Below are 144,179 nucleotides of genomic sequence, written 5' to 3'. Positions count from 1 at the left end.
GAGAGGGTTAACTGGAAAAAGGGAAAGAGGATAGATTCTAATCTCCAAGACTGTTCTCCTTGTGTTCCTGCACAGTCCTGGTGGGGAAGGTGAATGGTGCAAGTTAAATGAGCCTGGAGAATTCTCTGTGATAATTTTCTGTCCACCAAAGGCACTGATAACAAGAAAACTCCTCTCCCTGCTGGGAATCTCCTGATCAGCTTAAGCAGCAGTTTAACAACATGGGAACATTTAGAGATGGGCCTTCCTAGACTGAATGACTTCCAAAGTTCTTTCTGAGGTTTAGGATTTTATGGAGCTGAGAAATGACTAACACAAGTATTAAGAGATAGATAATGGAGAAAACTGTATTATAGTTTGTGTAGCCCCAAATGTAGCTCCCTTAGGGCTCTATGCCTCAACTCACACTCTCACTCCTAAGTTTGACTCTTCAAAGGATAGCTTCTACCCTTGGGTTCTCAGATAATCTGGGTTGTCATTCCTATAACTAAAATTCACAAGTCCCCACTGGTGAGCTTACCAAATCAGCCAGTAGACACAATTATCTCAAAGCAAAAATATTTACTAAGATAGCATATTAAGAACAGTAGCCACAATGCATATCTCCCCTCCATAAACCTGGGGATACTTTCCCCCCAAATACCCACAGCATCACTGGGAAGTGTGGGTCCATATTTAGAATACATTTGCATTTAGGAATATATAGAGAAAACAAACATGGCCAAGGTTCCTAAGCTCAAGAGATGCACCAGTCTCAGCCTTTTCAGTAGCAGGGATTACAGTTGTGTGTCACCATAGTCAGACAAGGACAGAAATTTAAAAAAACAGAACAAAACCTTCCCTAGATTGTTGTGGCCACTTTTTCCAGTACTAGTTGCACCTTCACTCAATCCTCTAGGTTCACTGGTCACGATAGAGAGTTGGAATGCTCCTTGCTCCTCATTGCTGCTTCCAGGTTCTCCCCCACCTCCATCACTCAGTAATTTCTCTTCCTTAGGGGTTCATACTATTCACATCTACCACCCAATCAAAATCCTGGTAGCTGTTGTCTACAGATCCTGAGTTCACTCCTCTTCCTCTTCCTCAATGAATTCAGTATGTGGCTCACAGTTTTTTCTCCTCCCCAAATCCTGCTCTCATACTAAGGGACTTCAACATACATATTGATTCTCCTTCAAATACCTTAACTGCTCAGTTCCTCAACTTACTTTCTCTGAGCTACTCTTCCACCTCACCTCAGTCACACACAAAGAGGACCATACTCTTGATCATCACCCACAAATGCATTACCTCTACATTCAAAAAAATCCCCTTATCTGATCATAATCTATAAGCTTTGCACCCCTTCCTTTGCATTCCCTTACAAAACCCTACTCTTTTTCTGCAGCATAACCTCCAACCCCTTGACCCCTCAATTCTTTCCCAAGCCACCTCTCCTGCACTAGCCATCCTCTTCTCTTCTTTTGATGTTGACCCTTTGGTAAACCAATTCAATTCTACACTGTCCTCCTCTCTTGAATCCCTAGCACCCTCATCATATTGCCAATTACGGAGAACCAAGCTTCAGCCTTAGATCACTCCTACCATTTGCCACCTTCAATCCTACACACATGCTGCTGAACAAGTGTGGAGAAAATTGTGCAACTGTTCTGCCTGGGAACCCTACAAATTTATGTTATACAGCTTCAACTGGACTCTCACTGCTGATAGGCAATTGTACTAGACTTCCTTTAGCAACTCACTATTCCACTCTCCACAGCAGCTCTTCTAAAACTTTTCATCCCTCCTCAAGCCTTCCATTGTTCTCCCTGCCCCCACTTTCTCAGCTGAGAATTTTGCCTCACATTAAAAAAAAAAAGAGGCCATTCACTGTGAAATTCTTGTTCTCTCTTCTTCCTCACTTCCTATCACTCAGGTGCCTTTTGCTACTATCTCCTCCTTGACCTCTGTCTCACATGATGAAGTGGTCTTATACTTTACCAAAGCTAACCCCTCTACTTGTTCAAGCAATCTCACTCCATCTTCTCTCCTTCAGCAGATTTCCCCCTCTGTTACCCCAACTCTTTCACTTATTTTCAATCTCTCCCTCTCTACTGGCTCATTCCCTACTGCCTACAAAACACATCCATGTCCCCATCCTCAAAAAACCTTCACTTTGAGCAGAGCCAAGATAGAGAAAAGGCAGCAACTTGCCTGAGCTCTCCCCCAAATCCCTCTGAATACCTTTAAATACCATAAAACAATTCCCGGAGCAGCAAAACCCATAAAAGGATGGGGTGAAATAATTTTCCAGCCAAAGACAACTTAGAAGGTCAGCAGGAAAGGTATGTTGCACTTGGGTGAGAATGAAGACAGGTCAACACAGGCTGTGCCAGCACAGACCCAGATTCAGTAAAGGTCTCAACAAACCAGAAGCAGGCATTGGAAGCCACCGAATTAGCAGCAGCAGCTGCTGCTTCTTGAGCTCTCAGCCCACAGATGATAAGGGGGTTGAACAACCCGTCAGAAGGAGATTACAAGGGTCTCTTTACTGGCACTGAGGCAGAACTCTGTCGCTTTGCCCACACTTGGATCTGGGCAGCAGTCCTGGTTGGCAGTTCCAAGGCGAGAAGGAGCATCAACATAGCAAAGCTTGTGGCCACAGCGGAGCAGGGGCTTTTGTCACAGTTCCAGGGCAGAAAAGAGTGCCTATGGTCACTCATAGATCAGAGCACAGGCAAGAAAAGTAGAAAACAAACCTCTCTTAGATCATACCATCTTGGAGGAATTGAAAACTTAGAGGTCCCTAGAAGTATCTCTGAAAATAGCTACACAAAACCCCTGAAGCTTGGGACAGTGTATCCTCCACCCTGGAAACAGAGCCCTACTTTAACAAAGAGTTAAAAATCAGGTAATATGCTGGGAAAATGAGCAAACAACAGGAAAAATTCTGACAACAGGAAAAATTCTGACCACAGAAAGTTACTATGGCGACAAGGAAGATCAAAACACACACTCAAAAGAAGATAACAAAGTTAAAGCTCCTACATCCAAAGCCTCCAAGAAAAATAGGAATTGGTCTCAGGGCATGCAAGAGCTCAAAAAGGATTTTTAAAATCAAGTAGAAGAGTTAGAGGAAAAATTGGGAAGAGAAATGAGAATGATGCAAGAAAATCATGAGAAATGAATCAACAGCTTAGTAAAGGAAACACAAAAATATATATACTGAAGAAAATAACACCTTAAAAACACAGACTAGGCCAAATGATAAAAGAGGTACAAGAAGCCAATGAGGAGAAGAATGTCTTAAAAAAGAGAAATGGTCAAATGGAAAAAGAGGCACAAAAATTCACTGAAGAAAAAAAAACCTCCTTAAAAAGCAGAATTGGCCAAATGGAAAAAAAGGTACAAAAGCTCACTGAAGAAAATAATTTCTTAAAAATTAGAATTGAGCAAATGGAAGCTAATGACTTTATGAGAAATCAAAAAACAACAAACCAAAACCAAAAGAATGAAAAAATAGAAGAGAGTGTGAAATATCTCGCTGGAAAAACAACTGACCTAGACATAATCCAGGAGAGATTTTATTGGACTACCTGAAAGCCATGATCAAAAATAGAGCATAGACATCATCTTTCAAGAAACTATCAAGGAAAACAGCCCTGATATTCTAGAACCAGAAAGTAAAATAGAAATAGAAAGAATCCACTCATCACCTCCTGAGAGAGATCCCCCAATGAAAATTCCCAGGAATATTACAGACAAACTTCAGAGCTCTTGGGTCAAGGAGAAAATATTGAAAGCAGCCAGAAACAATTCAAGTATTGTGAAGCCACAATCAGGATAACACAAGACTTAGCAGCTTCTACATTAAAGAATCAGAGGGTTTTGAATATGATATTCCAGAGGGCAAAGGAGCTAGGATTACAACCAAGAATCACCTACTCAGCAAAACTGAGTAGAGTCCTTCAGGGGGAAAAATGGAAATTTAATGAAATAGAGGATTTTCAAGCATTCTTGATGAAAAGACCAGAGCTGAATAGAAAATATGACCTTCAAATACAAAGCTCAAGAGAAGCATATAAAGGTAAATAAGAAAGGGAAGTTATAAGGGACTTAATAAGGTTAAACTGTTCACATTCCACCATGGGAAGATGATACTTGTAACTTATAAGAACTTTCTCATTATTAGGGCAGTTAAAAGGAGTATATATAGACAGAGGCCATGAGTGTGAGTTGAATATGAAGGGATGATATCTTAAAAAATAAAATTAAGGGATAAGAGAGGAATGTACTGGGAGAAAGGGAAAGGAAAAGGTAAAATGGGGTAAATTATCTCACATAAAAGAGGCAATTAAAAGCTTTTATAGTAGAGGGAAGAGGTGGGAAGTGAGAAGGAATGAGTGAACCTTACTCTCATCAGAATTGGCTCAAAGAGGGAATAACATACACACTCAATTGGGTATAGAAATCTATCTCACCTACAGGAAAGTAGAAGGGGAAGGGGATAAGAGAATGGGGTTTGATAGAAAGGAGGGCAAATTAGGGGAAGGGATAGTCAGAAGCAAAACACTTTTAAGGAGGGACAGGGTGAAAGGAGAAAGAGATAACAGAATAAAACAGGTGGGGGGAATAGGATGGAGGGAAATACAGTTAGCAAAAGTAACTGTGAAATAAATTTTGAAGTAAGTTTCTCTGATGAAGTTCTCATTTTTCAAACATATAGAGAACTGAGTCAAATTTATAAAAATAAGAGCCATTCCCCAATTGATAAATGGTCAAAAGTGATCAACATTTTTCAGATGAATTAATCAAAGCTATCTATAGCTATGTGAAAAAAAAATGCTCTAACCCAATATTGATTGGAGAAATGCAAATTAAAACAATTCTGAGGTATTACCTCATACCTATTAGATTGGCTAATAGGACAGCAAAGGAAAATGACAAATGTTGGAGAGGATGTGGGAAAAATGAGACATTAGTGCACTATTGGTGGAGTTGTGAACTGATCCAACCATTTTGTAGAGCAATTTGGAACTATGCCCAAAGAGCTATAAAACCACGCATACCCTTTGACCTAGCAATACCATTACTAGGTCTGTATCCCAAAAGAGATGAAAAACAGAAAGGAAAAGGACATATATGTACAAAAATATTTATAGCAGCTCTTTTCTGGGGGCAAAGAATTGGACATTGAGGGGATGCCCATCAATTGGGGAATGGCTGAGCAAATTGTGGTATGTGATTATGATGGAATACTATTGTGCTATAAGAAATGATGAGCAGGTGGACTTCAGAAAAACATGGAAAGACTTATATGAACTGATGCTGAGTGAAGCGAGCAGAACCAGAAGAACATCGTACATAGTAACAGCCACATTGTACGATGACTAACTGTCATAGACTTGGCTCTTCTCAGCAATATAAGGATCTAAGACAACTTCAAAAGATTCATGATAGAAAATGCTATCCACATCCAGAGAAAGAGTCTGAATGCAGATAAAAGCATACTATTTGATCTCTTTTTTTCTTTTGTTGTTTTGTTTTGTTTCTTCTTTCTTGTGGTTCCTCCCATTGGTTCTAATACTTCTTTATGACATCACTAATATGAAAATTTAAAAAAAAGGAATTATGAGCAGGATGCTCTCAGGAAAAACCTGGAAAGACTTACATGGACTGCTGCAAAATGAAATGTACTGTGTACAAAGTAACAGCAATATTGTAAGATACTCAGATGTGAATGATTTTGCTATTCTCAGAAATCCAAGACAACTCTGAAGGACTTATGATTAAAAATGCTATCTGTCCCCAGAGAAAAAACTGATGGTGTCTAAATACAGATTAAATAATTTTTTTTATTTTCTTCATTTTTATGGAAGTTTTTTTTTGTCTAGATCTTCTTTCACAACATGATTAATATGGAAATGTTTTGTATGACTACACATGTGTAACCTATATCAAATTGCTTGCCTTCTCAATGGGGGAGGGGGGAGAGAGAGAGAGGAAGGGAGAGAATTAGGAATTCAAAGTTTTAAAAACAAATGTTAGAAATGATTTTACATGCAACTGGGGGAAAATAAAATGCTAAATAAATTTTTAAAAATACAAGACAAAAACCAAAATCTCCTCACTGGCCCCCGGGAGTCAGGGGGACCTGAGTTCAAATCCTTAGACACATAACACTTACTAGCTGTGTGACTCTGGGCAAGTCACTTAACCTCCCAATGGTCTCACCAAAAAAAAAAAAAGAAAGAAAAAAACCTATCACTTTAATCTTCCTATGCCCACCATCTTCCTTTATTTCTTCTGCCCTCTGTGGCTAACCTCCTTTAAAAGGCCATCTACAATAGGTGCCTCTACTTTCTCTTTCATTCTCTTAATTCTGGCTTCTGACCTCATCATTCTACTGCTCTCTCCAAAGTTACCAATGATCTCTTAGTTGCCAAATCCAATGGTCTTTTCTCAAGCTTCATTTTTTTTTAATCTCTCTGCAGCTTTTGACAACGTTGGTCATTCTCTCCTCCTTGATATTCTCTTCTCTCTAGGTTTTCTGGACCCCACCCTCTGCTGGATCTCCTCCTACCCATCTGACTGTTCTTTCTCTGTCTCCTTCACTGGATTCTCCTCCAGATCACACCCTCCCACAGGAGGTATCTCTCAGGGTTCTATCCTGGGCCCTCTTCTCTTCTCCCTTAATACTACTTCACTTGGTGATCTTATCAGCTCCGTGGATTTAATTACCATCTCTATGTTGACGATTCTCAAATCTACCTTTCCTGCCCCAGACTCTCTGCTGACCTCCAATCTCATATCTTCAATTGCCTTTCAGACATCTAGAACTGGATGCCCTGTAGATAGCTAAAACCCAGTATGTCCAGAACCAAACTCATAATCTTTTATCCTAAACCATTCCCTTCTCCTACCTTCCGTATTATGGTAGAGAGCAACATCATCCATCCTCCCAGTCCTTCAGGCTTGCAACCAAGAGTCATCCTTGACTTCTCACTACCCCCCACCCCCCCACACCCAGTATTTTGTCAAGGCCTGTCAATTTCACCTTTGCACCTCTCTTGTATATGCCCCTTTCTCTCTTCTGACACTGCCACCACCCTAGTGCAGGTCCTCAGTACCTCATGTCTGGACTATTGCAATAGCCTGCTGGTGGGTCTGCCTGTCTCAAGTCTCTCCCCTTCCAATCCATCCTCCATTCACCCACTAAGGTGATTTTCCTAAAGCACAATTCAGATCACTCCTGGCCCCTATTCAATGAACTCCAGCGGCTCCCTATCACCTCCAGGTGACACAAAATACAAAATACTCTGCTTAGCGTTCAAAGCCCTTCACAACACAGTCTGCTCCCACCTTTCCAGTCTTCTTATACCTTACTAACATACACATACTCTTCAATCCAGTAACACTGGACCCCCGGATGATCCATAAAAAAAAAAAACATATTTCATCTCTTGACTCCACAAATTCTCTTTGGCTGTCCCCCATGGTTTTTCTTTCACTCTTTCTACTGACCTCCATGGCTTCTTTTAAGTCCTAACTAAAATCCCATCTTCTACAGAAGGCCTTTCCCAGCCAACCCCTCTTTACTTCTAGTGTCTTCCCTTTGTTAATTATTTATTTATCCTGTATATAGCTTGCTTTGTATACATTTGTTTGCATGTTGTCTCCTCCATTAGATTGTAAGTTCCTTGAGGGCAAGGACTATCTTTTGCCTCTTTTTGTATCCCTGGTGTTAAGGGCTGTGCCTGGAATAAAGCAAGTGCTTAATACATGCTTATTGATTGATCGATCTACTGGTACTATGGCTCAATGCTTCTCAAGAATGATTAGATAAAACAGGAAGCTACTGATAGGGTGAGCTACTTACTCTCTTTCCCAGTGCTTGTCCTCAACTCTTACTGTTGCAACCTCTTTAAGGTGCAGTTAGGTGGAAAAGTGGATAGAGCATTGGCTCTGAAGTCAGGAGGACTGGCAGTCTGTGTGACCCTGGGTAGGTCACTTAACCTTGATTGCCCCCCCCCAAAAAGAAGTGGCCTTATATAAGTGTCTCAGGAATTATCTCCTCTCTGTGAGGTATTGTCTGTTCTTCTACTCCTCTGCCACTTGCCCATGCAAAAATTCCTAGTTAAGACATAATATTAGCAGCAGTAGTAATAATTATATAATTGCATTGGGTTCGTCTCATTTCCATCTCCTGGTTCCTTCACTTCTCACCTAAAATCCTTCCTCCTACAATCCTTTTTAATGTTAGTATCTTCCCTCTGAGATCATCTCCAATTTATCAGTACATATTTTGTGCATACATAATTGTTTGTATGTCATCTTCCTCCATTAGACTGTGAGATCCTGAAAGCAGCGACTGCTTTTTGCCCTTTTTTGTATGAACAATACTTAGCACAATGCCTGGCACATCGGAGGTGGTTAATAAATGTTTGTTTATTGTTTATTTAAGTGACTTGTCCAAGGTCACACAAAGACATAGGGATAGAGTCAGGTTCTCTGCAAAAATCCTTCTAGTATTTTCACAGCAGATCTTTGGAGAAGGATTGATGTTACAGTTTTCATCACCTCTTTTCAGTCCTTTTCCCAGCTGATGGCAGCTAGCTATGGATCAGCCATAAGAGCAGTCAATTGGAGGGGGGGGGCGTGATTTTGAAACTAGCAACTCTCCAGGAGGTAGTAGAAGGCCAGGCTTCAGGAATCATTTACATTACTCAGCAGTGAAGAAGGCAACTTGCTTTCCAACTCAGTTCCCATCATGGCACTCTGGATATGAAATATATCCTTAAAACGCTTGTCATATTTTATCTGATGTTTAAAATTGATTTTCTTTTTGGATGACACAGAGGATGAACCTGCTGCTTGATGATATCTTTATCAGCAGCAGGCTGTGTGGCAAGACACATAATCTCTCCATACTTCTCTGAGTACAGCCCCAGAAATCGGAGTGAAGTAGAGCTCAAAGGAAAGACAAGATCTTAATTTGTAGGGGAAAATCTGGAGCTAAAGTGAACCACAGATTGTCAAAATGATCAGGGAATCCTTCTCCCCATCAGCCCATGCTTCCCTCCTTACTTTCAATCCCTTAACCCCTCAGCTTTCTAGGCCATCATTCCTGAACTAACCTCTTATTCCTCTTTTCCCAATCTTGACCTCTTGGTGAGCCTGTTCAACTCTACATTCTCCTCTTCTCTGGAGTCCCTAGTCCCTTTATCATATCACCTAATCTGCCCTGTCAAGCCTTAACTTTGGATCATTCCCATCATTCAACATCTTCAATCCTACACACTTGCTGCTGAACAAAGGTGGAGAAAATCACACAACCATTCTGACTGGGTCCACTACAAATTTATGTTATCCAACCTCAACTGGGCCCTCATTGCCACTAGGCAACCCTGCTAGATCTTTCCTATCAACTCACAATCCAAGTCTTCAGAGTTGCTCTTCCAAACCTTTTCATCCCTCCTCAAGCCTCCCATGGTTCCTCTTTCTCCAACACTCTCAGCTGAGAACCTTACCTCCAATTTTACTGAAAAAAATTGAGGTCATTTACCAAGAACTCCTTCTTCTCTCTTCCTCACCTACTGTCACTCAGATGCCTTCTGCCACTATCTCCTCCTTCACCCCTGTCTCGAATGATGTGGCGGCCTTACTCCTTACCAAGGCTCAAGTTATCCCATCCCATCCTGCCTCTTCCCGAAGATTGCCCCCTCTATCATCCCTACTCTTTCACTTATTTTCAATCACTCCCTCTCTACTAGTTCATTCCCTACTGCCTATAAAACATGCCCATGTCTCCTCCATCCTCAAAAACCCCTCGCTTGATCCTTCCATGCCCACCAATGGTTTTCTTTTATCTCTTCTGCCTTTGGGGCTTAAAAAGGCCTTCTACAATAGATACCTCCACTTTCTTTCTTCTCACTCTAAACTCCATATAATCTGGCTTCTGACCTCATCATTCCACCAAAACTTAGTAAGTTTTGGTTACTAAGTAACTCCAAAGTTACTAATGATCTCTTAGTTGCCAAATCCAATGGCCTTGTCTCAATCCTCATTCTCCCTGACCTCTTTTGATGCTGTTAATTGCCCTCTTCTTCTTTATACTCTCTTCTCTCTAGCTTTTCTGGACCCCACCCTCTGCTGGATCTCCTCCTACCCATCTGACTGCTCCTTCTCTGTCTCCTTTGCTGGATCCTCCTCTAGATCTCACCCTCCCACAGCAGGTATCTCTCAGAGTCCTGTCCAGACTCTCTTCTCTTCTCCCTTTATACTACTTCCCTTGGTGATCTCATCAGCTCTCATGGATTTAATTACCATCTCTATGCTGATGATTCTCAGATCTACCTTTCCTGCCTCAACTTCTCTGCTGACTTCTAATATCACATCTCTAAATGCCTTTCAGACATCTAGAACTGGATGCCCAGTAGACATCTAAAACTCAATATTTCCAAAATGGAATTCTATCTCATCACTACTTTCTGTCCCTCGGATTGGAAGGTGGATCCGTGAACTCCAAAACCTCCATTTAAGGAGGGAGCTCAGCTCAGAAATCCAACCATCTCACCCCCAAGCTCAATATACTCTAGTGGTTCCCTACTGCCTCCAGGATCAAATACCAAATCCTCTGCCATTCAAAACCCTTCATAACCTAGCCCCCCCTCCTACATTCCTTAAACCTTACTCCCTGACACGTGCTCTAGAATCAAGTGGCACTGGCTTTCTTGCTGTTCCACAGAAAAAAAACCACTCCCATCTCTGAGTTCCTAGTACTTTCTCAGGCTGTCCTCTAGGCCTGGAATGTTCTCCTTCCTCATCTCCTACTGGTTTCCTTCTTCCTTTAAGTTCCAACTAAAATTTCATCTTCTACAGGAAGCTTTTGCCAACTAACTCCTCTTCATTCTAGTGCCTTCCCTCTTTTAATTATTTCCTATTTATCTTGTAGATAGCTTGTTTGTATATATCTGTTTGCTTGTTGCCTCCTCCATTAGATTGTAAGCTCCTTGAGAAAAATGACTATCTTTTGCCTCTTGTACTATCCCCAGCTTGTACAATGCCTGGCATACTGTAGGCACTTAATAAAGGATTATCGACTAACTCCTAAGTTTCTGGCCTTAGAACAGCTACAATTCAATTCAATCCAATTCAGTTTCTAGGGCAGCTATGTGGTGTAGTGGATAGAGCGCCAAGCCTAGAATCAGGAAGACCTAAGTTTAAATCTGGCCTCAGACACTTAACAGCTGTGTGACCCTGGGCAAGTCACTTAATCCTATGTGGCTCAGTTTCCTTATCTGTAAAATGGGCTGGAGGGAGAATTGGCAAATCACTCCAGTATCCTTGCCAAGAAAACCCCAAATTGATCATGAAGAGTTGGACGTGCCTGAAATGGCTGAACAACAACAAATTCGGTTTCTAAGGCATCATGGCATAGTGATAGAAAGCTGACCTCAGAACCAAGAAGACTTGGAGTCAGGTCCCATTTCAGATAACTACTGCTTACATAAGCAGTAGATCTTGTGCAAGTCAATTACCCTCTCAATACTTTAGGGAACTCTCTAAAACTATATATTGCAGGGGTGGGGGGCAAACTGCATTCGTAGAGCCAATTTCTTCATATGGGAGCTCTCTGTACCCATGAAACCATGGGTTCTGACCCCATCCCTACCTCAGTTCCTCTCCTTCCATATAACAATCCAGTCAATAATACTGGAGTGATAGGTGTGGGTACTGTATAGAGATGTCATGTTAAGTCTCCTTGGATTTGACTGACTGGGACACCATGTCTGATAGTGGAAGGGGACTCCCACTCAACACTAGAGACAACATGTTCTTTCCACTATTGAATTACCAGTGACTGATCTAGAAGATGTACCTCCAAAGTGAAAATGTAAGGGATTGGTCTCCCTAGTGGGATGAGGCTAATCAGCCCTTTCCCTTCACCCATTTCCTCTCTCTCTTCAGATTTCCTAAAGGGACTTTCTCTGGGCAGTTATGTGAAACCCAAAGATGTCAGCTTTATTCCTCCCAGAAAGCAATGAGTAATAACTCTGGCTCACTACTGCCCTGAGATATCTGGGCTGGCAGTGATTCAGTGAGGAGCTATTCAGATCCACCTGGGTCTCATTCTCATATTATCTCCTGGATTCCAGGGTAGGGTTATTTTTCTTTTTCCTTCTAAAACCATTATAAATTTTTATGGATCTTTTGTTTTTTCATTACCTTCATTACACAGAGACAATCCTTGTAACAAAGGATGTGCTGGTAAATGTTTAACAATTGGCTCTCTGGGGGGAAACATTCCACAGTACATACTTTTCAGTTTAGTCTGCTTTATTAACATTTTCTACATTACTTTAAGTCTAGACTTAATCAGCAAAAACAATGACAATCAAATTCTGATTTGTAGCTTTCTGATTTCTGAGGCATAAATATTCACACTGAAAATTTAACAGTGGGAGGGGGCAGCTAGGTGGCACAGTGGATAGAGTACCAGCCCTGGAGTCAGGAGGACCTGAGTTCAAATCTGGCCTCAGACACTTACTAGCTGTATGACCCTGGGCAAGTCACTTAACTCTGATTGCCTATAAAAAAAAAAAGAAAAAAGAAAGAAAATTTAACAGTGAGGAGCTTGTTAGAACTGGCTCTAGCACACCCCTGCTTGTAACAAAGAATAAACAACAAAGAGAAATAAAATAAAAGTAGTTCAACAAAACCAACCAACGCAACTGAGTCTGAAAGTATGTGCTGTGTTCCACAACTGTACCGTTCCACCTCTGCAAAGAAAGGAAAGAGGCATCTTTTCTCATAAACTTGATCATTACACTTCCACAATATTCCATTTCATTTTTTTCCTTCTCTCCATTTATAATGTTGAAGTCATTGTGCATAGCTTTCCTGGTTCTACTTATTTTTCTCTGCATCAGTTCTCTGCTTCTCAGAATTTTTCAAATTCATAATAACTTTTGGTATAATAATATTCCATTACATTCATATGTCACAGTTTGTTTAACCATTTCCCAATCAATGAGTATTTACTTTGTCTCCAATTCTTTGTTACCATAAAAAGCACTGCTATTAATGTTATGGCGTATGTGAGACTTTCCTTCCTTTGATCTCCTTGGAGTATATCCCTAGCAAGTGGTATTTCTGGGTCAAAAATATTTTTAAAATCTGGACATTTTAGTCACTTTCAGTATCCAAATTGTTTACCAGAGACATTGGACCAATTTATAGCTTCTCCAACAGTGCATAAGTGTGCCTATCTTTCCATGTGTTCTCTTTTGTTATCTTTGCCAATTTGCTGAAATTGGGGTGAAACACTAAAACCTTTCATTTGTATTTCTAGTACGATTAGTGATCTGGAACAATCTCTTATGCACTTATTAATAGTTTTCAATTTTTTTGAGAACTGTTTTGTTTTCATACTTTCCTCTCTCTTCTCTTTCCCTCTCTACTTTCCTTTCTTCTCCTTCCTTCCTTCCTCCTTTTTTCCTTTCCTTCCTTCCTTTCGTTTCCTTCCTTCCTTTCTCCCCTCAATGGTGACTTTTAAGGCCCAGCTCAATTGTTATCTTCTCCATTAAACCTTGCCCAATTTTTCTAACTGGAATGCATTGCTCCCTCTTCTGCCACAGAGTTTAGGCACTCAATAAATGCTTGTTGAATTAAATTGAATCATAATACCTCCCTCATGGCACATTCCAATGATTTTAGTTATTTGGGTGCATCTTATCTCCCTTATGGAACCGTAAGTTCTGGAAGGCAACAACATCAATCCATTTTGTATCAGGCTCAGAAGCAAGCACAGAGATGTGAACACAATAGGCACTCAATAAATGTGTGCTGAAGTGAATGGAGTTTGTAATATACTAGATCTGTATAGTTCTATGATTTCTGTCCAGCAGCCAAGGTGCAAAAGAAAATGAACACTTTTTAAGTGGTAAATGAATAGATTTCATTTGGGAGTTTCTTTCATTAGCCCTCTTCCTATGAATTTTCAGCCCTTTCCAAGAAAGGGAAAGGAACTGATTCATCCTCCCCATACTCCACATCCACTCAGGAACATAACAAGAGCTAAGGAAAGGAATACCAACTTAGAAGCCATCCTGATTTGGGGTGAAGTTCTTCTTACTTGATATCATCAGTCAATCAAAAAGAATTTATTAAGCACCTACTATTTGCTCAGCTGGGAAGCACTGTGCCTAGCACAATGCTTGGATATACATGCTAATGGGGACTGCAATAAATAAACAGTGTTTATCCAGGGACATGTGCATACTCTCACTCTCATATCTATTCTTAATGATTACTTCACCTAAAATGACATACTCACAAGAATTGAACGGCTCTCTTTCGAAAGGCTGGGATCGGGGCTGGGTGTGGCAGAAGTCTGCAGTTTAGGCAAGAAACTTTGCCATCCACCTCAGGTTTAACACTGAACAGTCAGGTTTTTTTTTCCTACCTCACAGTCTTTCTCTTCTCTCCAGCTCCTGCCCTCATACTGGAGGACTTCTACATACATATCTACATTCCCTCAAACACCCTCACCAACCAGTTCCTTAACTTACTCATTTCCCATGATCTCTTCCTCCACCCCACCTGAGCCACACACAGTCATACCCATGGTCATGAAATTCCCTTATCTGATCAAAACTGGTGTCATTCCATCTTTCCCTCTGCCTTGCAACTCCAAACTCTTATTATCCTTATTCCAGCCTCTAGCCCCTCGATCTGTCAGTTCCTTCCCAAGCTGTTGCCCCTTCATGGGCCACATTTTCCTGTCTCCCCATCTTGACCCAAGGGTGAACCAGTTCTACTCTACACTGTCCTCTTCTCTCAAGTCTCTTGCCCCCTTATACTATCTTTGATCTTGCCTTGTCAAGCCTCAGAGTTAGATTCACTGCTGTCTTTGTTCCTTCTCACATGCTGCCTGAAAAAAGATAGAGAAAATCACAACACCATGTTGACTGGGACCACTGGAAATTTGTCATATAACCTCAACTGGGCAAAGCAATCCTTCCCTACTTCTCCAATCCACTCCCTATCCCACTCAACATAGCAGCTTTTCCCAACCTTCTCATAATTCCTCAAACTTTCCATTGCTCCCCCCTCTCTCCACCCTCTCAATTGAGAACTTTGTCTCAGATTTTACTCAAAAATTGAGGCTTTTCACTGACAGCTTTCCTCTCCTCATGATCTCACATCACTCAGATGCCTTCCCCCACAATCTCTTCCTCCACCTCTGTTGCATATGAAGAGGTGGTCATTTTTTTTTACCAAGGCAAACCCCTCGACATGCACAAGTGATTCCATTCCATCCCATCTTCTCCAGCAGATTATTCTATTATCTTCATTAGCTCACTAATCTTTAGTTTCTCTCTTTCTGCTGGCTGTTTCTCTACCGCCCACAAACATGCCCATTTTCCCTCCATCCTCAAAAGAATTTTCACTGGGAGCAGAACCAGGAGAACGTTGTACACACTAACAGCCACGTTGTGTGATGACTAATATTGATAGACTTAACCATTCTCAGCAATACAAGGATCTAAGACATCTCCAAAGGCCTCATGATGGAAAATGCTATCCACATGCAAAGAAAGAACTATGGAGTTTGAATGCAGATTGAAGCATACTATTTGCTATTTTTTTCCCTTCTGTTGTGTTTTGTTTCCTCTTTCTGGTGGTTCCTCCTACTGGTTCTAATTCTTACTTACAACATCACTAATGTGAAAATATGCTTAATAGGAATGTATATGTAGAGCCTATATCAGATTGTGCGTTGTCTTGGTGAGGGAGGTGGGGAGGGAGGGGGAGAAAAATTTAAAACTCAAAAGCTTATGGAAGTGATTGCTGATAAATCAAAATAATTTAAAAAATTTTTTCACTGGATCTTTCCATCCTTGCTGGCTATCATCCCAAATCTCTCCTCCCTTTTTTGGCTGTCTACAATTGATTCCTCCACTTTCCTCTCTCTCACTCTCTGCTTAATTCTCTTCAGTGTGGCGCTAACCTCAACTTACTTAACTGACACTATCTCCAAAGTTATCAATGGTCTCTTCCTTGACAAATCTAATGGCCTTTTCACAATCCTCATCACCTTTGCCATTGCTGATCAGCCTCTTCTTGATACTCTTCCCTCTGTGGCACTACTCTATCCTCAGCCTCCTTTGCAGGATCTTCATCCATGTTATTCCCACTAATGGTGGTTATTCCTCAGGGTTCTGTCCTGGGTCCTCCGCCCTTCTCCCTTTATGCTATTGCCTTTGATCTTGTCCAGACTCAATGGATTCAATTATCATCCCCTTGCAGATGATTCTCAGATCTATTTGTCCAGCCCTAACCTCTCTCCTAAGCTCTAGTCTCTCATCTCCAAGTCTATTGGACATCTTGAACTGGATGTCCTATAGACATTTTAAATTCAACATGTCTTAAGCTAAACTCATCTTTTTCCCCAAACCCTTTCCTCTTTCAAACTTCCCTATTACTTTTGAGGGCACCACCATCCTCCTAGTCACCCAGGTTTCCAACCTAGGTGCCATCCTTAACTCCTCAATGTCTTTCACCTACCCCCTACCCATATCCACTCTGTTGCCAAATTCCACATTGCCAGCATCTCCAATATATGCCCCTTCTCTCTCCTGTCTGTCACCACTCTGGTGAAAACTCTTTTCACTTTATACCTGGACTACTACATGGCTTGCTAGTTAATCTTCCTGCCCAATCTCTCCCCTCTCCAGCCCATCCTTGACTCAGCTGATCTCCTGAAAGTGCAAGTCTGACCATGTCACTCCCTGATATTTAATAAAAAGTAGTGGTTCCCTTTCACCTCCAGGATGACATACAGAATCTTTTGTTTGGCATTCAAAGCACTTCACAACCTGACCCTCTCCTACCTTTCCAATCTTCCTAAGTCTTACTCACTTCCATGCCCCTTTATAATCCAGTGACACTAGCCTCCTTTCTGTTCCTCACACAAGACACTCCATCTCCAGGCTCAGTACATTTTCAGTGACTGTCCCCCCATATTCGGAATTTTCTCCCTCCTCATCACTGCCTGGCTTCCTTAGCTTCCTTCAGGTTCCAGCTAAAATCTCACCTTCTAGAAGAAGACTTTCCTGATCTCCTTTAATGCTAGTGCCTTCCCTGTTGATTATCTCCAATTTATCCTGCATATATCTTATTTATACATAGGGCTTTGTCTTTGTTTTTGTTTTTTGCATATTGTCTCCACTGGACTATGAGCTCCTTGAAAGCAGGGACTATTTTTTGTTTCACTTGCTGTGTCCAGTGTTTAGCACTGTGCCTGGCATGTGGTAGGCACTTTGGTACTTTTTGATTGACCTTTATGTTGACTAGGCACAAATAATTCTCTCCTAGAAGGGTCATTGATTTGTTTATTTTTCTTAATAACTGTTTTTTAAAAAAACATTCACGTGTCCTTCTCAATATTAAATAAAATGGCATTTTAATTGTAGGAGAACATCTCACCTTAACCATTGTAAAGATCATAAAAGGAAACAGGCAGGAAGGGGAAGAGAGGATATTATTTTTTAAAAATTCTCTCCAAACAAGCCTTCCCAAGGTTCCCAACAACTGGAAACTGGCTCTTCTAATCCACAAAAGAATAGATTTGTGCAACAAATATGAGATTGGGGGAAAGGTAGTAAGATCCAGACAGAACTTATGACAGGTTTTCAGAAGCAGATGCACCACAAAACTGCTAAAAGGCTCAGCCCCAGGCAGTTTCCAGCAAAGACAATACATCTGAGTCTAGTTTGGCTGAGGACAGCAGCTCCAGTGCTCCTAGTCTGTAAGAATCCTAAGGATCAGGATGTGAATGGAATGGGAGAAAAGGGTTTACCATACCTCCACCACACCAACCCCATTCTTGATCAGCATTCCTTTTCAATGTCACCCACAAACAACTCTCTGGATGGGGGAGGGAGGTATTTGGAAATTAAGGTGATGGAAAAACAAAAGATAGTCGTATAAATGTATATGTATGTGTGTATATGTCTATACACACACATACACACACACACATACACACATATACATTTCACACCCTTAACTAAAGGCAATAGGTCGGTGATCTCCCAAATCATTTGGGGGGGTGGGGGTCAAAAGTTTGTTATCTTTGTTTCACTGTATCTCCCAGCTACCTACAGCATGCATTATTTTCCTCTGGGAACAACAAATAAAATTAACTATGCTCTGTGGAATTTTTTTCTTCTAGATTTCAGCCTCTCCCCTTGAGATAACTGGAAACACCCTGTGGTGTTGACAAATCATGGGTGGGGAGATGTAGATTTTAGCTTGGCCATACAAAGAAGCTTCTAGTAACCCATATTCTTTCTTTCTTGTCCCTGAATTCTATCTTCTCCTTAAACCAAAGGATACCAGGAACAGCAATCACAGCCTCCTCCACTATCATGCCATAATTGTTCTCACTCTAAATTAAAAGCTGAATTTTCTTTTTCCCCTCCCAATCATTCGGGCATCTATTGTTGCCTTGGGGTTTTTAAGTCACTGTCTGCCCCCTTCTGGTAGACAGAGAATTCTCAGGATACTTAACAGACTTCCTTGGACCAGCTCAGTAACTAAAAACTTGTGAATGAGACCATTTCTTTTGTCCCCCTAGAACACCCAGGCATACTTGCCCACCTCCAGTGGTCCCATGGAATTCAAGAGAAAGAAAGACATCCCTACACTCTTCCCTTGTAAGTTGTAAATATATAGGCTACCTTAACTAGGAACTTGGGTAACTTTAGTCAGTGAATTGAAGTGTAGATAGTAAAGCAAATTCAGGTTTCGGTTTTTTAAATCACCTTTACCTTTCTGAAAGGGCTTTCTAACCTGTAAGATTTAACTTCTCGAGTTCCTCCTGTTCCTTTGTCTGCGTAAACATAAATTCATTTGTAATCCCTAGGGAGAAAGCAGGTCAACGTTAAAGATTTATCTCCCCCTGGAACTCCAGATACAGCAGAAAATAGTACAGGAATGATCAACCATGATTCCAAAAGACCAATAACTAAAAATGCTACCCATCTCCTGACAGAAAGACTATGGAATAAATATTCAGATTGAGATGCATTTTGAACGTGGCCATTATAGGAATTTATTTTTCCTTGACTAGGCATTACAAGGGTTTTGTTTTTCATTCCTAGCTTTTTTGCGGGGGGAGGAGACGGGGAACAGATATGAGAGAAATAAAATAAAATCTTATTATTTGAAAACAATTTTTAATTAAAACAGCAACAGTACAGGGTTTGGAGCCAGAGGACCTAGTTTCAATTCCTAGCTCAGCTACTCATGACCTGTGCGAAGTTACAAGTCTTAATTTCTTCATTTGTAAAATGAGGGTTGGGCAAGATGACCTTCCCCAGGTCAGTCAGGCACTTGCCCAAACCTATAGGTCCATAATGGTCAGCTTAGCCTGGTTCTGAGTTTGTCCCAGGCCAGAGGTCCTGGTCAGTCTTGGATCTAATCTTGGGTTTAGATACTCTTCAAATCCAGGTCAGTAATCCAATTCACACCCAAAGCCAGCCCATAACTGACCTAGAACTGATATGTCCTTGGACAAGCTCTCCCCAAATCCTTGCTTTATAATATTCTCTCAGGCCTGTACCACAACCACCACAACCACATGCCCAACTTTCTATGTAGAGGCAGGTTTCCCCTTGGGCTCACTGTTCTGGGAAGAGGGGAAGGAGCTATGGGGGGATCCTCTAAGACAGGACTCTGCCTAGATTTTTCATTTGCCCTTACCCCATTCTTTGTTGTTGTTGTTCAGTCATTTCAGTTGTGCCTGACTCTTCATAACCCCATTTGGGCTTTTCTTGGTAAAGATGCTAGAGTGGCTTTGCCATTTTCTTCTCCAACTCATTTTGCAGATGAGGAAACCGAGGCAATGATTTTACCAGGGTCACATAGCTAGTAACTGTCTGAGGCCAGATTTGAACTCAGGAAGATGAGTTTTCCTGACTCCAGGCCCAGCACTATATCCACAGCGCCACCTAGCTGTCCTATTCCATTCCCCCTTGTATCATGCATATAATCTTTTGCACTTGTATTCTCGATACCCTCCCATCCACACATGGAGTGTAAGCTGTTTGAGGGCAGGAACTTTGTTTTTCATTTTTGTATCTCCACTGAGGTGCACAGTGCCTCGGGCTTAATAAGCATAACAAGAATAGAGACAATGGGACCAATAGGGACTACAGTTCCTAGAGAAACTCCAGACTAGACTTTCAGGACTACAATTTCCTCAATCCCTAAGACAGTCAGGGAAAAAAATTTGGACTTTCCAGAAACTTGGGTGTTTGGGGTATTTTTTTTTTGGCTCCTCTCTTGCCTAAGAGCTGCTATTTTATTCCAAACAGAAAGAGGGTACAAGAAGGCAGCTTGCAAGCCCAGCAGGTTGTGCTCAAGGAAGTCCTTTGGCGCTATCTCCTCTGAAAAACACCCAGGTGGAGGAGGGGAGAACATAGTAGAGTCCCCTGGCAAGAGCTAAAGGAATCAAACACCAGCTAGTATTTGCACATCTTTCCTGGGCCTATGGACAGGCACATGCATGTGTCACAAAGGCACCAGCCCAGTTCCCAGGCCCTAGCTTCTGGGTGCATGCCTGGGCCTTCTACACACACATAGCTCACACCCCAGAGAGGGGAAAATATCAACACAAGCTGGATATTTTCACGTGGGTGGGAGGCAGCTTGTGGTGTGCTGGGCTTCTTGGGGAAAAAACTATATATTTTTAAAACTGGCATGCCTTTTAGAACAGTGAAGACCAAGCAGTCCTGCTAGTAAGTGGGTCACAGAGTTTTCTCCTGCTACAGAAGATGAAATGTCTGTTTACTCATTGACTTGCCAGTGGTTTAGAAACTCTTCATGTCAGCCCTGAAACCTTGCTCAGATTGGGAACCTATTCTGCTTCCCTCTATTTTGGTCTGTCTTCTGGGACTTTTCATTCTGGCCAACAGCCATTCCTCACCTGGAAGTCATCTTCCATACCTCTCTCTCTTATCATTCTACAAGGCTACCATTTTGCTCCTTCATCTGAGAGTTCTCCTAACTTCTATCTATTTGGTTCTGTTCAAAATGACCGCTACAGGACTTACTAGTCACCTAGCACATATGTGAGCACTTCGTGCTACGTAAAATTCATTACTCAGGTACAGCCCAAGGTCTACAATACATTACCTTGTTTTATTGTTGGTGGGAGGGAATACAAAGGAGAGGGGGCAAGTTTCTTGTAAGAAATTGATATACACATTTCTCCCCTAATACCAAAGAGCAGAAGGGATGAAGTCTTTAGCATTCTTTGTTCAGATGACACTCTGGTGTGGGATGGGGGGAGGGAACCTCAGTCTTATGCAAGATAGAAAGGAGAAGGGAGCTTCAGGAAGAAAAGAGGTTTCTGTTGCAGGGATAGTATTTTTGCAATGGAGTTTTTAGAACAAGTCCACTAAAGCATATTGGTTCCAAGGTAAAGGCAAGTTAAATCTCCAGGACTGAAATAAGCTTCTCCTCCTCCCCTGCTGCCTCCTAAGGATTTACCTCACATTGGTTCCAAACTTAGGTTCCTCTTCCTCCTAACCCTAAACTCTGAAGGCAGTCTTCATGATTTGAAAAAATAAGTGCTAGGTAAAGTGAAGTGCACCAAAAGTAATGAAATTGTCCCAAAACAATTTCCCAATCCCATCTTAGAACTTTGAGTTGAGTCCCAAGGAAGCGCAGGGACCCTGAACAAGGTAGTGCTAAGGGTGTTGGCCTGAGATTCTGTTGTTGGCCTGTCTTAGAAAGCTGAAATCCTAAGCAAGGGCCCAGATGTGTTTAATAAAAACTTCAGTAGTGTTTTTCGGGGAAAGGGGTGAGAGTGGGGCAGAAGGGAAGAAGAGGATAGAGGAAAGAGCCACCACCACCGCCGCCACCACCACCACCACCACCATCTGCCCTCAGACCCTGATGGAAACAGCCTAGAACTCTGAACCCAAGAACAAAGTTCCAAGAGAGCTTCAGACACTTACTAGTGACTTTGGCAAGTCACAACCCTGTCTGCTTCAGGTTCCTCATCTATAAAATGGAGATAATAACACCTCCCTGCTGGGGTTGCTGAGAGGATAAAATGAGATATTTGTAAAACACTTTACAAACCTTAAAATGATCCGTACATGCCAATTATTATTATTATTATTTTCTTTAAGAAAGGAATTAGAAGGGCTTGACACCTTCTGGTTTGTTAGCTCCTTGAAGGTAAGCCTTTCTTTTTATCCTCAGAGCTTAGCACAGTACCAAGCACACAGTAGGTGTTTAATAAACGGTTGCTGAGTTGTGGACACAGTGAACACCAAATAACATTACAAAAATGGTGCTGATTATATGTTAATAGGCAAAGAATTGTTACTAATGTGGTAAACATTCCTGGATCAGATATCTATGTACAGTGAGACCACTTACTTATTAAAGCTAAGATCAAATTCAATATAAAACCAGCAGAGCTTTGAGAAAAAAAATGAGAAAAAGATATGGTATACAGTTAAAACAATTCCAACTTGACCTATTTAAACAAGTTATTATCACCTTTAAAATGGGAATTGGGTTGAGGTATGGACATCAACAACAATAACAATAATTTCATACAAAAATTTGACCTATGTAAATAAATTGCCATAATGGGACACTCTCCACCCCCTCACCCAAAAAAAGCCTAAAAACATCCTTAGCCAGAACACACTTGATTTATAAGGGAAACACTGGTTTAGAATACAAACTCATTTGTAAGATCTTAGTTAGAGAAGGATAGAAGAGCAGTACTGCCTTATAAAATGGTAAGAAGCAATTTAAACAGTTTAAAGAAAGCTTGGTGAGGAGCTCTACCTAAGCCAAGTTTTCCTGAAGGTTACCTAAGCATGAAACCAGAGGAGGGTAAAAAACAGATGAAAGATGGAAAAAATCAGCATCGATTATATACCCATCAAGGACAATGAAGCTACTATATTTGGACTATAACATTCCAGTCCCTGATGTGACACATGCGGAAATAGAAATGATACCTATGAGGGCTGAGAGGGGACAAATAGCTGGGCAGAGCCAAGTGAACCAAGAGGAGATACTTGCTGAAGGCAACACAATTTTGAGGGTATTGAGGGACTAATTTTCCAGGTATCTAAAATAGAAATACCTAAGGGTGGAAAAAATCCTCTATCCTATTGCTATCAAATAAAAACAGGTGACCAAAAGCCCATCAATAACTAACAACCCATAAGGCTACTTTCTCATTACATAAAATTTGTATGAGAATAACCCACATACACATTGAGGGCATCCTTTCCAAGGATACAATCATACTTTCAAACCATTTTTACATAGTAGACATCTTTACCATCACACAATTCACTGAAAAAATATAAAGAATAAAAGATTCCTTTGTGCTTCTTGTTTTTGCCTATAAATAAGCGTTTGGTGTGGTAAAAAAACAAACACGGAATTAAAAGATTTCCTCCAAGATGTCTCCTATAAATATTTCAGACTTACACAAAATTCTGTGAAAGATAAAAAAAAAGATAACCTTATTCAAAAGCCCTCTGATCATTAACATCAGGGAAGGTTTAAAAAGAAAGACATATGCTCACCCAAGGTTTTTGTCACTGTCCTAGAGGAGAACCAGAAAAGTTCAAGAAAGATTTCCTGCAGATGATGAGGTCCTCCAGATACTCCTGTCTGAACATGACATTCTGCTAAATGTATCAAGTCCCAGAACAGGACAGAACTTCATATAAATGAGGATTCACACAGGAAAAGCCAAATGATTTAAGGATGCCAACTGTCCAGACAATAATATGCAACTGAGTTTATCTATCTATCTATCTATCTATCTATCTATCTATCTATCTACCTACCTACCTACCTACCTACCTATTGCTAGTATAGACATTGCAAACAGACAGTGAGTTGGCCCCAGAATTGAAGGAGGAGGAAGAGGAGGAGGAGGAGGAGGAGGAAGACAAAGCTGGATTGCCTTTGGGAAACTGTAAAGTTATTTTAACGACCCCAAACTTCTCCCAGAAACAAAGACCCAGTATTTTGTAATATTTTACCAGTATTGTATTTATGTGAATCACAAAGCACCAAGTCTTCAAAGAACTGAAATTGAGGATCTGCCTAAATGGTGATATAGCAGTGTCTGGTGGAAGTGAGTGGGTTGCAATACCTTACAAACAAGGAAATATAAAGAAGTGGAAAGATTGTCATTGACAAAAAGTACAAATGAAATATAAAAGGATATTCATGTGGTGAGAACAAGTATGGATAGCCCACCTGCTCTGCTGGTACCTGTATTATCAGGAGAAAACAAGGAAGGTCCCCAGAACGTTAAGTAGATGCTCTGTGGCCAACTTTGGGGAAGACATATACAAGTTAGAGAGGATGGACAGGCACAGATAGGTTACAGTCTTCATCCCTGGAGGGAACACCCACATCAATGAAACCATAATTCCAACTAAGTACTTGATTATATGAATGAGCACATGATATAGAACAAACTGCACAAACAAGGGCTGAAGGGATATAGGATAAGGGAATCACCAAAAAGGGGTAAAGTGTCTAAGGAGAAGCTTCTTAGAGGAGGTAAATTTAGAGGAGGGAGAAGGAAAAGGGGGGACAAGAAACCTTCTAATCTAGTTGAAAGACCTTTGGGTTTTAAAGAAAGGAAAAGATTTATAGGGGAGGGAGATGGAAAAGGGGGACAAGCAATATTCTAATCTAGCCCATAGCAATGGCAGGTACAAAAGCAAAAATGTAAGAATGAGCAAAACTTGTAGGGGATAATAAGTGGAAGGTGTTATTTCAGAGAACTGTTCAGCAAATCATTTTTTGAACAGTAGTTGCCCTTTGCTTATACATCTTAAGAAGCCAAAAATGTTTATTTTCCCCTTTTCGTGATTTCTCTAGTTTGAGTCTTAGGCAAGGCACGGCTTATGTTCTCCCTCCTCCCCCACCCATATGGGGCCTGGCGTGATTTCTCAAATGAGTGACAAAATTTATTTCTAAGTAGCGTTTAGATGAAGTATTAATTCAACCAAACTCATTCTAGAGGAAAAGATGACAGTAGGGGTTGAAGTATTATTCAAAAAATCTCAAACCATCCATGTAAATCAGAAGAGTGCAGGGACTTTCTGTCTCTCTGCTTCTAAGTGAAAGCCTGGGATACAGGACCCATGGTGCTCCATCATGCCGTGGGCAATGATTTCTTGGTCCTTTCAGCTCTATCATAACTCTCCTCAGGACAGGAGCTAAGTGAGAATTTCCTGGGGTCCTCCAGTCAATCAAGCCCTAATTTCCCAGCTCAAACCCCTTTACTTCATCTTCTGTTAATTAGCTGTAAAAACCTAGGTCCTTAAACAAGCCTAAAATATAAAGTCTAAGAATCATCCAATGAATTTTCAATCACCACCTCCCATTTCATATGCACGAATATGCAAATTTTAAAAGTAAGGGTTTTTCACTGTGCCCAGACAGTGAACACTGAGGAGCTCTGTACAAACAGGGGTGAGGAGAGACTGCCTGATAAAATAGTTCTCCCTCCCTTCCTCCCTAGCTCCTTGGAAACCGGGATATAATGTAGCAAAGTTAGCAGGGACTGCCCAGGGCATCACCTCCTTAGGAATGTGACAAACTACAGTATGTACAGAAGGTGACCAGGATAGTAAAAAGTCCAGACATTATATACAGATTGGTTGAAAGGCCTTGCGATATTTAGCCTAGGGAAGAGAGATCAGCAGTCTGTCTTCAAGTATTTGACTGGCTGTCCTAGATTTGGTCTGCTTAGCCAGAGGGCAGAAGTAAGAGCAATGGATTCAAACTGCAGAGACAAATTTCAGCATAATATGGAGAAACTCCCTCTTAATTAGTACTGTCCAAAAGAATAGGTTGCCCCCAGAGAACATGGGCTCCCTTTCCTTGGAGATCTTCAAATACAGATTTTGTCAAAGATGTTTGTATAGATGAAATTCCTGTTCAGGTATGAGCTGATCAAGACCACTATTCCAACTATGAAATTCTATGACTCCTTGGCTCAAAAAGGACTGGGCAGATCTCCAAGAAGAGAGCCCAGAGTATTTGGAACACCCTTCTTTATGTTTTCCTTTTATTTGTTCTTTTTTTTTCCTGGACACCTCTCCCTTTAGGAACAAACAGACCCTCCCTGAAGGTGGGGACTGAAGGGCTTTTTTTGTTTGTTTTTAGCTGCCAGCCTGATGCCCACTAAGCAAACCCTTTTTACAAGCTGTGCACCGAATGGCTACTCAATAGGTATTGACTAATCTACTAGTAGCAAACTTAATTTATTAAAATGTCAGGTCTTGCCATGTCCCACTACAAGGGGTTACATGTACTCTGAATTGTGTCACAGGTATGACATAAGTTTAATTGCCATCACCGTGCCTTTCCTCTAGTGTCTGGCAACTAACCAGGAAACCTTGACTATACTACACATCCTCACTCAACTAATTAAGTACTATATAGTCTAGCTCCTGAAATAGGTTAAAAAAGAATTACATTTTATCTTCCGAAAATAGGCAAAGGTTGTAGACAATGACTTAATGTTTCCTAATCACAGAAGTACAGAAAAGGCTTAATGCATATTTGTTGAATTGAATTGACACCTGGATCCCATACCTTTAACAGCTGCCCCCAAAAGTGAGGCCTCTTCAAGTTTAGTACCTCAGGCTCTAAGCTTTCAAACTTCCTCATGGTCTTCTCAAATCCTTTTAAGGTCAGGGGACCAGATTAAGCTCAATCAGCACTTCCTCTTTTAACAGTTCCCAGTAGTAGCCAGAAAGACTGTGTCTATTACCAAACACAAGAGTCTTGTCTCATGAACAAGATTTCTGAAGTTGACAGCATCCTCTAAGTCACTCTCTGAAGAGACTTTAGTACAAAGGTCTACTGAAGAAAAAATGGAATTTAAATCAGCCAGAACTGAAAGGATATTGAGAAATCATCAAGATACCAAAAGTAACTTTCGTAGCATTAGGGCAACACTTGATCATTTCATTCCTACTACAGCAGAGCCACCCTCTAACTAAATAAGAAGCTAGGTTATAATCCATTAAAATAGCAAAGTACCAAAGGGTGATTAAATAAGGAAGAGAGAAGAGTTGTAGGAACAGGAAAACAACTCAAATATTTACTTTTCAACTGCAGTCAGGAAGTTTGCCATATGCAAATGAGCACAGAGTGAGTAAAAAGTTTCTAATTCAAATTATTTTCACTTTACCATCCCCCTCCAAATTTAGGGAAATAAAAGCATCAGGCAACCATATTTTTTTTAAAGGGGGAGACTAATTCCTTTTAATATAGTTTGTGCCACTTTGCTCGTGATTAAGTGGGTGCCTCCATCCCCCAATATTTTAAAATAACCAGTTATGAACTAGTTAACACAGAAAATGCTAAAATTAAAAAAAAGGGATGAGTGGCCAGCACTGTGAATACTTAAAACAAATTTATTCTACAAATAAATCATGTGTAACCATTTGCCCAGCAGTTGTTTTAAAAATAGGATAGTAAGCAAAATGAGCAAATGAAATGATTGCTACAAATCTTTAGGCTTATTTTTTACACTTTTGAATATATGTTGACAACACATTTACACATTAAGGAAGATCCTGACCCCATTTTTGGTACCAACCAACAAATATTTATTGAACGAAAAGGTCTAGAGGTTTGGGGTGCTGGGAATCCCAAGATCACAGTACCGGGCCCTGTCTGAAAGAATTCAACTTAAATCTTCTTTCAGCCAGAGGAAAGGTTTATTAGTGATAAATCACATAGGCCAGGTAACACCCCTGAGGACGAGCAGGCATGAGAAAAGTCTCAGCCTTTTGGGCTTGAGATTCTTAGCCCTGAATGAGGGCCAGGGTAGATATTATATACTAAAGTGACTTTGGGTGACCTGGGGAGGGTCTGGGGAAAGGGTGTGGGTGAGAATTGTGATTGGAAGGTCTGAGAGACTGAATAGATAATGGGAATAGATAATGAAATCAAAAGGGTGGGGCTAGGGCTTTCAAAGGGAAATAAGGTCTGGGGCCTGTAGATAAATAGGAATCAGATTCCCTTTGGTAAAAGGGGTGAAGACCTCGGTTTGGGCCACACCCCATCATTGAACACTACTATGTGCAAGGCAATATGCTGGAAGAATAAATTTACTCAGGGTTAATCTTTAATATCCTTGGGTCCCTTTGTCCTAAACTTTTGGTCACCTCAACCTTGGTATGTGTACCTATCTAGACAAGTAACCAGTAAATAACCCTCTCACAAAGCTCTGTGGAAACTAAGGAACTATCTATACAAGACTGCTCCCAGTCTACAGGGAACTTATAGTCTACTTGAGGAAAAGGACTACAAAATGCTCCATTAAGGGCAGGAACCATAACTTGCTTATCTTTGCATTTCATCCATTTCCCTCGCCCTTATAAACACAAAACCAAAAACCCTCATTAGACACATAACTAGTTCTCCTTGGTTTCTCAGCTAAATTACTAGGAAAGTAATCTAGACTAAGAGCTTCCACTTCCTCTCCTGATTTTCTTCTCAAACTTTAGCAATCTGGCTTTCAAGTTCATCACATAACCCAGTTTACCGTGCCATTACTACTGATCTCTTATTATCAATTTTTTTTTTAAACCTGTTCGCCATGTGACTGTTGTACAAGCTTTCTTTTTAAACGATCTCGCCTCCCCTCTCTGGGTTTTCACACACTATTCACTCCTGGCCTGACCACTCCAGTTTCTGTTGCTGGCTCACTGACCATCCATGAAATGTCCCTGACTGTGAGTGCTCCTCCAGGCCCTGTTCTGAGTCCTCTCCTCTCTTTTGGTAGTCTCATGAGCTCCCATAGGTTTAATTAAAACCTCTGTGCAAATGATTCACAGTTCTACATATCCAGCCCCATCTCTCCTCTGAGCTTCAGTCCCACATTTCCAACCACTTAACTGCTAGCTCAAACTCAACACGCACAAAACAGAATGCATGATCGTTCCCTCAAATCTACCCTTTTCTGTTGAAGACATTACCAATCTAGTCTCACCTCTCTTGCCTAGACAAGTATCTCTCCCCATTGTAGTCTATTTTCTACACAGCTGCCAAAGTGATTTCCCTTACACCTAGATCTGGCCTCATTTCCCTACTTGGTTAACTCCTGCCCCCAGGATGAATACAAAGTCCTGATCAGCTTTTTAAAGCCCCTCACAACCTGGCTCCATACAGTTTCAATTTTCACCATGAACTCTAAAATCCATCCAAACTAGCCCTTCTTTGTTCTCCACACTCTGCACCACCACTGTATCTCTGGAATGCAACATGACACGCTCCCCTTAGAGGCAGCTAGGTGGGACAGGGACGGAGTGTCTGCCAGTCCTGGAGTCAGGAACACCCGAGTTCAAATCTAGCCCAAGCTGTGTAAACCCAGGCAAGTCACTTAGCCCTGTTTGCTTCAGTTTCCTCCTCTGTAAAAATGAGCTGGAGAAGGAAATGGCCAAACCAATACTTGTCTTTTTGGCAAGAAAACCCCAAATGGGGTCACGAAGAGTCAGACACAACTGAAAACTTTACAACATGACAGAAATGAATTCCTCACCTCATATGACTGTCCTTCATTTTTTTTAATAATACAGCTCAAGCATCTCCTTCTACATGATTCCAGACTGATAAGGAAAGCTAGGATAGAGCACCGGCCCTGGATTCAGGAGGACCTGAGTTCAAATCTGGCCTCAGACATATAACATTTACTAGCTGTGTGATCCTAGGCAAGTTACTTAACCCCACTGCCTAGCCAAAACAAAAACAAAACCAAAAACAAACTGCTAGTGACCTCCTTATCTTGTATTTATTTTCTTTATATTCTTTAAGTATTTACATATGTACCATGTTAGCATGGAGCCTCCCGGACGGTAGGGATGTTTCATTCTTCTCACCTAGTACAGTGCCTGGCACATAGCAGGAACTTGCTTAATAGAAGTTTCATTGATTTTTCCCTGCACCCAGCACAAGGCTTTGCAATACCAGGTGGCTTAATAAAGGAATTTTTAAAATAACAGTAAGACATAGAAAATGCTCAGTGCTTCATTGCCAAATGAGAATCACAACCTGTAATGCTCACGTGAAGGAAAGATAAGATCCAAATATCTGAACAGGAAGGAGGAAGGGTGTTAACAGTGTTTCCAAGGCTTTATGATAGATTTCTATTTGATGCTACACAAAATGTTTCTAGGCCTGAGTCCTAAACAGTAAGGTATTCCCTTTTTCCTAGCTTCTCTAGTCAAAAGAATGGCTAAAGATATCAGAATCATGGGACACGGAGTTGGATATCATCTGGTCCATTTTTAGATCATGTTTCTATAATTACCTAAGTTCTAAGATATGTAAAGATGAGTTTAGCCAATTCACTTTGTCAAAAGCAATTTGTATTTTTTTTCTGCACATACTTGTACTTTAACTCAACTTTGTGGCTACAGTCACATTTTAAAGTGAAGTGTGACTCTAGCATAGAAATGAGTTGCAACTGTTTTCTGGAGGTAGAAAAATATATATACAAGAATTAAAAATTCCAATCAGCACATGAAGTAAATTATTAGACATGCCCCCTTCAAAGTCACAAGTTCATAGACTAACAGTCAAAGTAATCATTCTGTTAAGACTGATACAGAAAAATCCATTAGAGTATTCAGGGGTGTAAAAAAAAAACAAAAAAGGACCTCAGGAAGTCATTTTAATCCAGGGATTCTTAACCTCATTCTGTCATGAACTCTTTTGGAAGTCTGGTGAAGCCTATGGATCCCTTTCTAGAATGCTTTTGAGTGCATAAAATTAAACACATAGGATGACCAATTAACTATGTATATTGAAACAGTAATAAAAATGTTTTTAAAAACAAATTTGTGATATGGTAATATATTGGGTTTTTTTAATGAACACACAAAATGATGACAAAAACTTTCTAATTATAGGCAAGTTAAATCTCATTCTTTATTTTTTTGGCCAGGCAATGTGCTTAAGTGACTTGTCCAGGGTCACATAGCTAGTAAGTGTTATGTGCCTGAGGCCACATTTGAACTCAGGTCCTCCTGAATCAAGGGCCGGTGCTCTATCCACTGCACCACCTAGCTGCCCCTAAATTTCATTTTTAAAGGACATATTGTGAAGGCTATTATTGCCTGGACTAAACAAAAAACCATTAAATTAATGCAGTGCTCTTTGACAAAGCAAAATGCATGTCATATTGAACATTCGATCAATTTTAGCTTTTTTTAATGATTACAAGTGTAGAAAATCTCAATTCACAAAGATTCGTTGGCACAAAAGGGATTAAAGCTTCCATAATGAGGCTTTGGAACACCAGAATTCTCTAATGCCTTTTGAGTTAAACTCCAATTGTAGTTAGTTTTGTCCGAAGATCAATGAGTTCATCTTTGGTTAGGTCAACAACTATGACAGAGTTTACATCAGAAAGAAAGGGACTGCAAATTCACCATCCAACTTCATGTCATCAAGATAGAAATAATTAAGAGTTCTGAAGTCTTTCCAGGTGTTTGCAGATTTATCTTTTCAAAGCAATTGACAAGTGGATTTTGTATCTTGTACCTTGGTAAAGCACTTTTTCTGGCATTTGAAAGTTTGCAATGATGTTAGCCTTTACTTATCTATTACCAGCTTAGATGAGAAAGCTTACACTTTTTCAGTAGCATCTATATATAATGATTAACTTTAGTACCTTCAATTGAAAAATTTATGTAATTCCTACAGTTGAAAAATATCTGCCAGGGAAGCCAACAAACTAGACAAAAATTTTTTTTTCAAAGTGTTTCAGAAGTAGATTTGCTTTTTCTTTCAGAAAAAGTGAAACTTCTGGCCTTAATTTAAAAAAGCACTTTAAGACTTATCCTCTTGAAGTGTCAGCAAAATTCTGCTTGGTAAAGAAGCACTTCATATTTTGCTATTTCTTGACAAAGTGTTTTAAAAATGCAATGTTTCTGAGACCTACTTTTGATAAAGTGGGTGACTTTTACAATTGTGACCAATCTTTAGGGGTTGTTGGAGGACACTGAGAGATGTTTAGAGTTTCAACTAGTTGCAACCCAAAGTGGAATGGCAAGCCCATCAATTCCTCAATGCCTTGCTTCAAAATATTAAAAGAAATATCAGTGAGAGAAGAACAAATTTCACCATTTGACCAGGAAACCACTGGTGGACACAGTTTTCCATTGCTCCACAAATCATTTCAACTATTTCTAGTGCATATGGCTTGATTAAAGTATCTCCAACAGTGATGGGGGGGGGAGAAGGAGAGGAGAGGGAAAGAGAGGGGAGCTTCTTTTGTTTGGCTTGCCAGTTAAGCAACTTCATAGGATGTTTCACAAAAAGTTTTTGTGAAAAGGTAAATCCAGTTCTTAGACGTGTCCCAGCTCTTCTGAATTGAATTTTCTTTGAATGAAATGAACCTGTATTTTTTGATGCCTTTTCAGGATGGGCAGGCTGAGGTACTCTTTTTGGTTAGGTTTGTTTCATATTTTAGTTCTGCACAAAAACCTATGACATTTATGCCTCATTGTTTAATTCAACTGATTTATTAAAACAGTATTTGTTTGTTTTTATAATCATTTGTTTGATAAATCTGAATAGAAATAAATAACTTGTATAGTAACTGTAAGATATACAAGAATCTGTATGACAAGTAAAATAAGGTAGATTTTATAATTTATCCAAAGCTTTAACACTTACTAGCTTTTAACTCTTTGATAAGCAGATTACAGTAGTTGCTCAAGAATCACGTCCTTCTTGGAATTCAGTATTGCTGCACTTAAGAGTCCATCCTGTGGCTTTCTGCGCCTTCCTAGAGACAATGGTTCTCATTTCTGATGTCATCAAAGTTTTCCTGCCAACTAACTGTTTAAATGCACAGTATTTTCAAAGAATAACAAATGAACAACACTTGTACAACCAATTGCACATGCATGACTTTATTTCCTAACACTAGGAAGAGAAAAGCAAATAAAAGAAAGATCTCTATTCAAAGAACTTATAACATTGTGCATGACCTATATCACAGCACAATCTTTAATACTTTAACAGACTTCAACAGTTCTCTTAACTGTCAGATGTGTTAGAACTTAGCTGTCCTACAGCACACTTAGGTACTTATTAGTGTTACAAAAGGCTATGTCATCTTATGGAGAATTAAGAACTCACATTTGAACCACCCAATTTTGTAAACTTTAATAAACAAGAAAACAACCCACCTTCCACATATCAATCAACAAATAACTGTACAAAAAGAACAACGGAAAGCAATGTACATGATGTCTGAGTTGCCAATGTGAGAACATGTCACTCTCTGATGGCTACTAGGTGCAGAGCTGCCCAGTAATTGGCCAGCTATGCTGTATGAGTGTCTATAGACAGAAGAATGAACTCACATGCAAAGTAGGGGCAGGTCTAATAACAGCAATTTTGAAGCAATAATAAGCATAAATTACAAGATATCTCAAGATATCTGCAACAACTGTAATGTAATATGAAAAAATCTGTGACTTCAATTGGCAATAGTCACCATAGTCACTAATTCTACTAAGGTTTGTTGGCTACACATATAATTAGAGGAAATGCTACACTTCAGTTAGAGGTTAGTGAAAATAAATACATAATTTCTTTCCTAGCCAACTCCAGAGACCCTTTGAAAGCTATCCATTAGAGGTACATGGATTCCAGGTTAAAAAGCTCTGCCCCAAATCCAAAGACCAGCTTAAATTTGCTCTCCTTCCTATCTCCCAAGATAGTGACCAGAAGCTTAACAAGATTGGGCTAATACACCTGTGGATCTGCTATGCAAATGCATTTAACTATGTGGAAAAGAACAGCTCTGGAATCTAGTGGCCATGACTTCAAAAAATTCTATGACAGTAATGACAATGAAATTATTTGTAGGAATACTGGAAAGAATAACAAAGAAAGTAAGGAAAATAAAGCAGTGATGATAAAGACAGCTAAAATGTATTAACATAAAGTTAAAAGAAAAAACATTTTTAAAGCTCTTGTAGGAAGTATATTTTTCTCACAGTTGTTGGATGGAATGCCTATATCCACATATATGGATATGGATAGACACCACAAATGAATGAGCTAGGCCCAGAATTAAACAAAACAAGCTCTTGCTTTAACTGCAAAACTCTTTTAATGATCCTGAACTTCTCCCGGAAACAAAGGCTCATATTAAAAAACAAAACAATACTCTACCAGCCAGTAATGGAACACTAGGTTCTCAAAAAAATTAAAAATGATCACCCATCACCCAAAGGGCAGCAGAAGGCACATGGTGGGTATGATGGGCTGTAATTACTAACAGACAAGTAACTGCAAAGATGAGCTGGATCACAGAATGTCATTAATGAAATGTATGTTTAGGAGGCTTTATATTCTAAATAAAGATGAGGTAGTCATGTGGTGACAACAAGGATGTCCAAAGGACAACTCTTGTGGTTCACTGGTATTCTCATGATTTCCGTTTGCAGCTCATTGGGTGGACCTACTGTGGTCAATCTATGAAGAGACAAGGACAAAGGTCTAAAAGGCAATGGAGGGGATATCCACACAGAGGAGATCACAGATCCATTTGAGTATCTGATTGGATGTAATTCTTTTTTAGTGTTTCAATGTTCTTTGTCTTCGTTTTTTCTCTTCAAAAGAGACTTTGGCGTGGGTGGGATGTAACCTATGTGTGAAGGCAGCCCATATTCAGACCAATACCTTGGTCTGGCATGGATGACAATCGTTCTCACTCTCAACATTTAAAAAGCCTTCCTAACCAAACCTCCCCTGCAGGAGGAATGCTATCAACTCCAGAAAAGAATTAAATCTCAACAACAGTATTCAGTTAGATTCCCATACAAGCTACACAAAAGGGATGATTTATAGACTAAAATGAACTTTAGCGAATAAATGTATTTTCTGAATCATCAAAAATTAAATGATGTTCAATCTCCCTTCACTGTTAAGAATATTTTATTCTATTATTGAAATTTTATTAAAACTGTCAATCTATATGTGGTATATAAGATGCTGTTGGTTAACAAGACCAGTTAATTATGCTGGATAAATAGGAGACTATTTTCAAATACTCTGAGTCACCTATTAAAAAGTCATGGAGAAGAAAATCTATGTACCAGTTCCTCCACTTAACAAATAGTTCTGCTTGATCACTTTAGACTTTGTGGAAATAATCCTTTGACCCTAGTAAATGTTTTCAATGCTAATATGACTTTTGAGATATCAAGTTTCATTCTCAAGTGTGTCTGAAATAAGGAAATCATTCTACATTTCTTTTTTTTTTTTAAGGCAATTGGGGTTAAATGACTTGCCCAGGGTCACACAGCTAGTACGTGTCAAATGTTTGGTCTAAGGCCATATTTGAACTCAGGTCCTCCTGACTTCGGGGCCCGGTGCTCTATCCACTGTGCCACCTAGCTGCCCCTCTACATGTCTATTGGCTGGAACTAATTTAGTGAGTATTTAGAATTGGCTCAAAACTGTACTGCAATTGGAAATCAAAACCCAGATCACAAAAATGTGCTTTTAACAAATATATATACTATTTTCCAAATCTTAACAGAAGTTACTGCTGTAATCTTATTCTATTAAATTATTTAAATGAATATGGGAAAATAAAGTCTTTTCCCCAGTAGATGCCAATGATTTATTCAGTAACTTAAAGAGTGAAAGCTGATGTATATTTATATGGAAAGGCTAAATTACTCTGAAGAAATAGCTCCTCTGAAAGGTGACTGTCACTTTGAAAGGAACCTGGGAACAGTGTTTTGGTAACTAACAACCCCCAAAAACTGGCAACCGACACAGGTGGAGCGTCGAGAAACTTGAGGTTTTTCTGCATGACCAAGTTCTTTAACAGCTAGCCACTTCACAACTCCAGATTGTTATTATGGGAGACATTCCACATAAGATGTAATCTGTACTTCATAAGACCACAGAAAACTAAGTTACATCAACAGAATCTGTATTCAGGTCTAAGAGCTTTCAGGCCAGACATAAGATTTCATATTTTAAAGAAGGAAAAATTTAATGTAAAAAGTGCTTCAACAAAAGAACAGACATCTGGTAGGCAAGTAAACAATGGTATTACAGTTTAATCAAAGAGAGAGGTCAAACAGAAAAAAAACACAACTCCTTTTTATTCAAGTTTAGAAAAGACAGCTACCCTGAGCTGATTTTCCCCTTCAGACTTTTCATTTCAATACAAAAAAAATCCCATTATGACCCCACCTCCCCCACCCTTATACAACCCTCCCCATTTAAATCAAAAAAGGCTTACTAGCTTGCTCAACTGCTACTGAACAAGAAGCTACTTCCTTCCTCATATATTCTCCAAATAGGTGAAATCTAACCACTGTTTAAAAATGAGCAAGGGGTTATGTAAAACAAGGAATTTATTGTGTAATATATGTAATGGAACAACTTAAAGGTCCAACATATCTACAACATTAACTTTTCACAAACATCTAGCTTGTGACAGTGTCTGGCAAATTTAAAAAATTCCTATGGGAATGTAGATTTTAACAGAAAGTATGCTACAATAAAGTTTCTTGCCTGGTACACAGACATTAGTGATGAAAGAGAGAGGATACCATCCGCTTGGAATGCCTTGACATTTTCCTCCCGGCCCAGTTGAGGTTTCCTTAATTCAAAAAGGTTTGGGTTTAGCTGCTCGTTGAGGTTGCACTGTCTGAACTGCTAGGAGACAAAAAGACACAATTACTGCAGCCTGGTACTTGTCTAACTTCCAGACCTCACATCACCATCTTGTCTGCTTCACACACCCACCAGCCCACACCACTGATGACATTAAGTCACCCCAGTTTTGCGGCTCTAAAACATTCACTATGCAATCAGGCACAGTGATCAAGCCAGGCTCTGGAGAAAAGTTGAGAAAATTCACCTTTCTCCCTTCTTTGCAAAGTTGGGGATTATGGATGTGGTAATATTGTGTATACATATATATATGCTCAGATATGGTAGATATGTGGGGTTGGTTTTGATGAACTGATTTTTCTCTTTTAAAAACTGTTTTGTTACAAAGGACTGTTTTGTTACACACTGACAAAGTGGAGGAATATATTAAAAAATTAAGGTGATGTAAATACAAAAGATTTCAGTAATGTTTTAAAAACTAGACATTTAGTGTGTGTTTGTGATTTTAACAAGCAGTGGCCATTCTTCCACGTTTGAAGAGTTTTTCAAGTTCTTTTGCCTGCATGACAACAGATACACATTTATTTGTCTTCTTCATCAAAGGGTCTAGAGTAGCCTTATAAACACGAGGAACACTATGGCTTCATGAGAACAAAAATATGTGGAATCAGGCTATCAAGGCTCTTGATCCAACTACATAAATTGTACCATCAACAAGTCACTTAAAATTTGTATCCATATCTCTATATCCCCCTCTCCAATCCAAATCCTTTACTTCTTTCAAGACCAACCTCCTCCACAAACTACTCTTAAAAACTTTCTTCTGAATTACTGCAGTCCTTTTATTGCCTTGAATTCTTCTATCTGCTTACCTAAGGACCAAAAAGTTTGCTTACAGGTTATCTATTCTAATCTGGACACTGTGAAAGTAATGAGATAGAACAAGGTGAAAATTCTTTCAGCACTTTTTGAGGGAGGAAAAAGTGTTTAAAAGCATTTAAATTATCATTTAACTTCATCATAGAGGAATATGATGAAAATGTGTAAAAACAATTTAAAAATCTACTATTTCAATTAGTCTTCTAGATAGATGTCTAACAATGCCAACAATCTTCACAACATGCAAGTGACAGAAAATTTTATTCCCATGAAGACACTATGCTGTGGTCATCAGGAACTGAATGGCCACTGAGGCCACTTCCTTCAATCTACTTCAGCTCTCGACTATCTTTTTCCTTAACATTTAACAGGAAAGGTCCAGTCTTCCTGCATATTAGAAACATGACTATATTATGCAAGTCAGTGAGATGATAGCTTTGTCAACTACAGCTAGGTGACACAGTGAATAAAACCCTGGGCACAGAGATCACAAAAAGTGGGAGAACAAATCCTACCTCACACACTTAGTATCTGAGTGATCCTGGGCAAGTCACATAAAACTCTCTCAGAGCCTCAGTTTACTCAGCTGCAAAACAAGGGGGTTGGATTCAATGTTCTCATAAGGGTCCTTTCCAGCTGCTCTAAATCTACAATCTTAGATAATTTTGATTACAGAGAGGGAGAGGTAGTAAGCATAATTACTCTTATGTTCTGTTCCTTGCTACTATTTTAAAGTACATAACTTTTATCCTAAAACCACAATTACCTATGTATTAGAGGAAATGTATCTTTTTTGCTTCAACAGGAGACTTGAAACCAATCTTGAAATGATAATGCAGTGTCAGGAGAAAGGTTTGTGTTATAAAACCATGACACATACTTCTAGACAGGAAGAACTGTAGAGTATGCTTACTGGGAAATGATTATTAAAGCATTTTGGTACCAATAATTTTTGTATCATCTATAAATCATAATATTAGCAACACAACTCACCTACTGGTGTTGGCAATAGGGCTGGTTTCTCCCACATCACTGGACGCTTTGCAGGTTGGTGTGGTGCATATCCCAGGAGGCCAGGTCTTTTAGAGGGTACTGCTAGAAGCGGAGGAGGTTTACCCTTGGGCCCAGAATGTCCTAGATTTATATGAAATAAAAAACAACAAACTGCTAAGATATTCTCAGATAACAATCTTTCCTGATGTTTAGTAAAGCAGACCTCTGAAAATGCACACCCAACTGGCTCACTGCTCCAGATTACTCTTTCCAAGAGATTTGGGATCAGGATCTACAAAGTGCCTTCTACTTCAGCTGGCAGCCCAAACTAGATTACATGTAATTGGGAACCATTTTAAAAATAAATAAAAATGCAATAGAAAATAGGTTATGTTAGTATGTGGTTTTTTAAGTCAACATGCGCCTGCAGAGATCCTTATATATGGTTTGGCGGCCCTATTTGAGTTTGACATCATTGTTGCTGTCTTAACACTTCATTTGCCTTCTCCTAAGTCACTCTATTTGATGGAGCCAACTACTGACCCCAAGTCACAAATTCTGTTTCTATATTTATAAGGTAACTGAAAACCAGCACTTAATAACTATATCTTACATCCAAAGGTATGAGAAATTTCTTTTTAATAGAATTCCATCTAACCGTGTTAGGTAAATGGGGATGAAGTATCCAGTAAAGACAATAGAAACATCCAACACCTAAAACACAACCACATGCCCTCAATAAAGACTCACATCAACAATAATGGTGAATATGTCATTAAAAGTGTACAACTTGCTTGCCTTTTCAATGAGGGTGGGTGGGGAGGGAGGAAGAGAGAAAATGTGAAACCTAGTTTTAAAAACATATGTTTAAAAAAAATGCTGTCACATGCTACTGGGAAATAAGAAATACCAGAAATGGGGTACAGAAGTCTATCCTGCCCTACAGGAAAATAGAAGGGGAAAGGGATAAGAGAAGGAGGAGAGATAGAAGAGAGGACAGACTAGGGGAAGGGATATTCAGAACGCATACCATCTTGGGGTGGGAGGAGGGGTGAGATGGAGTGAAAATTTGGAACTCAAAAACTTGTGGAAGTGAATGTTGAAAACTAAAAATAAATAAATTTATATTTAAAAAAAGTGTACAACTACAAGAGTGAAGTAACATGCGTTATTCTACCTGGAACTGTTCAGAATACTGAATTAGGTATAAATGTGGCACTCACAGGAAAAGCTTCTAGCTAAAATTAAAATTGTTTGCTTAAGATTCAACACTGTGACAGAACTAAACACATAATCTATGGTACAGAGCATTTATTCTGAAATAACTTCTAGTTCCCTTTCTTGAATCATGTTACACTAGAAGCAAAAGACAGAAAATTACTGATATCAACTTAAAGAAGAGTTACAACACATAAATAGAAATGGATTTGCAAGGCATGGCAATGGAATACAAAATAATAAATTAGCTTTTTATAAGTATTCTGTCTCCCTAGATGAGCTTCCCTAACCTCACTAATTACAGACTATTTAAATTCTAGTGTTGAACTTTCTTTAGGTTTTCAATTATTTTTTATAACTCAAACGTGTTCATGAAATATTAACTTCATCTCACAAATTCAAGTAGCAAAACAATAGAATGAAAATAGGCACACATTTCATTTTAACTCACCATTAAAAACTGTGCCTCAAGAATGCTAGAAAGGTGTGGTAACTGTTGGGGAGAGTACGAGTCACTGTCAACACACTGAATCTGTTCCCACCAAGCTCCATCAACTTCTGAGTCTTAACCCAGGAAGAAAACTTGGGTAATTCAAATTTGACATGAAAGGGACCAGAGTTCATAAGACAAGCTCTCTCTTCATTCAGAAGGCTTCTGGCAAACACAGAAGCCTAATTAAAAGTACAAATCTTCCCTATCTAGGGGCTAGGACTGCAGGCAACTTCACATTGGTTAAAAACATTATGGAGACTAAAGCAAGTATCATGACTGCTCTGTTCTCCCAAGGGAGAACTCAAAGGACAGCTAAGATGGCTTAGGAGTCTCACCTTTTTCCCTTTAGTCTGACTCAACCAGGCGAATTTTTTTGTCAAATAGAATTTACCCATTTAGGTAAGTTTATTTTTATTTTTCATAGACACAGCAAAATTCAATGATTGCACATTTACTAGAACCAAAGAAAAAAGTGGAGTGATCATAAGGTAATACTGCTAGGGAAAGGACAACACTGACCTGGTGTTGGAAGGAGTCCTCCAGGCCTATCACCTAATAAAGGAGGCTTAACTGGAGGAAGGAGAGGCTGCCCCTGGAAGGAGTTCCTACCAGGGGTTGGAAGAAGAGGAGGTGGTTTGCCCATAGTATGAGATCTTGGCATCAAATTAGCTTCAATCAAAGCGTTCACAACTGCAGTCGAAGTATCTGGTGTCTCAACAAAACCTGAGAAAAGAAATCAAGGTCAGCAAGAACCTAGAATACAGGCCAACACAACTGAACAGAGAATAATAAGATGTTTGCTGTTCTAGAGATGCTACATGAAATTTAAGAATATTATTTTATATATCATTCTGCAGTTTATGACTTTCACTGAACATCTGAAAGTGTTTCAATGCCAAGCAGCCATTTCTTATGAGTTGTGGGCTTTATAATTCTCTTTAAAATACTGTGGACTCAATCTACTCTGAACCAAGATTAAGAGTTGCTCACCAGCCACTTCTGCTGAACTTATCTAATAACAAAAACTCAGAATACACGAGAATAAACTGCTCAAGCTCTCTAAATGTTTCATTATATGCAGCTCAAATGAGAACCTAAAATGAACACTGACATTAGAGTCAAAAGACTTAGATCTCTGCTTTGACACTAATAGGCAAGTTACTTAGACTTCAAGCTTCCACCTGCCAAATAATTATTGCCATTCCTATCTCACAAGGTTATGGTGAACAAAGAACTTTGTTAAGATGGTATTATACAAATATGAGCTATTTTTATAAAAAGTCATTCCAAATTCATATTTATAAAGGAAACCTTAAGCTTAAAGTGATACTGTAGACATAATGATTATACAAAGTATACTTCTACCTTAATTACCTATTCAAGTTAATCTTTGTTTTAAGACTAAAGGTCTGAATCAAAAAGACTATTACATCATAAAGGTGTCTTCTTTTTTACTACCTAATTATACTAAGGTTTTTTACATGATACTGTTAAGAACAGGGTTTTATCTTAAAAGATTAAAATTTTTTCAGTTTTGGGGAAGGAAATACATGAATACCTTCCAATTCCTCTTTCCTGGTCTTCAGGTAGTCACTGATGGTATTCAACTCCTCCTGATACAAATGTTTTCCCTCACTTAGTAGGAACAGGAGATGTTTGATGCCCAGAGGCACAGAGTAGCTTTCACAGAGGTCCCGTTCTAAGTAGTCATCTACCAGATCAGCTGCTTTTTGTGAAATCCCAGCACCTTCTTGCTGTTCCCGCTCAGCCAAAATAGTCCCAAATTCCTTAGCTACTAGAGCCAACGCATCCTCCAGGGGCATATGGCGATGTACTAGAGAAAAAGAAAAGTATCCAGCTTGATCAATCATATACTTAGGTTACATTATGAAATATTTATGAAATATTAGAGAGGCAGCATGAAGTATTAGAAAGGGCAATAGCATTAGAGGCAGAAGGCCTAGATTCAAACATAGGCTTTGATACTTAAAAATCACATGACCATGGACAAGTCAATTTCCTTCTCCAAGTCTAAACAGGTCAATTCAATTCAATAAACATTTATTAAATGCTTACTATTTTCAGATCTCCTTTTCCTCATCTGTAAAATAAGACTAATAATACTTTTATTATCTCCCTCACAGAGACACTGTGAGCAAAGCGCTTTGTTCAGTTTGTGGCCTCAGGAACAGAAAGCACAGCTCTGAGCCAGGAAGAGATAGGAGCCAGTTTGGCCAAAAGAGCATCACTTCTTTCCTATTGTACGTTTGGAGCAGTAGCTCCAAACTTGTACAATTTGTACAATATTGTACAATGACAAGTCTACAAGTACCCTTACTTCTGCTCCTTCTTCCTTCCCATTCCCCCTCCCCCACAGCCCACAGCTTCTACTTCAGAGCAATTACACTGCTGTTCCACAGTGAGAGTATTGGATTTTAGGATAATTATTTTCCGGTGTAAACCTACTTGTTTTTTCTTTTAAAAAAATTCACATTAGAGACACAGCCTCTATTTGAATCAATACATTATATTTTCTGCTTATAGGCAGAAATGATTGTCTGTGATGTGACTATGTGGGCAGCAACCACAGGTATACTATCAGTTTCAAAATAAAGTATTATATCATTTCCTTATTGTTATGGTGAATGTCATGTCTAATATCTTCTGTTCAGATGCAAATCCTAATTTTACATTCAAACATTTTCATCCCAGCTAACAGAAATGAGAAGAAATGACAAGCAAGATTCATGGACATGTAAATCATTGTTTTCAGGAAAAAAAGTAATATGAGAAAGAGCAGAATCCTTTGACACACCTGCCATTCAGAAGGACACATATCAAGAATAAAAGCTTTTCTGACTGAGAGGATGACATCAACTATAAATATATGCACATATAATTGTATCTATTCCTAAGCAGACCTATTAAAGGGAGAAAGTCCACCTTTTTTTATGAATCATTACAACTAAGGATGATTAGAATAATTCAGGGGTTACGGAGGAGGGGCGTGGACTGATAAAAGGATGGACAGAGAGAACTAAAATTTAAGTTGGTTAAGAGTGCTGTGAAGATGGCAAGAAAGTTTGTAAGTCGGCCAAAGATGGCTAGAACAAATAGCAGCTAAATGAAATTATTAGCAAATGTGACTGTTCTAATAGGCTATTTAACTTTGGGTCAGAATGCTAAGTTCTAAAATGTAGCTGAAAGGAATATTGGAGACAGGTCATTATGGACTAGATATTTGGAGCCATTTATGAAGAAGAAACTAGGTATAGAACCTAAATTCATTGAGAGCCACATAAAAAGTTATGATTCCTCTTCACATCATCTCATCTGGCTTCTTTACCAAAGTGATAAATGGAAAGTTTAAAAGGGTTCAATAAAGTGTACCAGGGTACAAGAAAATGATATGGAATTGTGTTTTTAAATGAAGACAATTTTAAGCAACATTTCTAGTAGAAGCTGAACTTACTTGTGATAGACTTGTGAAGTGAAATTACGGTACAAGAGGAGAGCGCTACATTGGACTGTTCCACAAGAATACAAAAGGGAGAACCGTCATTTTTCACTTCCTGGAGTGCGCAGGTGAGACTCGCCTCTGAAGTCAGATAAATCATTTCCACCACAAGGCCATGGTCTTGCAAACGATGACCTATGCTTACTGCATAGTCCCTTAAAGAAAAACAAAAAAAGCAAAGTTACTTTAAAACAAACATAACAAAGACTCATTCCGTGGCTAATGTGTTTACCTTTTAGTTATTCTCAGTTGCAGAAATATGAAATAAAAACAGACTTCTCAATAGTAGCCCATGCCATTAAACCTCAAGCTATTTCAGATGGCAGAGAAGCACTGTGTTCCTTTTCCTTCTCACAGGCAGCAAACACTCAGAGGCTCTGAAAGGGGAGTTTTGTATTGGAATCCTTCAGTGTTTGCAACTATTAAGTGACATTTTAAGGGAAAAATGTGCCTGCTAAAGTCATGTTTTCTTTTGCCATGCTATTAATACTAACACGAGATAATGTACGTAAAGAGCTCTATAATCATAAAATGGCATGTAAAGAGAATATGATTACTGTCACTTGGCCACATGGGTCAAGCACAGTCACGTAAATAGAATTGTGCATTATTATCCCTTTCCAAAATGGAAATATTAAAGTAACTACAGATTATCTCAGAAAGAATTAAAAGGTACTAACGAAAAGGAAAAATTGAAAAGATCAACATGACAGTTATGTTGAGGAAAAAAAACAATTTTTATCTGACTAATTTCTAAGATATTCCAATATTTGTTGAAGTTAGTACCCTAGAAATAATTCATTTCTGGAAAATTAACAGCATCATTCTGAACCTAAAAGTCATGGGGTTTTTTTGTAAATAGCATTTTATTTTTTTCAATTACATATAAAGATAGTTTTCAACATTCATTTTTATAAGATTCTGAGATCCAAATTTTTCTCCCTCCCTTTCTTCCTCCCCAACTCTCCAAGATGGCAAGCAATCAAGTATAGGTTATACAAGCGCAATCATGTCAAAACATGATTCTGTTTTCACATTCTAATTCCACATTTCCATATGAGTCATGTTATGAAACAGGAAACAGAACAAAAGAGAAAAACCACACCTCTACCCTCCCCCAAAAAAGTGAAAATAGTATGCCTCCATGTGCATTCACACTCCATAGTTCTTCCTCTGGATGTGGATAGCATTTTCCATAATGAGTCTTTTGGAATGGTCTTGAATCATTGCATTGCTGAGAAGAGCTAAGTCTACCTTGGTTGACCATCACATAACGTGGACAATGTTCTCCTGGTTCTGCTCCCCTCAGTCAGCATCAGTTCATAAAGTCTTTCCAGGTTTTTCCAAAATCATACTCCTCATCATCTTTTCTAGCACAATAATATTCCATTACATTCATATAACACAACTTGTTCAGCCATTCCCCAATTGATGGGCATTTCCGCAATTTCCATTTCTTTGCCACCACAAAAAGAGCTGTTATAAGTATTTTTGTAAATGTAGGTGCTTTTCCCTTTTCTATGATCTCTTTGAGATACAGACCTACCAGTGATATTGCTGGATCAAAAGGTATATACACAGTTTGACTGCCCTTTAGGCATAGCTGAACCTAATATTCTGACTGAGAAAAGACAAAAAAGTTGATTTCTCAATGCAGAAACCATGTGTTTCTGGAATATAAAAACGTAGATTAATTTCCTGATGAAAGAGAATAGGACAAATATGCAAAATGAGACAAATTTTTGGACATGGCCAATAGAGGAATTTGTTTTGCTTGACTATACATCTATTTGTTAGAAGAATTTTGTTTTCTCTTTATTTTTTGTCCAGAGATGAGGGAGGTTGGGGGAAGAAAGAGGTGAGAGGGAGAAAAAAGAAATGCTTAATAACTGAAAATTGAAAGAAATTTTAAAAGAAGCTACAATAAAAATAATTTTTAAAAGGTGGACAATTCATAAAAATCCACTTGAAAAAGAAATCTTCATGTTTATAGTCCTTACCAATTATGCAAAATTACTCTGAAAACAATTCATTTGTGCTCATATTCTATGAAAACTACAGTGTGTTTAATTAAAATCAAGCTGACCAATTTATTTCTATTTAGGTCTAAATGTTTTTGTCACAAATGAAAAAATATTTTACACTGCATCATTTCCCACGGTCAGGAGCCAACTGCAGAATGGCAGAGGACCTCCTAAGCTGCCTCTGAAGAGCTCATCCACCATAGTATTTTAATCCATGGCAAAATGCCAGCACTGCAAAACACCAGGCAAAGTCTAGATAAAATCTGAAGAGCTGTTTTAAAAAGCCACTCCAGACAGAGGGAAAAGAAAAGTAATCTCCAATACACCTCTCCAATACCTGACAAAGTACTAGAATTAAATACCAGTAGGTCTGTTTCTTTAGATATGAAAGAAGCAAAATATCAGTGCTGTCTCAGATGGAGCAGCTGGAGTCTCAATTTTAAAAGCAATGAAGGTTGCTTTAAGTCAAATAGTGTAACACCTACCAATTTTGAGGAAGTTAATCTATTCTAAGAATAACACAATGAGTCTAGTCTGGGTTATTAGTGGCACAAACGGACTTGGAGTAGAGACAATGAATTTTAGGGAAACATGTAAGCTATCATGCACACTGATTCTTCATTGCCTCTGGATCTGAGTTCAACATTAAGAATGCACTGTTAAATAAATCCAGACCATCTTCACTTTTCTAGTTATAACATGAAATTCTATAATCCCCTAATATGCAGGAAGTTGTGCTCTCCTACCCTCAATACTCTTTCAATTCTTTTTGAGTATTCTTTAGTGCAAATAATCCAACCAAGTAAGTTCAAAGTGAGATGGAGTTATGAATTTGCTTTCAAAATGCCCTCTCAAAAAAAATCTTACCATGAAAGTAAGGTAGAATTCTTTAAAACGGTCAAATTGAAGAAACAAAAAAGTAATAAATCTACTTATACAGAAAAGACAAGCATGAGAGATGGATATCATTCACTATTTATAGAAACTTTCTAGGATTTACAGAGTGCCTTATGTACGTTCTTAACCTTTTTTTGTGTCATGAACCCCTAACTACATAGCATAGCCTATGGACCCCTTCTTCAAATAATCTTTTTAAATGCATAAAATAAAATACAAAGGAAACCAAAAATACTGAAGTACAGTTACCAAGATACTTAATTTTTCAAAAAAAGTTCACAGTCCCCGGATTAATAACCCTTACAAATGTGTACTGAAAAAAACACTGGACTTGAAGTTCAAGTCCTGGACCTACTACTTACTAACTGTTGAACTATTTATTTATTCATCTATTTATTTATTTATTTAGGCAACTGGTGTTAAGTGACTTGCCCAGAGTCACACAGCTAGTAAGTGTCAAGTGTTTGGTCTGAGGCTGGATTTGAACTCAGGTTCTCCTGACTTCAGGGCTGGTGTTTAGCTGCCCCTTGAGCTATTTATTTAGCAAGCTCTTTAACCTCCTAGAGCCTCAGATTCTTTATCTAAAAAAACTGAAATAACATTTACACTCTTTACTACCAGCAACCAGATGACATAGTGGATAGAGCATTGAACTTGAAAATGAGAAATACCAGACCTTGAATCCTGCCTCACACAATGAGTGAATTGAGGCAAAATCATTTAACCAAGAGCTTTGGTTTCCTTGATCTGTAAAAGCAGGTACAACAAAAGCACCAACCCCACAAGTTGGTTATTAAGATCAACTGTGATAACATGTAAACTGCTTTGCAAACCTTAAAGTACTATATAAATGCTAGTTATTACCTCCTTCAGGGATGGCGGTGGGGGGCAGTGATCAAAGCTCTTTCTAAGTTGCTCTATACATGTAAACTATTTTTATTGTTACAGAGTATGACGCAAGAATGGTGGATGCAGATCTGTTTATACGAGACCTGTAAAGTCATTTTTCAGTAAAATTCTTAAGTCTTTATTTCAACAAACTGTTGGAAGATTCCTAAATTTCACCAATTTATTTGCTTAATATTCAGTTGTACCTTCAAAAGAGATGGAGAACTGAATTCATTTCCAGATCACATAAAGTAGTCACAAGTGACAGCTTAATTATATTTGGAGCTGTGAATGACATGAGCGCATCTAGCCAATCATTCTCACTTTCCTCATAAGGTCCAGAAAGTTCAAGTACCACCAGGTCAAGGTCACAAAGATAGTAAGTAGCAAAGTCAGAAAATGAATCTCAGATTCAACACTCTTTCCAGTCTACCACATTGCTTCAAAGATTGTAAATATGACGGGGCAGCTAGACGGCGCAGTGGATAGGGCTCTGGCCTTAGGGTCAGGAGGACCTGAGTTCAAATCCAGCCTCAGACACATGACACTTACTAGCTGTGTGACCTTGTGCAAGTCACTTAACCCCAACTGCCTCACCAAAAAGCAAAAACAAAAAAAAAAAGAAAAGAAAAAAGATTGTGTATGATTCAATAAAAAGAAATACCCCTACCTTTGGTCTTTGTTGATGGAAACAATGGTGCAATCTGAAGGCCTTTCTTTATCATATTCATTCTGTATCTGTTGGTAAAACTGCTGGTAGAGCTTCTCTTTTCGATGGTCCTTACTGTGGTCATCATCTGGAAAACAATGAACTTCATTAAAAAAAGACTATCAAAAGCCAACTGCTGAGTTTTACAAAACAAAAACAAAAATCTACATAACCTTCTCAAACCCCAGAAAACATAGGTGAAATTTCAAAGACTGTTACCTTTATGGGAATATTGGTATCTCTCATAGTTATCTTCATTTCCTTTAGAATAATCATACTCTTTCCCCAATAATTCTTCAAAGTTACTGTACAAATGAAAACAAAGTATTTTATTCATGTATATTTTCCCTCTAAACACATTCACATATTTCAATTAATAGCAATTTCCAGGATATCTTAATGCTAAATAAAAAACAAAAATTAGCTTTAAAACATCTAAATGAATGCTACAGCCATGTAAAGATAAGTTCAATCTATTATTTCATTCAACAACCACTTTAGCCCCTGTGCATGACTTATGCCAGGAAAGGTAGAAAAATAAGATAAGTTCACATCTCTTCACTATAATTACAAGTCAAATTCTGAGCCTATTATCTCTTCAGGGCTGTCATTTTCTGCTATATTGCAATGCAATGGCAAAGCCTTGGGACAGAAAGTCAGAAGAGCACATCTAAACGACACATGAGCCACCTTTACATCATATTTTCTAAAATCATAAGACAAGAACGTGGAAAAGGTGTTTATGAAAAGCAAAACATAATTTCAGACCTGAAGAATCTTAACTGGATCTTCATGCAAAGGAAGCGGAACATAAAAATCCTAAACTCTAGTTAACCAGAATGTAGGTCCATGAGCAGAGAGCTGTATATTACAAGTGCTTAATGAATGTTTGCTGAATGAATGAATACTGAGTACTCTAGAAATACAACAGCTAAAACTTTGGCAATCAAATTGCTTTTTCTTTCTAAAAGCATAATGAATAGGAATATTCAGATACATAATGATCTATTTATTATCCAGGTCAAAAAGTCCCCTTTCCTGTGATTTAACAGAAGAGTGAAAAGAAATATAAGCTATCACCAGTATCTACAGACCATTATCCATAATGTGAACCAATAAGTTGAGTTCACAAGGAATATCCAACTAGGTGCAGACACCAAGGAAGGCAGCAATCAATTATTTTCTCCAAAGATAAACAAGTCTCTCTCTGATATTTCTCTTTGGAGTTTTTATTATAGTTCTCACACTCAAGCTCTTAAATTACATACAGTTGAAGATCAGCACCAAGCAGTCTGACAAGATCTTTGCTGGTCCACTAGGTATATGCCATGTTTGGATTGATATTCTGAGACTAGCAATTTTTTTTTTACTACCAATTTCTTTGAATTCTGAAAACTTAGGAAACTACATCCTATTCTTCTCTCTTTCATCAAAACACCATCCCAAGGTTCCAAAGGACAAAGCACAGTCTATAGTAGAGAACCGGGTTGTTTGTTTTGCTTATCTTCAGTATAGTTTGCATTGAGAAACACTGCTCTAAGAAGACTGAGATCTTTAGGTTAGGAATCAGCAAGAAAGAAAGAAGCCCACACATCCAGCTTCCACTTACATTAAATCATGACATTGTTCAATATATTTTTCTTTTAGAACACTGGCTTATCCTCTCCAACCTTTCCTATGTTACATACAACAAATTCAACAAGCACTTAAGTGGTTACCATGTGCAATGTACTATTTAATAACAGTAGGGATATAAGAATTAAATAAGACAGTCCTTTCATTCGAGGAGCTTGAAAACCACTAAGGAGGCTCGAATACTCTGTTCTTACTGCCTTTCTCATACATAATAACCCTATGAAGGAAAAGGATTCTGTTTAAGGTCCCTATAAATTTGCCTTCTTTCCCAGGACAGGATAGTGATAAAACTCACCAAGTAAACAGAGTGAACAGATGGGTCCAAGAAGCTAGAGTCTGAGTGGGTATCTGGCTGGTTCTGGAAAGACTCTCCACAAAGGTTCATAAATAAATACACTTCAGTATTATTCAGCAGACACTCTAGGTATGATTTACTAAAATGTTACCTGAGAGAAACTAACCTCTATCAACAGTAACTCCTGAATTTTACACTTCCAAACATTTATACAGTCAGAAAATGCATTTTGTAATTTTGGATTATTAATCTAAATGAACACAAATCTCACCTTTAATGTAGGTGAGACAAGTAGCTTTGTCAAAGTTCATACAAATTTAGAAATATAAGGAAAGGAACTTAAATTTTGTTGTCTTTGTATCAGCAATGCCTTGCACATATTAGGGTGCTTAAAAATGCTTCCTGAATCTGAATTTAAAGCATTAAGACTTGTTTTTAAAAAATGACAAATGGGGGCAGCTAGGTGGCACAGTAGATAGAACACCGGCGCTGAAGTCAGGAGGACCTGAGCTCAAATCTGACCTCAGACCAAACACTTGACACTTACTAGCTGTGTGACTCTGGGCAAGTCACTTAAGCCCAACTGCCTAAAAACAAACAAACAACAACAATAAAAAAATGACACATGGACTCAGAAAAAGGTTCCACAAAACCACCAAACGCTGATGCACTTACTTAGCTGATAAATAAGAACTTTATTACTGAAGGCCCTCATTACTACTTTGTAATACTTTGACCCACCTCTTGTTGACTCCTCATCCCACTGCCCCAAATGACTTTTCTTTCAGTGTTTTATTGTTTTTTAAATTTCACTGTCACTTCTCAATAACTCATCTTCTCCTCCTAGGTCTCTTTTGTAATAAATAAGTACAGAGAGGAAAAACACATATAATCCTCTACCAGCACCAGGAGGGAAGAAGCTTCACCACTAGTCCTCTAAAATTACAACAGATCATTGCACTGAGTAGAGGTTTTAAATCTTCCATTGTTGTTTTTCTTTATTTTGTTGTAGTCAATCCCAAAGTGACTACTGGGAAATTTTTTCACTTTCCTCCAGCTCTCCTTGTCTTTATTTTTTTTAATTTACTGGTACCCTTCGTTTTTATATCACCTTTCTATCCAAATATCTCTCTCCTCCCCCATCTACCCAAAGAACCAGGATTAGTGACAAATAATATAAAAGAAAGAAAAAGCAGTTTAACAAAACCAACCAAAATATTAACCAAGTCAGAAGAATATGCAAAATTCCATACCCATAATCTTCACCTCTATAAAGGGAGAGACTTTCTTATTTCTCATTTAGGAGCAAGCTTGGCTCATGATAAGTACATAGTATTTAGCTACCATTTTTTAATTTGGTCTTTCCATTTACACTGCTGCAGTCAGTGTAATATGTTGTTTTTCCTGCTTCTTCACTTTGTATCAATTCATGTCTTCCCATGTGTCTTTATACTCTTTATATTCATCATGTTTTATGGTGCAATAATAGTCTATTACATTCATGTACCACAATTTGCTTAACTATTCCTCAACCTACTTTGTTTCTAGTTCTTTGCTATTACCAAAAGTGTACTATGAATATTTTGGTGTATATGGACAAGACCATTCTTCCTACCTTTGAGGTTATAGGCATTCGATTTTAGTCTCATGGATATGTGTAACAAGCACTGACACACACATGGTGGGGAAGGGGAGAGAGAGGGAGAAGGAGGGAGAGGGAGGGGGAGAGAGAGAGAGAGAGAGAGAGAGAGAGAGAGAGAGAGAGAGAGAGAGAGAGAGAAACAGACAGAGAGAGAGAGAGAGAAACAGACAGACAGAGAGAGAGAACGAGAACACATGTAGGTGGCATGGTGGAGATAAAATGCTGGGCTAGGAGTCAGGAAGACTCATCTTTCTCAGTTCAAATCTATCCTCAGACATTTCCTAGCTGTGTGACATGGGCCACAAATACACTGTTCTTACTGTCTTTCTCATACATAATTACCCTATGAAGGAAAAAGATTCCATTTAAGGTCCCTATAAATTTGCCTTCTTTCCCAGGCAAGTCACTTAACCCTGTTTGTCTCAGTTCTTCATCTGTAAAATGAGCTGGAGAAGGAAATGGTGAACCACTCCAGTTATCTCTGCCAAGAAAACCCCAAATGGGGCCACAAAGAGTTCGACAGGACTGAAAACGTGTGCATGCGTATGTATGTATGTATGTATGTATGTATGTATGTATGTATGTATATATGTTAATTCCTACTGGATTTCTGGAATGGCTGGACCAATTCACAGCTTGACCAACAGTGAAATGATCATGCTTGTCTTTCCATAATCCCTCTAATATTTATTATTCTTATCCAACCAGCCATTCAGACCACATAACAATCAATCTTCCCTGCTGCTGCCCCACTTTGCCTTACTTGAAACGGACCTTCAGAAACTGTCTCTAATTCCTGGGATAGTTAATACATTTAGCTTTTGTCCATGTCTTACCTACTCACCACTATATGATGCTTTACTCCCCACCTAACCTGGGCCATCTTGCCCTTCCACTGTGTAAGTATTCTGTCCCTATTCTACCTAGAGCTCTGGACATGGTAATAAGGGATAGACTCACAGGTGAGCCTATGCCATCACTACTATTAACACATTACATCATTATAGATGTAATTCTATCATCTTGCTTTCTTCAGAAAGATGATACAATGTAAAGGCCAAGCTGAAAGTCACCTATGCCAGGTTACTTTGGGGACAACAGAAAAAATAACTACCACTCCCAATAATATTATTGATTCTAGAAAGGATATGTCAATCAGCTGCCCTTAAGTTCAAATGATTATCCCACTGACTCTACAAAATAAAGCTTCCTTCCCTGCCCACTCTCCTACATGTTTTATCTCCTCTGTTTGAATACAAGTTCCTTAAAGGAAGAGACTCTTGTTTTTGCATCTGCATTCCCAGCACTTAAAACTGGCACATAGTAAGCACTTAATTAATTTCTTTTCATTTTCTGCTATCTTTGCCACTTTCCTGAGTATAGGGTAAAACCTCAGAGCTGCTCTGATTTGCATTTCTATAATTATTAGTGATCTGGAACACTCTTTAATTTGCTTATTAATAGTTTGCAACTCTTATTTTGAGAACTGTTTGTTCCCCTTTCCCTTATATTCAGATGATTTTACTTCCTAGTTTACTGAGACCAAGAACCACCTAGATTTCTTCATTTCCTCTCCTATTTATTTCAAAATTTCTGTATCTTCAACCATCCTTTCTTTGAAGTAGCCAGTCTTCTCTTGCAAAGCTTCTCCCTCCATCCATACTCCTAATTCTATCCATCTCCCAAATAATAAACCTTGTTCTATAAAAATAATTCATATTTATTTACTGTTTGATATGCATGACTTTGTTGGATTATCACAATAATCCTCCAAGGCAGATGATGATGATGATAACAACAATAATAATAGCTAACATTATATAGCACCTCAAAGTCAAATTTGCAAAGAACTTTTCAAATGTTATCCTATTTGATCCTCACAACAACCCTGGGATACAGGCACTACCATTACTCCTGCACCCATTCTACAGAGGGAGAGGCTGGGGGGTGACTTGCCCAGAGTCACTTAATTAGAATGTCTGAGGCAAGCCTTCCTGACTCCCAAGTCCAATGCTCTACCTATTAGATAGGTTATATATTTTATCCTTATTTTACATATGAGGAAAGGGAGACCTAAAGACACTACAGAGACTGGAGAAGGTGTCACACTGTATGTGGCAGAATCCCACACTCAAATCCAGCCTCTGCTGCTAAACCCCCAGGTTCTTTCCATTGAACCATGATACCTCATTTGTCAGTTGTTCTTTTTCTTTTGTAAATTAAGAATCTCTCTCCCTACTTAAGGCTACTTGTCCTTCCAGCTAAATATTTTCTCAAGTTTCTCTTCTAATTACAAAAAAATCTTAAAAAAAGAAAAGAAAATCTTATCCATCTGTGCTACCATCTCACACTCCTCTCCTATATTTCCTCTGACCCTCTCGTTACTGGGACAACATCACCATTTTGCAAGATCCCATCAGCCTTAGGACATCACTTCATCACCACCCTCTGTCCTGATTGGAGAGTAGACCCACAAACTCCCAAGCCTCCATTTAAGGAGGCAGCTGAACTCAGAACACCTCCTCATTTCTCATCTGGCTGCACTGCTCAGAGATTTCTCCAACTTTTCCTCCATGCTTTCTTATCAAGTCCCTTCCCTAGCTCCTCCTGCTACTCTCCATTTTTCAGCTTTTTTTTGGGGTGGGGGGAGAATTCCCCTATTAGATTATAAGCTCCTTCAGGGCAAGGGCTGTCTTTTTTCATGTTTCTATCCTCATGGTTTAGCACAGTACCTGGCATATGCATATGCATATGCATACACACACATACACACACACACACACACACACACACACACACACACATACACACACACACACACACACACACAGTACTTAATAAATGTTTACTAACAGCACCCTTCATCAAACTTCTAAACTAATGCTTCTCTTTCCTTTCTCATCATTTACCTAAAAAAGGTGCTTTTCTGCAGTATTCGATACAACTTACCACTCCCCAGTTTTGAAATTTCCTAAGGTTCTGTTCTCTTTCCTCTTTTCTCCTTCTGTCCCCGGTCCTCTTTTCTCCTTCTGTTCCATGGTGATTTTATAAAATTCCACAGCTTCAACCTCTAAGACGCTGATTTCCAAATCTACTTCTCCTCATACTTTAGTTCTACATTTCTAACTCCTTGATGAGTACATTTACACAGCTATTCCCACTGACACTTTATCAATCTCATCATCTCTCACAAACTATCTATTCATTCAAATGAAACCTGCTCTATGCAAGGTACTATACGAATCCTAAGTTCCTTGCTTTTATACTGGCACCAACATTCTTCCAGACACACTGGAAACTTCACAGTTGCCTCTAACTCTGCCTATTAATACAGATTAAAATTTAGACACAGGTTATAAATGTCTGTTCAAATCTTCCACTTCATTTATTCCAAAAGTTATGTTTTAGTTATTGCAGGCCAAAAGACAAAGTGCTTCACTGAAGTAAAATTAAATCAGGATACCACCATTTGAAACTTTCTCCTTTTGCTACCATTAGCATTCAGTTCTTGATATGATGAATTTAACCCAAGCTATTTACCAAATAGGCAGCTACTGCTATCATTAATTACAACCAAAACAGAGTAGACATTAAGACATATAAGTAATTTCTAAAACCTTGAGCAAATTCAGTCATTTTGGTAAAAACTTTACCTTTTAGTGTCTTCACTTTCCTTTATGTGACCATCTCCAGGAGAAATGATCAGATGAGGTTTATAAGGATTTATGCTAAAAATATACAAATATAATAAATGCAAAGTTACACACAGAAAGGCATTTTACCCAAACATATTGGTTTTCACCATCTCTAATACATACAATGAAATCACAGATCCAAAGCTACAAGTTGAATTTTCCAAAAATAGTTATCTCTGAAGATTAAAATAAAAATTACTCAAGTTCTTTTTACATTCCTTTTTATTTTAGTTCTACTATATTTATACAAGTGTTCTAGTGAATTTATCATAAGCAAGAATATGTATCAGCTAAATTTCATGAATCTTTGCAACTCACCAAAAAGCTGCTTTGAGAAATCAACACTAGAAATTCCAGACTAATCTGATTTCCCTCAAACTAACTACCCTAAAAATAATCAAGTACGATATTGGTAATAAGATGTCCCTTCCCCCAAAAAAATCTGGCTAATATTTTCTACTAGGTGCACCAGAAATTAACACTATTTTATTTACTTGGAAAAGGTATCTGACATTGGCTATGAGAATTGTGAAAGGTAGATATTCAAGAATTAAAAGCCTATTAATGCTAAGTACTGTTTATGTCTTGGTACAGACCAGGGGACTTGAGTACCAGTTTTTAAAAGAAAGTTTAAATTTTAATACACCACATATATTCTTTGTGCTATATTGCTATGAAGGTATCCAAGTCTACCAAAAATTCCAAAATCTTAAAGAACGACTCACTAACATTAAAGTTAAAACTTTAGCTTGGTATTCAAGGTCCTCCCAATGTATCCCCATCTTCTAGATTAGTAGTGTCAAACTCAAACTGAAACAGATCCCTGTCTCCAGTATACTGACTTAGAAAACCACAAATTAACGTTATCTATATTGTACTATACTTTTATTTTATTCTGTTAAACATTTCCTAATTACATTTTAATCTGGTTGAGGCCTCCAGCTCACAATGAGTCACACCTTTTGCTCTAAGTGGTCTATAAACTTTTTTTCATTAACAAAAGAAGTATCAGCATGAATCCCAATGTGTATATTACTTCTTTATAAATTATATACATGTACTAACATTATTTACATTATAAAATGTAAAAAATAGAAATTTAAAGTGGACAAAATAATATTTGATGCTAGAATCAATTAAAAAAAACCACTGGAGTTGAATTGAAGGCTGACTTGGTCAGATCTGCACTTCAGAAAATGACCTCCTTTTTTCTTCTACGGAATTTCTTTTAAAATCCAATTCAAATGCCACCTCCTCCAACTCAAATTCAAACTTTATTAAGCATCTCCGACATTCAACACTGCATTGGGGTTCTATTCAGTCAGTTAATAACCTTCATCTATCTAAGTCTCATACAGTACTTTGCAATTTTTCTGATGTACCTAAGTTCACTGGAACTCCCACTGATCATACAGTCTATATTTTGAAAGTTAAGTCTTAAGGAGGTACCAGAAGCTCAAAGAGATTAGCTGCCTTGACCATATCTGGTCTTCCAAATCTGGCACTCTATCCACTATACAAGATTGTATTTCTTTCTATTTACTTATTATGCATTATTTGTATTAGTTTACTGTGTACAACACATTCCACCTAATAAAGCATAATCTCTGGAGGTCTAGTAGCTCCAGACCTAGCACAATGGTCAATGGCTTCCTAACTGGCTCCATGCCTTCAGTCCCTCCCCTCTCTGATCCATCCTCCACAGAGATATCAAAGTGACACTTCTAAAGCACAGGTCTCTCACTCTCTTGCTCCCCAAACTCAGGTGACTGTCTATTGCTTATAGGACAAAATACAATATACAAATCCCTCATCTTGATTTCTTTTTAAATCTATTTGGCCCCTGCCTTACTATTCCAAGCTTACTACATCTTTCTCCCCTCCGAAAGCACTCCAAATTAGCCTACTTGCTGTAACCCTGTCTAGGACATTGTCTCTACTCTTCAGGCCTTTGCACAAACTGTCCTCTATGCCTGGAATGGACTCCCTTCTTATATCCACTTTAACTTCCTACAAAGCTCAGCTCCAGGGCCACTCCAGGCCCATGAGGCTTTTTCTGACAGTCTCAGCTGGCAATGCTTTCCCCCAACCTACTAATCAGTAGTTGTTTTATACACATTTTCTGTTTACTTATATGTGGGCATGTTGCTTTCCCTAACAAACTGAAAGCTCACTGAGGGAGGGTCTACTTTTGTGTTTGTATACCCAGCACCCAGCACAAAGCTGTTCCCTGAGGATACCCACCTCCTGACAGAGAGTTGACAGACACAAGATGCAGAAAGAGATGTGTACATTTGGGGACATGGCAGTTGTGCAGATTCACTTTTTTCAACTATGTGTATTTGCTACACGGGTTTTTTTTTTCTTTCCTTTCTCTCAATTTTAAATGGGGGTGAAGTAGGGTAGGGGTAGCAATAGTAATGCTCAAAAAAGGAGGGCCACTGAAACATTTCTTTAAACAAACAGAAACGCACATAAAGAAGTTCAGAAGGAAAGACAAACAAGCAGGACAGTTTTGAAAGTAATGTGTAAAATTCATATATATTTTTAAAGTAAGCAGTATGAAATGGAGATTCAGTTTCATGTAGAATCCTTTTTTGTGTTCTGCTGCATGTATGGCAATGCTCTTTTCTACCATTTAAAATTCACAATTTAAAAATTTTTTCAAAGTACCTATTTAATAAATATTTGTGGATCTTAATGTTTGGTATACAGTACATTTGATTTTGTTGGACTGAATTCAACTTCAATTAACTAGACAACCAACAGCTTAAACTGAACAAAGAAACAAGTGAAACTAAGAAAATGCCTACTTCAAACTGTTATCTGAATGGAAAAAGGACAAAATGAGAATTCCTATCAGCAATTTGGACCGACAAGGTTAAAGAGTATCTGGGAAACATATTCTTCTACAAAAAAGATAACCACAGATGCTTGATTCAGCCCTTCTCTTGATTACAGCAGCCAAGTCTGAAGACCAAGAGAAGGCATTAGCAGATGGTTCGAGGTGCATAAGTCAAAAGGAAGCTGCATTTGCCTTACAGAGCTTCCTAGCAAATAAGCCTGACTGATGCCAAGAAAGCCAGCCGGCTCCAAGGAGAAAAACAGCAGGATATCTGGAACCCAACAGTCCAGCAAAAGAAAGGAAACCTCAAGATACAACTACCTGGCAAAGAAATAGAATATCTAGTGTCACCCACAAACATAATGCTTTACCTCAAACACCTCCTAACTGGAGGGGACATTTTTTTGGCCTGCCCAAGCCATTTACTTTAAGCAATGATAGAGCTATAAACTCATGTAATGGAAAACCTGCTAAGAACTAGTTATATCCAATGGTTACTCTGACTAAGCCACTGAAGAAAAACAACTCACTAATGCACAAATGGACTCCTTCTGGGCTCTTAGCACACCTTAACCAGCTGGACGACAGACAGAACAGGTCAAAAGGAAGTATGCCCCATTCAAGGTCAAGGGCTCTGAAAAGCAGTCAGTAGACAACTACCTAGGATTCTGGAAAAAATACAAAGAAGTTTTACTCTACAACATCAATTTGCAGGTGTGAAATTGATTTAAGCCTAAGAACTGATTCATTAATTACAGTAAACCAAAGTTTATATTGCAGAATGAACCAATTAATAAACTGTTCCGGCAACCCTAAAAATGAAGCCAAGCTATTGATTTCTCTTTAAATCTGTTAAAAGGTATAAGAGGTTATTTAATATTAAAATCTACTTGCTTAAGTGACTGTCTAGAAAGGATTTTGGTTTCCTATTTGTCTTTATCTAACCATTGTAATTTCAAGTAAAAATTTATGAAAAGATCTACCAAAATACCATTCCCACAATTATAATTATAGACAAGTTTCTAAAAAGATCTGTCACCCAAAAGAGTTTAGCAACACTGAGAAAATATTTTAACATTTTTAATGTTACATCTCAATTATCCCCAACTTATTAAATAGTCTATTAAATCCTCATCATGTGACCCACTGGGGAGAAATTTTAAAACTAAAAAGATTTTTTAGAAATCCACTCTTAAAACTGCCATCATTGTTTCCGGTCTTACTGAAAACAATTTCAATTTTAATACTTCTCTACAGAAACTTGAATTAGCTGACAAAAACTGGAAAGAACAGTTTGTTGTATTGTCCAAATCTAGTAAAATGCTAAAGTTACTCAATGAAAAGTTACTCAAATGACAAATTTTAAATGGCTCATCTCAAAATAATCCAAAGTATCAGGAACGCAAATAACAGAACCAAGTGTTTAACTTTCAAATGCTCTTTGAAAAATAGACCAATTTATTATCCACCACAGCAGCCTAAATATAAAGTTTTAGTTGGACTGGGCCTTAATGATACTTTTTACATAGATAAAGAAACTGAGGCTAGAGAGATAATGGGATCATAGAATTTCAAAGTTAATGATCAAATATGTAGTTCAATAGTCTACCTTTTACAGATGAGGAAACTGAGGCCAAGAGAAAGTCAGTAACTCTCCCAAGGTCCCACAGGTAATAAGCAGCAGAGCCAGGTTTTAAGCCAAAGGCTACTGACTTAGATGCAGACCCCTTTCCACTATACTGCTATCCTAGGTCACAGCTAATAGAAGAACCAGAGATAGAGTCTCTTCACATATCCCTTGACTTGGCAATTTTTCAATAATTCTCTGTATTTAGGTTCATTCATGACTGTGGAATCCTGTGTGTTCCCTACCTCACAGGATTGCCATAAAGATTAGGTTCAAAGGGGATTTCAAGATTTAAATAACAGAACAAGTAGCATGTAAATAATGGCTAACATTTATATAGCACTTTAAGGTTTGGCAAAATGCATTCCATGTTATCCATATTCTCATGACCACCCTGGAAATAAGGGCTATTATTTTCCCAATTTTACAAATGAGAAAAGGGGGGGGGGAGTAAGTAACACCATCTGAGGCAGAATTCCAATGCCGAACTTCCTGATTCCAAGTTCAGGACTGCTTCGACACCTTTTTGCCTAAACAGCAATCACTGACATGCCTATTTGTCTAAAGACGGCCTATCAAAATTTTTCCTTTCAAAACAGCACACAAAATATACTCAAAATTTACAAGCCAAATCAAAATAAAAATTAAGGGAAACTGTACCAATTCTGCACTAGATGGAAACTAATGAGAACTCTAAACACAAAGAACAATGCTGGAAACTTCTGCAAGGAATAAGAAATATGAAATCCGTAGAAGCAGCAAAAAACCAAAGTGGTAAAAATAACTTCTTTAAAGAGTTACAGAAAATTCAAGTGACAATCATCACTGTCTCTGAAGAATGATAAAAAGCAATGATACTAAAATGTAATGAGACAGTGATATTTTTCTATACCAAACAAGGACCACACAAGTGCCACCTTTGCATATGCAGGCTACTCTCAATCTTTTAAGGTTCCAGACTGTTAGCTCAAAGTCCAAAGAGTATTAATGAAAAGCTTCAGCTAAATAAGAAGACTGAAATTTTTTTTTATCTGAGAACCAGATTCTTTGAATCACATATTGGAATGACAGCTGTATGGTCATACTCCATTTACTGAGGTTACCTCAGTATTAACAGAAACAGACTTTAAAAAAAAAACAAATTCCATAATGTTTAAGTTATACAAATGAAGAAAAAAATTTGATAAAAATTTCCCCTAGATGGCTCTTATCAGACATGTTTAGAAGATTTATGAAACTAAAGAAGATGCTTGATTTCACACCTATCATTTTTCAGATACAGGTTCTAGAATTCAGGGACTTATTGTTCACTAGTGTTTTGAACCCACCCTTTTCTTCTTTGACAAAGCATCCTAAACTACACAGACCATGACAGCAGGTGCTACTTCTAAATACCATAAGCTCTCAGCTACTATTAGGTAACCTATCATTCTATTTTGAGAAAACGTAATAATACTAACCATAGTCACTTAGTCCGAACGTCTCATTTTATTTTATACATAAGGGTACTAAGGTCCAGAAAGGGTAAGTACCTTGCCCAAGGTCACATAGCTGGTTAACAACTGCACTACTAGAACCTAGATCTTCTGGTGACATTGCAGAAGCTGAGGTTTACAGGTATGGGCACAACACTTGGTTCTACAAAGCAAAGCAAACAAAGCATGAGCTAGGGCAGGTCTTCTCAAGAAGGAAAGGTTAAGAGAACCCAGAGGACCAGCCTTGATGACCAGATTAGCCTCCAGGCCAATGGATGAATTTTTCAGCTAAGGTAACTCACCAAACTGATCTAAGGTATAGAGGAGTTGTGATCTGCAAATCTGTGGAGGGAGTATCTACAGCAAGGAAATCCCACTTTAATTAAGTACAATCACAGGAATATAAAACAGCATCTAATTTTAAAGTAATCTTTATTTTAATTTACACTCATGGTTGACTGACCATTAGGAAATCAATTTACTTCATTAAAATGACAAAGATTACAAATAATAACCTAAATTTTGACTGGTATTTAAAATAAATACTATTTTAAGAAATGGTATGGAGTCTTTGGCTTTTTAAGTTATATTACTGCGGTTTCGCGCCAATCTGCTATACTATCATAGCCAGAATCACGAAAAACCCAAAGCACAATCAGTCATTCTGAAAAATTTAAATAAGAACTATTTAATAAAAGTGAAATCCATCAAAATTTTCTAGAATAGATGCATCTGTTGAAAGGATTTAACAAATATGATTCATATACAGAAGACAGTTCGTTTATCCAACACCATAAAGGGACAAAGTATTCCATCTTAACTGAATTTTCAATATAACTGAAGTTGCAATCTGCTTTGTTGGAAGATAAATCAACAGATCTTTCAAAGTATGAATAATCTACAGGGGGCTTGGAAACTAGATAAGTAAACGTGTAAGAACTGTCTCTAAAAATAGGTTCTATGGGGTTCTAGGAGAAAAATGTCTGTTTCAGTGAATGGAATTTGTGACATCTATGGTGATCAGGCTCTGGAGAGCTGAGGTTGCCAAATGTGACTATTTGAAATGAAACACTGGCATATTCAAAGACTTTTATACACTCACATAAGCACTAAGTCTTTCCTTTCAATGACAACTTTTTCTAAGAGAAAGCCTTCACAACTAAATATTAGTGAACAGCTCTAGATAACAATATAGACAATTTCATCTAACTTGACTAACCTGCTGAAACTCTAATGAAATACAGCTAGCACAAATATTTATGGGGTATTTTACCTCACCTTTTATCTGCAGCACATCTTTGAGTTTGTCCTCTGTTAACCTTGACCCACGAAGACATTTTTAAATCCTACAACAATTAATTCAGGTTATTTGCCTTCAGGATCAAAATGATTAAATATTTTCATACCACCATTTGAAAAGAGAAAATTTCCCCAACAAAGCTAGGTTTCCTAGTCAGTCAATTTTTAATTAAGCACTGTAACAGGGAAACAGTCAAATTAAAATCCACAGATTATACAAAAACTCCATTTATAAGCTATAAGGTAAATGAAGTAATTTTAAATAGGAGGATATGAGCTTTGAAAGAACTGAGGTGCATATGAATGAATAAGCATTTATTAAGCACCTACTAAGTGCTAAGCACTGGGGATACAAATGCAAAGACAGCTCTGGACCTCAAGGAGCTTACAATTTTTTTTGTTGTTTTGTTTTGGTTTTTTTAATTTTATTTTTATTTTATTTGTTGAAAATAAGTATTTTCACATGCAAGGCAAAACAGAAAAGGAGAACAAATCTCTATTACGTCCAGTTTACTTTTCTTTTTAAGCATAGAAATTCAACATGTAACTTTCAAAGCTGTCCAGCCTGTCAGTGTTTCCATGTGGATTACCTTAGGTAAAGGAACTTCTATTCTTTTAAGAGAGAATACACACAGGTTGGCCAAGAAGGAGCACTTTGATCCTGAAAGTTATGGGTGAACTAAGCCACAGAGGAGTCGATGGACATATACCCAATGGCAAAGTGGATTTGATCATAAGGAGAGAAAGATAGCAGTACACACTGGTACTTGGTATAAGTATGGAGAGGCAGTGGGACACAGTAGATAGAGAATTAGCATCTTTGATCCATACTGGTTTTATGACCCTGGTGAATCACTTAATCTCTCAGGGCTGTAGGTAGCTCTCTAGACTTTGAGTTGCAGAGAAGTTGCCCAGCTGTGATGGCAGAAGGAGCTTTCTCACTCAGGAATTGGCTAGACCAATGAAATCATAAGTCCATCCCTATTCCCAGTCCAATCTATCCCCTAGTATAACACTACTGACTGTTTTTCGTTTTTCTTTTTTTGTCTCCATACCCAGTGCTTTGAACATTGTAGGTTCTTAGTAAATATTTGTTGAATTAAACTAAATTGAAATGGGGCCCATTACAGGGTTTTTGGATGTCTTTGAAAGGAACACTGACCTTCAATAGACAGACTGGGCTAGTACACCTTGATGCTTCCTAACATTTCCCTTTCACTGATATTTTAATTTTATTATTTCAGCAAAAATCAACCTAGCTCAAACCTTTTATACCTTTTATTCCTGAAGATGCTGCTGCTGGATTTCTCTCCTCCCTTTTGGTAAGAAAGCAGGCAGAAGTCTCCCTCCACCCTTGTCTTTCAAGCAAAGCCTAGGGTGCGACAAGAGGTGTTAAAAAGACGGTCCAGTGGAGTCTTCAAAGATCCAAGGTAGATTTGTTTACATCTCTGGGTTAACTGTTCAATATCCTCCAGCTACAGGAAACAAAGCAGGATCACACTGACTGCTCCTATAGTGTTCCCCTTTATGCACTCCTGGCCAGCCCCAAGCTTCTCCAATCACCAAGAGAGTAGAGCCACTACACCAATTTCTCCCCTTCTTTACTACTATAAGACTGATCTCCATTTTATGACATTCCTTCCTGAGCACATCCTAGTTTCAGGCCATGGTGTAATATTTTTCAAAATGCACTGCCCAACCCCCCTCCCCAATTCAGAATATAAGCCCAGCATAACCCACTCCATAAAGCTTTCCTTGACACAGTCTTGTAAACTTGGCTGCACAAGGATTATTACCTCTATTGACAGGTGAGGACATTAAGACTAAGGGAAATAAATTAGGTGATAGTCCCAGTCACTTAACAAATAGCCAACAGAACAAGAACTAGAGTTTTTGAAAAACCTGAGAAACAAGTTTTCTGAATCTAATGAAAGGAACACTAGATTCAGAGTCAAAGGACCTGGATTCAAATCCAGGACCTTCTATTTGCTACGTATGTGACCCTGGGAAAGTCATAATCTCTTTTTGTTAAGTTTCTTTATCTATAAAATGAATGGATCCCAAACTACTTTTGAATGTTAGGATTCCTCCCTTCCCCTCCCCCCTCTTTGACATGAGATCTCCCTATCCCATCCAGGCTGGAAATGCAGCAGCCATTCACCAGTACTGACAGGAACAGAAGTTTTGAACTGTTTTGTTTCCAATATGGCCTAGTTCATCCCTACACAGGCAACCTGGTGGCCTCCTCCCTACTGGGGGTTTACTAAGGATTTAATACAGACACTGAATGAGCTTGAGCCCACTGCAGCTCAGAACTCCTGATCTCAAAAGACCCACCAGCCTGAACCTAACTGGTAGCAGGGATTAGAGGCATGTGCTTTGAACTCTTTTTTAATAAGAAATTTCCTGGACCTGACATGGCAATAGTTGTACTATTAATATTACATGACTGAAAAAATACATAATGAATACAATACTTTTAAGTTAATTTATATATTAATAAAATTTAAATAGTAATGTATATATTGTAAGACATTTATACCAACTGTAGAAGCTATGTTTACTTACTTATGAATTTACATTTGGATTCAAAATAGGGAAAAGGGCTTAACCCCCAAACTGAGAACCTCTAGATTAGATGACCTTTGAGGTCCACATTAGCTTTAAATTCTGTGACTTTATTCCTTCCACTACACTTGTGCCTCCCAAGGTGAATCTAAAACAGGACAGACCAATCTCCTAAGGCCTCTAGCTTCTATTGCAGGCCAAAATCAAGTCAGTCAGTCAATCAACAAGACATTTATTAAGTGCCTACTATGTGCTAAGTCTAGAGAAGTCCAAGAGCTTTTCCAGTCTCTACAGACAGAAAGGAGATGATAGCAATCCAAGTTAAGCACTTGTCAGCACCTCTCAAAGAGACCAGATGTCACAAAGAGGCAAGAAGGGAGAGGAAGAGAATGTGGAAAAGGAGAAAAGAATAGGAGAAAATGAAAGGAAAGGTTAATACGGAAATAATTATTTTAATTCAGTGAACCACGCAATTAATACAAACTAGAAACACTACAAAGCTTCTTCAATGAAATACATAATTGTTTGAAAAGAGTCAGCCTAGCCAACCACCAAAGAAAAATGAAGTAAATGTTGAACACATTTCCCAAAAAATTACATGTGTACACAGGCAAACAGATAGAAAGATACTGGACAAATGCTACAGATGGACAATAAATTGGAGTCAGGCAGCGTGAAAAGAGCACTTGGCTCTGAAGTTAAGAGGACCTTGGTTCAAATTTCAAATCTGACACTGTGTGACCATAAGCAAGTTACAATCTCTTGCTGGGGCCTATTTTTTTCATCCATAAAATGAGGGGGTTCGATACAAGAGCTTCTGAGGCCCCTGTCAGCTCTCGATCTGATACTCCCTCCTCTCCAGACAGCTCCACAGCCCCTTTGAAGACAAGCTACTAGAGCCAGGAGAGTTCAACCCTAAAAAAGCCATCTACAATTGGTACTTTCACTTCCTCTACTCTCACTTTCTAAAACCTCTGAAATCTGGCTTCTAATCTCATCATTCAACTGAAACTAATCCTCCAAACTTGCCCTTCCTCTTATTTGATCTCCATTCTCAACCTTCTTATCCTCTCTGCAGCATTTGATGGTGACCACCTTACCCTATATCAGGGGTCCTATGAATTTTCTGTTAATTTTGTTAACTGTATTTAAATATAATTGGCTTCTTTTGTAATACTATCTATTCTTTAAGCATTTAAAAACATTATTTTGAGAAGGGATATAGATTTCATCAGACTGCCAAAAGATTCCACAACATAAAAAAGTTAAAGAGCCCTTCCTAGATGGATGCTCTTTCCTCTGTAGGTTTTTTTGTGACTAGAGAGGATGGTTCTCTTCCTACTGTCTGACCTCTACTTCTTTAACTGGATCTTGATCCAAGTTATACCCACTAATTGTAGGTGTCTTCAAAACATTGTCCTCTCTTCTTTCTTTCTAAACTCTCTCACTTGATCTTATTGGTTTCTACGAGTTTAATAATAACTACCTTTCTGCACATGATTCTGAGATGCAGATATCCATCTCTAGTTTCTCTCTCCTAAACTTCGGTTTTGCAACACCCGCTGCCTCTTGGACACCTCAAACTGAATGTTCCATGGGCATCTCAAACTCCACACATCCAAAATAAGACTTATCATCTCCCTCCTCCTACCTTCCCCTCTTCTGAACTTCTCTACCATGTGAAGAACGCCATCATCTTTCCAGTCACCCAGGTTTAAAATCTCATTGTCATCCCTGATACCTCTCTATGACTTATCTCATATATATAATTAGTTACCAAATCTTTTAATTTCTTTCTTTAAAACTTCTCCTTCATATGAGTTTTCTTTCAAATCACATAACTACTATTTTAGTTCAGGTCCAAATCACCTCTCACTTGGATTACTGCAATAGCCTTCTAATTGGTCTTCCCACTTCACACATCTCTCCCCACTCCACTGAGCTGCCCTAGTGATGTTACTGTGACTATGTCAACCTCTTACTCAATAACATCCAGTGGCCTTCTATTACCTCCAGGAACAAATATAAAGCACTTTCACAATTAAATCTCTTTACAACTGAGCCCCTTCCTATCTTTCCAATGTTCTTCATTCTCCTTCTTCCAAGCACTCTATGATTCAGCCATACTGGTCTACTTGCTATTCCTCCATCTTCCATCCCCATGCCTTTGCACTGGCTGTTTTCAATGACTGGCATACTTTCTCTCCCAAGCCTGGATTCTTAAAATCTTTGGCTTTCTTTAAGACTCAGCTCAAGTGCTCCCAGACACCCAAGATGCTTGTGCCATTTCCTCAAGTTAGCTTCCTTAAGGGCAGGAACTTTTGCTTTTTCTGTGAATCTTCTTAGTAGGCCTGACATAAACCCTTAATACCTGTTGAGTGATTCATCACTGAATTTTATCTTCCTTCCATTCCCCAGCTCCTCTCACTTCTGCTTTCCCCTCCCCTTCTTGATTTGTTGACTGTCTCTACCACCCCTCTGCTTCAGAAAAGCCCCGAGACTGGCTTACCTTCCCTCCTTACTCTCCAACTCTGTCCTCCACAACTTCTCAACTGTTACTAGTACACACTTTCCTCTCCCTCATCCCCTCCAGTTCTGAAATCATTATCAATTCAACATAAGCAAAATGCTTCTCATATGCCTCTACTCCCCCAATAATCATCTCCACCCATTAGAATGTAAATTCCCCTAAGTCAGAGGCTGTCTTTGCTTTTCACTGCTTTCCCCAGTTTTGGCATAGAGCTTGGCACTTAATAGTACTTAGCACAGAGCCTGACATGTACCAGCCAGCTCTTAATCAGTCTTTTCCATTCATTCTACTGAATGGTTTAGATCAAATGGAGCAGATATGAATTTGGGAAAATGAACAATTCTTTAAACATCAGGACTCCAAGTTGGTCTCTGCTTCAAAAACCATCCATCTTCTTAACAGTAAAGTTTTCTTAGTGCTATTATATCTGGGATTCATGGAACATCACAATTTCATAAGAATCACAAATGTGGCAAAGAGTCATGTAATGACAGTCTGGTGCAAGTGGTGTTATAGCGAGTTATTAAAGACTTACTTTGGGGAAGTAATATAAAAATCATCACCAAGGATACCTATGATAAAAAAAAAAAGATGAGCCGCTAATGACAGTAAGGTAAGAGTATGTTATAGGATGCTATTTGTAAAATATTAAAATTAGCAAAGAAAAGGTCTTCACTGTTGAAAATCGTTTCACCTATCTGAACTTCAATCCCTCACCTTTAAAACAGAGATGAACATTACAAGTATCACTAACGGCAATTGTTTTCTACAGCAGATTTACAGAAAGACAAACGTGAAACGCATAAGCTGACATATGGAGAAGGGTCACCCATCACTTGTGGAGGTAGTCTACACACTGATGACATCACCGTTTTATTGAAATATTGTTACTATTAAAACTCACGTTGTTATATCGCTTTGTGCTTTCCTCACAACGATCCTGTGAGCTATGGAGCAGAAGAGAAGGGGAAGAGAAGAAATGACTGAGGGGAACGAAGCAAAAAGCAGAGAAAATGAAGAGAAAGTGTGGTGTAAAGAGGGGCAAGGTGAGAAAGTTACTAAGCGTAAAAAGTGGGGGAGACAAGGGAATAAAAGATCGAGAAAACAGGGAAGGAGAGAAAATGAGGTGAAAAGAAGGGAGAGAGAAAAGAACCAGGTAAAAGAGAAAGGGGAAACGATAGTGGGGAGAGGGAGAGATGGGGGAAGAGAAGAGATGGGAGGAGGACGAGAAGGGGAAAGGAGACGAGGAAGGAGAGGAGCAGCAAGTACGGAACGTAGTCAATGGAGGAAAGGAGCAAGGAGGGACAAGGAGAGAAATGTGAGAAGGCGAAGGAGGGGGTCGAGGCCGGGAAGGATGGGGGCGAGGAGGAAGGGTGTCACAGAAGGCGCAGCTGCGGGCTCGGGGTCTGAGGATGGGGGAGAAGGAGCTCCGGCCCCCGTCGCCGGAGCGGCCGAACGGGCTAAAAAACAAAAGCGGAGGACGTGGGGCCGGGGTGTCGGGCAGGGGAGGCCCGAGGCCTTCCGCGCCGAAGCTCCAGGCGCAGGTGGAGCCTGGGAGCGAGGCCGAGTCCTGGAGAGGGAGGTCTGTCTCAGGGAGGAGGGGGCTGCACTTACCGGAGCTGGGAGGTGGCGCTGCCGTGCGTCCAGCTCCAAGCTTCCCGCTGCACTATACGCCACTCTCATCCAGGGGCCGCCACGGCGGTCCAAGCCCCACCGCCGCTCCCGCCCCCCACCCCCCCGCACCGGCTTCCGGCTCCGGCCCAGCTTCCGGTTCCTGTTGTGGCTCCGTACTCAGGACTCAGGCTCCGTTGCTCCTGGAGACGGGCTCCTTGCGGCAGACCCTCCGTCAGGACGCGAGAGAGAGCGCCCTCTGGCAGACCGGAGGCCCAGCGTAATCTGAACGGCAATGGGTTTTGGAGAGAGGGGAAAAGGGAAGAAAGGGAAAGAAGGAGCGGGAGGGAGAGACAGAGACAGAGACAGAGAGAGAGGGAGGGAGAGAGAGAGAGAGAGAGAGAGAGAGAGAGAGAGAGAGAGAGAGAGAGAGAGAGAGAGAGAGAGAGAGAGAGAGAGAGAGAGAGAGAGAGAGAGAGAGAGAGAGAGAGAGAGAGAGAGAGAGAGAGAGAGAGAGAGAGAGAGAGAGAGAGAGAGAAGAAAGAAGAAAGGGGAGGAAGAGAAGAAGAAGAAGGGGAAGGGGAGGAGAAACATAAAGATAGAGTATTAGAGCTGGAATCCAGAGATTCTTCACCTTTTTCTTATTTGGTAACCCTTGGGCAGTTTGAGGAAGCCTATGGAAACCTCAGAATAATATTTTCAAATGCATAAAACAAAATACAAAGGAAATCTGTAATAATTGAAATACAGGTCAATTTATTTTTAAAGCAAACTCAAGAACCCAAAGTTAAGAACGCTTGTGCGTGTATATTATACATGCATACGTGGAGTTGGAGCTGAGGGAGAACATTGAACGGCTCTCTATATACACACGTACACTCATATACATATATGTGTACATTTCATATCTATATCTGTGTGTGTATATATATATATATACATATATATAAATATATATACACACAGTCAATCCTCAACATTCTTGTGTTTAACTTTCACAACTTCAAGCATTTGCATGATTTTATTAGCAACCCCATTTTTACTCTCCTGTTGGCAACCAGGAACATTTGTGGCGCCCCCAGTAGAGAAAAAAATGAGAGGCTCATCTCCCACGATTTTGTGGAGCAGCTGGTATTCTACTAGGCACTTCACTGTTTACCCTACTGTTATAAAGAGCTTCCTGTGCATTGGTTGCATATTTTCATTGTTTGCCTTTTAAGTTTTAAGTTGCAATTGTGCCCCCAAATCGTACTTCAAGTCCTTTAGTTTCTAAGCCCAAGGATGCGAAGTCTGTGATGCAGCTTGGTGAGAAAATAAAACTGTTAGATAAACTTCATGCAGGACTATCTACAGGCTATTGGCCTGGTCTCCTTTAAGGAACACATATGGCACAGGAAGCAAATTTCTATGGCAGATTATTTCAAGCTGGCACATCCCCTAGCTGTGAAGGACAGAGTGTCAGAGGTGAGGTGGAGGCCTTGCCAGTCTCCGACAGCAGCAATTAAAGTTCCAGCAACCTCTCTCTTAGTTTTCAGAGGGCAGCCAAAGTAGAGAGGTTTTCAGCAGTATAGTACTATACACAGTACAAAATTGTCACACCTCCGTCTGATGCAGTGGAAGGTAAGATTCAGGCTAAAAAATGTTTTAGTTTTAAAAAATTTTATTTGCTGTACACTATTAATGGTACTGTAGATTTTATATGTTATGAAAGGTGAATATTGTCTGAAATCCATTTTTTTAAAAATTGAGATATTAGCATAAAAGGTCACAGAATTCTAGGGAATTGCTAGTGAGAAAAAATGTTTTGCATATTACCAGTTTTATTATATGTAATGTATTTTATGGGTTATTTCATGGCTTCTGTGTTAGGAAAAGTGCATGTTATCAGAATAAATGTTTTGTTATAAAGAATTATATGCAGAAAAGTGCATTTTCAGCAATCTCTAGTAAAAAATTACAATTTTTGGTGATCATTGGAATGTAACTTCCTATTTTCTATAGGTTTAATGTGTTAACATTCAGGTTTTTTACTTTGTCACCATTTTCTAGGAACAATACTTCCATGAAAGTTGAGGACTAACTGATTTTGTGTGTGTGTGTGTGTGTGTGTGTGTGTGTACACATATGTATATATAGTCTGTGCATATATATTATATATGAAATCCAACCCCCTGATTTTATGATAAGAAACTGGAAACCAAAGAAGGGAAGTACTTTTTCCAAGGTTACGCTGGTAGTTATAAGCAGAGCCAGGATTCAGCCCTGGAAAGAAGTGAGAAAATGGGGAGAGATCCAGGAAAAAAACAAAAAGCAAAAAAGAAAGGACTAAAGAGAGGAAATGAAGCAAGAAAAAGAAAGGGAGAGAAAGGAAGGAGAAAAAAGTATGAATGAGGTAAAGAAGGAAAGGGGGCAAGACAACAGATGGAGAACAGATAAATAATCAATAAACATTTAATAAGTGCTTTCTATGTGACAAACACTGTGCTAAAACTCTGGAGATACAAAAAGAAGCAAAAGATAGTCCCTTACCACAAAGAGCTCATGATCTAAATGGGAGATACAACATGCAAATATACACAAACAAGTTATATACAAGATAAACAGGAAATAATTAATAGAAGGAAGGCAATAGAATTAAGAGGGAATTGGGGGGGGCAGCTAGGTGGTGCAGTAGATAGAGCACCAGCCCTGAAGTCAGGAGGACCTGAGTTCAAATATGACCTTACACCAAACACTTGATGTTTACTTGCTATGTGACCCTGGGCAAGTCACTTAACCCCAACTGCCTAAAAATAAATTTTTAAAAAAAGAGGGAATGGGAAAGGCTTCCTGTAAAAGATAGGATTTTAGTTGGGATTTAAAATAGTAGTGATTTGAACAGAAGCAGAAAAGATTAAGAAGAGGTGGCAAGAATATACTGAAAAACTATACAAGAAAGATCTTAACATCACCAATAACCACAATGATGTGCTTACTGATCTAGGGCCATACATCCTGGAGAATTAAGTCAAGTGGGCCTTAGGAAACATTGCTAACAGTAAGGCTAGTGGAGGTGATGGAATTCCAGCTGAGTCATTTAAAATCTTAAAAGATGATGGTGTTAAAGTGCTGTATTCAATATGCCAGCAAATTTGGAAAACACAACAGTGGCCACTGGATTGGAAAAGATCAGTTTATAATCCAATCCTAAAGAAGGCCAAAAAAATGTTCAAATTACCAAACAAATCCACTCATTTCACATGCCAGCAATATTATGCTTAAGATTCTGCGAGCTAGGCTTCGGCAATATGTGAACTGAGAATTACCAGGCTGGTTTTCAAAGGGTTAGAGGAACTAGAGACCAAATTGCCAACATTCAATGGATTATGGAGAAAGCAAGAGAGTTCCTGAAAAAGACCTGTTTCTGTTTCATTGACTATATTAAAGCCTTTGACTCTGTGGATCATAATAAAATGTATCAAGTCCTCAAAGAGATGGGGGTGCCATATCATCTTACTTGTCTGCTAAGGAACTTGTATGTGGGCCAAGAAGTAACAGTTGGAACCAAATATGCAACAACTGATTGGTTTAAGATTGGGAAAGGAGTATGACAAGGCTGTATATATATATATATATATTTAAATTAATTATTTATTTTTAGTTTTCAACATTCACTTCCATAAACTTTTGAGTTTTAAATTTTCTTCCCCTCCCTTCCCACATCCCTCCCCAAGATAGCATGCAATCTGATATAGGCTCTACATATACATTCCTACCAAACATATTTTCACATCAGTCATGTTGTAAAGAAGAATTAGAACCAGTAGGAGGAACCACAAGAAAGAAGAAACAAAAAAAAAAAGAAGAGTTTTTTTAAAATAGCAAAAAGTATGCTTCAATCTGCATTCAAACTCCATAGTTCTTTCTTTGGATGTAGATAGCATTTTCCATCATGAGACTTTTGGAGATGTCTTAGATCCTTGCATTACTGAGAGAGCTAAGTCTATCAAAATTAGTCATCTCACAACGTGGCTGTTACTATGTACAATGTTCTGGTTCTGCTCACTTCACTCAGCATCAGTCCATACATGTCTCTGCTGGTTTTTCTGAAGTCCTCTTGCTCAGCATTTCTTGTAGCACAATAGTATTCCAATACATTCATATACCACAACTTGTTCAGCCATTCCCCAATTGATGGGCATCCCCTCAATTTCTCATTCTTTCCCACTACAAAAAGAGATGCTATAAATATTTCTGTACATGTGGGTCCTTTTCCCATTTTTATGATCTCTTTGGGATACAAGGCTGTATATTTTTATACCTTATTTATTTAACTTATATGCAGAGTATATCATGCAAAATGCCAGGCTGGATGAATCAAAAGCCAGAATTAAGGTTCCTGGGAGAAATATCAACAATCTCAGATAATGCACATCATCACACTCTGATGGCAGAAAGTGAAGAGGAATTAAGAAGCTTCTTTTTTGGGGGGGAGTGTTAGGCAATGGGGTTAAGTGACTTACCCAGGGTCACACAGCTAGTAAGTGTTATGTGTCTGAGGCCGGATTAGAACTTAGGTGTTCCTGAATCCAGGGCCGGTGTTCTATCTGCTAGCTGCCCCAAGAAACTTCTTGATGAAGGTGAAAGAGAAGAATATAAAAACTGGCTTGAAGCTTAACATTAAAAAACAAAAAACAAAAAAACCTAAGATCTTGGCAACTGGTCCCATCACTTCCTGGCAAATAGAGAAAGAAGAAATGGAAACAGTATCAGATTTTATATTCTTGGGCTCAAAGATCACTGCAGATGGTGACTACAGCCATGAAATTAAAAGACGCTCACTGGTAGGAAATATATGGGAAATCTGGACAGCATACTAGAAAACAGAGCTATCATCTTGCTGACAAAGGTCTGTATAATCAAAGCTATGATTTTTCCAGTAGCAATGTATGACTATGAAAGTTGGACTATAAAGAAAGCTGAGTGCCACAGAATTCATGCTTTTAAATTGTGGTGCTGGAGAAGACTTCTGAGAGTCCCTTGGACAGCAAGGATGTCAAATCAGTCAATACTTAAAGAAATTAATTCAGACTATTCTTTGGAAAGACAAATACTGAAGCTGAAGCTTAAATACTTTGGCTACATAATGAGAAGATGGGAGTCACTGGAAAAGACCCTAATGTTGGGAAAGATTGAAGACAAAAGGAGACAGCAGAGGATGAGATAGGTGGTGTTATGGAATCAGCAAACATGAGATTGGACAGACTTCAGGAGATAGTAGAAGACAGAAGGGCCTGGCGTAATACGGTCCATGGTGTCATGAAGAGTCAGACATGACTAAACAACTGAACAACCACAAAAGGAAGCCAGGGAAGTCAGTAGGTAGAATTGAGGAGGGATATCATTACAGGCATGTGGGACAGCCAGAGATAAGTGTCTTGTCTGTGGAGCATCCAGAAGGCCATCATTACTGGATCACAAGGGGAGTAAGGTATTAAGAAGACTGGAAAGGTGGGAAAGGGCTAGTTTACAAAGAGCTATGAATGCTAAATAGGAGATTTTGTATTTTATCCAAGTCTAGGAGCTCGCAATCAAATGGTAGAGAAAACCCGCCAACAATTGTGTACAAGCAATATCCTTTATAAAAGGACAAATTGGAGATAATCAACAGAGGGAAGGTACTAGCTTCTTGCAGAAGATAGAATTTTTAGCTGAGACTTCAAGGAAGCCAAGAGGCAAAGATGAAGTAAGAAGAGAATTCCAGGTACAGAGGACAATTTGGGAAAAGGCAAGAAACAGAAAGATGAACAATGTCACTGGATTGTAGAGCATCACATTGGGGGGAATCAAGTATCAGAAAATTGGAAAGTTAGGAAGGAGCCAGGTAGTAAAGGGATTTAAAAGCCAAATGGGATTTTATATTTGATCCTGATCACTAGAATTTACTGAATGGGAGGGATGACATTTTTCAGACAGGCATTTTATTTTTTTTAGTTTTTTAAAAAAATTTTTGCTTTTTAGTGAAGCAATTGGGGTTGAGTGACTTGCCCAGGGTCACACAGCTAGTTAAGTGTCAAGTGTCTGAGGTCAGATTTGAACTCAGGTCCTCCTGACTCGTGCTCTATCCACTGTGCCACCTAGCTGCCCCTAGACATGCATTTTAGGAAGATCATTTTGTCAGCCAGGTGGAAGATGGAATAGAATGGGGAAAGGCTTAAAACAGGAAGAACAACCATCAGGCTACAGCAGCAGTCTAGGCTTGAGGTGAGGAGGGCCTGCACCAGGGTGGTGGAAGTATCAGAGAAGAGAGGTGGGAAATATGAAAGATGCTACAAATGTAAACTCAATAGGACTTGTGAACAGATTGGATATGGGGGGAATGAGTGAAAGTGAGGAGCCGAGGATGATACTTGGATTGTGAGATTGGGTGATTGGGAAGATTGTGGTACCATTGAGAGTAACAGGGAAGTTTCGAAGAAATTGTGATATATGAGTAAATGGAATATTACTGTTATGTAAGAAAGAACAAGTATGACAAATCTGTCAGTTTGGAAAGATTCAAATGAACTGATTGATACAAAATAATCAAAGGCAAGGAAACAATGTATACCATGTATTACAATAATGTAAATAGAACGATCAACAACCACTACAAAACTGCAAAGAACAACTTGGCCAAAGAACAGGTATGAGGAGACATCTCTCCACAACTCCTTTCCAGAAGTTGAGTAGGGTGGGTCAACAGGTATAGAACATTGCCTATATTGTCAAAGATTTTTTTCTTATCTGATTTTTTCCCCTTCTTCCTCTTTTTCTTTAAAAAAAAAATCTTTGTTATGAGAGATCTCAATGGGATGGGGAGGAAGAGGTCTGTGGGAGTAGAATGACAGGCCCAGATTAACAGAGGAAGGATAAAAGGTCTGTTGTTGTTATTCAGTTGTTTTTCAGTTGTTTCTGACTCTTTGTGACCCCCGCTTGGTGTTTTCTTGGCAGAGATAGTGGGATGAATCATTTGCCATTTCCTTCTCTAGCTCATATTACAGATGAGGAAACTGAGGTAAACAGGGTTGAGTGCCCAGGGTCACACAGCTAGTAAGTGTCTGAGGTCAGATTTGAACTCAGGCCTTCCTGACTCCAGACCAGGCACTCTATCCACTGCACCACCTCAAGAGGGGAGAAAGGGAAGAAGGAAGGGGATCCCCAGAAGGACTACAAGAGTGAAGAAAGGAAAAAGAAGAATAAAAGATTCTTTGAACTTTAGAGTTGGGAAGGATATGAGTGAATAAAAAGGGGAAGCCACTTGTGTTTAAATGCATATATTTGTGGAATAAATTATAAGCTAAGGGGAGAGTCAAGATGGTGGAGTGAGAGGAAGCATTTTTGCCTAGGCAGCCCAGTCCATCTTCTCCATAACAATCTAGAAAACATACCAGTCTGAATTCAGATGGGGAAAGCTAAGAAAAGTCACAAGTCATTTTTCTAGCCAAGTAAAGCTTAAGAAGACAGATCTACAGGCATTGTAATGGGAAGCTGCCCAGGAATGTGGGAGGAGGCAGTGATGGCAAGGAGCATTCCTGCACCCAAAGAAAGAGAGCTGAGATAGAACACAAGGATAAGAACCACTGGAGAAGGGATCCTTGAACTATTTCTGGATGCAGAAACAAGTGCCATCTAGTGGCTTTGTCACCCATGGCCCAGGGTCACAAATTGAGGGTGCAGAGGAGTGGCCATGGAGGAGCGTGGGCTGCACACTAGCTGTTCATTGAGCAAAGAATGTTTCACCAGAATAGTTATGTGGCTCTGAGCCCAGGAACAGAGTAGCAAGGACTCAGTTTTAGTTTTTAGTTCATTATCGAAGCCTGCAGTGGAATAACAAGGGTTTTGGGGGTCTAGATCCCATCCTCATCACTGACGGGTACCAATTGACTCTGGTTAACACAAGGGCAGGTAGACTGTATTAAAATAAGGGTTGATGAACCCCACAAACCCCACTGTTCTAAGAGAGAGACAAAGAAATCAGGGTGCCTGTGTCCACGGTTTAATTTCTCTCAAGCTGGTTTGACATGCATTGCATGGGAGTTCAGTCCAAAACTAGGCCAGTTCAGTTGATTGGAATCTGCAAAGCCTCCTAGTGGACTGATAGTGACTGAGTCCAGCAGTAGTCTCCTGAAACTTAGCTACATACAAGCTAGCAGACCAAAATCTGGGTTAGGAACTTGTAAGGCTCAGAACAGGAGGGCAATAAACAAACCTCTCCCTGCATCAAGCCAGTTTGGAAGCATTGAAAACCTTCAGTCTCCTCAGACTGAGCAGTGAAAGAAACAGAAGGATATAAAAGAAAAGCAACTCAGGCCAGACATCCCCCTAAGAACTGAGCAGAGCCTAGCAATGACGTAAAAGCCAAAGTCAAGAAATAGGTTAGAAAAATGAATAAACAAAAAGGAATGTCACAGAAAAGAGCTACTGTGGTGACAGGGAAGCTCAAGACACAAACACAGAAGACAATGAAAAGAATTCCAGGTCACGTAACTTCCTAGGGGGCTGTATCTCCAAGGATCTCAGGCTCACTCCAGGCTGGACAATTCACCATTCGCCAGCATAGGTCTCTGCCTCAACTGACTTTTGGGTAGTCAGAACCAGCCCCATCTGAGTGTGGTGCTGTTTCCCTCAGAGTTAGTGGTTTGCAAAATAGCCCCTCCCTCCCTTCCCTGCCCATCTGCACAGTATAGTCACACATTTTCTCCAATTCTTATGAACTCTCAAACTTCTCCAAAATAGAAATTATACAAGAAAGATAAAGCAACTTCTGCTGCATCCATGGGTATAAGACACCCAGGATCCAAAAGGTTAAAAAAAACCCCAAATGTCTCTTTGACCAAGATTTGAGTGATCCAAATCACCTACCCTAACCCCTATGAAAAATGATTTTTCTTAAGTAACCATTGTCTTGGAGACTCAGAGCAGTTTCCTCATTCTCCTCTGTTCCATGTTGAGATTCTTCTTCTGAAGGAACTTAACATCTAATCTAAATAGGTCTATTCCTGCTCATTATGTTGTCCTGACAGGTCTGGAGAATGTTAATTCCTCTCTATTGTCAAGACAGGTGATATGGAAATTGATGTCTCTAACCAGGATTGAGTGACCTGGGTCATATAGTCCACCTCCCAGAGTTGATTGGCATCCCTTGGGAATACCCACTTTTCAAAGGGCATATAACCCTGAACCTCGAAATCCCAAACAGAGCCACTTCTGAACTGGCCCCCTTAGGGGGGCCTAGTTTTGGACTGAACTCCCATGCAATGCATGTCAAACCAGCTTGAGAGAAATTAAACCGTGGACACAGGCACCCTGATTTCTTTGTCTCTCTCTTAGAACAGTGGGGTTTGTGGGGTTCATCAACCCTTATTTTAATACAGTCTACCTGCCCTTGTGTTAACCAGAGTCAATTGGTACCCGTCAGTGATGAGGATGGGATCTAGACCCCAAAAAGGAAAAACCCTGGACTTTCCCACCTGGCCAAATCTCTGGCATTCTCCTGAGGCCATACCTCCCTATGGCCCCAAGCCACTTCCCACCCTTAATCCTAGTTCTATTACCTCATAGACTATTTGGCCACTCCTAGATCCCTCCCACAGGCTTTCTGTATATAAGGCCCATCTTGTCCCCATTAAGATGCTGGGATTCTTATAATCTAGCCACTGCTTAGATTCTTATAATCTAGCTTTGGCTCAGATTCCTAAAATTTAGCCACTACTCTGATTCTTGTAATCTAGCCACTGCTAACTCATGTTCAGACTCCTTAAGACTCTGCCCAATATGACAGTGTTCTAATAACCCTTGTCTTTGGCTGAAAGAAGGTTTGGGTTGAATTCTATTGGGCAAGACCTGCGTGTTGTGATTTTGGGGTCTCAGGACCCCTGAAAGCCTAAACCGCATCATCAGGAACACCTCCTCTTCAAAGGGCAGATAAACTGTGAGCCCACTGCCATAAGGGGTTTTTGGCTAAGAGCAATGGCCAAATGACCATCCTTTTATTAATTAACATGCTGGTCTTATTAATAAAATTATTAAGTTACCAAGAAAAACAAACAACAATAACAAAAAAGAAATCCAGGAACAGATATTCACTGACTCTGACCTCACTCAGCACCCTTCCCCCACCTTGCACACTACTGTTTTCAAGGCTGCACTAGCACATCTAGGGACATGACACAGGCTTACATCAAAATGCATTCCTATACCCCAGTTTCCTCTCCCTCTTTACAACACCTTGGAGACCCCAGCTCCAGGTCTTTGCTTGGCAATAGACAGTCAACTTGGCCACAGTCCCTGAGGAGTAAAACCTGCCTGAGGCTAAAAACTGGAAGCACTAACACTACAAAGCTCTGAATTTAGGTCTTACAGGTTGTGAACTCTTGTGGGGGGCACACAACTGAGGAAAAGAGGGAGTGGGACAGGTCATAGGGACAGGACAGTGTGCGTATAGGGTGAACTGTGCTGCACATCACTAAGCTTGAGGGAAAGGTCACAGCACCAAGCTGGGGCTGGTTCTGACCGCTCAAAAGTCAGCCGGGGCAGAGATCTGCACTGGTGAGTAGTAAATTATCCAGCCTGGGATGAACCTGAGTTGCTTTGAGGCACAGCCCCCAAGGAAACCACACTCAGAGGGGAAAGAGTCAGGATGCAAAATGAAAAAGAAAAAAGGCATGAGGCGTGGGGGTGCAGCAGGGGCACAGAACTGAAAGTACCAGATTTCAAAAGCAAGAAATCTCAAAGACCTTGAACATAAACAGATAAATCAACAGGAAAAACAGTGTCAACAGAAGGAAATATGACTTCCAGATCCAGTAAATGAGTTCAGGCATCTATGAATAGATACTGCAAAATAAAGGAAAGTGATCCAACATTTGATGAGACAGAGGACCCTGTGGAATTTGAGAACATGGAATCACAACACAATATTCTTGAACGGTTTAAAAGAGAAATGAGAATTATGAAAGCAGAATTTGTGTCCTGCACAAGGAAAATAATGAGCAGAATTGAAAAATTTGAATCTACAATGTCAAGCCTCACTGAAAAAACAAAATAAAGAACAATAGATTCAGAATGCAAATAGAAATGAAGGACAACCTAGAAGAAGAGAAGCAAAAAAAAAATAGTTAAAAGAAAATATACTTACTATACAACTAAAATATATGGATCTTGAAGACAGGATACATAGACTTAAACTAAGGCTCATATGTCCCCCAGAAGAACATGACAGGACAAAAGATCTTAATACCATTATGGAGGAAATAATAGAAGAGAACCCTCCAGAACTTCTGGACATAGAAAATGTAATTCCAATCAAAAGAACTCACAGATTGCCCGAAGGCAGTAGAAGGAGAACAACAAGAAGACAGCAACAATGACCATGAAGGCAGCAATAAGACTGCAAACTCCAAGACCTGAGTGGTTTACTTTAATTCAGTTCAGAAACAACAAGATCTACAAGCTATCTGGAAAAGGTGTTGAGGTCAGATTCGGGAGAGCTGTTCAGGTGTGAAAGCATTTATTTAGTCATTCTCTTTAGTCATCAGGAGCTTTTATTAACGTGAAAAGCACACTGACCTGTAGCAACGAGGCTACAGTTAAGGTGCTCAGTATTTGGGGAGCTAGGCTTATATAGCAAAAATTCTGACAAAAAGCTAGACAGCCTGTAAATATTTGGGATGGTGATGTAGTTTTAGAGTTTTATGGTGGTTGAAGAGTAAGGACAGGGTTAGGGGGCGGGGATTTTACGACACAGGATGAGGGAGACAGAAGTTTTATGGTACAAGATAAGGAGAAGTTTTATGATGTTTCAAGACAAGAAGGAATTTTAGGATGCTCTCAAGTTTATAGGGTGGTCTCTCAAGTCCCCCTTGGAGGGAAAAACAACCCTTAATGTTCTCCTTAACTCCTAGGCAACTGTATGCTGTATTCACATCAAAAGGAATTGAAGTTCCTTCATATACAAAGGAAAAGACATTCAAATAACACAAGACTATTTCATACTGACTAGAAAAAAGGAGAAAGGAATAGAATAATGTGTTTCTAAGAGCTATGGAACTCAGGATGCAGCCTAAGATGACCAGTCCTTAAAATCTGAGCTTAACCATACAGGATAAAAGATGGTTTGAAACATTTTTAGAAAGAAAACCAGCACTGGAGAGATTATTTATTTGCTTTGCAAACACCACAAACAACAGAAACAGAGGAGTAGTGAATAAATGCAGCAGACAAAGACAGCAACAGACAACATAAAGACTACTAAGGAACTCTTTCTAAATCTACACAAGGAGACTGGGGTGAAGGAAGAAATCTGGTAGCAATAACAATGAAGAGGCAGACTGAGGGAATTATGGTTAGAACCTGGCAATACCCTGCCTACAGGTAAATGCATCTTTTGTGAGACTACTTTACAACATGGAAGGGTACACAAAAGGTGAACAGAAAAACAGGGTGATAGAAATCAGTGAGTAATGGGCCAGGTTCAACTCAGGGCTAGCAGTGAGGGGAAGGGGACTCTGTGGTCTCTAGCCTACACTGGAGTAGGTGAGAAGGAGGGAATAAAGAGTGAAAAGGGCAGGAGGGGTGGGGTCAGGATATAGGGAGGCCTTACTCTGGAGATTGGCGATTCTACTGATGAATGCTCCTATGGATGAAAGGGGATAGAGACCTGATACTGGATGAGGCCTGGGGGATTTGGTGCCTGAAAAGACTACTTGTTCTGAGAGGAGGAATTGGAACCCCTGGGAGCTACTGGCACCTGGAAGAGTAGGAAAGTGTAGACATTAGGAGGGGATTTTCAAGCAAATGTAGAAAAAAAAAAGGTCAACAAGAAAGGGTATAGATCAGTGGGGAGGGGGCACAGTGTGCTTTCTAACACCTGCAATACTGTCATAGCTCTAAAAGTGAAGCACTATAGAAAAGGGGAATCCAGGGAGTAAGCCCTACAAGGCAGTAACAGAAAGTGCCTAAAGGGCATAGCTAAGAAGAGATACCTTGGAAGATTTGATAGTATAAAGAATAAAGAAAAAAGAAAGAGTGGAGGATTAGAGGGGTCATGAATCATGAATCAATCGGAGAATGAGGGTTTAGACTGCAGGGGTGGGGAACCTGCGGCCTTGAGGCCACATGTGGCCCTCTAGGTCCTTGGCTGCAGTCTTTTGACTGGGTCCAAGTTTTATAAACAAATCCTCTTATTAAAGGGATTTATTCTGTAAAGTTTGAATTCCATCCAAGGGCTGCACCTGAGGATCTACAGGGTCCCACATGGCCTTGAGGCCACAGGTTCCCCACCCCTGGGGAGTAAGCAGAAAGAAAGCATGATAACGAAGAGAGTAAAAAAAATTCTTTTTGGAAAGGGGTGCAAAAATGATATTTAAATTAGTGAATAAGACAAATTGAAGACAAGGAGAGGAAAGGGGAATCTACTTGACTGAGAGGAAAAAAGAGGGGGAAGAAATATATAACCAGATAGAAGCAGGACAGAAGAACCAATAAACAAAACCATAAAGGGAAAGGGGTAACAAACCAGAAGAGGGAATCAGAAGTGAAGGGGAAGAGAGCCAGTGGAAACAAGGCCACTTTAATAAAAAGAGTAAAGTAACTGAAGGAACATAATGCTATATTTACAACAGAAGAGGGGGGAAATTGTAACTTGGGAAACAAAACATTTTAGAGACAGATGGAGGAAAATATAAACCTTTTCATAACATCAAAAGTGAATGGATTAAACAACCCAATAAAACAAAAGAGAGTGACAGATTATATGAAAAACAAAACCCTGCAATCTGTTGCTTATAAGAAACACATTTAAAAAGCAAAGACGTGTACAAAATAAAACTGAGGGAATGGGAAAAAATTTACTATATTTACTAGCAAATTCAAAAAAGCAGTTGCCATCATAGTTTTAAAAAAAGCAAAGACAAGCATTCAAAAAATAAAAAAGGATAAACAAGGAAACTATATTATGTTGAAACAAACCATAAGCAAAAAACCAATATCAGTAATAGGCTTATATAATCCAATGCCTCAGCATCTAAACTCATAAAGGAAACATTATCTGAGCTTCAAGAGGACATAGTAACATAATTTGACAGTATACCTTCAGTATACCTCTAGAAGTTTGCAGATAAGTCTAACATTAAAATGAACAAAAAGGAAAATACGGAATTGAAAAAATTTCTGTAGAAATTCCCTTCCCTTTTTTTCCCTTCTCTGTCATTCCCTGCCCTGCCCTGCTCTGTCCTGCCTTGCCTTGCTTTGCTGTGGGCATGCCATGCTGAACAGTCCTTTGCCAGCATCTTCCATATCACACAATCAATTCCAAAGTTCTTCGGAGAGAGCTTGAGAATATCCTTCTATAAATTCTTCTGACCACCATGTGAACACTTGCCTTATGTGAGTTCACCATAAAATAGTCTTTTAGGCAGGTGTAGATTTGGCATTTGAACAGGATGGCCAGCACTTTGGATATGTGCTTTCAGCTGTAGAGTTTAATAGTCTTTTATTTTCCTCCAAATACATGTCAAGACAATTTTTACATTCATTTTTACAAGATTTTGAGTTCCAAATTTTTCTCTCTCCCTCCCTCCCCTCTTCCTAAAATAGTAGGCAATTTGATATGGATTATGCATGTGCTATCATGTAAAACATTTCCATATTAGTCACAGTTGTAAAAGAAGAAACAGATCAAAAGAAAAAAACCATGAAAAAGAATGAAGTCAATGAAAAAAAGTATGCTTCAATCTACATTTAAAGTCCATCAGTTCTTTATCTGGATGTGGATAGCATTTTCCTTTGTGAGTCCTTTGTGTTTGTCTTGGATCATTGTGTTGCTGAGAAGAGCTGAGTCATTCATAGTTGATCATCACACAATGTTGCTGATACTGTGTACACTATTTTCCTGGTTCTGCTCATTTCACTTTGCATCAATTTGTACCAGTCTTTCCAGATTTTTCTGAAATCTGCCTGTTCATCATTTCTTATTGCCCAATAGTATTCCCTTACATTCATACACCACAGCTTATTCAGCCATTTCCCAATTGACAGATATCCCCTCAATTTCCAATATTTTGCCACCATGAAAAGGGCTTGCTATAAACATTTTTACACATGTAGCCCCTCTTCCTTTTTTAATGATCTCTTTGAGATACAGACCTAGTAATGGTATTGCTGGATTAAAGGGTATTCAGTTTTGTTGCCCTTTGGGCATAGTTCCAAATTGTTTTCCTGAATAGTTGGATCAGTGCATTAGTGTCCCTATTTCCCCTCCAAGATTTATCATTTTCCTTTTTTTTGTCATATTAGTCAATTGGATAGGTGTGGGGTGGTGCCACAATGTTGTTTTTATTTGCATTTCTCTAATCAAAAGTGATTTAGAACACTTTTTTATATGCCTATAGATAGCTTTAATTTCTTCATCTGAAAACTGCCTGTTCATATCCTTTGACCATTTATCAATTGGGGAATGGCTTGTATTCTTATAAATTTGACTCGGTTCCTTTTGTATTTGAGAAATGAGGCCTTTTCTTCTTTTTTTTCTATTTGCAAGTTTTTTTATTTTAAACTTAAATACAAAATAAGAGAAGAAAAAAGAAACAAACTTAAATACTAAAACTAAAATGATATGAAAGAATAAAAGAAAAAAGTATTGCCATGTGCATAGCAGAACATGAGAAAGAATTCAAAATGGATAGCAATAAATTTCCATTTCAAGAAAGCCTATATAATAAATACTATGTAGTGTGTTGAGAGCTGTCCATCTTTTCTTTGCTTCCTTGTAAGTTTTCTTTTGTTCTCTGCTGTGAACTTTTTACTTTGTTCTTTTTTCCCCCCTTCCTCTCCCCCTCCCCACCAGGCTACAATTAAACTCGAATACATACACACATATATATATTTATACATATACATATACATATATGCATCTATATACACATATATATATAGACATACACACAAAGACATACATATATGCGTAAGCAGACATACACCCATACATACATACACTCACACATGCATATACTTGGATATTAATAATCATAGTCATATGTAGACATATATATTCATATGCATCTATGTAAGACCATAATATACTTATTTATCTTCTGTTTCTCTGAGGGTAGATAATTTCTTCCTTCATATGTCCAAGTCTTTCCATATTTTTCCAGGTCCATCAATTCATTTCCTACGTCAAAGCAATATTCCCTAACCACCGCCCCCACAAGGATCTCTCCCTTATCCTTCTATTCTCTTAATCTAAATATCCTTTTATGCCCCACTTTAATCCATTCCCTCATAAAGATCCCTCCCTTATCCTTTCCCCCATCACTATCCCCTTAACATTTTATTTCTTTCTGAATTTAGAAGACTTTTATACTCTTCTAAATATGTATGTATTGTTCCCTCTTGAACCCATTCCCAATGAAAGTAGATTTCCAAAATCTACTCCTTCCCCGTATAATTGCTCTGTATTGATTCTCCCTCTTGCACCTCATTTGTATAAGATAATTTCTCTTTTTAACTGTTCCTAGATGGTTTTACTGTGGTCTACCCCAATCTTTCTTACAAGCTACCCCATTACTAGTAGCAATCTTAGACACATGTTTTACATTTTATATTTTATATATGTAAATAGCCTTTCCTTATTGAATCCCTTGTAATTAGTCTTTGGTATGTACCTTATATTTCTCTTGGCTGTTTGTTGTATGTCAGATCTTCTATTAAATACAGGTTGTTGTTTTTTTTAACAAAATTCTTTTTTTTTTTTTTTTTGCTAGGCAGTGGGGTTAAGTGACTTGCCCAGGATCACACAGCTAGTAAGTATTAAGTGTCTGAGGCCAGATTTGAACTCAGGACCTCCTGAATCCAGGGCCACTGCTGTATCCACTGCGCCACCTAACTGCCCCTAACAAAATTCTGAAAAAAAAATCCTGAAAGTCTGACAATTCATTAAATATCCATTATTTTTTCATTCAGGATTATGCTTAGCTTTGCTCGGTATTATATTTTTTGCTGGAACCCAGTTCTTTTGCTGTTCAATATATAGTGTTCCAAGACCTGGGGTCTTTTAATGTCTCTGCTGCTAAGTCTTGTGTGATTCTAATTATGGCACCACCATATTTAATTTTTTTTTTCTTGTTGCTCATAATATTTTATCCTTGAGCTGGGAGTTTCAGAATTTGACTAAGATATTCCTATGGGTTTTCCTTATAGGATCTCTTTCAAGTGGTGATTGGTGGATTGTTTCTATTTCTACTTTTTCCTCTTGTTCTAATGCTTCAGGACAGTTTTCTTTAATTATTTCTTGTATTATTGTATCATGATTCTTTTTTTGATCATGGCTTTCAGGTGGTCTAATTTTCTCTCTCTCTTTTTTTTTTTGCTCTTCAACTAGTACATATGTAATTAATGCCATTTGTTTTACATCACATTCATTTTAGAATATTTACATATATACACCATGCACACACATTCATGCTCTTCCCACTCAAAAGCTTATCCTAAAGAGGAGTGGGCTGCCTTTGGAGGCAGTATTTTACCCCTTATGGACATCTTTAAGCAAAGGCTGGGTGATCCCTTGTATATTATGTAATAAGATTTCATTCATATATGGGTTGGATGAGCTAGCTTCTGAAATCTTTTCCAATTCTGAAATTCCTAGACTAATGCATTCTAGTTCTGCAGGGTATGGCATGCTGATAAAGACTTGTTCACATTCTTTGAATTTATAGGTCGTGGATTATAGGGGTAACATGGCATAGTGGCGGACAGGGGAGGGGGGAGAAACTGTATTTAGCTAAGACATTAGTTCTGCTTCCAGGTCTGCCACTTACTACCTGCATGATCACGATCAACTCAATTATATGTTTTCTCTTCTTGATTTGTTCTCCAGATCAGTTGTTTTTCTTATGAGATGTTTCACATTGTCTTCTATTTTTTCATTCTTTATATTTTGTTTTATTATTCCTTGATCTCTTGTAACTTCACTAGCTTCCCCTTTCCCAATTCTGATTTTGGAGTAGTCATTTTCTTCCTTAAGATTCTGTATCTCCTTTTCTTTTCTTTTTTTTAAGTTTTTTTTTTATTAATTTATTTTGATTTAGCAACAATCACTTCCATAAGCTTTTGAGTTTTAAATTTTTCTCCCCCTCCTTCCTCATTTCCCTCACCAACATGGCATGCAATCTGACATAGGCTATACATATTTTTGCTAATATCTTTTGATTTTATATTGCCTAGATTTGCCCTGTATCCCTCCCCTACTCTTCTCAAAGAACAATCCCATACAACAATTTTTTAAAAATATTTTATTTTCCCCATTTACATATAAAGACAATTTTTACTATTCCTTTTTTAAAATTTTGAGGTCCAAATTTTTTCTCTCTCTCCCTCCCCCCCTCACCTCTCCCCTCCCTGAGACAACAAGCAAATTTGATAAAGGTTATACATATTCAATAAAGCAACACATATTAGTCATGTTGTGAAAGAAAACACAGACCCAAATTAAAAAATGAAACACCAAAAAAATACAGAAAATGAAAAATATTGTATTTCGATCTGCATTCAGGCTCCATCAGTTTTTTCTCTGGGGGTGGATAGCATTTTTCATCATGAATCCTTTGGAATTATCCATCCATACAACAGGTTTTTTTAGAAAAGAAAAAAAGAAAAATGTTCATTAAAACCAATCAACACATTGGAAAAAAATCTGATGTTATGCAATAGTTAGGAACTCAAACTTTTGCAAAGGAACAGGTGAGGTATCTTCTCATATCTCTTCTTTGGGACCAAGATTGTTCTTTATCATTTTGCAACATTCAATTTAGATTGTTTTGTGGCTCCTATTTTTTCCATTTATCTCATAATAATTGTGTATATTGTTTTTGGAGGGTTTTTTGGCCCTTATTACTTCACTTTGTATGAATTTGTGTAAATCTTTCCATGCTTCTATGTATTCATCATGCTTTGTTGTTTTTTTTTTGGAATAGGTATTATTTATTTTAAATCCATATTTCCATAGATGTAATTTTCTCCTTTTTTAAATTTAATTAATTTATTTTTGTTTTTAACATCCACTTCCACAAGCTTCTGAGTTTTATATTTTCTCCCCCTCCTTCCCTTCCTCCCTCTCCAAGCAGGCATGCAATCTGATATAGGCTCTACACATACATTCTTATTAAACATATTGTCACATTAGTCATGTTGTAGAGAAGAATTAGAACCAATAGAAGGAACCACAAGAAAGAAGAAACGAAAGAAAACAGGGAAAAAAATAGAAGAGCAAATAGTATGCTTCAATCTGCATTCAGACTCTATAATTCTTTCTCTGGATGTGGATAGCATTTTCCATCATGAGACTTTTGGAGATATCTTAGATCTTTGCATTGCTGAGAAGAGCTAAGTCTATCAAAGTTAGTCATTGCACAATGTGACTATTACTGTGTACAGTGTCTCCTGGTTCTGCTCACTTCACTTAGCATCAATCCATACAAGTCTTTCCAGGTTTTTCTGAAGTCTGCTTGCTCATCATTTCTTATAGCACAAAGTATTTCATTACATTCATATACCACAACTTGTTCAGCCATTCCCCAATTGATGGGCATCCCCTCAATTTCCAATTCTTTGCCACCACAGAAAGAGCTGCTATAAATATTTTTGTGCATGTAGGTCCGTCATACTTGTTTCCTATATCACAATGATATTCCATTACATTTATATAAAAATTTTGGTGTAGCCATATCCTAATTCATGGAAATTTTTTTTGTTTCTAGTTCTTTTTGTGGCAATACCACAAAAAGTATTACCACAAATATTTTGGTGACTAGGGAGCCATTCCTTTTGTCAGTGACCTTTTTGGAATATGTACCTAGCTCACTGCTAGATTTCTGTAAATGGATGCCCATTCTCTTGTACTGTCACTGCTTACATTGATAGGAGATCATGATCTAAGTTTATGAATGATCTCTTATTTTAATTATTTTTCCTTCTATTGAATAATTTTTATGATTATTATTCTCACAACTTTTCATTTAGCAAATACTTCATATTTAAGAATTAATGATGTCCCAAATAAGAGGTATGAGAAGACACCTCTCCCTACTTCTTTGCAGAGGCAGGGGATCCACAGGTATGGAACCTTGCGTATCTTGTGATATTTGTTCAATGTGTTGATCAGTTTTTCTTAATTTTTTTCTCTCCTTTAACAATTTTTTTTCCAAAAAAATCTTTGTAATAAGAAATGACTCTCTTGGAGAGGTGAGTGGGGTTACAGGGATAGAAATCTAGGCAATGTAAAAACAAGATCAATAAAATCTTTTTTAAAAGAGTTAATGGGGCAGCTAGGTGGTGCAGTGGATAGAGCACCGACCCCTGAAGTCAGGAGGACCTGAGTTCAAATGTGGCCTCAGATACATGATACTTACTAGCTGTGTGACCCTGGGCAAGTCATTTAACCTCAACTGCCTTAAAAACATTTAAAAAATAAAAGGATTAATAGTATCATGTGACTGCTATTTATGACAAAAGCTTTACACCAATAGATACTCAGGAGCTACAGTGGTGTGTTGTTAGAGTGTATCTTCTTATATCAGATAGCAGTAATTACCCAGGAGTACCTACTTCTCAAATTGCTGTAAGATTCAAATGAGATAATGTATGTAAAGGGCTTTGCCATCTCTAAGAAGTGTTTATCATTATTATTATTATTATTATTATTATTATTATTATTAATGTCATAGTCCATACCTCTAGGACCTTGAGACTTGAGTTGTATTCACATCGCTGCCCCTCTAAAGACACCGTCCCAATGTGCCAACTTGGTTATGAAGGGATGAACAAGACAACCCCAGCCCAGGAATAGAAAAAGATTAGGAAGAATTGGGGTCGATGCCATACTACTGTTATAAGCACAGAGATAACTTTGTTCAACATGAAGTTTAAGAATATAAATGTTAAAAATGAAAAAAAAAGTTTATATAACTTTTACATACAAAGAGGTGGATTCAAATGGAGATATAATGTAAGCATTTTATTTACTTGCTTTTAATTTGTTAAAATGCATGGTATAATATTGTTTTTCTTTTTATCTAACTAGTTATATGTGGAAGGAGGGACAAGGCAAGACTGGGCAACTTAAAAAGCTTTAAAAATGGGGTCTTGTTTTGGGATTTTCGTTACATCTCCCTGACAGCAGAAAAGGACTTTAACTATGATCCTAGAAAGGTGATGACATCCTGACTGGCCAAGTCCTGACTTTTGGATGAGTGTATCTGTACTCTTTTGACTAGGTCTATGGAAAAGTACAGAGACAGGAGCAAATATCTGAGGCTTTGGATCTGTGAAATTTCAGGACCCAATGGATGCCGACATTGCAATTTATGAACCTCATCAAAAGGAACTTTGCAGTGAACAGTAACTCATTTTGTTTACCTATAGAATTGTAATGTAGTAGAATGAATATGCATTTGGAGTCTGTACCTGACCTGAACTTCAGCACAGCCTTCTGTAAAAGGAGAGATACTTCAGAGAATCCTGGCTCCCATTAGAAGATACTGCATCCCTGGTCTCCATCTCCAATATTTGAACCTTTAATCTCCCTGACACGCAAACAGGACTAGAAGGAGTAAAGAATACTTCTCACCCTTTGTTGTCACATCCAAACCCTTCCTGTGTCACTATCACTCAGCAATCTTTCTTCCTTTTAGGTTCACTGTCTGTCTATTCAAATCCTGTTTGCTGTCATCTGCCAACCCCCTGGTTACTCTTCCTCCTTTCTTAAATAGTTCAGTAGCTGGCTCACAGTATTCCTTAACCAACCCCTGCCCTCATGGAGCAGATTTCAATGTACACTTTAAGCACCCTTGCCTCCCAGCTCTTCAATGTCTTCAATTCGTGTGATCTGGGTTTCCACTCCAATTTAGCCACACACAGGTGTGAGTCATATCCTTGATCTCACTATTCTCTCCCTCCTCCCACTCTCATGATCTAGAACTATGAATTTCCTGGAATTAAAAAGATCTAGTTTCCAATCCTCCAACAGCTACTGGCTGTATGACCATGGGCAGCTACTTAATCTTCTCAATTTCTTCATCTATAAAATAAGAATAGTAAGAACTGGAATCATAGATTTAGAGCTGGAAGGGACCTGAGAAGTCCAACTCCTTTATTTTATAGATGAAGAAACAGATACAAAGAGAAGTGACTTATCCACGACCACACAGATACCTGTAATATCTACTTGCCAAGTTGTGAGGTTCAAAGGAGATAATGTATATAAAGGGCTTCACCAACTTTAAGAAGTGCTTTATTTTAAAATTATTATGATATTTATTTTAAAATTATCATTAAATCATATCTGATCATTAATTAGTAGAATAAAATTTCTCCAATAGAATATAAGCTCCTTTAAGTCAGCAACTGGTTTTGTTTGTTTATATCATTAGGATCTGAACCGAAGTAAGTACCTAATGAATGCTTGTTGAATGAATGAATGAATGAATGAATGATGTCAGGATTCAGTCAATCCATAGGTTTACCTCATCTCTGAGGCAGGCAGTACAATGGATACAGTGCCAGACCTGGAGCCAGGAAAAGCTGAGTTTGAATCTGGCCTCAGACACTCATAAATTATATGACTGAGCAAGTCTTTTAAATGCTATTTGCCTCAATTTCCTCACCTGAGAAATTGGGGTAATAATAGCACCTACCTCACAGGGTTGTTGTGAAGATAAAATGTTTGATATTTATAACACAGCCAATCTATATATGCAGTGCCGAGAGACTATCAAATTGTCTTCAAAATCAACCTTATTGGGGCAGCTAGGTGGTGCAGTGGATAGAGCACCGGCTTTGAAGTCAGGAGGACCTGAGTTCAAATCTGGCCTCAGATCAAACCCTTGACACTAACTGTGTGACCCTGGGTAAGTCACTTAACCCCAATTGCCTTTTAAAAAAAAGCAGAGAAACAAAATTAACCTTATTAAATTGCACAGTTCTATTCCTGAACGTGTCCTCAACTTGTAAAATGATCATTTTTAAGGTATTTTTAAAGAGATTTATCTGATATTTGGCGCAGTATTTGGTTAATTAGTGTTTATTGTAAATGTTATATTCATAGCGACAATGATTTTTAAATGATTATTGACTTTAATTTAATGCAGGGAATATGTGTGATTTCGTCTCTCTCTGTCCCTCACTGTACCCAACAAGGTGCATTGCAAACAATTAACGAGCATTTATTAAACACCTACAGTGTATCAGACAGAAGGCCTGTTTAGCTTGACTGCATAATGAGAATCTGGAAAGATAGGTTGGGAACAGGTTGTGAAGGCCTTGGAAAAACAAAAGAGTTTATAGTTTATCCTAGAGGGGCAATAGGAAGCCACTGGGGTTAACAGAGTACAAATTTCTTGTACTCTGTCCCCTTGGTGCCTGGGAAAATGCTATCTAGAGAATCAGGGAAGCCAGAAAGAAGAACAAGTCCGAAGGGGATGTTTAGGAAAGCGCTTCTTTCCAGCAACTGGGGGGGAAAGCAGACCCGCCAGTGACAAGAAGGCATTTGACAGAGTGCAGTTCCGCACCGGTGCAGCGGGAGGAGCCAGACGAGAGCAGGCGCAGCTCCTTCTGCGGGAGGCATTCGCTCACTCGGGGTGAGGAGGAGGAGCCCAATCCTAAAATGGCACGGCGGCGAGCGTTCTCCTTAGCCAATGGGAATCCAGGTTAGTTTGGGGGTACGGTCCTGGGGCCCAATGAGCGAGGTGGGTGTAGGCGAGGGGCAGCCGGGCGCGGAGGAGGGGGTGAGGGACGGTTGGGATCGAGGCTATCTGAGGGGTTGGGGGTGTCGCGGGGCTGAGGCCGGGGTCGTGATGCGGACGGGGCAGCGGCAGTGACCGGAGCTGCCGCCCGACATGAACTCGCTGGAGCAAGCGGAAGGTAGGGACGCCGGCACGCTCGTGTCTGCCTTGCCCCGGCCAGCCGGCGCCGAGGATGGGGTTGAGGAGAGGTGGGAAGCGGAGACCCCACCCCCGGCGGCCGGAACGCGTAGGCCCGGGCTGAGGAGAGGCGATCGGGCGAGGCGGATGCGCGTCTTGCGGCGAAGCAGCCCCGGCCCGGCCCGGCCCCTCCGTTTCGGGGAAAGGGCTTCGGGCTGTTGGTCGAGCTGTCTTGGTCGGTGTCGTGGGGGGGGGTTGGTTTTCATTAAACAACTCTAAATTTGTGTGTGTGTGTGTAACCATTAAACAACTCTAAATTTTGCCTCAGTGGTTTCTTATAGTAGCCGTGGTAAGAAAGGACTTCAGACCCTCCTTTTTGAATGAAAACAAAATTAAAGTTACCAACCCTATGTAAAAGTCAGGTCTTAGACTCATATTTAGACCATATCCTCAAGCACGTCTTTTTAAGTTTAAGAGAACAGCTATCCTAGATGATTGTAAATAATTTCAAGTTATACGTGTGTAGGTGTGTATAAAAACACACCTACACACACACACACACACACACATTTTGAGGCAGTCGGAGTTAAATGACCTCGGGGGCTCACACAGCTGGTAAATGCCTGAGTTCGGATTTGAACTCAGGTACGTCGGATTTGAACTCAGGTACTCCTGATTCTGGGGCTAGTGCTGTGTCCACTACGCCACTTAACCTGCCCTAGGTTTTATGTTCTCTTAAAGAAGAATATAAAGAGGTGCGGGGGAGGTTGGGGAGAGTCTGTAGGGAAAGCTCTGTATGGACATTTCGTCCCCAGATGCAGATCAGCAACTAATGTGATTTATAGTCTTGAAAACTGTCTGGGTCATTGAGAGGTTAACCAACTTGCTTATCACAGCTAATATGTATGTTGTCAGGGGCAGGACTTCAATCCAGGTCTTCTTCATTCCAAGGCCAGCTCTCCATCCCTTCCCTCTCAAGTTGAGGGGATAGTTCTTTGTAAATAATTCAAGGTCTATATTCACTTTATGGGAGTGCTTTGAGCTAGTCATTTGTTTTTTTAAAAAGTAGTACAGCTGTTAATGCTATGAAGTTCAATTTGAATGCCCCTTCCAAACTTGCTTAAGGTTAGACATGTTCATGGAAGGGGAAGTGCTTTTCAAATCAATTATAAACAACTGTTAAGCCCGTTTATGTATTTGTAAAGCCAAACAGTGTCAAGTGTTTAGGGCATAGAATAAATACAAGCAAAATTAAAACTCCATATGTCGTTCAATAAAACGTTGTTAACTATGTGTTTAATTTTTGGTACTCAAAAAGAAATGAAAGCTTAGCTGACTTCTTTCAGTCTGTAGCAGAGAGAACTCAGCTGAATGTTCAACTCTGCTGATTTTGTCACTTAATGTAACATAATGTATAGCTTTTCAGTAAGTCAGATGCCTCAGTTTCCCCATGTTAAATGGCAAGAAGAAATCATTCTAACAAGCGTTTAAAGCTGAGGTAATGAATAACATGTAACTTGATGATTGAATGTAAACATTTTGTAATAATTATGGTTTAGCTTAACAGACAAAACCAATATCAGTGACTATATTCTTAAATGTTTTTGCCTTAGATCTCAAGGCTTTTGAGAGAAGACTTACCGAATATATTTCTTGTTTACAACCTGCTACAGGACGTTGGAGAAGTAAGTTAGTTGAATGTTTTCTAAGAGAAGAGGAATTAATATTTAATATTTTTTCCTTCTGTAGTAGTAATTTACTTTGTTACAAATTTTATGTAGAAAATGCCCATTTGCAAAATACCACTTTGTCTTTTCCATCAAAATCGACCATTCAGGTTATTTGTTAATGTTTGTTATTAAAATGTTTATACTTGTAATTGTTTTAAAATTGATTTAAAATCAATGTAATAATAGTTCCCCAAATTATGGTATTTTAAACTATACACAATTTCCTAAATTATTAGTAATAATAGAAGTTTCAATTAGAAGAAACACTGTAGAGACCATGAAGTGGAAAAGAAAACCTGTACTTAGTAAATGGTCTTTTTAGTACATACTTATGGCATTTTAGAAGGTAACATACAAATCTTCTGTAATCTTCATTAGTGTGTACTATACTTCAGGCATAGTACAAAATTTAGTTTAAAATAGACAATTTCCTATGGGAACTTAAAGATTAAAAAAAGTGGCAACGTGGACAAATTTCAACATTTAGTCTGTTCTGTACATGTTCTGAATAATAGTCTTCAATTTCTTAGACTGTTAATATAGAAATTATAAAGATCTCACTATCTTAAAATCATACCACTTCTTAGAATTGTATACCTCCAAGATATGGAACTTTGAAATTTCACTCTCTAACCACAACTTCTATTTTTTCTAATTCTCTTATCAAGTTAAATGTACTCTTTGCCATTATATGATCTCCAGTCCTTTGATCTATCCCTATTTTTTGAGTCCCTTGTTCTGTTTCCAAACTAACATTAATCTTCTTCATTCACTATATATATATTAATCTTGACTCTGCCTTCACTCACTGCCGTTCCTAGTCCTAAGCTAATAATCTATCCATTCAATGTTTCATTAACTACCACTGTAGGATATCTTGTCCCCTGACCTACCTTCCATTAGTCATGACCTGTGAATTCTCATCCCAAAATTATCTCCCTCATCCAGTTTCTCTAGTGCTGCTGAGTTTTGCTCAATAAAGTCATAAAATAACATAATATATATTGTATGGTTTAAACCAACATAATTTTATGATACATAACATTGGTTGGGCCCTAGTTACTACTTGCCAATCCTTCTATAATATCCTTATTGACTTCATTTCTCATTTCTTATAGTAACTAAACGTTTTAAACATTTTTCTCTTCTCACTGCCTAACTGAATCCCCATTTAAAGAATAAGGCCCAGCTTCCTCCTTCATTAAGAAGATTGGGATCATTCAACATGAGCTCTTTCAGCTCTCTTCCATTCCTCACAGATTATAGCATTATCACCCCCATTCTTTATTGTGGTCAAAAGAGAAGAGGTTAAGATTACTGTTCAACAAGGCCCTTGATCTCATTCCATCCCACCTCTTTGAGACTTTGCTCCAGCAGTCAATACATCTCATGCATCTTCATTCTCTACCTTGATACTAGCCTGTAGATGTGTTTATTATAGTCATTTTTAAAAAAAACCTTTCTTATATTCTTCTATCCAACTATCATACCATCTCTTTCTAGTTTACTGCTAACCTTTTAAAAAATTGTCTACATGCACCTCCATGGCCTCACTACTTAACTGTATTTTCATTCCCTTTAATCAGTTGATAAGTATTTATTAAGCAGCTATTGTATGCCAGGAACTATGCGAGGCAATGAGGTTACATGTACAAAGAATGAAACAGTCCCTACAAAACTATGTTATAATTTTCCTTATAACCTTATCCCACTACTAGTACTATCCCACTGTAAGCTCCCTGAGGGCATGGATTATTTCTTATCTAAACTTTGCATTTCACTACCTACTACAGTAATTGCTTAATGCTCTGAACATAGTAGGGACATAGTGAATATTTGTTAAATGAATGAATAGCTGTAACATCCAAACCAAACAATGTACATGTAATTGTACATGCATATATGATTTTTCCCACACTATTAACTGAATCTGTTGAATGAAAGCATTTATAATGGGTTTATTGATCTTTCTGCTTCTTAAAATGTTTGCTTTCAAATCAGTTTTGTTAAATATTGAGAGAACTTTACCATGACTACTTCTTTTTCTTTTTGCAAACAGTTATGTAATATTGGAATGTTTTTTTGGTTTTGTTTTTTTGGTGAGGCAATTGGGGTTAAGTGACTGCCTAGGGTCACACAGCTAGTGTCAAGTGTCTGAGACCGAATTTGAACTCAAGTCCACCTGACTTCAGGGCTGGTGCTCTATCCACTGTGCCACCTAGCTGCCCCCCCTCCACATGACTGCTTCTTTAAGAAAAACTGGTAGCCAGGATTTTAGTGTACATTTTATCAGACATTTTTAGAACAGTCCTACGTATGTATTGACTAATAACATATTGTTAAAAAAGGAAAATGATTAAACAAAATTCTCAAGGAATTGAATATTTTGGTTAATTGGTTAACGGGTTTAGCCTGAAAACTGATATTGTTTTAACCATTAAAGAAAAATCTTTTTTTCCCCCAAAAAATACAACATTTATTAAGTTTGCCATCTTACATGGGCATAGTTCGTGGCACTCCAGAACAATTACAATAGTAACATCAAAGAGCATTGGTCATAGATCATCATAATTGATATGATAATAATGAAAGCACTTAAAATATTGGACATATTACGAGAATGTGACCCAGAGACACTATGTGAGCACATACTGTTGGAAAAAATGGCACAGTAGATTTGTTCGATACAGGATTGCCACAAACCTACAATTTGTAAAAAATGCAATGTCAAGGAAAATCTTTTAAAATCGTATTAGTATGCTTTCCTATCAAAGCACAGCATAATGAACATAATTTAATCTTTGAAGATTCAAAATAATACATTGTTTATATTTAGTTCTGTCATTTATATTAAAATGTTACTGAAGTAAGATAATATGTATGAGAACATTTTAAAAAGTTACAAAGAGTTATATAAATGTATGGTGTTATTATTATGTATAGATTTATGGAAATTGCCATATCCTCTGGAATTAATTTAAAATGATCACATCTCTAAAATACATGAATTATCTTTTGATTTGCCTCTGAAAGCATAGTGTAGCAAAAAAAAAATCTCTATAATTAGAGTTTTGTCTCATTCTGATATCATTGATTTCTTTCTCTTTTTTAAATATGCACATGCCTTTTAAAATAGACTAAACAGTTATGTCTTCTCTCCAATCTGTGTTGCTGTATATTTTGGGTGAAATTTTTTTTTATGGTAGAGTTGTGTTTTGACTTTTTGGGATTTCCAGAATAGGTATGCTTAACTCTGGGAATCTTGCTTTCACAGAAGTATTGCTTTTTGCCTACCTATAATTTGTACTCTGTACATCCACTAAATACCTTGAAGAAAATGCTGTCCTTTGGTTGCCTTTTTTTTTTTTGATTCATCTGCATTTATTAAGGAGGAAAAATCTTTTAATGGTATTCCTAGAGAGGCTCTCTGTGGTGTTTTTGTTTTATTTCTAGATTGAATATGTGTTATGTCACATTTCCATGATTATTTTTGTTTTTCTTGGGGGGGGTTTTGTTTGTTTTCAAACTTTTTAAATTCTAAGAAATCCAAGCCAAAATGGGGCATTTGTGTCCTCACTTGAATATTGGACAATGGAGGCCATATGATATGGCAAGTCATGAAAACTTAGGTTACTCCTTCCTTGGTCTAATGTACTCTCTACTTAGTACTGTCTCCTGCAACTCTCATTTATTAGGAATTTGTTTATCTGGTATTATGTAAGAAGTTTATTTGTTTACTAATTTAGTTTTTATCTTTCATCAGTGATTCTTATAGTGGTGTCTGTCTGTACAGCTACTGGTGCCTGGAACTGGTTGATAGATCCTGAGACACAAAAGGTAGAAGTAATTTGGTTTGGTTTGGTTTTTCAAAGAAAAATGCATAATGCTAATGAAGACTATTCTTTGTGTTCATTTACCAAAAGCAAACTATTTAGTAGCAGTTTTTACAAGGAAAAGCAAACTATGGTATTTTCATCTATGATTTTGCTTGATACAAAACCTTTTGCTCAGAATTTATAGCTGCAAGTTTATTGCCAGTAAGTGTTGTATGTTTTTCAATATAGCACCCTTATAAGAGTTTTTCAGTATAGCACCCTGTAAAAGTATTAATGTTTTTATTTTCACGATTTAAAAGATCTCTGGTTTTTCCTGTTGAGGCTACCTATGGAAGGTGTATCTATAACTTTTTAAGCAATATAAAAGGAAAATTTAGGGATACAGTCATAATTTTCTCATGTAAATGGAACCATAGAACCTTTATATAATTCAAGAGCTTACTTAATATGTGAGGTCATTAATTATGCCATCTGGGATAGAGACATAAAAAGAAGAGCAACTAGAGCTAGACAATTAGGACTGGGCCTTTTTATCAACAGAAACCTTACAGGGTCTAGTAATAATATCACAATTTCTACCATTCTTTGACATGAACCATCTTCTCCAGTAAGGCTAATCTCTCAAAATCCTATTAACATATTACATGCACAGTGGAAAGAGTGCTGGGTATGGAATCAGAGGATCTGGGTTCAAAAATCCTAGCTCTGTTACTTGAAGCCTATGTGACCTTGGGCAAGGCACTTAACATTTCAGGGACTCAGTTCCTCATCTATAAAATGAGAAAATTGGATTAGATGACTTCTAAGATCCCTTCCAGTTCTGAATTTATGATTCTATACCTTTACATTGAAATGACTTTTCTGCTCATCCTAAACCCCACAAGTTTTTCAGTTCTGGCACAAAAATCTACCTCTTCATTGAAGGCCACATTGTTGGTCTCCCTCTTCTCTGAATCCCTATACCACTAAGTTTTATGATTTAGCACTTATTTATGTACAGTCTTATATTGCTCACCCAATTTGTTTCCTGTTAGTTTAGTCTTCTCAAATAGATTTTAAGCTCTGTAATATAGGCTCCATGTTTTGCCCTTCTACTTAGCACTGGATAAATGTAAGTGTTTTTTAAATACCAATTAAATGCATATAGCGATAGTACAGATTATAGTGAATACTAGGGATAAGGTAATATTAGCAGGCTATATAAATGATGATAAATTTTGAATGCTTAACTAAATTTTTACACAGCATAGCAATAAAAGAAACTAGGATCATTGTAATTACTTTGTTAGCTTAGAAGATGAAAGGATTAAAAGGAATATATAGGTAAGAGTATAATTTAAACAATAACAGTATAATTTTGAAAATAATTTAAACTTTTTTGATATAGGTATCCTTCTTTACATCTTTATGGAATCATCCGTTTTTCACAATTAGCTGTATCACTCTAATAGGGTTGTTCTTTGCTGGAATACATAAAAGAGTGGTAGCACCATCAATGTATCTTTAAATGTGGCTGAATTTTATTTTGGAACCATTATTAAAATATTTCTGTCTGACTTTGTTTTTAATTTTCTCTAAATAATGGTATTTTCCTTTGACTACATATATGCAGTATAGCAGCCCGATGTCGAACTGTGTTAGCAGAATATAATATGTCTTGTGATGATGTAAGTAATTTTTTTACTTATATATCATACATGAAAGATTTTTTTCATGCAAAAGATATTTCCGTATTAGCCATGTTGTAAAAAAAAAAACCAAGAAAAATAAGGACGGTGAAAAAGAAGATGCTTCAGTCTACACTTAAGAGTTCATCAGTTATTTCTCTGGGATTAGACAACATTTTTTTATCATGAGTCCTTTGGATTTGATACATAATGTGAAATAATTGATCTCAGATTCAAAAGAATTTTAAAATATGGATAGCAACTTCATGTTTGGGATGGTGTATTTAAAACAGTAATGCAGTAGATGTTTATTTTATAGCTAGCATTAATTTTATTTCTATGTAATGGGGAAGGGAAAAAAGGTTTATAGGCAAATTTAAAGTACAAGTATGTTTATTTTGTTTCTTTTAAAATATTGCTTCTATGATAGTTTATAGTGGACTGAACTACTTTGCAAAATACCAGTATACCTTCAGATATTCAAAACTATTTCCAGTGTGATAGGAATTTAGGTCAAATGTATAGCTTTATTTGTATTCTGGAAAAATTTTTACATGGTGATGAACATAAAATATTCCTCACTATTCACAATAATTACATTTTATTTAACAGATCATTGATTTTCAGGTAGTCATTAAAAAGATTGTAGAAGAAAAGACATTTTTTTAAAACCCTTGTTATTGAAAACAAAATTAATTTCTAGGTCATGAATAACTACAGATGTTAGAAATTTTTTTTAACATGTATAAAGTTACTTTCTTCATAACAGAACACATGTTGAACTTTCTTTCCTTCTTTTTTTCCCCAGACAGGAAAGCTCATTTTGAAACCTAGGCCTCATGTTCAATGACGATCTCTGTATGTTATCATGGGACCTGAAATAGCCTTTCTTCAGATAAGTGATGCAGCGAAAAGCCATACAGGATTCCTTTTACAGTTACTTATATGAAAGTCTTAGCAACAATTGACAAGAAGTGTGCAATATTAACCCAGATTGTCTTGATGATTTCTCATGTTATCAGTGCTTTTGGTACTTTTTGATTACCTATATTTCAGTATTAGTGTCACTTTAGTACTTCATTATCTGCAACACTAATTGCAGATGAAGTATGTGTCTTGGTTACTAAGTTAAAGCTTAGAGACAGAACCTCATTCAGTTTTTATAATGTATTTTTGCAAACTACTGTAAATAGCAAATCAATGCCAGTGTTAAGCAAAGAGAAAACATGTTGTGTGGACCTTTGTTCTCCTGCACCAGTATTTAAGGAGCACCTACTTGCCATTCCCACAACTTTTTTATTAATAGTTACTGCATATGGCTGTATTGTTTATTCTCCCAGCTTATTCTTTAAATGGTATTGTAGGAAAGTAGATTAAAAAGCCCATCAAATTGAACTTAGGTTGAAGAAAGACTCATCTCCATTATGTTGTAAGAAATTACAGATATTTTGAGATAAATGTTTTGTTAAACTGTATACAAAACTTCAGCCACTATTGTGGTTTTTACTTACTGGTTCAATATTTTCATTTATTGTTCAATATACTTTATAAATATGTTTTTAAAATACTCATAAGAACACTTCATAGGTTTCTGAATATGAAAATTCAGTTACGAATTATGTAGTGTTTGGGAATTCAATAGCTGTATTGTTTTAGATAATTGGATTTTGTGCTGTGGTAGTCATAACATTACACTAGTATTGCAGATGTGTAATTTATGATCATATTCCACCATCTGAAAATGTAATACGTTAACAGTGCCACAAAATAGTCTACTATTCTCACAACTTAAAGAGTAAGTGCTAATGACATACCGTGTATGCAGAATAGCGATATGTACTATAATAGCCCATAGAATTAAACTACTGGGATTGCTACAAATATTTTAACATTCTGGAGGTGTCTTTTTACTTGTTATTATGAGAAGGTTTTGAAAAGGTTTAAATTATTTCATGAGCATCCTTTTAATTTCATTTAACAAAATACCTGAAGTTTCAGCAACAATTAAAAAAAACCTTTAATAAGGCTGCCATTCAGCTTAAAATTAATCTTCCAGCTTTCATGTATATAAAATGTTATTCTTTGATTGAACTACAGCAATAAAACTCTCAGCTCCTAAGAAGTCTGAGAGAATGTTGTCTATTCTCATGTTTCTACATTGTTTTATTTTCTGTAAATATTGTAGGTAAATATGTGCATAAAAATTAAACACTTTATATATATATATATATATATATATATATATAAACTGCTGGTTTTTCCTTGTATTAAAAATATATATATGAATATAGACATTAAAATATGAAAATAATTTGTCCAAACATTTATTAAAAAGATACATATTTTACTTGAACACTGTGACTAATAAACCAAATTCTAATTTTCAGTCTTAAATTTGCTCTTAATAAGGAAAATTGGATTTTATTACTGTCACTATAAAAACTTTATTCAGGTCTCTACTTTTTTTGCATCAGTTATTTAAAAAATTTATAGAATGCTTAAGCTAGATGAGAACTTAAAGATTATTTAATCTAGATCCATCAATTTACATATGAAGGAACTGAGTTCCAAACACTTTTAAGTAATGAACCCAAATTCACATAGTTGGAACTATAAGCATAGTCTCTTGGCTCTTTATTCATTACTCTTTCAAATATACCCACCCAGTCAATCAACCAGAATTTATTAAGTGCTTACTCTGGGCTGTGTTAAGTACTGGGAATACAAAGATAAAAGTAAATAGTCCCTGCCCTTAAGGAGCTTACATTCTAATGATGGAGAAAACATGTACGTATATAAGTATATCTGTAGGATAGGGGTTGGACCTATGATTTCATTGATCTGGGGAGTTCTTGGATGAGGAAACTCACTTTTATCTGTAGTTTCTTATCTTGAGAATTGCCCAGGTAACTAAGAGGTAAAGAGATTAACCAGGATCACACAGTCAGTATATGTCAGATGCAGGACTTCAGCCCAGGTCTTCCTGGCTCCAAGGCCGGGAAGGCAAAGGTGAGAAGGGAGTGCAGGGATGGCACAGCCAGTGCAAAGGTACAAATACAGGAGATGAAGTGTGTAGAATGGGAAGTAGGTTAGACTGGCTAGATGGGCAAGTATGTGGAAAAGAGTAAAGTGTACAAAGATTGGAAAGGTAGGAAGGACTTAAGCTATGAAGAGATTTAAGTGCCAGAGTTAAATTTGATACTAGAGGTAATCGGGAGTCAATGGAATTTGTTGAGTAGGGGGTAATATCAAACCTGTGGTTTAGGAAAATCACTTTGGCCGATGTGTGGAGAATGGATTGGAATGGAAAGATGCTTGTGATTGATAGGAACCAGATAGATGTCTGTTACATTAGCCCAGGTGATGAGCCTCAACTATTGGAGTAGGGGTGGGGGGAAGATAGAAGTCACAAGGTTTGGCAGCATACACAGAGAAAAAGGTAGAGTTGACATGAAGGTTGATAAGCTGGGTTCCTGGAAGAATGTTGATATCCTTTAAATCAATGGGAAAATTCAGGAAAAGGATAAGTTTTGAGGGAAAGATAATGAGTTCAGTTTTGGACATGTTGAATTGAGATGTTGAAGTTGAAATTTTCAAAAGGCAGTTGGTAATGTGGGACCAGAACTCAGAAGTGAAACTAGAGATGGATATTTACATCTCAGAGTCTTCTGCCTAGAGATCATTATTAAATGCATGGTAGCTGATAAAAATTACAAAATTAGAATATATTTAGAAAAAGAGAGTCCAGAACAGAACCATGGAGTATACTCATAATAGGCATGACATCTGTGATGACTGAGCAAAGGAGGTTGAGAAAGAGGAGCCAGACAAGAGAACCAGAACAAATCAATATTAGGAAAACCAGTCACTAGTGTCACATGCTGCTGAGGGCATGAAGAATGAGGATTGAGAGGTCATTTAGATTTGGCATTTAGTAGCTCACTGATGACTTTGGAGAAGTCACTTTGAGTTGTGAGGTTAGAAGGCAGAAAAGTTTGAGAGATGATTTTTTCAAGGATTATGGCTGAGAAGGAATATAGAAGGTGATAGCCGGGATGGTGCTGTCCATGAAGGAGACTGAAGCATGTTTGTAAGCAACAAAGAACCAGCAGATGGGAGGTTGAAGACTAGAGAGCAAGGTTGCTGGTGGGAGCAATCTGCTAGAAATGAGATGCATGAAGTCAAGGGTACATGTAGTGGAGTTGGTCTTTGGCAAGAAAAACATCAGTCTAAAGAAGGAAATGGTAGATTATGTCAAGAGTTTTTGAGATGAAGGAATTCTCAGCAACATGCCTGAATTTTTTTTTCCAGTAAATTGTGAGACAAGACCCACAGCTAAGAAGTTGGAGAAAGGGGTGCTAATGGAGTCTTGAGAGAAGAAGTTTGCAAAAGCTGTTCATAAGAGTGCAGGTGATTAAATTAGGAATAAAAGTTTGCCTTGCTTCAGTGAAGGGCAGTTGAAGTTAGGTAATATATGTAGTACCCCTACTATATATATTGGGCAACTACTCCAACTTGATACAGATTCTAAGTACTTTTTGAATGTATATTCCTAAAGCCATAGTTTAGAAGCCCTCATAAGTATACTTATCTTTAATAGTAGACATTAGCTCAAAGCATTTACTGAGGTGTCAGCATGAACAACAGTAACAAAATGTCCCCCCTATAAACTTGGGACACATCCATAATTACAAAGTCTGCAGGAAAAATAAGTACACATGTAGAGTACACTCGTACCCCTGTCTGTGGCACTGCATGACCCCAATATTCTTTCTCTTCATGATGTCCTAAAGCTGCTTTCCTCTGAGCATAGCACCTCTTCTAGACCAATTGCTTAGCTAGGCTTTCTTGACCTGCTTCTCTTAATAGCCCAACTCCCCAACTTTGGAGCTGTCTCCAGAATACATAGAAGGCACTCATCTGAACTGCTTGGGATCACCCTCCTCAGATCTTTCTACACTGACTGACTCCTTGACTTCTAAGACCTGCTGTCTGCTGGGTATTGCGTCTCCTACTAGAAAAGCAGCTCCACTGAGGGTGTGGTAGAGATACATTCTGTCTCCCCACCCCCACCTTTCATCCCCCAGTCCCCTAGCCAGTACTTTATGGTAAAAGTTCAAAGAGAATGTCAAAGAACAATTTGCTTCCTAACTTAACTGACTACAAAGCTACCAAGCTACCTTTTTAGAGACCACCTGAGGCATGGCCATTATTTTTACAACCAAAGGCAAGCTACCCTACAATTCCAGAGGTCTTAGAGGTAGCAGAATTAGATAGAGAGTCTAAGTGTAATTCTATTATATTTCAATGCTCTCAAAAGAAGAATAGAAAGGGTGGGGAAGAAGAATATGTGGGCCAAGGGGGGGTAAGGGAAAGGAAGAATGGGAAAAATTATGTCACATAAACAGGATGCACAAGTAGAAGTCTATACAACATGGAGGAAGGAATGAAGAAGAGTGAGTGATACCTGAACCTTATTCTTATCTGAACTAGTCAAAGGAGGGAAGGATGCACATCCACATATGTAACTGCATGCACAAATATATTTTAACCAATACAGAAATGGGAGGGAAGGAAGTTAAGAGAAATAAGGGAATAAATTGGGAGGGTAGATTAAGGACAGCAATAGTCAGAAGCAAAACAAAGTCTTAAAGGGAGGTGAGAAACAGAAGGAAAAGTATAAGAAGATGGAAAGAAATGCACAATTAGCAAGCATAATGTGAATGTGAATGGGATGAACTCATCCATAAAATGGGAGAAGATAGAAGAACGGTTTAGAATTTAGAATCCAACAACATATTGTTTACAAGAAACACATTAGAAACAAATATACATAGAGAATTAAAATAAGGAGCTGGGACAGAATCTGTTATTCTTTAGCAGCAGTAAAAAAAAAATAAAGGTAGGGGTGGCAGTCATGATCTCAGACAAAGTAGCAGCAAAAATGAACCTAATTAAAAGAGATGAACAGGGAAACTACATTTTGATAAAAGGTAGCATAAACAATGAATTAATATGAACACTAAATATTTATGGACCATACCCTTTGACTCAGGATTAAACTAGTAGGTCTATACCCAAAGAGATCAAAGGGTCAAAGGAAAATGAAAAGACCTCACGTATTTGTTGTTGTTTAGTTGTTTCAGTCATGTCTGACTCTTCCTGGCCCCATTTGGGGTTTTCTCGGCAAAGATACTGAAATGCTTTGTCATTTCCTTCTCCAGCTCATTTTACAAATGAGGAAACTGAGGCAAACAGGGTTAAGTGATTTGCCCACAGTTAAGTGTCTAAGGCTGGATCTGAACTCACAAAGATGAGTCTTCCTGACTGCAGGCCTGGTGCTCTATTTAATAATATCAAATTATTTTTAAAAGTACAAAAAAATTAATGATATCAAAAAATTTCAAATATATTTATAGCTGCTCTTTTTGTGACAGCAAAGACTTGGAAAATGATCTGCTCACTCTTTGTGAGGATATCAATCTTTTGGGAAATGGCTGAACAAATAATGGTATATGAATATGATGGAATATTATTGTGTCATAAGAAATTATGAAGGGGATGGTTTCAAAGAAACCTGGAAAAACTTGTATGAACTGATGGAAAGTGAAGTAAGCAGAACCAAGAGAATAATTTATACAATAACAACAATATTGTAAAGATAATGAACTTAAAAATATTTAGTGGAGAAGATTCTGGGAAGATGGCACAGTAGGTCAGAAAATTCCAAGCTCTCCAGATTTCTCCCACAAACAAGACAAAATAGTGCCTCAGGGCAAACATAGAGCAATAAAAATAAACAAAGAGTTGAAACAAACCCTTGTCCTCCTGAGACAACCAGATAAGATCTGAAGAAAAATCCCAGGCCTGAGGTTTGGTCTCTATAAAGTATAAACATCTCCAGGCTAGTTCTTTTATTTTTAGGCAATTGGGGTTAAGTGACTTGCCCAGGGTCACACAGCTAGTAAGTGTCAAGTGTTTTGTTTGGTCTGAGGCTGGATTTGAACTCAGGTCCTCCTGACTTCAGGGCTAGTAGTGCTCTATCCACTGCAGCCACCTAGCTGTCCCAGGCTAGTTCTGCTGAAACAAGTGGTAAGCCCTGGGGCTAGCTGGGTTGGGAGGTAGCCTCAGGCCCCAGCCATAGGAATTTTCACCTTTTGGCCAGTGTGGGGAATCAGATGTCTCAGTGGGGGAAGATTGAGGGAACCTCTGATGATAAGGAGCACCAGGCCCATCTTTGCTGCCAAGATGCAGCCCCGGACAAGAAGGGACCAACACATTCCTACCAGGTAAGTGCAGAAAAAGTGGGGTGGGGACACAGCTGGCTGTGGGTACTTACAGGAGGGCGGAGTTCTTGGTTTCAGTTTCAGGCTACAAGGGAGAACTGAAGGAGGATCTAAGGACAGAGGCACCATCCCCCACACCCCAGGACTAGAGGTGATTGCAATAATAAGCTTCTACAAATTTTAAAAAATGAGCAGGCAAAGGAGAAAGAACCCAACTATAAAAAGTTATTATGGGAATAAGAAGACTGGAGTTTGTCTTCAGAGGAGGATACTGAAGCAAAAAAAAGCCTCTTCTACCCCAAGGAATAACATCAGCTGGTCACCTGCCCAAAAAGAATCCATAGAAGAACTTAAGAAAGACTTTAAAAATCAAATGAGAGAGACTGAGGAAAAAATTTTTTAAAAAACCAAGAACAAGAAAAACAAGATTATGAAAAGAAAGTCACCCAACAGGAAAAGGAGATCCAGAATCTTTTTTTTTTTATTAATTTGATTTGATCTATCAACAATCACTTCCATAAGCTTTTGAGTTTTAAATTTTTCTCAGATGTAGGCTATATATATACATTCCTATTAAATATATTTTCACATTAGTGATGTTGAAAATAAGAATTAGAACCAATAGGAGGAACCACCAGAAGGAGGAAACAAAATACAACAGAAGGAAAAGAAATAGTATGCTTGGATCTGCATTCAAACTCCACAGTTCTTTCTTTAGATGTGGATAGCATTTTCCATCATGAAGCCTTTGGAGATGCCTTAGTTCCTTGTATTGCTGAGAAGGGTTAAGTCTATCCATAGTAGTATCTAAGATTATGTTATTCTCTTCTTGAGCCAAATCTGATGAGAGTAAGGTTCAAACAATGCTCATCTCCCTTCCTTCTTTCCCTCTGCTATAATAGGTTTTTGTGCCTTTTTCTGTGATGTAATTTACCTTTGTCTGCCTCCTCCTTTCCTTTTCTCTCAGTATATTTTCTTACATCAGATTAATCCACTTACTTGAATCCATTTAACCCACTTAATTAGATTTTTTTTGTCATTACATCAAAGTCAACTTATACCCACCCACTTTATGTATACCCCTTTAACATGGTGTAATAACAATACAGTTCTCAAGTGTCATCTTCCCTTGCAGGGATGTAAACAGTTTGGCCTTTTTAATAACATGTTGTTTCTTTTTGTCTTGTGTACCTTTTTATGTCTCTCTTGAGTTTTGTATTTGAAGATCAACTTTTCTGTTGAGCTCTGGTCTTTTTATCAGGAAGGTTTGGAAGTCCCCTATTTCATTGAATATCCATCACCTCCCCTGAAAGATCATGCTTATTTTCTCTGGGTAGTTGATCCTTGGTTGTAATCCAAGCTCCTTTCCCTTACAGAATATTATATTCCACACCCTACAGCCTTTTAATTTAGAAGCTGCAAGGTCTTGTGTAATCCTGACTGTGGTTCCATGATATTAAAATTGTTTCTTTCTGGCTGCTTGCAGCATTTTCTCTTTGACCTGGTAATTTTGGAATTTGGCTACTATGTTCCTTGGTGTTTTCAATTTGGGATCTCTTTCAGGAGGTGATTGGTGGATTCTTTCTGTGACTATTTTACCCTCTCGTTTTAGGATCTCAGGGCAGGTGTTTTTTTTTGTTTTTTTTTGTTTTTTTGGTTAGGCAATGGGGTTAAGTGACTTGCCCAGGTTCACACAGCTAGTAAGTGTTATGTATCTGAGGCCAGATTTAAACTCAGGTCCTCCTGAATCCAGGGCCGGTGCTCTATTCACTGCGCCACCTAGCTGCCCCTCAGGGCAGTTTTCCTTTATGATTTCCTGAAAGATACTGTCCAGGCTCTTTTTTTCCATTGTGATTTTCAGGTAGACCAACAATTTTTTTAATTTTTTTTATTTTTCCACAAGGTTTTGAGTTCCAAATTTCTCACCCCTCCCCCCACCCCAAGATGGCATGCATTCTGAATACCCCTTCCCCTGGTCTGCCTTCTCTTCTATCTCTCCCTCCTCCCTTCTCTTATCCCCTTCCCCTTCTATTTTCCTGTAGAGCAGGATAGACTTCTGTACCCCATTTCCTGTATTTCTTATTTCCCAGTTGCATGTGAAAACATTTTTTTTAAAACATGTGTTTTTAAAACTTTGAGTTCCAAATTTTCTCCCTTCCTCCCTCCCCACCCACCCTCATTGAAAAGGCAAGCAACTCAATATAGGTTGTACATGTGCAGTTATGCAAAACACTTCCTTAGTAGACATGTTGTGAAAAACTAACTCTATTTCCCTTAATCCTATCCTGCCCTCCCATTTATTCTATTCTTTCTTTTGACCCTGTCCCTCCTCAGAAGTATTTGCTTCTGATTACCCTCTTTCCCAATCTGCCCTCCTCTCTATCACCCCCTGCTCTCTTGTCCCCTTCTCCCCTATTTTCCAGGGTAAGACAGATTTCCATACCCAATTGAATGTGTATGTTATTCTCTCCTTAAGCCAAATCCTATGAGAATAAGATTCCCTCATTCCCTCTCACCTTCCCCTGTTTCCCCTCCACTGTGAGAGACTTTTCTTTTCTGTTTTTTTTTTTGTGAGATAATTTACCCCATTCTACCTCTCCCTTTCTTCTCTGAGTATCATCCTCTCTCATCCCTTAATTTTATTCTCCAGATATGACCCCTTAATCTTCAACTCACCCTGTGCCATCTATCTATCTATCTATCTATCTATCTATCTATCTATCTATCTATCTATCTATCTATATATACATACATATAATTTTTTTCCTTCAACTACCCTAATACTGACAAAGTTCTCATGAGTTACAAATATCATCTTTCCATGCAGGAATGTAAACAGTTCAATCTTAATAAGTCTCTTATGATTTCTCTTTCCTGTTTACCTCTTCATGTTCCACTGGAGTCCTGTATTTGAAAGTCAAATTTTCTATTTAGCTCTGGTCTTTTCATCAGGAATGCTTGAAAGTCCTCTATTTCACTGAATGACCATTTTTTCCCCTGAAGGATTATACTCAGTTTTGCTGGGTAGGTGATTCTTGGTTGTAATCCTATCTCCTTTGCCCTCTGGAATATTATATTCCATGCCCTGCGGTCCTTTAATGTAGAAGCTGCTAAATCTTGTGTTATCCTGATTGTGTTTCCACAGTACTTGAATTGTTTCCTTCTGGCAGCTTGTAATATTTTCTCCTTGACCTGGGAACTCTGGAATTTGGCTACAATATTCCTAGGAGTTTTCCTTTGGGGATCTCTTTCAGGAGGAGATCTGTGGATTCTTTCAATTTCTATTTTGCCCTCTGGTTCTAATATATCAGGCAGTTTTCCTTGATAATTTCTTGAAAGATGATGTCTAGGCTCTTTTTTTGATCATGGCTTTCAGATAGTCCAATAATTTTTAAATTCTCTCTCCTGGATCTATTTTCCAGGTCAGTTGTTTTTCCAATGAGATATTTCACATTGTTTTCTAATTTTTCATTCTTTTGGATTTGTTTTACAGTGTCTTGATTTCTCATAAAGTCACTCTCTTCCAATTGCTCTATTCTAATTTTTAAGGAAGTATTTTCTTCAGTAATCTTTTGGACTTCCTTTTCCATTTGGCCAATTTTTCTTTTTAGGGCATTTTTCTCCTCATTGGCTTTTTGGACCTCTTTTGCCATTTGGGTTAGGCTTTTTTAAGGTGTTATTTTCTTCAGTATTTTTTGGGTCCTTTAGCAAGCTGTTGACTTGTTTTTCATGATTTTCTTGCATCACTCTCATTTCTCTTCCCAGTTTTTCCTCTACTTCCCTTACTTGCTTCTCAAAATCCCTTTTGAGCTCTTCCAAGGCCTGGGACTGATTCATATTTTTCTTGGAGGCTTTGGATGTAGGAGCTTTGATTTTGTTGTCTTCTGGTTGTATATTTTGATCTTCTTTTTCACCAAAGTAAGGTAATATAGTCTGACTCTTTTTGCGCTGCTTGCTCATGATCCCAGCCAATTACTTGAGTTTTAAACTCTTTGTTAAAGTAAGAATCTGCTTCCAATATGGAGAGTGTACTGTCCCAAGCTTCAGGTGTTTGTACAGCTGTTTTCAGAGATACTTGTAGGGACCTGTAAATTTTCAGTTCTTCCAAGGTGGTATGATAAGGGGCGAGGTGTTTACTCCTTTCCTGGCCTGTGACCACAAGTATTCCTTTCTGTCCCATAACTGTGAGGAGGGGTTTCTCTCCACAACCACTAAAAGCTCCACCACGCCAGCGCTCTTCTTCACTCCAGCACCGCTGCCCAGAACTGTGACCCAGATCCACACATGGGCAAAGCAAGAGATTCCTGCCTCAGCACTGGCAAAGAGATCCCTGCAATCCCTCTCTGATCAGCCACTGGATTCCCCCTCAGTCTGTGGGCTGGAAGCTCGGGAAGCAGCTGCCACGCTCTTGGGGAATGGAGCTGAAACCCTGCCTTCCTCTCTGACCACCGACAGAAACAGACTTTTCCCACTGACCTTCTAAGTTGTCTTTGGCATTTGTAGATTGAGGAGTCTGGAAACCTCCACAGCTGCCCGTGATTCAGTGCTCTGAGGCCTGCTCCAGGTTTGCTGCAGCCTGCGTGCCCACGCCGCGCTGCGCTGCGCTCCCAGCCTGGCGCAATACACCTTTCTGATCAATCATCCAGGTTGTCCTGGGCTGGAAATTTGTTTCACTTTGTCTTTTTGTGGGTTCTGCTGCTTCAGAATTTGTTTAGAGCCATTTTTTATGAGTATTTGGAGGGGTTTGGGGGAGAGCTCAAGCAAGTCACTGCTTTTACTCCGCCATCTTGGCTCCACCCCCTAGACCAATAATTTTTAAATTGTCTCTCCTGGATCAATTTTCCAAGTCAGTTGTTTTTAACAATGAGGTATTTTACATTTTCATCTATTTTTTCATTCTTTTGTTTCTGTTTGACTGACTCTTGCTCTCTCATACAGTTATTAGCTTCCATTTGCCTAATTCTAATTTTTAACAAATTGTTTTCTTCTATTTGATTTTGTACCTCCTTCCCCATTTGGCCTATTGTGTTCTTTTTTTAAATTTAAAAAAAAAATTTTTTTTCTTCCATATGCTTTTGAGTTGAAAACTTTTCTCCCTTTTCCTCCCCCCACCCTCCCCAAGATGGCGCACAATCTGATATAGGCTTTACATTTACATACCCATTAAACATTTTCACATTAGTGAAGTTGTAAGTAAAAATTAAAACCGATACGAGGAACCATCAGAGAGGTAAAACAAAACTCAACAGAAGGTAAAAATAAGTGATAGCGATTCGACTTCCATAGTTCTTTTCTTTGGATGTGGACAGCATTTTCCATCCCGAGGCCTCTGGAAATGTCTTAGATCCTCATAATGCTGAGAAAGGTTCAGTTTAACAATCTTAGTCATTGCATAACGTGGCTGTTATTGTGTACAAAGTCCTCTTGGTTCTGCTCACTTCACTCAGCATCAGACCATATAAGTCTTTCCAGGTTTTTCTGAAGTCAGCCTGTTCATCATTTCTTATAGCACAATAGTATTCCATTACATTCATATGCCACAACTTGCTCAGCCATTCCCCAAGTGATGGGCATCCTCTCAATTTCCAATTCTTTGCCACCACAAAAAGAGCTGCTATGAATATTTTTGTACATGTGGGTCCTTTTCCCATTTGTTTGATCTCTTTGGGATATAGCCCTAGAAGTGCTATTGCTGGATCAAAGGGTATGCACATTTTTGTAGCCCTTTGGGCATAGTTCCAAATTGTTCTCCAAAATGGTTGGATCATTTCACAACTCCACCAGCAACGTATTAGCGTTCCAATTTTCCCACATCCTCTCCAACTTTTATCACTTTCCTGTTTTGTCATGTTTGGCCTATTGTGTTTTTTAAGAATTTGTGTTCTAAAGTTAATTTTTGTCCTTCCTTTTCCAAGCTATTGATTCTCTCTTGCATACCTCTCATTTCTTTTCCCATTTTTTCAGCTACCTCTCTCATTTGACTTTTAAAATTCTTCTTGAGCTCTTCTAAGAAGGCTTTTTGGGCTTCAGACCAGTTCATATTCCCTTTTGAGGTTCCAGATGTGGGTTTGTTGACAATGTTGTCCTCTCCAGAATTTCTGCCTTGATCTTCACTCTTCCCATAGTAAGAATCTGTTGTATGTTTCTTTTTGCTCATGGTGTTTCCTGGCCTTTAAAGAGATTGAGCTCTCCTGCTGGGGAGCAGAGGGCACTGAACCAAGCTTCTTGGGTTAGGAGCCTAGGGCCTGGTCACTGGCTTTGTGTGCTGGGTCCTCCGATATTGGCAGTTGGAGGCTGTAGGGTTCTGGCAGCTTACCTGGTATTGGTCTGGAATCAGCAACACTGGAACTCTAGGGGTAGGATTGGGTAGTGTGGCTCCTGGAGATTTCCAGCTCACCTGGGCCTTTCCTTCCTTTTGCTTACTTCAGCTCCTTTCAGATGGATGTTGCAGGATGTTTATCAGCCTGGGGCCCCTTGGAGCGCTGCTTCTTTTAGATTTGCTGAGGCACTAGGAAAGCCAGTTGCTGTAGAATGCCGAGGCACCTGGTGGTTTTCCAGGCTGGTTTCCACCAGTTTCCCTGCCCTCACTGAGGCACTCGGGCATCCTGGTGTTGGTGTTTGCCTGCTCCACCATCTGGGTTTCAGGATCTCCTCCTGGTATGCTACGGTGGGGCTCTCCACTAGGATGCCTCCCATTCTGTACTGCTCCCCTTCCCCAGGGCAAGAGGGGCCTTTCCTGTTAATCTCTCAAACTACCTGGGCTACTGGATCCCATCTTTCTTCTGGTCCAGTTGTTCCAGGGTTTTTCCTGGGGCAATATTTTCTGGGCTTTCAGAGGTTAATAAGGGACAGTAAAAGCAACTTACTTCTTACTCCACCATCTTTGGAGATCCAGAATCTTTTTTTGTTGTTGTTTGGCTAGGCAATGGGGTTAAGTGACTTGCCCAGAGTTACACAGCTATTAAGTATTATGTGTTCTAGGCTGGATTTGAACTCAGGTCCTCCTGAATCCAGGACCGGTGCTCTATCCACTGTGCCACCTAGCTGCCCCAGGAGATCCAGAATCTTAAGGAAGAAAATGACTCCTTGAAAATCAGAGTTAGGCAAGGGGATGCCAGCAAAGTTATAAGAAACCAAGAAATAGTAATATATAAAGAATGAAAAAATAGAAAAGAATGTGAAACATCTCATAAGAAAAACAACTGATCTGGAGAACCGATCAAGAATAGAAAACATAAGAATAATCAGACTACCTGAAAGCTATGACCAAAAAAATAATCTTGATACAAGATACAAGAAATAATTAAAGAAAATTTTCCTAAAGCGTTAGAACAAGAGGGGAAAATAGAAATAGAAAAAATCCGCCAAACACCACCTGAAAGAGAACCTAAAAGGAAAACCTATAGGAATATCATAGTCAAATTCCAAAACCCTCAGCTCAAGGAGAAAATATTACAAGCAACAAGAAAAAAAACAAATCAACTATGGCAGAGCCACAGTTAGAATCACACAAAACCTGGCAGAGGCAACACTAAAAGACTGAAGGTTGGAACACTATATATTGAAGAGCAAAAGAACTGGGTTTGTGGCTGAAAATATCATACCCAACAAAGCTAAGCATAATCCTGAATGGAAATTAAAAAAATGGATACTCAAGGAATTGCCAGACTTTCAGGATTTTGTTGCAAAAACACCTGAACTGAATAGAAAATTTGACATACAAGATCCAAGAGAAATATGAGGTACATATCAAAGACTAATTGCAAGAGACTTACTAAGGGGAAACTATTTACTTTTTATATGAGGAAATGTAAAACATTTATCTATGATTGTTATTAGCAGTTGGGTAGTTCAAAAAGATTGGGGTAGAACTGAGTATGATGTGATTCTAAAAAGTAACCATTTAAGTAAAGGTAAAAAGAGTAATTATCTTATACAAATGAAGTGTCAGATGAAGAACTGACATAGAGGAATTAAATGGCAGAGGAGGACTGGTAGTTCTCGAACTCTACTATTATGGGGAATGAGTTAAAGAGGGAAATATATATATATATATATATAGTTATAAAAGTCTTCTAAATTCAGAAAGAAATCAAAGACTAAAGGGTTAAGAAGGTAGGAGATGATAAGGGAGGGATTTTTAGAGGGAACCCCACTCACATCAGATCTAAGTTAAAGAGAGAATAATATGTACATTTAGAAGGGAATAAAAGTCTTCTAAATTTATAAAGACATAAGAGAGTGAGAGAATAGAATGGGTGGCAGGGGTATAGAAGGGTGTTTAGATTAACAGGAATGGGAGGATGAAGGAGGGATCTTTGAAGGGGGAGTAGGTTAAGGAATAGGAGGGCAAAGTAACAGGTAGAAGTAAAGTAGAGGAGTCAGGAGGGATAGGAAATAAGAGATACATGCAAACATTAAAAAAAAAGATCATGAGTAGAATTTATTAGGAAAAAAAGCAAAGGTAGTGATCATGACCTCAGGCAAATTAAAGCTAAAATAGATTTAATCAAAAGAGAACAATAGGGAAACTACACTATATGTCAGCCATATTAATAAATATTGTTTTAGACTATTTAAAATACCTAGATAGTAGAGGGTTGGAATATTGCTGTGGTGTAGGAAATGATGCATTGGTGAACTTAGAAAAATATGGAAAGTTTGGACTTTTTGAAGGAAGATGTTATCCACCCTCAGAAAAACAGAGAACAAATAAGTATAGTAAGGTCTTACATAGATGCATATGAATGTATATGTCTATATATGAGTGTGATTATAGATATCTAAATATATGTATGCTTACATGTATTATATATCTTTGTGTGTATATGTGTGCATATACACATATAGACATATACATATACATACATATATGTATATATCCGCACTTAATTGTATCCTTTTTAGGAAGGGGGGAAGAAGGGAGGAAAAAGAACAAAGTAAAAAGTATACAGCAGAGAACAAAAGAAAATTTACAAGGAAGCGAAGAAAAGATGGACAGCTCTGAACACAATGTGTAGTATTTATTACATAGGCTTTCTTGAAATGGGAATTTATTGCTGTATATTTTGAATCCTCTTTTATGTTCTGTTGTGCACATGGCAATGTTTTTTATTCCTTTCTTATTTTGTATTTAAGTTTTAATGTTTAATTTATAACATGTTTCTTTTTCTTTTCTTATTTTGTATTTAAGTTTAAAACAAATTAATTAATAAAAATATTTAGTAAATATGATCAACACAATGACCAACCACAATTCTAAAGAACTAGTGATGAAACATACTATCTTCTTCTAGGAAGAGAATTAATGGGCTCAGAGTACAAATTGAACATATTTCCTTTTCATTCTTTGTTTTTCTGTCTTTTTTTGGACATAGCTAATGCAGGAATTTGTTTTGTATGACTATGCACATTTGTAATAGGTTTTTGTTTTTCTTGTCTTCTCAACAGGTGGGGGAGGGGTAGGTGGTAAGGAGGGAATTTGATATTGAAAATAAAATTGAATTTAAAAAATAAACTTTGGCATGACATTTAAATTCTATAAGAAAAGGTTAAGTGAGTTACAGGAAGATAGACAGTAAAACTATAATAGTGGCAGAAGACCTCAATTTATTCCTATGAGATCTAAATAAATCTAACCCCCCAAAAGAAACAAAATAGAAATAAAGGACCTGAACAGAATTTTAGAAGAGTTAGATATGATAGACCTCTGGAGAAGACTGAATGGGAATAGAAAGTATACCTAATTTTCAGCTCTGCATAGTACTTTCCCAAAACTTGACCATATATTAGGGTATAAAACCCTCCATAAACAAATGCAGAAAAGTGGAAATATTGAATGCATCCCTTACTGGCTATAATGTAATAAAGATTATATTCAATAAAGGGCCTTTGGAGGAAAACTTAAATAATAGACACTAACAATGCTTTAAAAAAGTGGGTAAAAAAACAAATCAGAAACAATTTTACTAAAGATAATGACAGAGATAACAACAAAATTTGTGGGATGCAGTCAAAGCAATTCTTTGGGGAAAGTTCACATCTTTCAATCCTTTCACCATTAAAGAGAGGAAGAACAGATTAATGAATTGTGCATGCAACTAAAAACACTACTTATAAGTTTTTATAATTTACTAGAAAAAGAGCCATTCCCCACTGAACAAGTTATAATACATGATTATGATAGAAAACTATTGTGATATAAGAAATGATAAGCAGGATGGTTTCAGAAAAACCTAAGACTTCTATGAACTGATGCAATGTGAAGTGAGCAATCAGCACAACATCATATACAGTAACAGCAATATGCAATGATGATTGCTGTAAAAGATTTAGCTACTCTTATCAATACAATAATCCAAGACAATTCTGAAGAACTTATGATGAAAAATGTTACTTCCTCAGAAAAGAGAACTGATGAGCTCTGATCGCAGACTGAAGTATAATTTCTTCACTTTCTTTTTCTTGCTTTTTTTTTTGCAACATGGCTAATATGGAAGTATGTTCTGCATGATTTCACATGTATAATTGATATATTGCTTGCTTTCTCAAAGGGTAAGGGACTGGAGAAAAGGAGGGAATTTAGAACAAAAATTTTTTAAAAGAATGTTTTAAATAAATAATAAACTTAAAAACAACCATTCTCTAATTAATAAATTCTTAAAAATATTAATAGGCAATTTTCAAAGGATGAAATTCAAGCTATCAATAGCCATATGGAAAAATGCTCTAAATCACTAATAATTAGAGAAATATAAGCTAAAACAACTCTGTGGTCTCACCTCACACCTATTATATTGGCAAACCTGACCCAAAAAATGACAATATGCTGGAGGGGGTGTGGGAAAACAGGTACATTAATGAACTTTTGGTGGAACTGTGAACTGGTCCAGCTATTTTGGAAGGCAGTTTAGAACCATGCCCCCAAAGCTATTAAACTATGCATACCTAGGAATACCATTACTAGGTCTATACTCCAAAGAGATCAAAGAGGAAAAGGATCCATTATGTACCAGATTATTTATAGCAGCTCTTCTAATGATGGCAAAGAACTGGAAATGGAGTGTCTATCTTTTGGAGAAATGGATGAACAAGTCATCTTATATGAACGTGATAAACACTACTGTGTTATCAAAAAGACAAAGGAGATGATTTAAGAGAAATCTGGAAAATATATAAACTGACACAAAATAAAGTGAATAGAATCAGAACGATTTATACAATAACAATTATATTGTAAAGTGAAACAACGTCGAAAAACTTACGAATGTTGATCAATACAATGACCAACCACAATTCCAAGGGAGTCAAAATGAAGCATATTATCCACTTTCAGATAGAGAAGTGATCATCTCAGGGTGCATATTTTTAGAGAGTAAAGGAACCATGCCTAATGAAGGAATTTAGTTTGCTTGACTATACATATTTGTAACAGGTTTTTGTTTTTCTTCCTTTCTCAATAGGTTAGGAACAGGGAGGTGACATTAATAGAATTTGGAACTGAAAAAAAAACTGAATAAAAAAATTCTTTGGATATATTTATTCAACTGGATATGGATCTACCCAGTTATCATCCAGCCTCCATTTCCCCAACTTGTCCATAATATCAAAGACTTCATCAAATGTCTTGCTGAAATTCAGGTATGCTATACATAATTTTCTTGATGTATCAGTTTAGTAGACTATCAAGAAAGGAAATGAGCTTTGTTTAGCATGAATTGTTATTGAACCTATGCTGGTCCTTATGATCACTTTCTAAATGCTGACAAACCATGGATAGCCAAATACATTTTCTTTCATTCTATTTAGCATTTTAAATAAAACTGTTATGGAGATAGAATTTTTAGGTACCAAATCTGTCTCCTTTAAGAACTTTAAAACTGCTTTTGATCCAAACAACATAACATGAAAGTACTTTCAAAACAGTATTTATGGTATATATAATTGCTATTAAAAATAAGATAAACATACATTTGAACATTTGATTATATTTTCTTTGTGTTTTGCCCTGGGAGAAATATTAACTATTTCCAACATGTCTAGATTTGTTCAATTATATTCTAAAATCTTTCTCTTTTGATTACCAAAGACTGCTGATTGTTCTATCTGCCTCAAGTCTCTTCCCACTCCAATTCATCTTCTGTTCAGCCACCAACGTGATTTTCCTAAAATGCAGGTCCAACCACCTCACTGCCCTACTCAATAAATTCCAATAGCTCCCTATCACTTCCAGAGTCAAATACGAAATCCTATATTTAGTATTCAAAGTTTTTCATAAGACTCACCACCATGGTCTCAATTTTCCACTCATCTTAACACCTTACTCCCCAAATTGTAGTCTTTGATCCAGTGACACTGGCCTTCTGGCTGTTTTAAGAACAAGTTCTGGGCATTTTCCCTTTAATGCTTTCCTTGCTCATCTCCACTTCTTGACTTCACTAACTTCTTTCAAGGCCCAACTAAAATCCTTGAGGGCAAGGACTGTCTTTTTGCCTCTTTTTGTATCCTCAGTGATTAGCACAGTGCCTAGCACACAGGAAGCACTTAATAAATTACTTACTGAATGAAGGGAGGATTTTTAAAAGTGGGACTGGCACTGGGACTAGGACTGGGGAGAGGTGGGTTTGTAGAACTAGAATCTAAAGAGATTCCTTTGCCTTTCTCTTAGACAGTTAGGAAATGGCTAAACAAATTGTGGCATATGAATGTGATAGAATATTATTGAATCACAAAAATGAGGGAGAAGATAATTTCAGAGAATCCTGGACAGTATTAGATGACAGAGTGAAGTGAGCAGAACCCGAAGAATAATTTATACAATGATAGCAACACTCCAAAGAAAAACAATTCTTGAAGGCTTAAGAACTCTGCACAATGCAATGACCAATCTTATCTCCAAAGCACCTTGACAGAAGATGTTAACCACTTCCTTACAGAGAGATGATAGAGAAAAAGTGCAGAAACATACATTTTTGTACATGACCATTCATTTTGCTTTATTATGCTTATTTGTTATAAGGGTTTTTTCCTCTTTGTTCTTGGGTTTTAATTGAGAGAAGTTATTATGGCTATCAATATTAATGCAAAAAAAGAGGGCCTTTGTAACATTTTTTAAAAATGCATAGGAGAAGGAAGCACAAATAAGCAGTCCAGTTTTGAAAGTAACATGTAGAATTATGTACTTTTTTTTAATAAGCAAGTAATATGAAACTGAGATTCATGGTTCTATATTAAATCCTCTTTTTGTGTTCTGTGAGACATCTGGAAATGACTTTTTCTTTTGGTGTTTAAAATCAGAATGTAAAAATTCCCCCTGCCTCCAAAAAAGAGCTAGCCTCCTTTTTCTCTCTCTCTCTCTCTCTCTCTCTCTCTCTCTCATCCTCTCTCTGTTACTCAAAGGGGAAAACTGCTTAGTACTTACATATGAGTCCTATTTAGAGTCTCACCAAAGGGTGGGCTTGCTGTTGTTCGTCTTTCCTTTTCTGAACAGGACCAATGACATCATGTGGTACTCTCCTGACTTGGTCTGGAACTGTATTTAAGTGCGGCAGAATTGCACAAAGTCATCAGCCTCACTGTCTCTTCCAGAGTCATCAAAGTCCAGTGGCAAGACAAAAGTCAGGACAACTGTTGATGGCCAGGGGTGCAATGGATACACTTGGTGTCTTTGATGTCTGATAAAACTCTAAGTGCTCCACAGTGCCTGCTTCAGCTGCCTTCATGATCGTTGGAAAAAATTGTTCTCATCTGCCTGTTCTGTTAGAGGAAGTCTTTACATGCTTGGGGTAAATACCCCATTAACTCACTAACAGGTTTGAGGCCTATCAGTTACCCCCAACCTGGCTACAGCTTCTTGGAGCCACAGGTTAGAGTTGGGTGATAGGTAGACACCAAAGGTGAATGAGCAGCCTTGTAAAGGGCTCAGCAAGTCCTCACACCAGAGGTGTTAGTCCTCCCTGAGTACCCCATACAAATAGGTGGTGTAGAAAGATACTCAATGTACAAAATAGATCAGGAATAGATATTTATTGTTTATAATTTTTTAAAATGCTTAACACAAAAGGCTTTCACAAGTATACATTAATAAAAAGACTTAAAACATAACTATTGTTATATTTTTCCAGGGAAGTTAAAACTTAAACATTGGAAAATGATCGTTTGAGGGACTGCTGAATAGGCATTTTTACATTTCATCTCATTCCACACCGTTAGTCTCAAAATTCAAGTCTTCTGGCAAGGCAAGTGAGGATTTGGGTTCATTTGTCAGTGATCATTTCCTCTGATACAGAAACTCCCCCCTGTCACCAATCAGCTATGAGCTAAGGAACCCAGAATCTCAACCTCTGGAATTCACAAGATTTTCACCAAGACTGGTTTCAGGATCACTGTTTTGGCTACCTATATTCATGAAAGAAAATACGAAGAGAAAAAAAGAATGTAATCAGGGATCCCAAAGCCCAGGCATAGCTTACCTAACCAAGTAGTGTCATTGGCTTAGTACCAGCACCCTTTTCCCAGCATCCAGAATGACATAATTTGAGAATTGGAAGGGACCCTAGTGGCCATCTACTCCAACATAAAAACTAAAGGAATCATCACTGGACAAGCAGTCATACAGCCTCTGCTTGAAGATTTCCGAGGACAGGCAACCCATTCCACTTTCGGACAACTCCTATAGTTATGACTTCCAATGTAAAGGTCATTTATTCTCTTTTGCAGAGAGAACAGAAACAAAATAAAGACTGAGCAGATTTGCATTCTCTCTGTTATTGGTTATCAAATCATAAACCTCAGGCAAAGGGACTACCTGATTTTCTCCAAATATAACTTAAAAAACCTTTTTACTGTCCTTAGCTTCCTTCACCAATCTTAGCTCATTCTGAACTTTAGTATTTCTGACACTATTTTTATAGGATTTGTCACACTCATTCATTCAGTATTACCAAGTCTTGCTTCTATCTTCTGTATATTTCTTTTTAATATCCATTTGGTTGGTGAGTTCCCTGTTCATCTACATCAGTCTCTTCAGACAAATCCTGTTTTTCCTCCTCCAGGAGTACACTTTAATAATACTAAGATGTTCTTTACTCAGGAACAGAAGATACATGTGAGGGTAGGTCATTACCTTTTTTTTTTTAATTTTTGCTAGGCAATGGGGTTAAGTGACTTGCCCAGGGTCACACAACTAGTAAGTGCCAAGTGTCTGAGGTCATATTTGAACTCAGATCCTCCTGACTCCAAGTCTGGAGCTCTATCCACTGCGCCACCTAGCTGCCACCAGTCATTACCTTTTAAAGATCTACTGAGTCATCAGCTCTTCCTGCTCAGTGGCCAATAAGGGAATTGTTTTAACAAATCCAAAATAGTGGAGGACCTTAGCATTGTGTCACATGTGACCAATGAGAAGAAACCAGGGGTTTCTCTATCTCCCAAAGTCTAAATGATGAGCTAAGACACATGACCAACTGAAAGCAGACAGGGCAGCTTTATTCCTACTCTATTATACTAGTAAGGATTTCTTTTCTTTGCTCTGGAACACACAAAAGTGATTGACAAAACAATGCTGTTTTTTCTGTAATAGAGAGTAGCCTTTTCTTATTTCTAGAAATGATATGTTCCTTTTTTAAGATAGATAAAAAAATACATACAATCTAACTTAGGATTACTCTGTCTATATAAATCATACCATTTGGAAATCAATTTTGTGTCTAAAAGTAATGTGAAATCTGAATGGTAAAATGTTAGTTTAAAATCCAAGGTAAACACCTAATCTCAGAGTAGAACTTGAGATTATTTTAGCTTTAGTATGAATATTAATTTAAAAAAATTAGTATATAAATCATGGAGTTTAATTGAAATAATTCATTCTATATAGTTATGAGTTATTAAAGGAGGTGACAGAATAGTGATAAGGTCAATACACTGAAACAACTGACCAACAATAGCAATTCAGATATCAATGTCATTGTTCAGTTGTTTTAGTTGTGTCTGACTCTTCATGTCCCCATTTGGTGTTTTCTTGGCAAAGATACTAGAGTGGTTTGACATTTCCTTCTCCAGCTCATTTTACAGACGAGGAAACTAAGGTGAACAGAGTTAAATGACTTACCCATGGTCACACAGGTAGTGTCTGAGAACACATTTGAACTCAGGTCTTCTTGACTAGACTTGACATTCTACCCCCTGCACCATCTAGCTGACCTAGTCAGATATGAGTAGAGAACATCAAATAACTAAGATTTGTTCAATAATGATGATATAATTTTGCCTCTGTCATACTGTAAGTGTACACAGAGGTCATTCATGCTGGAAGAAATCTAAACAATGTAAGGGCTTCGCAGAATTGATTCCCAAGTTATTTGTCTTTTTAACAAATTTTTATTTATTTATTTTTAGTTTTCAACATTAGCTTCCATGAGATTTTGAGCTCCAAATTTTATCCCATCTCATCCCTCCCCCCACCCCAAGATGGCATATATTCTTTATACCCCTTCCTTTAATCTGCCCTCCCTTCTATCTCTGCCCCCCTTCTCTTGTCTCCTTCCCCTTCTATTTTCCTGTAGGGCAGGATAGATTTCTATACCCCATTTCCTGTATTTCTTATTTCCAGTTGTATGGATTCACAAGGTATTTGAAAGATAGCAAAGGCATGGGAAAATACTCAGACTATGGAGAAACAGAGTAGCATAGTGTACAAAGCACTTACCTATGAATCAGGAAGACCTGAGTTCAAATTTGATCTCAGAAACAAGCTATGTGATCCTAAACAAGTCATTTAACTTTTCTGAGCCTCAGTGTCATTATCTGTAAAGTGAAAATAATAAGGACACCTTTTTCACAGTGTTTCCCAGACCAAATGAAATAATTTATGTAAAATGATTTGCAAACTTTAAAATGCTATATAAATCTGAATTATTATTACTAAAAAAAAAGTGCTCAAAAGCTCAATAACAACTGACCTCTATGCCTACTTTTCTATGTAAAATTTTATGAGAATAACCTATATATGCATTGAGAGATCATCAATAATTGTGTTAGTAGATAATAGGCTGGCTTTTGCAGTTGACATTAAACAATAGGCCACATCTTTATTATCACATGATTGAAAGATATAAAGAATACAAGCTCTCACTATCCTTATGAACAAATTAATTAAAAAGCATTTATTAAGCACTTAATATATACAAAGTATTGTGGTAAGTGCTGGGGATCCAAGTAGAAAAATAAAATTGTCTGTGTTCTCAGGGTCACATTCTTTCCTCACACATACGTAATAGTATTTTATTTTTTCCAATTACATGTAGAGATAGTTTTCATCATTCACTTTTATATGATTTTGAGTTCCAAAATTTTTTTCTCCCTCTCTTCTTTCCCCTCCCCTCCCCAAGATGATGTGCAATCTGATATAGGCTGTACATGTACAATCATATTAAACATATATCCACATTAGTCATGTTGTGAAGGAGGAATCAGGACAAAAGGGAAAAACCACAAGAAAGAAAAAAAAGAGAAAATAGTATGCTTCAGTCTGCATTCAGACACCATAGTTCTTTCTCTGGCTATGGATAGCATTTTCTATCATGAGTCTTTTGGAGCTGTCTTAGAACATTGTGTTATTGAGAAGAGCTAAGTCTATCAAAGTTGATCATCGCACAATGTTGCTGTTACTATGTACAATGTTCTCCTGGTTCTATTCACTTCTCTCAGCATCAGTTCATTTAAATCTTTTCAGGTTTTCCTGAAATCCGCCTGCTTATCATTTGTTACAGCACAATAGTATTCTATTATATTCATAGACCACAACGTGTTCAGCCATTCCCCAACTGATGAGTATCATCTCAATTTCCAATTTTTTGCCACCACAAAAAAAGCAGCTGTAAATATTTTTGAATATGTGGGTTTTTTCTGATCTCTTTGGGATACAGACCTAAGGAGGTCACATTCTAATAGGGAAGACAATAACATGTCAATAAGTATTTATTAAGCACTTACTATTTGCCAGGCACTGTGCAATTGGAATACAAATACAAGCAGAAAGACAGTCTCTGTGCTCAAGGAACCCACATCCTGATGGAGGAAGACAACACATAAAAGTGAGCTGAAAGGAGGTCGGGGGATGAAGAAAGGTACCCAGAGAAGGGGCGTGGTAAGAAAGTCCTGCAGAGATGAGTCAGGAATGTAACCTGGAGAGGAATGAAGATATAGTTGTCCTGGGCTTCCTCCTGAAAATGGAAGTTCTAGGAGAAACCAGCTAATAAAAGGGAGAAGGCCTCAGGCTCAGAGAATACTTCCACTGTGAGAAATGGAATAAGGGTTGAATGAACTTCTAGGGTGAAGAGATTTCTGTGGCATAGTAAAGTACTGTGGAGATAAGTCAGAAGTGGGGCTTTTATCCTCTTCCCACCAAAATTCATCTGGCAGGAGTCTCATTCTGTAAACAATAGTTCTTAGCTGGTTGTTACACCAAAGCCATTCACAGGCAGTGAGTGGAAGAGTCAGGATTTGAATCCAGGCCTCTGACTCCCAAATCACTGATTTTTTTCCACAGCTGCAAGTCAGATGGAAGGGACTCTATGATCCTTAGTGACAAAGCAAAGGGCAATACAGTATCTTTAATGCCATTTCCACTAAGGAGATCATTTCAGTTTTTTAGCAAATAATGCCAAACACTTCGGTGGGAAATAACTTTCTTTTCTAGGTCTTTAGACCTAGACAGAAACAGTCACCAACTTTCACTTCTCAGGGCACTATTCTGAAAGTAGGACTGGTGGCATGGGAAATGCAGTCACTCCCTGGTCTCACGTGTTTACATACCTATTGCTGGCAACTGGTCAACACTCAGTATTGGAGGTGGTGAGAAAGGTGGGCTGCTTTGCCATAGTGATTTCTTGCCTTAATGATGGCTTCAAGGTGTAGGCTGGAAGTAGGAATGGTATGGAAGGCACTGCTATTCCAGAGGTTGTTGGGTTGAGGGTCCTGGGCTATCTCCATTGAAGTGGTGATATGCCCATAAAGAAACGAATCCTCCTCCTGGGAAGTCAGGCTTCCCCTAGCAGTGAATCCAAACAAAATGCACAGCTAAGTGAAAGCCAGGGACTGATGTAAGTTACCAGAAATGGGGCTTCAGCCAAGTGGTTGCCTTTAGCCACTCTGCAAGATAAAAAATAAATACAAAACAACTCCAGGGGAGCACTAAACTGAGGCCATCAGAAAATGCCTCTTGGGGAGCAGCACTCGAGTTGAACCCTAAAAAGAGGTAGAGGTTCCAAGGGGCAAAAGGGAGGAGGGAAAGCTTTATACATATGGGAAAGGCTTTTACATTCTAATTATTTTTCTGGGAATGACACTATATCAGGGGGATATGTACAGGGGTTAAACAATGGCAGGTGAAGTTAGCTTGTTATGACCCAGATATTTTTTGCATTTATTCACTTTAGCCAAATAGACCAGTGTGTCAAGCAATATATAGCCTTCAAAGCAAAAGAAATGAGTGACTCGCTTGGTTTTGCTACATAGCAAGCACTAAAAGCAAAACTGATTTCGGTTTTCTCCATCAATAAACACTGGGTGAACCTTCCGAAAGATCTATCTCATAAACGGTTTCCCATTCTGAAAGAATCATTTGAATGTAGTAATGCAAAATCAAGAAAATTAAAAGGCAACAACTGCAGTTGGTGCAATTGTGTCATTTTTGCTATAGGCTAGATGAAATGATAATTGAAGGTTTGAATTTTTATACTGAGGGTTATTTTTTTTCCTCTTACAATTACAACAAGACCTCATGGTTTTGCTTATAACTATTATGTATCCTCGAGTAGCTATGGTTTTTAAATAATGTGTTTGGATAATTCCCAAGGTGGTCAATTTATTTTTTCAATTCAATTTTATTTTCAATTCCAAAACCTCTTCCTCTACCATTCCTTAAAAAGGCAAGAAAAACAAACCCATTACAAAAATGTATAACCATGCAAAACAAATTTCTGCATTAGCTATTTCTAAAAGCAAGAGAAAATGACAGAAAAAGAAAGAAAACAAAATATGCTTCAATCCGTATTCTGAGTCCATCAGCTCTCTGTCTTGAGAGGGATAGCATGTTTCATTATGAGACCTTTAGAACTGTAGTTAGTCATCGTATTGGTCATAGTTACTAAGTCTTTTTAGTTTGGGTTTTTTTTTTTTTGGTGAGGCATTTGGGGTTAAGTGACTTGCTCAGGGTCACACAGCTAGGAAGTGTTATGCTGTCTGAGGCTGGATTTGAACTCAGGTCCTCCTTAATCCAAGGCCAGTGCCCTATCCACTGTGCCATCTAGCTGCCCCAATGGTTACTAAGTCTTAAGCTGATTGTTGCTACAAAATTGTTCTTCTGGATCTGCTCACTTCACTTTGCATCAATTCATAAGATTTGTTCTGAAACCATCTTATTAATCATTTCTTTCAGGGCAAAATTACTGAATTACATACATATGCCATAACTTGTTCAGCCATTCCCTAATTGACAGACATCCCCTCAGTTTCCAATTCTTTGCCACCACAAAAAGAGCTGCTATAAACATTTTTTGCATGGTCTTTTTCCTCTTTATTTGATCTCTTTCAAAGGATATGCCTAATTTAGTAACTGCAAAGATTTCCCCTCACCCCAGTTTCCTGATTTTTTTTTCCTTCTAATTTTAGCTGTATAATCACCAAGTAAAGTAGTATAGAGGGAAAAGAGAAGAAGGCCCAGGACAGAACTTTGGGGGACAAAGGGTGTGATCTAGATAAGAAATGAGCAAAGGAGACTGAGAAGTGGCCAGACAGGTAGGAAGGGGAAAAAAACTGATGTCCCAAAAAACTTAAAAAGAAGAATATCAAGGTGGAGAGGGCACTCAACTGTTTCAAAGACTTCAGAGAAGTCAAGGAGAATGAAGATTGAGAAAAGGTCTTTGGATTTGTTATTAGGACTATGACGTTGTTGTTGCTGTTGTTGTTGTTGTTACTGAGTCATGTCTGATTCTTCGTGACCTCATTTGGGGTTTTCTTAGCAAAGATACTGGAGTGCTTTGTCATTCCTTCTTCAGCTCATTTTAGAGATGAGGAAACTGAGGCAAACAGGGTTAAGTGTTATAAGAATTAGGGTTATATTTTCTTCTGTCTCTAAAATTGTTTTTTTCCCAAGTTATGATTATCCCCCTTCTTCTGCTGTAAACACAATTATGCTCCTTCACTTGCATTATTTTACACTTTTTATTAAGGTGGCCCTGTTCCCACTGGCTCTCTTCCCCTTTTCCTTGATCCCCTCTTCTTATTTGTTACCCCTTTCCCTTTAGGGTTTTGTTCATCTCTCCTGTTTTCAATTTGGTTATATATTTCTTCCCTCTCTTTTTTCCTCTCCGTCAAGTAGATCTCCTTCCTTTCAGCTAGTCCTGTTCATTAGGTTTTTTTAAATATTTCATTTTCGAGCCCCTTTCCAAAAAGGATTTTTCTCACTCTCTCCATTAGCTATCTTCTCTTTCTGTTTACTTTAGACCCTCATTCTCTGGTTCACGACCTCTAAAATCATCGGTCTCTCTCTTTGTATTCTTCATACAGTCAAAGCTTCCAAGGTATCTATTCTAAGCTCATTCCTTTAGGCATTTTTTGCCACTGCCTTGCAGGGATTACCCCCTGGATTCCCCTCTTCCATTGTGCTTCACTCTCAGAACCATGGCAATTATTGATGGTGTCAGAAAGGACATTGCCCCATGGTTGGCACCCTCCCCCTCTGCGCGTACACACACACACACACACACACACACACACACACACACACACACAGATCTAATGACCTTTTTAAATTGACTTTTTAAGTATCTACTGACCTCTTATTGACCTTTTTCTCCATAAATTTGCCTGGAAATCTCCTCCACATGTGGATGTTCTCCCACTCCCTCAGGCTTCATTCAGTGTAAAGTTCTCATCTCCCTTCACTCATAGGAGTATTCATCAGTGGAACCCATCCCACCACCAAAATAAGGCATCCTTCCTTTCTCACCCTCCATTTTTAATCTTTCCCCCCACTCACCTGTAGCCTTTGCTCTTTCTGGGACTACAGAGTCAGTCCGCTTCCCCTCAATGCTAGCCTTTGATTTGACCCAGGTCCATTACTTACTCCTTTCTATCCCTTGTTCCCCTACTCCCTCATTGGAGGGTCATGTACCCTCCAATACTGTCATGTAGTCTCACAACAGAAGCTTTTAGGCAGGAAGCTGCCAGGTTCTGTTCACCCCGTTTGCCTCTTCACTGTTACCTCTACCACATATCCACCTTCACCCTTGTCTTCTTTTTTATGTTTAGAAAGAAGTTTCTTACTGGTCCTTTTGTTGCTGTTGTCCATGCCTGCTGTATTTATTCACACCTCCTGCATTTCTGTTGTTTAAAGTATCTGGGAAGCAAATACTCTCCTCAGTTCTGTTTTTTTTTCCCCTAAAAATGTTTCAAACTCTATTGTTAAATGTCCATCATTCTGTCCCATATGGTTAAGCTCATATTTGTAGGATAGGTTGCCTAGGGGTAGGCTGCATCCTGAGTTACATTGCTCTTCACTACACATTCTTCTATTCCCTCCACCTTTTTCTAGTGGATGTGGAATAGTCTTATGTTATTTGAATGTCTTATCCTTGATATTTAAAGGTCTTTTTCATGATGGCTTGAAGACCTTGATTGAATTGTTAACTTTAACCACTTAATGTCTTAGAGTTTTCAGCCCTGGTTTTTTTGTTTGTTGGTTGGTTGGTTTTCCCTTTCCTGGAAACGATCTGGGGATTCTTTCAATTGGAATTTCATTTTCTATGTTCAGAAATTCTGGGCAGTTCTCTTCTATGATTTTTTTTTCACTGTTAAGGTTTATTATGGTGTGTTCTTTTGGAAGATTTATGATCCTCAGGTTGTCTCTGAATTTCCTGTCTTTGAGATCTCCATGTTTTGCCCCAAAAAAGTGAGCATATTTTCTTTTCATGTTCTTGTTTTTCCACTTCTAAGTTCTCCTTCACTTCTGTGTAATTGTATTACAAATCTATTGTTCTCTCCTTTGTTTCTTGAGTAAGGCTTGCCATTATAGAGTCTAGTTTTTCTATTCTGCTCATTATTTTTGCTGTGCAGAACTTAAATTCTGCTCTCATAATTCTCATTTCTCTTTTAAACCACTCTGAAACAATATATTGTAGTTGATGAGGTAGAAAAGAGTGCTTGAGGCAGGTGGAGTAAGCAGGACAGGAGATAAGACGCAGGATGTATCCAGCCAGAAAAGTGATCAAAGACTATGCATTGAAGCCCCCATGGTGGACTTATCTGTGTGTTTTCACAAAGCATGCTCAATTCCAGAACAACGCTTGCCCTCCCCTTTCTTGTTCTCTTTGTTTATCACCTCTGGACTACCTGATATCCCAGACATTTTGGAGCTATGCTTGCTCCTTCCATTCGCTTGCCACCTTCTCCCTATTCCATAAAATTGTATTTAAACCATACCTTTGACCTAGCTAACTGCCTTTGCCTCCCATGGGAAACAGAGGCCACTCTCCTCCCTTAAGGGAGCAGGGCCTGTGGCCTATGCTCTACATCCCAAGTGAAGTAGAGCCCACTGGGGCTCTGTCTCACAGGGAGCATGCCCGCTTGGGTACATCACCCCAATAAATGCCTATCTTTAACTTGGAGACTGAGTGAATTCTTTCAGGACACTAGGACTCGCATATCTATTCCTCATCATCTCAGGTAGCACCCCAACCTTCTTGAGGTCCACCCTGACCTCTTCACCAATGGCTACAGAGAAGATCTAAGCGAATTCTGTCACACCTGAACCAGCTTTCCCAACTCTAAACCTCAACAGTGGTTCCATGTTTTCCTCAAATTCCACAGGGTTCTCTGTCTCATCAAGTGTTGGATCCTGTTCTTTCATTTTGAAGTATTCATTTGTAGATGCTTGAATTAATTTACTAGGTCTCTGAGGGAATATGTCCTTCTGTTTTTCTTGTTGAGTTATCTGTTTACGTTCAAAGTCTTTGAGATTTCTTCTTCCTGGAATCTTTAGTATTTTCAGTCTTCCCCTTATCCTTAATAATTTTCCTCATTACTCACTTCTTGAGTCTCTCCCCTCTGTGGTTTTCTTGGGGGCTATATCTCAAATTGTCTCAGCCTCCACCTACACCAGGCAATTCACAGTTCACAGTCCTAGCTCTCTGTATCAACTGACTTTTGAGTGGTCAGAACTGGCCTCAGCTGGATCCTGTACTTTTACCCTCTAGTGGTATGCTGCACAACTCCGAACAGGTATTGTGACCTGCCCCACTCTCTCTGCTTCTTAGTTCTCTGTCCTGGCACCAGCAGTTCAGACTCCGAATTCCTCAGTACTAATATTTCAGAACTTTGCAGAGCTGTAACTTCAAGGATGCAGTAACCAATAGGCTTTTGCTCCTGAAGGGTTGTGGCCAGCTTGTGGCTGAGGTCTCAAGGGCAATGGAGAGAGAGAGGGGGAAACAAGATGCAGGGGTGGGTTTTGATTCAAGCCTATGCCATATCCTTGGGTCTGCTAGTGGCCTTGATACCATTAGCATGGGAAGTGGGGAAGAGGTGCTGAATGAACTCAGGGTCACTGAGCCTGACCTGGGTTTCTGGGTTTTATTTTTAACTTTCCTTTGGATTCTGGGTGTCCTAGATCATAGAAGCAGCTGAAATTGCTTTATCTTTTGTGCACAATTTATTTTTGTGTGGTTTTGCTTTATTTTTTAATTTTAATTTTCAGTTCACAATTCTCTCCCTCCTACTCCTCCCTTCCCCATTGAGAAGGCAAAAAAAAAAAAGCCAATATCCATTATACATATGAAGTCATGCAAAATACATGTTTTCTGTTTTGGAGAGGTTTGGAAGGTTTTGAGGATCAGAAAAAATGTCTAGTCTACCATCTGGTTGGTCATATGACCTAGAAATCCTAGGTCATTGAATTTGGCAACTAAAAGATCATTGGTAGCTTTGGAGACAGCAGTTTGTTGGAATGATAAGTTTAGAAATGAGGAAGTTAAGGAACTGAGTTAATAGGGTGTTTGAGGGACAGTTAATACATATGTTGAAGTCCCCAAGTATAAGGCAGGAGTTGGGGAGGGAGAAAAATTGTTAGCCATGAACTGAACTCATTGAGGAGTAACCTGGAGTACTGTAGACAACAACTGGGTTGTTGAATAGCATGAACCGTGAAGGAGGAGAAATGACTGAGTGATAGAGGTAGAAGGAGAACTTAACAGATGGTAGGAGTGGGAGAGGAAAGGATTTAAGGTGAAGGGAAGTGTATTACCTATGAAATAGGCATTTCACAGGGCACAGTGGAAGGTCTGGGTAGTGTTTGGTTGAAACTTTGGGGTGGGAGGGCTGAGGGGGATGAGAATAAGGAATTGAGTGGTAGAGAGTGAGGAGTTTGGATGATGACTTACAGGGATTCAGAATAACTGGGACGTGAAAAGTATGGCCAGGTATGAGAATGTTCATCATCGAGTGAAGGAGGGCACTCCTCTTTCAAAAGGAGATAGGAGATTAGGTTTGAGGCAAGTGTAGTATGAGATAGGAGGCACATGGTCAGATGGGAGGCCCTGCTTCACTACTCCTTTTCCCTCGGAAGGGTGGAGATTAGGGAGGAAAAGTTTCACCTAGAGATGAAAGCCTTGCACAGTTGGAGAAAGAAATCCTGTTTCTCACCAACTTTCCTACTCCTTTTCCTCCAAGGGACAGGTGTAAAAGAAGATAGAAGGCCCGAGGCCAAAAAGAAGGTTGTTTTTCTTTGCACTGAAGATTCTCCACATTCTAGTCGTGATTGTTTTATTTGTTCATTCCTAGGCTCATTCCTTCAATTTCTTTTTTTGAGGGGGGGATTATTTCAATAGTTATCATTTCTAGCAGTATATTGAATAGTATATTGGGTATCCTTGCTTTACTCTTTATCTTACTGGAAAGGCTTCCACACTTACCTCATTACAGAAGCTTGCTCTCCATCTTTGATAGTTACTATTTACAATTTTAAGAAAAGTCCCATTATTTCTATGCTTTCTAGTGTTTTTTACATAATATTTAGTGGCATATTTTTGCAAAAAGCCTTTTCTGCATCTATTAAAATAATCATATTTTTGTTGTTTTTATGATCATATTGATATTTATTGATCATATTGGTCAATTATGCTTGTAGTTTTCTTAATTTTGAAACAGCACTGTATCCCTGGTACAAACCCAGCCTGGTCATGGCTTATGACCTTTGTAATATATTACTGTAATCTCCTTTCTGGTATCTTAATTAAATTTTTGCATCATTATTCATTAGGTAAATTGGTCTATGATATTCTTTCTCTCTTTTAACTCTCCTTGGTTTGGATATCAAGACCAAATATGTGTCATAGAATTTGGTAGAACTTCTTTTTTACCTATTTTTTTTCAGTTTTTATAGAATTCAGATGAACTTAAATATTTGGTAGAATTTGCTTATAAATCCATCCTGTCTTAGGAATTTGGCAGGACTAGGGAGTGTGTTTATGATCCATTCAATTTATTTTTCTAAAATAGGGTTATTTAAATATTCTATTTCCTTTTGTGTTAATCTGGGCAATTTATATTTTTGCAAATATTCTTCCAGTTTACTTACATTGTTATACTTATTGGCAAATAGTTCATGAAATAACTCCTAATATCTTGCCTATCAGATCTATGGATGAGGGAAGAATTTATGATAAGAGACAGAACATTATGGTAAATAAAATGGATAATTTTGATTACATTAAATTAAAAGGGTTTGTACAAACAAAAGCAAAGCAGCCAAGATTAGAAGGAAAGCAAAAACTAGGGGAAAATTTTACAAAAAATTTCTCTAATACAGGCCTCATTTCCCAAATATATAGAGAACTGAGTCAAATTTATAAGAATACAAGTCTCATTCTCCAATTGATAAATGGTCAAAGGATATAAACAGCCAGTTTTCGGAGAAGGGGAGGTGGAAAAATTAGTACACTAATGTACTATTAGTAGAGTTGTGAACTGATCCAACCATTCTGGAGAGCAATGTAGAACTATACCTAAAGGGCTATAAAACCACGCATACCTTTTGACCCAGTAATACCACTATTAGGTCTGTATCCCAAAGAGATTTTTTAAAAAAGGAAAAGGAACAATATGTACAAAAATACTTATAGCAGCTCTTTCTGTGGTGGCAAATAATTAGAAATTGAGTGGATACCCATCAATTGGGGAATGGCTGAATAAGTTATTGTATATAATTGTGATAGAATACTATTGTGCTATAATAAATGACAATCAGTATGGTTTCAAAAAAAACCTGGAAAGACTTACATAAACTGATGCAAAGTAAAGTGAGCAGAACCAAGAGAACATTTTTTATAGTAACAATAGGATGATCAACTGTGAATGACTTAGCTATTTTCAGCAATACAATGATCCAAGACAATTCTTTTTTTTTCTTTTGGTGAGGAAATTGGGGTTTAGTGACTTGCCCAGAGTCACACAGCTAGTAAGTGCTATGTGTCTGAGCCTGGACTTGAACTCAGGTCGTCCTGACTCCAGGGCCAGTGCTCTATCCACTGTGCTACCTAGCTGCCCCAATCCAGGATGGTTCTGAAGGACTTACACACTATTCACGTCCAGAGAAAAAACTGATGGAGTCTGAATGCAGATTAAGGCATGCTTTTTCTTTTAATTTAACTTTTCTTGTTTTTTTGTTTTTGTTTTCAGTCTGTATTTTCTTTTGCAACATGGCTAATGTGAAAATGTTTTGCATAACTGCACATGTATAATCTATATCAAGTTGTTTGCCTTCTCAAGTAGAGAAGAAAGAAAAGAGGAGAGAGAATTTGGAACTCCAAATTTAAAAAAAAATGAATATTAAACATTATTTTTACATGTAATTGGAAATGACAAAACATAAAAATTTTTAAAAAGAAATAACTCCTGTGAACTGATCCAAACATTTTGGAGAGCAATTTGGAACTATACCCAAAGGGCTATCAGAATGTGCATGCTCTTTGACCCAGCAATACCACTTCTAGGGCTGTATCCCAAAGAGATCATAAAAATGGGAAAAGGACCCACATGTACAAAAATATTTATACTAACTCTTTCTGTGATGGCAAAGAATTGGAAATTGAGAGGATACCCATCAATTGGGGAATGGCTGAACAAGTTGTGGTATATGAATGTAATGGAATATCATTGTGCTATATAATGAGCAGGCAGATTCCAGGAAAACCTGAAAAGACTTGTATGGACCGATGCTAAGTGAAGTGAGCAGAACCAGGAGAACGTCGTACACAGTAATAGCCATGTTGTATGATGACTAACGTTGATAGACTTAGCCCTTCTCTGCAATGCAAGGATCTAAGACATCTCCAAAGATCTCATGATGGAACATGCTATACACATCCAAAGAAATAACTATGGAGTCTGAATGTAGATTGAAGCATACTCTTTGCTCCTTTATTTTTCTTCTGTTTTATTTTGTTTCTTCTTTCCTGTGGTTCCTCCTACCAGTTCTAATTCTTCTTTACAACATGTCTAATGTGAAAATATGTTTAATAGGAATGTTAAATATGTAGAGCCTATCTCAGATTGCCATCATCTTGGAGAGGGAAGAGAAGGGGAAAGAGAAGGAGAAAATTTTAAACTCAAAATCTTATGGAAGTGAATATTAAAAACTATTAAAAATTAATTTTAAAAAAGAAAAAAGAAATAACTCCTAATAATTAATTTTTTAAAATTTATTCTGCATTGGTTGTGAATTCATCTTTTTCATTTTTGATCCTGGTAATTTGTTTTTCTTATTTAAAAATCAAATTAGCCAATGGTTTATCTATTTTATTAATTTTTAAAAACAACTTCAAGTTTTATTTATTAGTTTAATGACTTTTTTTTACTTTCAATTTTGCTAATCTCTCCTTTAATTTCAGGATTTCTATTTTGGTGCTTAATTGGGGATTTAGTTTTCTAGTTGGTTTTGTTTTTGTTTTTGTTTGTTTATACATGCCCAGTCCATTGATCTACTCTTTCTCTCTTTGATTGTTGTAAGTATTTAGGGATATGGTCCATCATCAGTTTTTTTGAGTCATAATTAGTCAATACATTGATCAGAGTTCTTAAGTATTTAATACTTATTTTTCTTTACAATATTATAGTCATACAAATTGCTCTCATGGTTCTGCTCACTTTATACTGCATCAGTTCATACAAGGTCTCCCAGGTTTCTCTGAATATGTCATTTTCATAATTTCTTATAATAATATTCCCTTGCATTCATATGTTATAATTGTTTTCTGCCATTTCCAATTGAAGCATACTCACTGTTTCCAGTTCTTTGCTATAACAAAAAGTTCTGTTATAATTGTTAGTACCTATGAGTCCTTTCCCTCTTTCTTTGATCTCTTTGGGTGTTGGTCTAGTAGTGATATTATTAGATCAAAGGGTATTCAAAGTTAAGTGATTTGGGGGGCATAGTTCCAAGTTGTTTTCCAGAATGGTTGGACCATTCTATAGCTCAAGAGTGCATTAGTGTGTCTAACTTTCAATAATGGCCATTTTCCTTTTTTGTCATCTTTGCCAATATGATGGGTATACAGTAGAACCTCACAGCTGTTTTTCTTATTGATGCTATTAATAAGCATTTTTTCATTAGTACTTGTTGATAGCTTGCCTTCTTTTGAGAATTTCCTGTTCACATTATCTAATCATTAATCTATTAAGGAATGGTTGTTTTCATATATTTGTATTAGTTATCAGAGAAACTTGCTATAAAGATTATTTTCCTGTTTCCATTCTACTTTTAACTATTTTATTAGTGAGGCCTCTAATTTATCCTGATCACAGACAATGCTAGCTCTTGGTTTCAGATAGTAATATTTACATGGTTTTAGATAGTATTTAACTATTTACTATTTAGATATTATTTACAGCTGATAGTGCTTGGTTTTAAATAGTTATTAATTTAAGGAATTGCCATGTTTTTAGTTAATCAACATTTATTAAGTATTTATTATGTGCCACACTCTGTGTTTGGTGCTAAAATATAAAGAAAGGCAAAAAACACAGTCCTTGTCCTCAAGTAGCTCTTATTTTAATGGAGGAGACAATATGCAAATATGCAATCTCAGAGGAAAGGAACTAGCACTGGAAGGAGGAAAAGACTGAAAAAAGCCTCCTGCAAAAAGTGGGATTTGAGCTGTCTTTTTTTTATTTTATTTTTTATGACTTTTAAAAATTGATTTATTTTGAATTATCAACAATCACTTCCATAAGCTTTTGAGTTTTAAATTTTTCTCCCTTTCCCTCCCCACCTCCCTCCTGAATATAACACACAATCTGATATAGGCTATTCATATACATTCCTGTTAAACATGTTTTCACATTAGTGATGTTGAAAGTAAGAATTAGAACCAATAGGAGAAACCACCAGAAAGAGGAAGCAAAGCAAAGAAGAAAATAGCAAATAGTATGCTTCGATCTCCATTCAAACTCCATAGTTCTTTCTTTGGATGTGGATAGCATTTTCCATCATGAGGCCTTTGGAGATGTCTTAGATCCTTGTACTGCTGAAAAGGGTTAAGTCTATCAATGTTAGTCATCACACAACATGGCTGTTACTGTATACAACATTCTCCTGGTTCTGCTCACTTCACTCAGCATCAGACCGTACAAGTCTTTCCAGGTTTTTCTGAAGTCATGAGCTAAGTCTTAAAGGAAGCAAGGGAAGTAAAGAGTCAGAGGTGAGGAGGGGGCGCATTCCAGCCATGGGGAGCAGCCAGTGAAAAGATAGAGAGAGCAATGTTCTATAAGGGGAACAGCAAGATTGGTGTTGCTAGACTCTAGAGTGCATGGATGGGAGTAAAGTTTTAAAGGATTGTAAAGATAGGATGTTCCAGGTTGTAAAAAAGCTTTAGAGGATTTTATATTCAAATCTGGAGGTTGCAGGGAGTTACTAAAATTTACTGGGGCTGGAAAGTGATGGGTGCTTATGTTTGGGTGCTTGTACTTGGACCCCAATTTCTCCCTAGCCTCAGAAATACTGTCTCTGACAATTTCTCCCCAGCCCAAGGACACCTGCCTAGCAATTACTCATGAGTGGGCCCCAGTAAGACCCTTACCTCTCTCCTTGGTGCAGTAACAAACAGCACCTGAAGGAATTATTAGTTTAAACTGGCTTTGCACTGGGTCATAAAGATATTTTTACCCACTGGACTATCTATACTACCATCCTACCTCATTATCTACATCCTGGACTCCTCATTATTTATATTCTAGACTTAAGACATATGTCTACTCCCTACATCTATCTTGTCAAACAACACATTGATTGGTGGCAGACTGGACAACTCTCAGTTACCCCTGAACTCTAGTTAACTTAGTGATGTATCAGGCCTAAAACCACACCTAAAAGCCCCCCTTGTGGGCTTTTCCCAGTGAACTCTGGGTAAAAGGCCTGCGCAGTAGGTACAAGAGTGCTTGTTCTTTTAAGAACTGACCACTTCTTAACCACTCCCTAATCCCACCCTGAATCATCTAGTTAGCATATTTGGCACATGTTTCATTGTATTTTATCCTATATAAACTTTAAGTGTATCACTCTAAGGTTGCAGGATCCTTTCAGAATCCTTGCCCGCTGAAAAGCGTAACAATAAACTTTTTGCCACTTTGACTTAAAGAATGCTTGAGTCTGTGAATTCATTCCTGCACGACCCTGTCATGTACTTCAGTCTTTGAGGGGTCACAATCTTGTGAGAGATGATCTTTCAAAAGTGAAGCCTCCTCAGGGGATCAATGGTTCTTGTTAACATTTCTGTCAAGACCCTCCCCCGCTCAGACCCTGTTTTTTTGTTTGTTTGTTTGTTTGAATGTTTAGCAGGAAGAATGGCCCTGCCCCAGCCCTTGTTTGCCCTTGGAGGGCTTCCGCCTTTTCTTATCTCTAGGATAAGGGGGAAGGGGTTAAGGAGGTGAAATTTTTTGCATTAGGGTATATAATCTCATTTTGCTTTCTGTGCCTTGCCTCTCTACTCCTGGAAGTGTACTGGGGGAGCAGACGCCCCTTCTCTTGAGGTTGTAATAAAAAGTAACCTTTGCTTCCACCTTGAGAAGTCTCCAAGTTTAATTGATTTAGAGTCGCTGTCAGACACAACCTCTTATACCACAACAGGAAGCAGTTTGACATGGTCACACCTGCACTTTAGGAAGATCATTTGGACAGCTGAATGGAGGAGGGACTGGAGTGGAGAACGGGAGGCAGGGAGACAAATCAGATTACTGCATCAGAACAGGCCTAAGGTATGGTGGCTATGACAGTGGAGAGAAGAGTACAATAGCTGAGATGTTATGAAAGTAGAAATGACAAGTCTAGGTAAGAGATTGCATATGTGGAGTGGGTACAAAAGAGGAGTCAAGGATGACACCAAGGTTGTTAGCCTGTGTGACTGGCAGGATGGCAGTCCTCTTGGGGGAAGTTTGGTAGAGGGAAGTGTTTTAGGGAACTGCTAGATTCATTGAGGTTGGGACATTGAGGACATCATTGAGGACATCTAACCTGAGATGTCCAAAAGGCAGTTAGTAATGTGAGACTAGAGGTCAGGAGACAGGATAGGACTGGATATATAGATCTGGAAATCATGTGCATAGAGATGATAATTGAATCTATGGGAATTGATGAGACCACTAAGTGAAATAATGTAGAAGAAGAGAGGGCCCAGGACAAAGCCTTGGGGGACACTCAAGAGGTTAGTAGGCAGGACTGGAATGATCTAGTAAAGGAAGTTTGTTTTTTTTGGGGGGGGGTTTTGAATATTTTTCCAATAAGGGTGGGACATTTTGTAAAAAAAAAATTTCTGCATCTATTGCAGGAATTCTTTACCATTTTTGTCCATGGATACCTTTGACAGTGTAGTGAAACCTATATGCTTTTCAGAATTTTTTAAATGTATAAAATACATAGGATTAGAATGGAAACTAATTATATTGAAATAACAGAATTTTTTTTAAAAAAGCAAGTTAATGAACCCCAGGCAAAATAACATCTGATTTACTGATATACTCATGTGATTGTCATTGTTTTTGTTTTTAATGTGGTCTATGATGTTTATACTTTTTCTAATATTCAATCAACTCTGCATTCCCAGTACGAATCTAACCTGATGATAGTGAATAACCTTTTTAACCTATTGTTATAGCCTCTTTGATAATATTTTGCATAAATGTTCATTAATGATAGTGGTCTAGACTTTCTATTTTTGCTCTATGTCTTCCTGGTTTAGGCATCAAGTTTGCCTCATAGGCAGTTGGTAGATTCCTTCTGTCCATATTTTGGCAATAAATTTATACCACCTGTTTGGTAGCATTAACTTGTAAATTGATCACTTCCTGGGTTTTTTCCTTTGGGAATTCCTTTTTGGCTTGCTCAGTTTCTTTCTCTGAAAATCCTCTTTCATAGGATCATAGATTTAGAACTAAAATATTGAGGCCAGACCTCAATATTTTGCAAATGAGGAAACTGGAAGTCAAAGTATTTTTGTCAATGTTCATCCAATTTACTTCCCAGTTTTGTTGGCAAATAATTGAGCAAAATAGCATTTAATTATTCTTTTATCTCATTTGTTGTGAATTCTTTTTTATCTTTGATATAGACAATGTGGTGTTTTTCTCTTTTTATAAAAAATCAGATTAGCTAATGATTTATCTATTTTCTTAAGTATCTAGTTTTATTTATTAATATGATGGGCTTTTTTGTTAATCTCTCTTAATTTTCAGAATTTTCATTTTATATGGTTGAGGTTTGTCATTTTCTTTTTTTTTAATTTATAGAAATCTTTTTTTCTCTATCCAGTCCAAATCCCTTTGGATAAAGAAACCAAAGAAAAACAAACTCCTTGTAACAAATATGCATAATAAAGTAAAACAAATACCCTCATTGTCCATGTTCAAAAAATAAATGTCTCATTCTGTATCCTGAATCCATCACCTATCTGTCATAAGGTGAATAACCAGCTACCATCATCTGTCCTCTTGAATTATGGATGGTTAGTGTGTGTCCGTTTATTGTTTTTCTTATTAATGTTTAGAGATAGAATTTCCCTCTGAAGACCGCTTTGGTTGTAGAAGAGGGCCACAGATCCATTCCAAAAAGTTCTGGCATGTAATTTTCTTTAATGAAATTACCTATTGTTTCTATGATATTTAAAAAAAATTACTAATTCTGGGCAAGCTAAGTGGTGCAACGGATAGAATGTCATTCCTGGAGTCAGGAGAACCTGAGCTCAAATCTGGCCTCAGACACTTGATACTTACTAGCTATCTAACCCAGGGCAAGTCACTTAACCCCACTGCCTAGCAAAAGAAAAACAAAAAAAATTACTAATTCTTTGATATTATTTTAGTTCTTTTTTAAGTTTAAATTCTTTCTTTGAAAGCCCCTCTTCTTTTTCTTCTTTTTTATTTTAGTCAGTAGTGGATGGTTAGTATTACTGCTCTTCTGAGTTTATGAGGCTTTTATGCCATAGCACATAGTGAGTTTTTATAAAATACAATGCATAGCTGAGAACATGTTTATTACTTTGTATTTCCATTCCATTATTGCCAAACATTTGCCATATCTAACTTTTCTAAAATTCCATTGAGGTCCTTAATTTCTGTCCTACTTATGTTTTTTTTTTGTTAATTTGTCTCTAAATCATTTTAGTCACCTATTGGCTATTTCTTAAATGGACTTGCTAATGGTAAATCTGTAGCCAGAATGTCTATCATCAGGTTCTTTGAATAGCTGATGAGATAAAATCCATTCATTTGATTTTAGACTGAGTTTGGTCACAAGGGCTGACTTCTAATAGTATTGTGCATGTGAAAGTAGAAATGCTATTTTTTTTGGAAGCACAATAATAGAATTCCCCTTTTTCAGCTTAATTCCAATGAAAGTACAAAAATAACATTTCAAATGAGTGAGATGTTTCAAGTTATAGCAGAAGCTCAAAGAACTTCTGACACAGTAACAACGTAATTTGTGATTCTTTTCGCTTATGAGAACATAACAATGTTCCAGTTATTCACTCAAAATAATCTGTTCTACTTGTGTAAGACATTATGAAAATTTTCATTGTTTATTTATTTTGCCAATTGCATATTGCAAAACTAGTTCTAGAATTCTTTTGGTCTGTCCTAAGTATCTTTCCAATTTACATCAAGATTTTTTTGGCCTTACAATATTGATCTAGCTCCTTAATTTTGCTTTCCACAGGTGACTTATAGCAATAATGAAAAGACTGGTAAAATTCTCTGCGTGGAGGTATATGGTTTCTTATTTTGACATCATATTTTTATAAATGCTTTTTGCATACTTTCAGCACATTTTTACTCTCAGTAAGAACATTGGAATAGGAAATTAAAATGTTGCTCACTACCAAAGCCATCCTTAACTGAATAATTTCTTTCAGATTTTCTTCCCATAGATTTAGGACTAACCTTAAGTGAATAAGTGATTTAAATCACAACAGGTAGATAGAAAACAAGGCTATGCTTCCCAATCAAATTCATCCCCAGGTTGTACATTTCAGGTGGATATCAAACCCAAATTCCATAATTAGGCCTTAAATTCTATTAACTAAGGCCATTAAAATTTCCCTTTGAAAGAGTAATGTTCAGCTCTTTTTGTAGTGGCAAAGAATTGGAAATTGAGAGGATGCCCATCAATTGGGGAATGGCTGAACAAGTTGTGGCGTATGAATGTAATGGAATACTATTGTGCTATAAGAAACTATGAACAGGCAGACTTCAGAAAAACCTGGAAAGACTTGTATGGTCTTATGCTGAGTGAAGTGAGCAGAACCAGGAGAATGTTGTATACAGTAACAGCCATGTTGTTTGATGACTAATATTGATAGACTTAACCCTTTTCAGCAATACAAGGATCTAAGACATCTCCAAAGGCCTCATGATGGAAAATGCTATCCACATCCAAAGAAAGAATTATGGAGTTTGAATGCAGATCAAAGCATACTATTTGCAATTTTTTTCTTTTGTTGTATTTTGTTTATTCCTTCTGGTGGTTTCTCCTATTGGTTCTAATTCTTACTTACAATATCACTAATGGAAAAATATGTTTAATAAGAATGTATATGTATAGCCTATAT

The 144,179-nt window shown here is 38.0% G+C and overlaps 2 protein-coding genes across 3 annotated transcripts; one reads left to right on the top strand and one right to left on the bottom strand.

Moving 5' to 3' along the window:
• Positions 1-36,148: 36,148 nt before the first annotated feature.
• On the bottom strand, positions 36,149-93,219 carry LOC110207352 (uncharacterized). Its single transcript, XM_078149172.1, has 11 exons — positions 93,164-93,219; positions 69,582-69,741; positions 62,849-62,916; positions 55,582-55,656; positions 48,576-48,661; positions 48,318-48,444; positions 43,794-43,993; positions 41,880-42,155; positions 40,841-41,044; positions 38,611-38,751; positions 36,149-36,780 (listed from the first exon to the last, which is right to left on the bottom strand). The coding sequence occupies exons 1-11, from the start codon at positions 93,217-93,219 to the stop codon at positions 36,731-36,733; spliced, it is 1,443 nt and encodes a 480-aa protein (XP_078005298.1). The 3' UTR covers positions 36,149-36,730.
• CNEP1R1 (CTD nuclear envelope phosphatase 1 regulatory subunit 1) lies at positions 71,035-102,889 on the top strand. 2 transcript variants are annotated; one of them, XM_020985134.2, is made up of 7 exons: positions 71,035-71,198; positions 93,149-93,301; positions 95,128-95,199; positions 99,008-99,081; positions 100,468-100,577; positions 100,693-100,747; positions 101,556-102,889. In XM_020985134.2, the coding sequence occupies exons 2-7, from the start codon at positions 93,259-93,261 to the stop codon at positions 101,595-101,597; spliced, it is 396 nt and encodes a 131-aa protein (XP_020840793.1). In that variant the 5' UTR covers positions 71,035-71,198; positions 93,149-93,258; the 3' UTR covers positions 101,598-102,889. The 2 variants fall into 2 exon arrangements, with proteins under 2 accessions (XP_020840793.1, XP_020840795.1); XM_020985136.2 differs by lacking the exons at positions 71,035-71,198; positions 93,149-93,301 and adding an exon at positions 93,383-93,515.
• Positions 102,890-144,179: the final 41,290 nt, after the last annotated feature.

This window comes from Phascolarctos cinereus, unplaced genomic scaffold (assembly GCF_003287225.1).
Source record: "Phascolarctos cinereus isolate Bilbo 61053 unplaced genomic scaffold, phaCin_HiC Scaffold_2;HRSCAF=192, whole genome shotgun sequence".
NCBI classification, from domain to species: domain Eukaryota; kingdom Metazoa; phylum Chordata; class Mammalia; order Diprotodontia; family Phascolarctidae; genus Phascolarctos; species Phascolarctos cinereus.
The sequence above is the reverse complement of the archived record's forward strand: the minus strand, read 5'-3'. Positions and strand labels throughout refer to the sequence as shown.

Bases quoted from the DNA above. Each gene is read 5' to 3' on its own strand.
- LOC110207352 (XM_078149172.1), bottom strand. From the start codon at position 93,219: ATGCCTCCCGCAGAAGGAGCTGCGCCTGCTCTCGTCTGGCTCCTCCCG. The intron at 42,156-43,793 runs GTAAGTTCAGCT...CTTTTTCTCTAG, and splicing joins ACTTCACAAGTCTATCACAA to TACATCGCCATATGCCCCTG. The intron at 38,752-40,840 runs GTCAGTGTTGTC...ATATAAATCTAG, and splicing joins AGGACTCCTTCCAACACCAG to GACATTCTGGGCCCAAGGGT.
- CNEP1R1 (XM_020985134.2), top strand. From the start codon at position 93,259: ATGGCACGGCGGCGAGCGTTCTCCTTAGCCAATGGGAATCCAG. The intron at 99,082-100,467 runs GTAGAAGTAATT...TTTTTGATATAG, and splicing joins TAGATCCTGAGACACAAAAG to GTATCCTTCTTTACATCTTT. The intron at 100,748-101,555 runs GTAAGTAATTTT...TTTTTTCCCCAG, and splicing joins ATAATATGTCTTGTGATGAT to ACAGGAAAGCTCATTTTGAA.